At 51.1% G+C, this 139,567-nt stretch overlaps 3 protein-coding genes and 1 pseudogene across 18 annotated transcripts; 2 read left to right on the top strand and 2 right to left on the bottom strand.

Annotated features, from left to right (window-relative positions):
• Nucleotides 1–17,726: 17,726 nt before the first annotated feature.
• Nucleotides 17,727–34,501, top strand: SPINDOC (spindlin interactor and repressor of chromatin binding). Of its 3 annotated transcripts, XM_054441263.2 has the most exons (7): nt 17,727–18,111; nt 22,104–22,433; nt 22,515–22,664; nt 22,826–22,951; nt 23,099–23,299; nt 26,741–26,798; nt 33,711–34,501. In XM_054441263.2, exons 1-7 carry the CDS (start codon nt 17,985–17,987, stop codon nt 33,841–33,843), a joined length of 1,125 nt encoding a protein of 374 aa, XP_054297238.1. In that variant the 5' UTR covers nt 17,727–17,984; the 3' UTR covers nt 33,844–34,501. The 3 variants fall into 3 exon arrangements, with proteins under 3 accessions (XP_054297238.1, XP_054297237.1, XP_054297239.1); XM_054441262.2 differs by lacking the exon at nt 26,741–26,798 and having other exon boundaries at nt 17,731–18,111; XM_054441264.2 differs by lacking the exons at nt 26,741–26,798; nt 33,711–34,501 and adding an exon at nt 26,581–26,717 and having other exon boundaries at nt 17,732–18,111.
• Nucleotides 34,502–46,198: 11,697 nt separating this feature from the next.
• Nucleotides 46,199–117,658, top strand: MARK2 (microtubule affinity regulating kinase 2). Of its 14 annotated transcripts, XM_054441249.2 has the most exons (19): nt 46,199–46,330; nt 101,832–102,011; nt 102,254–102,307; nt 104,898–104,946; nt 105,274–105,339; nt 105,429–105,499; nt 105,719–105,775; nt 106,549–106,785; nt 107,234–107,353; nt 107,455–107,554; nt 107,632–107,744; nt 108,863–108,995; nt 109,267–109,448; nt 109,727–109,824; nt 110,653–110,814; nt 111,457–111,714; nt 112,759–112,785; nt 114,893–114,937; nt 115,511–117,658. In XM_054441249.2, the coding sequence occupies exons 1-19, from the start codon at nt 46,277–46,279 to the stop codon at nt 115,869–115,871; spliced, it is 2,367 nt and encodes a 788-aa protein (XP_054297224.1). In that variant the 5' UTR covers nt 46,199–46,276; the 3' UTR covers nt 115,872–117,658. The 14 variants fall into 14 exon arrangements, with proteins under 14 accessions (XP_054297224.1, XP_063526921.1, XP_063526920.1 ...); XM_063670851.1 differs by lacking the exon at nt 110,653–110,814 and having other exon boundaries at nt 109,270–109,448; XM_063670850.1 differs by lacking the exon at nt 114,893–114,937 and having other exon boundaries at nt 109,270–109,448.
• LOC129009088 (U6 spliceosomal RNA) lies at nt 88,980–89,074 on the bottom strand (annotated as a pseudogene).
• A 209-nt stretch (nt 117,659–117,867) lies between the features above and the next one.
• Nucleotides 117,868–123,112, bottom strand: RCOR2 (REST corepressor 2). The gene is made up of 12 exons (XM_054441244.2): nt 122,984–123,112; nt 122,208–122,264; nt 121,831–121,911; nt 121,555–121,607; nt 121,307–121,468; nt 121,069–121,193; nt 120,914–120,983; nt 120,607–120,822; nt 119,528–119,605; nt 119,336–119,393; nt 118,965–119,194; nt 117,868–118,834 (listed from the first exon to the last, which is right to left on the bottom strand). The coding sequence occupies exons 1-12, from the start codon at nt 123,108–123,110 to the stop codon at nt 118,520–118,522; spliced, it is 1,572 nt and encodes a 523-aa protein (XP_054297219.1). The 5' UTR covers nt 123,111–123,112; the 3' UTR covers nt 117,868–118,519.
• Nucleotides 123,113–139,567: the final 16,455 nt, after the last annotated feature.

The following is a 139,567-nucleotide window of genomic DNA, read 5'->3' as shown; positions in this document are numbered from 1 at the left end:
CCAAAGTGCTGGGATTACAGGCATAAGTAATCACGCCCGGCCTTCACTTTGTCTTACGGTGCTGACCAATAGAACTTTTCATGGAACCTTTTATGATTATTCCAAAACTTATAAGGAAGTGTAATAACCAATGATAGTCAAGACTCTTCTGAATAAAAAAAGCAGAAAGGAAGACTTGTCCAACTAGGCATCAAAACTTACTAGGAAGCCATGGTACTTAATAACACGAGGTGCTGAGGCAGGAGAAGACAGATTAAATAACCCAGACACAGACCCATGCTTTGTATGAAATGTTGATGTATGACAAACATGTTTTGTTAGGTCACTGGAGAAAGGAGGTATTGTTCAAAAATGGAGATGGAAAACTTAGCTATCCTTATAAACAAAAGTTAAAATGGATCACTCCCTTATACCATATTACAACAGCAACTACACATGGATAAGGGTGTAAATATATATATGTATGTATTTTGAGACAGAGTCTTCTCACTCTGTCTCCCAGGCTGGAGTGCAGTGGCCCAATCTTGGCTCACTGCAACCTCTGCCTCCCAGGTTCAAGCAGTCCTCCAGACTCAGCCTCCTGAGAAGCTGAGACGACAGGCGTGAGTCACCACACCTGGGGAATTTTTGTATTTTTTAGTAGAGACAGGGTTTCACCATGTTGGCCAGGCTGGTCTCGAACTCCTGACCTCAAGTGATCCATCCGCCTTGGCCTCCCAAAGTGCTGGGATTACAGGCATGAGCTACCACACTTGGCCAGGGTGTAAATATTAAAACAAAACTTTAAAATTTAATAAAAAGGAGACATGAATATTTTTAAAACATTGGAGTAGAGAAAATTTCCCTAGAAAAAATAGAAAAAGATGTCATTTCCTCCTTCCTTTTTTCTCCTTCTTCTCTACTTCCCCTTTGTTAGGACTGAGCTTTCCACTGGCCCATAAAGCAGAAGGAGGGGGCCCAGTATGTTCCAGTCAACCTGTGTGACTAGGACACAGGGAAGGAGTTAGATTGGGGAAGTGAGTGAGTAAGCACATTAAGGATGAAGGGAGTCAGATTTGCCAATGTAATATGTTACACATGGAAAGAGGGAAGGCTGGAATAAACCCTGCAGGGTTGGACTAGAATTGGAGTATTGGCTGTGATTGTGGTTTTTTAATATACATAGACATAGATGTCTATTACTTGTACCAAAAAGTAAGGATGTGTGCGTAGAAGAATTGTGAAATGTCAAAAGAATACAGAAACCAGCTTGAAGGGGTTTTCATTGGCCTAATCTAGAAAAAATTGAGCATTAAAATATATAGATTGGGCATCATGGCTCACGTGTGTAATCCCAACTCTTTGGGAGGCTGAAGCAGGAAGAACACTTGAAGCCAGGAGTTTGAGACCAGCCTGGGCAACATAGGGAGACCCCGTCTCTACTAAAAGTAAAAATTAGCCAGGCATGGTGTGGGTGCCTGTAATCCCACCAACTCAGAAGGCTGAGGTGAGAGGATCCCTTGAGCCCTGCAGTTCAGGTCTGCAGTGAGCTATGATCGCCACACTGCACTCCAGCCTGGGAAATGAAGCAAGACCTGCCTCTAAATAATAATAATAATAATAATAATAACAGTAATAATAATAAAAAATGGCCGGGCGAGGTGGCTCATGCCTGTAATCCCAGCACTTTGGGAGGCCGAGGCGGGCAGATCACCTGATGTCAGGAGTTTGAGACCAGCCTGGCCAACATTGTGAAACCTCATCTCTACTGAAAATACAAAAATTAGCCGGGCATGGTGGTGTATGCCTGTAATCCCAGCTACTTGGGAGGCTGAAGAAGGAAAATGGCTTGAACCCAGGGGGTGGAGGTTGCAGTGAGCCAAGACCGCACCACTGCACTCCAGCCTCAGCAAGAAAGTGAGACTCTGTCAAAAAAAAAAAAAAAAAAATTTGTACAACTCAAGAAAAAGACAATTAAGAATAGGCAAGGGAGAGCCTGGCGCGGTGGCTCACACCTGTAATCCTAGCACTTTGGAAGGCCGAGGCGGGTGGATCACTTGAGGTCAGGAGTTTGAGACCAGCCTGGCCAATAGGGTGAAACCCCACCCCTACTAAAATACAAAAATTAGCCAGGCTTGGTGGTGGGTGCCTGTAGTCCCAGCTACTCGGGAGGCTGAGGCACAAGAATCGTTTGAACCCAGGAGGCGGAGGTTGCAGCAAGCGGAGATCCTGCCACTGCACTCCAGCCTGGGCAACAGAGTGAGACACCATCTCAAAAACACAAAAAACAAACCCCCCACAAAAAAGATTATGCAAAAGGGCCAGGCACAGTGGCTCACCATTGTAATACCAGTGCTTTGGGAGGCCAAGGTGGGAGGACTGCTTGAGGCTGAGATCAAGACCAGCCTGGGCAATATAGAGAAACCCTATCTCTACTCACCCCCCACAAAAAAAAAAAAAAATGAGCAAAGGACTTGAATAGACATTTCTTTAAAGAAGATATACAAATGGCAAATAAGTACATGAAAAGATGCTCAACATCATTAGACATTAGGTAAATGCAAATTAAAACCACAATTAAAACCCTCCCAGGTTCAAACGATTCTCCTGCCTAGCCTTCCAAGTAGCTGGGATTACAGGTGTGCGCCACTACACCCGGCTAATTTTTGTACTTTTAGTAGGGACAGGGTTTTACCATGTTGGCCAGGCTGGTCTCGAACTCCTGACCTCAAGTGATCTGCCAAACTCCGCTTCCCAAAGTGTTGAGGTTACAGGCGTGAGCCACCACGCCCAGCCAATCAGGTGGTTCCTTCCTTCCTTCTTTTTTTTTTTTTTGACAGAGTCTCACTCTGTCGCCCGTGTTGGAGTGCAGTGGTGTGAACTTGGCTCACTGCAACCTCCGCCTCCCGGGTTCAAGTGATTCTCATGCCTCGCCCCACAAGTAGCTGGGATTACAGTCGCCTGCCACCACGCCCGACTAATTTTTGTATTTTTACACCATGTTGACCAGGCTGGTAAATTTTGTGATTTCTTAAGCATATCTTGGGGGGAAAAAAGTTTCTGAGAGCAGTAAGTATAAATGTGTGTCTAAAATGTGTCTTTTTTTTTTTTTTTGAGATGGAGTCTTGCTCTGTCGCCCAGGCTGGAGTGCAGTGGCGCAATCTTGGCTCACTGCAACTTCCGCCTCCTGGGTTCAAGCAATTCTCTACCTCAGCCTCCTGAGTAGCTGGGATTACAGCCTCCTGCCACCACGCCCGGCTAATTTTTTGTATTTTTAGTAGAGATGGGGTTTCACCATCTTGGCCAGGCTGGTCTCGAACCCCTGACCTCGTGATCCACCTGCCTCGACCTCCCAAAGTGCTGGGATTACAGGTGTGAGCCACTGTGCCCAGCTTGGACTTATCTTTTCTAATAGTTATTATTTCTTCCTGTACTTCCTGGGCCTTGGAGGTATCATAAATCCATACCTTTTTTTTTTTTTTTTTTTTTTTTGAGACAGTGTTTTGCTCTTGTTGCTCAGGCTGGAGTGCAATAGTGCAATCTTGGCTCACTGCAACCTCCACCTACTGGGTTCAAGTGATTCTCCTGACTCAGCCTCCTGAGTAGCTGGGATTACAGGCACCCACCACCATGCCCAGGTAATGTTTTTTGTATTTTTAGTAGAGATGGGGTTTCACAATGTTGGCCAGGCTGGTCTTGAACTCCTGACCTCAGGTGATTCATCCACCTCAGCCTCCCAAAGTGCTGGGATTACAGGCGTGAGCCACCGTGCGCAGCCTTTTTTTTTTTTTTTTTTAGACAGAGTCTCACTCTGTCACCCAGGCTGGTGTGCAGTAGCACCATCTCCGCTCACTGCAACCTCCACCTCCCGGGTTCAAGCAATTTTCCCACCTCAGCCTCTCCAGTAGCTAGGATTACAAGTGCGCACCACCACGCCCAGATAATTTTTATATTTTTAGTAGACACGGTGTTTCGCCATGTTGGCCAGGCTGGTCTCAAACTCCTGACCTCAAGTGATCTGCCTGCCTCGGCCTCCCAAAGTGCTGGGATTACAGGCGTGAGCCACCGTGCCTGGCCATTGCTCTGGGTTCTTGATGCCTGTCAGGAAGTGAACACCAGTGCCCTGTTGGCTGAAGCCCAGGACACAACTCTAGACAACAGGATATAGGAAGGAACCCAGAAGCAAAACCTCCTCCTGTGGAAAGGGGTGGAGTCTTCCTTAGGAAGAGAGAAGTTGCCTTCCTTAGAGACTAGGAAGGAAGTTCATGGACACACGCAGGGTGAACCTGAGGACCAGAAGAGGAGAAGAATCCATGAAGATGCCATCCTTGAGAAGATCAAGAGATGTACTGCTTTACTGCATGCTACAAGGGAATGAATGGCTAAGTGAGCCTGAATTGTAATCTCTGCTCCTTTTATAATGTAAATTCCTTCTGAAAATGCCATAATTCCATGTTTTCCAAACACTAGTGTTTATGGGAATCACCTATAGCAGTGGTCCCCAACCTTTTTAGCACCAGGTTCTGGCTTCATGGAAGACAATTCTTCCACGGACAGGGTTGGGGGGACGTAGGGTCGGGGGACTGATGGCTTCGAGATGAAACTCTTCCACCTCAGATCATTAGGCATTAGATTCGCATAAAGAACATGCAACCTAGATCCCTCAAATGCAGTTACAATAGGGTTCACGCTCCTATGAGAATCTACTGCTACTGCTGATCTGAAAGGAGGCAAAGCTTAGGTGGTAATGGCTCACCCCCCTCATCACCTGCTGTGTGCCCAGTGCCTAACAGGTGACGGACCCATACTGGTCTGCAACCCTGGGTTTGGGGATCCCTGACATCTATTTGTTGTAAATATAATTCCTAGAATCCTTCTATAGAATCTGAATTAGTAGAAAAGGCAGACAGCTGTGGTTTATCCTGTTCAGCATCCTTCACCCTCTCTTTTGGAATACTTCTGGGAAACAAACTGGAGGACAAAATCCATAAGGACTTATTCATTAGCTCCCATCCCCATCAGTCCGTGATGGCCCCAAGGCAACGATTCTGCCACTTCTAGGATGCACGTGTGCTAGCGCTGAGCAGGCAAGAGTCCCACACTGAGGTAACAGAGAAGCTCCAGGGCAAAAAGCGAGAGGCACCAGGTGTGGGCCAGGTGCAATCACACTGCACCCATGCCAAGGCAGCAGAACCTGCATAGAACAGGCAGTAGCAGCTGTGGCTGGAAAAAGAGGCATGGGCTGGGCTCTGTAGCTCACGCCTGTAATCCCAGCACTTTGGGAGGCTGAGGCGGGCAGATCACCTGAGGTCAGGAGTTGGAGAACAGCCTGGCCAACATGTTGAAACCCCATCTCTACTAAAAATACAAAAAAATTAGCCAGGCATGGTTGTTCGCGCCTGTAATCCCAGCTACATGGGAGGCTGAGGTGGGAGAATCGCTTGAACCCAGGAGGCGGAGGTTGCAGTGAGGCGAGATTGTGCCATTACACTCCAGCCTGGGCAGCAAGAACGAAACTCTGTCTCATATCTCATTTTCTATTTTTATTTTTTATTTTTTTCAGACACAGTCTCACTCTGTCACCCAGGTTGGAGTGCAGTGGCACGATCTCCGCTTACTGCAAGCTCCGCTTCCCAGGTTCAACTGATTCTCCTGCCTCAGCCTCCCAAGTAGCTGGGATTACAGGCGCCCGCCACCACGCCCGGCTAATTTTTTGTATTTTTAGTAGAGACGGGGTTTCACCGTGTTAGCCAGGATGGTCTCAATCTCCTGACCTCCTGACCTCGTGATTCACCCGTCTCGGTCTCCCAAAGTGCTGGGATTACAGGCATGAGCCACCACGCCCGACACCGTCTCATATCTCATATCTACACACACACACACACACACACACACACACACACACACACACAAAGAGGTATGGCCAAGAGGATTTGAAGTAATGCACAAGAGATTTCCCATATACTCCACTTCTTCCAGCTCTCAGCCCTGCATGGGCCCTCCATTAAGACCAATCCATCGCAAGAAGATGTGTAGGACCAGCTATACTCATTACCTTCCTCCTCTATCCTCCTTCTCAATCTCTCTCACCTACACCCAGCATTTTGTTAATGGGTAAAGTGACCCAGAGGTAAGAAACAAAACCAAAAAAACCCCACCACCATTAAGTGATGGCACTGGTGGGGATTTGCACCCGCTCAGTTCTTCTCTAGAATTTGTTTGGGTGTTTTTTTGTTTGTTTTTGAGACGGAGTCTCGCTCGGTTGCCCAGGCTGGAGTGCAATAGCGGGATCTTGACTCACTGCAAACTCCGCCTCCTGGGTTCAAGTGATTCTCTGGCCTCAGCCTCCTGAGTAGCAGGGATTACAGGTGCCTGCCACCATACCTGGCTAATTTTTGTATTTTTAGTACAGACGGGGTTTCACCATGCTAGCCAGGCTGGTCTCAAACTCCCAACCTCAGGCAATCTGCCCACCTCGGCCTCCCAAAGTGCTGAGATTACAGGTGTGAGCTACCACGCCAGCCTACAATTGGGGCTTTTTTTTTTGAGACAGAGTCTCACTCTGTCGCGCAGGCTGGAGTGCAGTGGCGCGATCTCGGCTCACTGCAACCTTCTCCCCTCCAGGTTTAAGCAATTCTCTGCCTCAGCCTCAGGAGTAGCTGGGATTACAGGCGCGTGCCACCACGCCCAACTAATTTTTTGTATTTTTAGTAGAGACGGGGTTTCACCATCTTGGCCAGGCTGGTCTTGAACTCCTGACCTCATGATCCACCCGCCTCGGCCTCCCAAAGTGCTGGGATTACAGGTGTAAGCCACCGCACCCGGAGAGAATTGGGGCTTTTAACCATGCAGTGCTGAGAAAAATTTCAAGGTAAGTGGCATCTGGGTTCAGTGAGAAAGAATATCATAACTGATTAGAGTGTCTCCTGTGAGCAAAGGAATTGGTAGATATGACACCAAGAGAAGAAGTAACAAAAGAAAAACCAGACTGGGTGCGGTGGCTCATGACTGTAATCCCAGCATTTTGGGAGGCCGAGGCGGGAAGATCACCTGAGGTCAGGAGTTTGAGACCAGCCTGGCCAAACTGACCTCAGGTGATCCACTCACCTAGGCCTCCCAAAATGCTGGGATTCCAGGTGTGAGCCACTGTGCCCGGCCTGCCAGGCCCATAAAATTGAAAGAAAAAAAAAAAAAGGGGGGGGGGGGATTTGGGGAGAGAATGCAGTGTCTGGAGTATTAGTCAGCTTTTTGCTGTGGCAATGCTGTGTAACCAACAACCCTGGAACTTAGTCATTTATGGCAGCAAACATTTCTTTCTTATAGGTCTGTAGGTCAACTGTGGCTGTACTAGGCCAGCTGGGCTCAACTGTACTTGGCTCCTGACTGTGAGTTAGGTGCCAGTCTACTCCAGGTGTCTCTCATTCCAGGACCCAAGCTGAAGAAGCAGCACATCCCTAGGGCATGCTCTTATCGGATGGATGGCACACGCAATAGAAACCAAGCACACACCATACAATTACTACAATGCCTCAGCTACGATACCGCTTACTTCATGTCTGTTCACGCCCCATTGGCCAAGGCAAGTCATGTGGTCACGTCCACAGTCACAAGGGTGGGGAAATATTCACTGTCTCATTTGAGGCACTGAAAAGCAAGGTAATGGGGCTGGACATATAATCTAATTATAGGAGGGGGTGGGATAGCTGGAAACAATAAGCCAACCAACCCAGAACAAATGCTTGCCATTCTTGCTCTACGAGACCTTTAGGGAGCAGGTCAAGAAGGATTCATCAGGCCAGGCATGGTGACTCACGCCTGTAATCCTAGCACTTTGGGAAGCCGAGGTGGGAGGATCACTTGAGCTTAGCAGTTCAAGTGGCAGAACATGGCAGAACCCTGCCTCTACCAAAAAAATACAAAAATTAGCTGGACGTGGTGGGATGTGCCTGTAGTCCCAGCTACTAAGGGGGCTGAGGTGGGAGAATTGCTGGAGCCCAGGAGGTTGAGGCTGCAGTGAGCCATGTTCGTGCCACCGTACTCCAGCCTGAGTGACAGAGTGAGATAAACACACATAAAAAGATAAGAATCAATCTATTTTGACTAATTCTGCTGCGTTCGCGTCTCATGTTTTTTTGTTTTTGGGGGTTTTTTTGAGATGGAGTTTTGCTCTTGTTGCCCAGGCTGGAGTGCAGTGGCACGATCTCGGCTCACCGCAACCTCCACCTCCTGGGTTCAAGCGATTCTCCTGCCTCAGCCTTCTGAGTAGCTGGGATTATAGGCGCGCGCCACCATGCCCGGCTAATTCTTTGTATTTTTTGTAGAGATGGGGTTTCATCATGTTGGCCGGGCTGGTCTCAAACTCCTGAGCTCAGATGATCCACCCACCTTGGGCCTCCCAAAGTGCAGGGATTACAGGCGTGATAGGGTCTTTTTTTTTTTTTAAGACGGAGTCTCACTTTGTCGCCCAGGCTGTAGTGCAGTGGCACAATCTTGGCTAGCTGCAACCTCCGCCTCCCGGGTTCAAGCGATTCTTCTGCCTCAGCCTCCCAAGTAGCTGGGATTACAGGCACCCACCACCACACCCGGTTAATTTTTGTATTTTGAGTAGAGACGGGGTTTCACCATGTTGGCCAGGCTGGTCTCGAACTCCTGACCTCAAGTGATCCGCCCACCTTGACCTCCCAAAGTGCTGGATCATGCCCAGCCGGGTCTTTTCTTAAAAAGTAGAAATGACATTTTAAATTCTGATTATAAAAGCAAAAATACCAGACAATACAGGATGCTTTAACAAAAAAGTAGGAACAGCTTCCAGGAATTCTTCTATGCCCACCAAGCTGACTCACCTCATTTTATTACACCAATGAGCAGGGCAGAAAGTCATTTGGTGATATGAGGATGTCAACAGTGCCTAGCATTGAACACACACGTGGACAGAGGAGGAGAAACGAGGTTTGAAATGTACAAAGCTAGAAGCTAGTCTGTGGGAATTAGTGGTCCATCTCCTGCCATGTGGAAAAAAGCTGCAGGAAAGAGAGTATGGCTGATGTACACAAACAGAGGCAGAGACTGGGGGTGAAAAGAATGTCCGGGGTAGCATTTACGTCCTGGGTCCGGTTATTCCTAAAGTCGGCCTGTATCCCTGCCCTTCCCACAACTGGGCATTCAGCCCTTCCTTGAGTTCCATGAGCCAATAAATCCCCCATTTTGTTCAAGCTAGTATATTTATTTATTTATTGAGACAGAGTCGCCTAGGCTGGAGTGCAGTGGCACAATCTCAGCTCACTGCAACCTCCACTTCCCGGGTTCAAGCGATTCTCCTGCCTCAGCCTCCCGAGTAGCTGGGACTACAGGCGCCTGCCGCCACACCCAGCTAATTTTTGTATTTTTAGTAGAGACGGGGTTTCACCGTGTTAGCCAGGATGGTCCCAAACTCCTGACCTTGTGATCTGCCCACCTCGGCCTCCCAAAGTGCTGGGGTTACAGGCGTCGGCCACTGCGCCCAGCCAATTTTTGCATTTTTAATAGAGATGAGGTTTTGTCTTGTTGTCCAGGCTGGTCTGGAACGCCTAACTTCAGGTGATCTACCCACCTCAGCCTCCCAAACTCCTGGGATTACAGGTGTAAGCCACCACGCCTGACCTTGAGCTAGTTTAGATTGAGAGTTCTGCAACAAGAACCCTAAAGTGTGGTCGCCCAGCTGGTGCTAACACCACAGATTCTGGGCTGATGCTGCAACTATAAAGATGGACAAAAACTGGTCCTGCAAACAAATAATTACAGCACGACATGCCAAGTTTCATGATAGTGGGGTTCCAACAGATGTGGGGCCAAGAGATGGACCACACGCAACAACTGAATAAAATTTCACCGAGGAGTGCTAAGTTTTAGGGGCTGAACTGATACCAACATTGCTGTTAGGTCATTACTTTTCTTCTTTTGGATGACTTTAGGGTAAGCTGGCAATAGGATTACTGAGCTGAAGAGCATGGCTATATATTTATTATGGCTTTTGCTGAAGACCACTACTAAATGCCAAGCCAGTTAAGAGTGAAGCCCTCCTGCCCTTACCTAGCCTGCAGACAGCCCTCTCCTCACTTGGAGCTGGCTCTAGTCCACTTGCTACAGCAGCCCACCCATATTTATTTTTCTTTGTTTTTTTTTTGAGACGGAGTCTTGCTCTGTCACGCAGGCTGGAGTGCAATGGTGCAATCTCGGCTCACTGCAACCTCCGCCTCCCGGGTTCCAGTGATTCTCCTGCCTCAGCCTCCCGAGTAGCTGGAACTACAGGTGCGTGCCACCACGCCCGGTCCAGCTAATTTTTGTATTTTTAGTAGAGATGAGGTTTCACCATATTGGCCAGGCTGCTCTCGAACTCCTGACCTCGTGATCCGCCTGCCTCAGACTCCCAACGTGCTGGGATTATAGGCACGAGCCACCACACCCGGCCCCCATAGTTCAATATCCCTACAGCTATTCCCACTTGAGGCAGTCCACTCGCTGTCTCAGCTTGTCACTGGGGTCCTAAAATGCTACCAACAATAAAAGCTGTGCCAAAAGGAAATGCTTCCTCCAGCTTGGGTCTCCAGCCTAGGGGACACCATGGGGAGTGGCCTGGAGTAACTATTTGCTGGGACAGAAGCCATTGGTTCTCCACTCTTCCTGTTTCCAGTCTGTCCTGCCCCGTCCTAGGAATCTCATGTCTCAAGGCCAATTTCACTAAGTCAAAAGACAAATTACAGACATAACTGAGATTAGTAAGGGGCTACCCTCTCTCCTCCACAGGGAGCTGTCTCAACAATTAAGATTCCTGGCTGGGCACAGTAGCTCACGCCTATAATCCCAGCACTTTGCAAGGCTGAGGTGGGAGAACCATTTAAGCCCAGGAGTTTGAGACCAGCCTGGGCAACATAGGGAAACCCTGTCTCTACAAAAATACAAAATGGGGCCAGGCGCATTGGCTCACGCCTATAATTCCAGCACTTTAGGAGGCCGAGGCGGGCAGATCACGAGGTCAGAAGATCAAGACCATCCTGGCTAACATGGTGAAACCCCGTTTCTACTAAAAATACAAAAAAATTAGCCAGGCGTGGTGGCGGGCGCCTGTAGTCCCAGCTACTCGGGAGGCTGAAGCAGGAGAATGGCGTGAACCCAGGAGGTGGAGCTTGCCATGAGCCAAGATCATGCCACTGCACTCCAGCCTGGGCGACAGAGCAAGACTCCGTCTCAAAAAAAAAAGAAAATACAAACAATTAGCTGGGCATGGTAGTGCGCACCTGTAATCCTAGCTACTCGGGAGGTTGGGGCAGGAGAACTGCTTGAACCCAGGAGGCAGAGGTTGCGGTGAGCAGAGATCGCACCACTGCACTCTAGCCTGGGCAACAGAGCAAGACTCCGCCTCAAAAATATATATAATAATAATAATAATAAATTAAATAAATAAATAAATTCCAATTCTTGGCGAGGCACAGTGACTCACACTTGTAATCCCAGCGCTTTGGGAGGCTGAGGCGGGAGGATCGCTTGAGCCCAGGAGTTCGAGGCTGTGGTGAGCTATGATTTCGCCACTATACTCCAGCCTGTGTGACAGAGCCAGACTCTGCCTCTATAACAAACAAACAAACAAAAATTCGATTCCTGTATTTGGCACTTTCTATGTGGCTGTGTAGCTGGTGGAGAATTCCTGGAATTCCTAATAACTCCACTGAAGATGGTCTGGAGTCTTCCCTCAGAGCTCAGTGCAGAGAAGGTTTGCTCAGCAGAGCAGGTATGCAAGGCAGAAGGCCTGGCTTTGCAGGCCGACCAATTTGCTTCTGTGACTTTCATGTTGTTTGATTTGGTTTCTTCATCTAAGCATTGCAGTGTTTAAGAGCAAGGACAGGGGATAGACAGAGCTAGGGTTGGGTCCTGCCTTAGCAACTAGCCACATTTCATTCAATCTAGGACATCATGGGTTGCAAGATGAACCATTATTTTATGTATCCCCAAGGAAAAAAATACTGCCAAACTATGACAATTATTTCTTATCACTTGGAATTTTATTTTACGGTTATTAAAAGAGCTCTTTTGGCCAGGCTCGGTAGCTCATGCCTGTAATCCCATCACTGTGGGAGGCCGAGGTGGGTAGATCACTTGAAGTCAGGAGTTCAAGACCTGCCTGGCCAACATGATGAAACCTCATCTCTACTAAAAATACAAAAATTAGCTGAGCATGGTGGCACATGCCTATAATCCCAGCTACTCAGGAGGCTGAGACAGGAGAATCGCTTGAACCCGGGAGGCGGAAGTTGCAGTGAGCCAAGATAGCGCCACTGCACTCCAGCCAGGGCAACAGAGCAAGACTCTGTCTCAAAAAAAAAAAAAAAAAAAAAATTAAAAGAGCTCTTTTAGGCTGGTGCAGTGGCTCATGCCTGTAATCCCAGCACTTTGGGAGACCAAGGCAGGTGGACCACTTGAGATCAGGAGTTCAAGATCAGCCTGGCCAACATGGTGAAACCCCATCTCTACTAAAAATACAAAAAATTAGCCGAGTGTGATGGCGGACGCCTGTAATCCCAGGTACTCAGGAGGCTGAGGTGGGAGAATCACTGAAACCTGGGAGGCGGAGGTTGCAGTGAGCTGAGATCATGCCACTGTACTCCAGCCTGGGAGACAGAGTGAGAATCTGTCCCAACAACAACAAAAAAGAGCTCTTTTAGACTTGCAGATTTTTTTTCTTTTTTTTTGAGACAGAGTCTTGCCCTGTCGCTGAGGCAGGAGTGCCGAGGCAGGAGTGCAGTAGCACAATCACAGATCACTGCAACCTCCAACTCCCAGATTCAAGCGATTCTCATGCCTCAGACATCAGAGTAGCTGGGATTACAGGGGCACACCACCACACCAAGCTAACTTTTTTTTTTTTTTTTTTTTTGAGACAGAGTCTCACTCTGTCGCCCAGGCTGGAGTGTGGTGGCGTGAGATCGGCTCACTGCAAGCTCCACTTCCCGGGTTCACGCCATTCTCCTGCCTCAGCCTCCCGAGTAGCTGGGACTACAGGCACCTGCCACCACGCCCGGCTAATTTTTTGTATTTTTAGTAGAGACGGGGTTTCACCGTGTTAGCCAGGATGGTCTCAATCTCCTGACCTCGTGATCCACCCGCCTCAGCCTCCCAAAGTGCTGGGATTACAAGCATGAGCCACCGCGCCTGGCCTTTCTTTTTTTTTTGAGACGGAGTTTTGCTCTCGTTGCTCAGGCTGGAGTGCAATGGCCCAATCTCACCTCACTGCAAGCTCCACCTCCTGGGTTCAAGTGATTCTCCTGCCTCAGCCTCCTGAGTAGCTGGGATTACAGGTGCCCACCACTAGACCCGACTGATTTTTTGTACTTTTAATAGAGATGGGGTTTCACCATGTTAGCCAGGACAGTCTCGAACTCCTGACCTCAGGTGATTCCCCTGCCTCAGCCTCTCAAAGTGCTGGAATTAGAGGAGTAAGCCACTGTGCTTGGCAATTTTTTTTTTTTTTTTTTTTTTGAGATGGAGTTTCCCTCTTATTGCCCAGGCTGGAGTACAATGGCACAATCAGCTCGCTGCAACCTGCGCCTCCTGGGTTCAGGCGATTCTCCTGCCTCTGCCTCCTGAGTAGCTGGGATTACAGGTGCCCGCCACCACCCCTGACTAATTGTTTGCATTTTTAGTAGAGACAGGGTTTCACCATTTTGGCCACAGTGGTCTCGAACTCCTAACCTCAGGTGATCCAACCGCCTTTACTTCCCAAAGTGCTGCAATTACAGGCGTGCGCCACCACGCCCGGCCACCCAGCTAATTTTTGTATTTTTTGTAGCAACTGGGTTTGGACATGTTAGCCAGGCTGGTTGTGAACTCCTGGCCTCAAGTGACCCACCCGCCTTGGCCTCCCAAAGTGCTGAGATTATAGGTGTGAGCCACTGCACCCGGCCCTAGATTTGTTGATATTTTAACATAGGTTTTCATGATATATCACTCTTCATATACATAAAAATGAAAATGTAGGCAAAATAAATTGGTTGGGGTTGTCAAAGCCCTGTGACCAAGGACCACCAGGAACACACCCGTAACCAAAATTAGGTTTAATTTGCTGCAGTGAAGGAGAATACATCCCAGAGAAACCCTCAGGGCGCCCTCAGGAAACTCCTTAAATTTGGCCTCGTTCCCATAGTTCTATGAAGGAATTAGGGAAATGGAACTGGTTCAGGGTTGAATGCTGTCAAGAAACAGGGGCAGTTCAGAAACTGGGTATCTTTTTTTTTTTTTTTTTTTTTTTTTGGAGATGGAGTCTCGCTCTGTCACCCAGGCTGGATTGCAGTGGCGCAATCTCGACTCACTACAACCTCCGCCTCCTGGGTTGAAGTGATTAGCCTGCCTTGGCCTCCCAAAGTGCTGAGATTACAGGTGTAAGCCACCATGCCCAGCCTGGACTAGAGTAATTTTTGCTAAAGAGAAGTAGCAATTGCTACAAAAAAGGTGAAGTCAGGCTGGGCACAGTACCACACACCTGTGATTCCAGCACTTTGGGAGGCTGAGGCAGGTGGATTGCTTGAGCCCAGCCTGGACATGGTGAAACCCCATCTCTTAAAAAAAAAAAAAATTCTTTTTTTTTTTTAAAAGGCAAAGTCGGCTGGGAGCAGTGGCTCACGCCTATAATCCCAGCACTTTGGGAGGCCGAGACAAGCGGATCACCTGAGGTTGGGAGTTCGAGACCAGCCTGACCAATATGGAGAAACCCCGTCTCTACTAAAAATACAAAATTAGCCAGGCATGATGGTGCATGCCTGTAATCCCAGCTACTCAGGAGGCTGAGGCAGCAGAATCTTGAACCTGGGAGGCGGAGGTTGTAGTGAGCTGAGATTGCGCCATTGCATTCCAGCCTGGGCAACAAGAACAAAACTCCATTTAAAAAAAAAAAAAAAAAGGCCGGGAGCAGTGGCTCGCGCCTGTAATCCCAGCACTTTGGGAGGCTGAGGTGGGAGGATCACAAGGTCAGGAGTTCAAGACCAGCCTGGACAAGATGGTGAAACCCCGACTCTACTAAAAATACAAAAATTAGCCAAGTGTGGTGGCAGGCGCCTGTAATCCCAGCTGCTTGGGAGGCTGAGGCAGAGAATTGCTTGAGCCCGGGAGGCGGAGGTTGCAATGAGCCGAGATTGCACCACTGTGCTCCAGGTTGGGCGACAGAGTGAGACTCCATCTCAAAAAAAAAAAAGGCGAAGTCACTTTGTGGTCATGAAGTGGCTTCATCTATGTCTCATTGTAAACATAGCTTACCTTCTGCTGGTAACAGCACAATCTGAATGCCAGAAAAGCCATCTTTCACTTTCTTGATAGTCCTAAACTTCAGTCCTAAACTTTACGTTGATGTTGATTATAGAAAGCATCACCATTTGAGGGATATTGAAATGTGAGGGAAATATTCACTCTAGGTTGGATGAAATAAGATTCTTGCTGTATTATCTTGGGCAAGTAATCTAACCCTTTAAGCTTCAACTTCTTGCTCTATAAGCTGAGAATAATATGACCTAAAAGAAATAATGTCTACTAATTGGGTGGTATAATACTGGGTGTATCACTCAAGGTTCAACCAGGAAAATAGGAACCACTTTTTTTTTGAGACAGTCTAGCTCTGTCGCCCAGGCTGGAGTCGAGTGCAGTGGCACGATCTTGGCTCACTACAACCTCCGCCTCCTGGGCTCAAGCGATCTTCCTGACTCAGCCTCCTAAGTAGCTGGGATTACAGGCACACACCACCATGCCGGGCTAATTTCTTTTTTCTTTTTTCTTTTTTTTTTTTATGGTAGAGACAAGGTTTCGCCCTGTTGGCCAGGCTGGTCTCGAACTCCTGACCTCCACTGATGCCCCTGCCTCGGCCTCCCAAACTTTTGCGATTACAGGTGAGAGCCACTGTGCCCCGCCAGGAGGGAACCATTTAAGTATTGAAAACAGAGAATGTAATGCAGGGTTTTGGTGACACCATTAACAGGGGTTAACAAGGAGGTTTGGAAAGCCCAGCAGGGGACAGACAGAGTCAGTACAGAGATTAGCAAAAGCAAGAAGCTGCCCACAACTTCTAACCTGCAGGGACAAAAAGAGGAGGTGGACTGAATAGAGCCCAGGGGCATGGATCATCCTACAGACATTGGGACCACAGCTACCTATCCATGAGCTGGAGCCACAGAGAGGCCTCATCTGCTGCTGGATATGTCACCTGAGCCTGAGCAAGAGAGAGAAAGAGAAGAAATACCATGGCTCTTTCTTTCCTCCTGCCTTCTCTTCTCCTGCCACTGCCTCCCATTGGCTAAACCGAGGCCTGAAGCCAGGTACTCGGGGAGCCTGAGAAACTGCCCCCTGCAAGACTCAGCCCACTGCAATACAGAGCAGAGCAGAGGGGCACAGAAGGGATCTGTAGCAAATGGTAGAGAATGACCATCAGTAGAAATAGTTAAACAGGCTTGGTAATACCTTTGTTGTAAAACCTTTAAAATATCAGATACACTTGCACATAACAAAATAATTCTCTTAAAAATAGACTGCAAGGCTGGGCGTGGTGGCTTACACCTGTAATCCCACTTTGGGATGACGAGGTCAAGAGATCAAGACCATCATGGCCAACATGGTGAAACCCCGTCTCTACTAAAAATACAAAAATTAGCCAGGCGTGGTGGCACGCGCCTGTAGTCCCAGCTACCCGGGAGGCTGAGGCAGGAGAATAGCTTGAACCTGGGAGGCGGAGGTTGTGGTGACCCGAGATGGCACCACTGCACTCCAGCCTGGTGACGGAGCGAGACTCTGTCTCAAAAAAAATAAATAAATAAAAAATTGACTGCAATCCATATAGACTAGTTCACACCTCTTCTCACACCCCCATCTTACTACGCGATTCTTAATACTACTGTGTCTGGTCTGATATAACGACATTTGAAGATGGATTTTCAGTGTCAGACATTTTGCATTTTCTGAGCTGAAATCTCATGAGGGTTGCTATAGAAGAGGGAGATGCACATTCCATGTCACAGAAGTAAAAGCTCACCCAGAGTGTGGTTATAGGGCAGCAATGTCATGGCAACTGGCCTCTGGTCTTGGGGCTCTCAAGGGATTGCTGTGTGTCCTTGGAAAGGGTCACAAAATCTCTGGACTCACGTGTAAAAAATGGAAATCATACCCATCAGGGTGGTTTACGTCCGCTCACAGTCCACTCCGCTCCTCTTCTTTGCCTTCCCAGAAGGGTCCAAAATGGTTTTTGAAAGAAACGATGAGCCGGACTAAGAAAACCGATAATGTGCCCACGGCCACAGAGCTGGCAGATGAGAAGGAATTCGGTCTCTGCGTTTCCATACCAAGGCCCTTTCCACTCACCCACCGTTTCTCCTCCTGCCCGGGGCATCTGCTGGCGGAGGAAGGCTTGTCCACGGAAAGGCAAAAGCGACTCCCGAACAAAATCCGGGGGCACCTGGTAGCGCTCTCCACGCCAGCAGAAACGCCCAACTGACTTCTTAATGGAGGGAAACCCCGGGCTTGGCCCGCCGACTGAGGCGCCCGCGTTGCGGGTTTTGGGGGCCCCTCTGCCTCTGCGCACCCGGCGGCCCCGGGTCCCCTCGGCCCTTCCCGCCGCCTCCCGGGTCCAGGGTTTCTAACGGGGCCGCGTGCCCGGGGCGGGGCCACGCGCGATTGGCCGCGCGGCATCGGGGGCGGGTCCGCGGCTGGCCGGCCGGGCGGGCGCCGACAATGAGCCTCCATAAAAGGGAGCGGCGGGGGGCAGGGGCCCCGGATTGAGCCCTCCCCGCCCGGGCTCCCGACGCGCCGAGGTCTCGGGGAGGCCGGGACGCACCGGTCGCAGGCCCGGCCGGCGAGCGGCGGGCGGGCGGCGGGGAGGGGGCTGCGCGGGGCGGGCGGCGGGCCCGGCGCTGTTCCGGCCAGGAGGCGGGAGGCAGTTGCCGGCTGCGCGCCGAAGCCTGCGCGACAGTCCTCCGGCCACTGCTATCGCCTACGGCCGCACCATGGCCCTAAAGGCCGAGGGCGCCGCACTCGACTGCTTCGAGGTGACGCTCAAATGCGAGGAAGGGGAGGACGAGGAGGAGGCCATGGTGGTGGCCGTAATTCCGCGGCCCGAGCCGATGCTGAGAGGTGAGGATGGAGGGGATCCCACTTCCGCGTCACGGTGCGGGGCCGGGGCGGGGGCCGTCCCTCCCCAGTCGGGGTCCGGGACCCGGGCACCTTCTCACCCCCTTCAGCCTGGGGCCCAGGTTTCCCTCTCGGATCTGGGTCCAGGGCGCGCTCTGGCACCTCCCCCACCATGGTTTAGAAGCTCAGGCCTCCTCGATTTCCCCCTCCCTTCCCCTTTCCCCCGCCCAGGGTCTGGAGACTTCGATCCACGCCCCGCACGCTCCGGATCTTCCGGTGCCCAAGCGCCCCCTCTCCCGGGCCCAGCACCGGAGGCCGGATCCCCAGAGGCGCTGGGTGTTTGCGGCCGCCGTCTCACAGCCTGGGAAGCGGAGGCAAGCACAACGGCCGGGCTGTGTTCTAGTCCGAGGGGCGGCGAAGCCTCTAGGCCGGAGGCTGCAGGCGGGCGCCGCTGCCGACCTCCAGGAGAATTTTAAGGGCTTTCTGAGCATAACGCTTTCCTGTCCACCACCCCGCTTCATTCCCTTTCCCGGGCCTTCCACTTGCAGGAGCCACAGGTGTCAAGTTCTGGAGAGAAGGGATGAATGGCACTGCATACAACAGCTAGTTTGGAAAAGCAGTGCAGTGCTAGAATGAGATTAGCTTTGGGAGGGGATGGGAGGAACAATCTGAGAACACTCGCTCTCCCCTCCTCCTTCACCGATTTCTAGTCCTCAGGAGCTTGCAAACCGTAAGAAAACAAAGAGCCATCTTTGTGGGAGACTTAATATGCATGAAAATGCAAATATATTTCCATTCTCCCACCCCGCTTTTCTCAGGCGGGATAGTACCCAGAAGAGGTTGAGAGCAGCAAGGCCATTCATTGAACTTCAGCCGAACAGAATGATGTCTGTCTGCACTGCCTGTCATCCTTTTTGGAACTGGAAGGGTTATAAAATTCATGAGGGAAATGCTCCCTTCTCGGAGCATTTAGTCCAAAAGACAGGTTGTTTTCCTACTTCTGCTAATATTTGTTGAGTGTTCATTGGGCATTGTCAGAGGCTGTCTCAGTTAATCCTCTCAACCCTGCAAGGGTGGCCTTATCCCCACTATTAGGGCGGGAATAGACAGGTGAATTCATTCAACCAGTATTCACTGGACGTCTACTTTAGGCTGTTTAGGCTAGTGTTTTTAGGCTGGGAAGTAGTAGCAGTAAACAGCAACCGAAACCCTGCTCTTGAAGAACATATATATACCAATGGCTAAAGACAGAGAAATAGGTTCATGTATATTATGTTGGGTGGCAATAAATGGTTCAGAGACCACTAAAGCAGGAAAAGGAGAAAGAGGGGGAATGGGTATTTAATTGGATATATCGAGTGGTTCAGAAAGGGTTTTCTAATAAGGTGAATTTTAAGCACAGACCCGAAGGAAGTGAGGAAGCCAACCTTGCAGGTATCTGCAGGAAAAGCATTTCAGGCCGAATAGCAAGTGCAAAGGTCTGGCAGCACAAGCTTCTGGAAAGATTTCGGTGGAGAGAGGAAGAAAGATTGAATTCAAGGTTTTTGGCCTGAGCAACTAGAGGAACAGCCTTTCCGTTTTCCGAGATGGGGAAGGCTGCGGTGCTCATGGGAGACTGGGAGTGAAAGTTTGAATATGATTAAGTTTGAGATGCCTATTTATGACATATTCAGGTGGAGAGGTCAACTAAGCAGTCAGATATGTGGGCCTAGATTTCCTGGAAGTATCTGGCTAGTAGCGTAAACAGAAATTGCCAGCAGGCAGACAGTGGGATGAGAAGGAAGTAGAGAAGTGTCTAAGGACTGAGTCCTTGGAAACTCCAGTGATGGCAGGTTGGAGACCGAGTCAGTCCCTCATCACACATTACTAAATGCCACTACATGCCAGGAGATACAGATACAGATGCCAGAGATACAGATGCAAAACATCCGAAATCTGTGTGGTCATGGGTTTTTTTGTTGTTGTTTTTTTTTTTTTGAGACGGATTTTTGCTCTTTTTGCCCAAGCTGGAGTACAATGGCACGATCTCGGCTTACTGCAACCTTCGCCTCTCGGGTTCAAGTGATTCTCCTGCCTCAGCCTCCCGAGTAACTGGGATTACAGGCATGTGCCACCATGCCCAGCTAATTTGTATTTTTAGTAGCGATGGGGTTTCTCCATGTTGGTGGGGCTGATCTCAAACTCTCAACCTCAGGTGATTCGCCCGCCTCGGCCTCCGAAAGTGCTGGGATTCAGGCGTGAGCCACCATGCCTGGCCGTGGTCATGGATTCCATGGTGTGGTAAGGAGACAGGCAGTGAACATCCCAAAAACAAGTGCCAGGTGGTGATGTGTGCTGTGTTGGAGGTGATGCACAAGGGGAATGGGGTGCTTTGGTGAGAGAAGATGGTTCTTCAGCAACAAACCAGAGGAAGGGAGAGAATATTGAGAAGAGATGAGGAAGAACCAGCACACGTAACTGGGAAAGAATGCCAGGGAAGCAAAAGAAGAACCAACAGAAGGTCATGCCCTAGACGCAAGTGGTGAAATGGAAGAGGTGATCGGCAGAGGATGAAGTTGAGAAACTGACCTCAGAGTTTAGCACTGCTGACTTGGATGAGAGCTGTTGTGGAAGACTAGTAGGGAAGAAAGCTGATTGCAACTGAGAGGTCAGGTTTTCTGCCCATGGTCGCGTGAGAGATAGGTACAAGACATATGTCGTATCTCTTTCAGACACCACCTCTTGTATCCGTGCAAGCCGAGGCTCCTATTTCTCATACCACCTCTTCCATGCAGCCCCCAGGTATTAGGGCCTCCTGTGTTTTAATTTTGTCCCATCCTCTCTGGAAGGTAGGAGGGAGATGCAGCCGTGAAGGATCATGGGCACTTCGTAAAAGCACTGAGCTTCCAGGCTGATGCAGGTCTAAGGCTGCCTTCTTTGCTGAACTGGAAAGGTCTGATGCCCTGTGAAAGCTTATGGTCTGTCTGTGTACACAAAGAGCAGATATCAGGCAGCAATAGGAGTGGGACCATGGCTGTAAATGCTCTGTGAGCACTGAGAAGGGAGGCAAGTTCTGAGGGGATGGGGTGGCCTTTAGAACGGGCACGGTGGCTCATGCCTGTAATCCCAGCACTTTGGGAGGCTGAAGCAGGAGGATTGCTTGAGCCCGGGAGTTCACAACCAGTGTGGGCAACATAGCAAGACCCCATCTCTTAAAAAGCATTTTTTTTTTTTTTGTTAATTAGCTGGGTGTGATAGCATGCATCTGTCTGTAGCCCTAGCTACTCAGGTGGCTGAGGCTGGAGGGTCCCTTGAGTCCAGGAGTTCAAGGCAGCAGTAAGCTATGATAACACCACTGTACTCCAGCCTGGGTGACAAAATGAGACCCCCATCTCTTAAAAAAAAAAAAAAAATTATTAGCCAGGCGTGGTGGCGCTCACCTGTAGTCCTAGGTGCTTGGGAGGCTGAAGCAGGAGGATCACTTGAACCCAGGAGGTCAAGGCTGCAATGAGCTGAGATTACGCCATTGCACTCCAGCCTGGGTGACAAAGTGAGACTCTGTCTCAAAATAAATAAATAAAATTTAAAAATTAAAAGAATTTACCTTCCTCACGAGAAAGTGTAGAAGTCAGATTTGGATGAAATCTATTGTCAGGGATTGCGGTTCTGGAAAGCTTCGCAGGGATGATGTTGCCCAGCCCAATCAGGGTGGTCTGGACAGATGTGCAAAGGCTGGAGACCTGCAGGAACGCAGTCTGTTGGGAAAGTATGTGTAGTCCTAAGGTCCAAGACTAGATCGAGAGGAAGTATAGACGCGAGAGTCGTGGGATCCCGGGCACGTCGGCTGTGTTGAGTGTGGCATGTGCCTCATGGGCTCCAGGGGAAGGAAGAAGAACACTTTGGCCAGAAATGCTCTCCTCCCCCATCCTACTCAAACCACTGAGTCTGGAGACGTGCTAAGTGTTGTCGGTTGTGGGCACCTTTAGTGATAACACCCTCCCCCTCTCCCCTCGCAGTAACCCAACAGGAGAAGACCCCACCGCCTAGACCCAGCCTGCTAGAGGCGGGCACTGATGGCTGTGAGGAGCCCAAGCAGCAGGTGTCTTGGGAGCAGGAGTTCCTGGTGGGCAGTAGCCCCGGAGGCAGCGGGCGGGCGCTGTGCATGGTGTGTGGCGCTGAGATCCGGGCACCCTCAGCCGACACGGCTCGCTCGCACATCTTGGAGCAGCACCCTCACACCTTGGACCTGAGCCCTTCTGAGAAGAGCAACATCCTGGAGGCCTGGAGTGAAGGGGTGGCCCTCTTGCAAGACGTGAGAGCTGAGCAGCCGTCCCCACCCAACTCAGGTAGTTGGTCCTGGGGCGGGCGAAGGGAGAAGTCGGACTTGTTGGGGCACTAGAAGCTCATTGTGCTCTTGCTCCCTACAGACTCGGGCCAGGATGCCCACCCAGACCCAGACTCCAACCCAGACCCTGCCAGAATGCCAGCCGAAATCGTCGTTCTCCTTGACTCTGAGGATAACCCATCCCTCCCTAAAAGGAGCCGGCCCAGGGGACTCCGCCCCCTCGAGCTTCCCGGTTAGTCAACAGAGAAGCCAGTGAGCCCCGGTGGAGGTGGGGGTTTGGGGACAGGGTGAAATACAGGCCCTGTGTTCTGGGCAGGTATCTTCAGGAGCCCTGGGGTGGCAGGATTCGGGAATGGCCTCTTAAAAAGGGTATGAGGTCTTTTCTTTTTGCAGCTGTCCCTGCCACAGAGCCAGGAAACAAGAAGCTCCGTGGTCAGAGATGGAAGGAGCCCCCAGGGGAAGAGCCAGTCAGAAAGAAAAGAGGCAGACCTATGACCAAAAACCTGGACCCTGACCCAGGTGAAGGGGAGGCCCGGGGGAGGCGTGGGCTCTGGCCGCAGTGCTCTGAGGAAATCCGCGTCAGTGAGGATGGAGCAGGGCCCGGGCGCAGGGCACCTGCAGCTCCTGGGGCTTTTTCACTCAGTTCCATCCCGTCCTCCCTTCCAGAGCCCCCATCGCCAGACTCGCCCACGGAGACTTTCGCAGCACCAGCCGAGGTCCGACACTTCACTGACGGCAGCTTCCCTGCCGGCTTCGTCTTGCAGCTCTTCTCCCACACCCAGCTCAGGGGCCCAGACAGCAAGGACTCACCCAAAGACAGCGAAGCGGCGGAAGGAGGCCTTCCCCGGGCGGAGAGCCCCTCTCCAGGTGAGCCCTCCTGAGAGGGAAGCACAGTGGGGACCTCGCAGGCAGTGCTCCTGGGCCGGGCCTCGGAGAGGCTGCTCTGTGGCAGAGCCCACGGTAGGGGTGGGTGGTGCTCAGGTTTCCTGGGACATGGGGCCGGGGCAGGGGGATCTGAATGATGAGGGAGGCTGGCCTGAAAGCTGAGCTTTTCTTTTTCTGTTTGTTTTTTGAGACGGAATCTTGCTCTGTTGCTCAGGCTGGCATGTAGTAGCACAAGCCCGGCTCACTACAACCTCTGCCTCCCAGGTTCAAGCAATTCTCCTGCCTCACCCTCCCTAGTAGCTGGGATTACAGGCGTGCGCCACCACACCCGGCTAATTTTTGTATTTTTAGTAGCGACAATGTTTTGCCATGTTGGCCAGGCTGGTCTCAAACTCTTGACCTCAGGTGATCCAACTGCCTTGGCCTCCCAAAGTGCACCATGCCTGGCCTATTTTTTTATTTTTTATTTTTTGAGACAAGAGTCTTGCTCTGTCGCCCAGGCTGGAGTGCAGTGGGCGATCTCGGTTCAATGCAACCTCTGCTTCCCAGGTTCAAGCAATTCTCCTGCCTCACCCTCCTGAGTAGCTGGGATTTCAGGCACGCACCACCATGCCCAGCTAATTTTTGTATTTTTAGTAGAGACAGGGTTTTGCCATGTTGGCCAGGCTGGTCTCGAACTCCTGACCTCAGGTGATCCACCTGCCTCGGCCGCCCAAACTGCTAGGATTACAGGTGTGAGCCACCGCACCTGACCACGTGGGCTTTTCTTAGTGTTTCCTTGTTTCCTGGAATTGGTCATTGGGTCGGGGTAGGCCAGTGTCTCCCGGAAGCCTGATACTGATTTCCACACATGCAGTTTCTTCTAGCTAGAGCCTGAGGGGCGCCCATCTTACCCTGGTGGAGCTGAGGCCCAGATGGGGCCACTCAGCAAATCAGTTAGGCGTCCAGAGGATAGACGAGATGAGCAGTGGGCAGACACCCCCAGGGGACACCAGCTCAGTAAATTGCCTCATAACAGCAGTAAGTGCTTGTGTTGTTTGGTGTCCTACTGAGTTTAAGAAGCTTGCATACAAAGCAAGTCGTGGTGGCTCACGCCTGTAATCCCAGCACTTTGGCAGGCTGAGGCGGGCAGATCACCTGAGGTTGGGAGTTTGAGACCAACCTGACCAACATGGCGAAACCTCATCTCTACTAAAAATATAAAAATTAGCCAGGTGTGGTGGCAGGCGCCTGTAATCCCAGCTACTTGGGAGGCTGAGGCAGGAGAATCGCTTGAACCTGGGAGGTGGAAGTTGCAGTGAGCCAAGATCGTGCCACTGCACTCCAGCCTGGGCAACAGAGTGAAACTCTGTCTCCAAAAAAAAAAAAGAAGCTTACATACAGTTTATTTGGCCCTTACAAAAATAACTTGTATAGAAGGGCAGATGTCCATTCCTTTTTCCAAAAGGGAAAAGCATTTCTCAAAGAAATGGTTCCTTCTTCCGCATGGTCCTTATGTCAGTTTCCTGTTTGCTGCTATAACAAATCACACAACTGTAATGGCTTAAAACCACACACATCGCTTGTGCCTGTAGTCCCAGCCACTTGGGAGACTGAGACAGGAGAATTGTTTCAGCCCAGGAGTTCAAGGCTGCAATGAGTTATGACCACACCACTGCACTCCAGCCTGGACGACAGAACGAGACCCTCTCTAAAAACAAAACAAAACACAAATTTATTATTTTATAGTTCTGGAGGTCAGAGGTCCAAAATGGGTCTCACTGAGCTAAAATCAAGGTGTTGGCAGGGCTGTGTTCCTTCCTGGAAGCTCTAGGGGAAAATCTATTTTCTTGACTTGCCCAGCTCCTAGAGGCTGCCTGCATTTCTTGGCTTGTGGCCTCCTTCCATCTTCAAAGCCAGCAGTGGCTAGTAGAGTCTTTCTCAGATACTGCCCTGGGTTCTGGCTCATCTGCCTCTTCCCCATTCAAGGACCCTCATGATTACATTGGGCTATTCAATCCAGGATAATCTCTTTTTGAGTCCGCCGATGAGCAACCTTAATTTCATCTGTAACCTTCATTCCCCTTTGCCATGTAACAAAACATTCACAGGTTCCAGGGATTAGGGTGAGGGGCATCATTCTGCCAACCACACATGACCCAGCAGACAGAATTAGGATGAGACTGGAATGTAGTCCAGCAGGGCCAGAGACCGAGCCTAGTCCTCTCTTCACCTCTCCATGCCAAGCATAGTTTACAGGCACTCAGGAAATGCTTCTTGAAGAAGTGAATGGGTCAGGAGTGCATGTCTCCTTGTACCAACTTGTCTGAAATGTGTGTTTGAAACTAGAGCCATAGAATGACGGCCAGCGAGGTGGCTGGAGGCTCTCCTGAGAGTAGGGCTCTCAAAAAGCAGGTGTGCTTTTGTTTTTGTTTTTTGAGACAGGGTCCCTGCCCAGGCTGGAGTTCAGTGGTGCCATCATAGCTCACTGCAGCCTCAAACTCCCAGGCTCAAGCAGTCCTCCTGCTAGAGCCTCCTGAGTAGCTGGGACCACAGGTGTGCATCTCCACACCAGGCTAATTTTTAAATTTTTTGTAGAGACATGTTTTCGCTGTGTTGCCCAGGCTGGTCTCCAACTCCTGGGCGCAAGCAGTCCTCCCACCTGGGCCTCTCAAAGTTCTGGGATGACAGGTGTGCATAAAGAAAAAAGCCTTGGCTAGGCACAGTGGCTCGCAGACCTGTCATTCCCAGCACTTTGGGATGCCAAAGTGGGAAGATTGCCTGAGGCTAGGCGTTCGAGACCAACCTGAGCAACATAAGGAGATTCCATCTCTAGAAAAATTTTTAAAATTAACTGGGCATGTTGGTGTGCACCTCTAGTCCCTACTAAGACTAGAGGCTAAGGCAAGAGGATCACTTGAGCCCAGGAATTTGAGGTTGCAGTAAATTCTGATTGTACTTCAATCAGATTGTGCTACTGTACTCCAGCCTGGGCGACAGAGCTAGACTGTCCCAAAAAAACAAAAACAAAAAAGAAACAAAGAAAAAAGCCAGCGTGTTATGTACTCCTTTAGTCACACTCCACTCACCCCTCACAAGGTTTTTCTTTATTTTTACTGCTATAACACTCTTAATTTAGTTTGTATCCTTCAGAGAGAACTCTCTGTGTGTTTGCGTGTGTGTGTAGTTGCTTTTGTTTATTTGCCTAAATTTGGGCCCCCCGTTTTCTGATCTCGAGGCAGGCCTCACCCCTTCACGTAGATCACAGTTTTAACTGTCTCAAGTTTCAGCTTGAGTCACATTCCAGTCCTGGCTCCCTGAGACCGTGTGTGCTGCTTGGACTTGAGCGTGTCCCGAGTCTCCTGGTTCTCTCCGGTGGATCCCTGCTCTAAATGGCTGACCTCTTCCACTGTCTAATGGGTCTTCTGGTTTCATTCTCGAAAGGGAGCCTTCATTTCGAGTCCTGGGGTACCCTGTGCGCAAACTCCACCTATCTGGAGTGGTGAGTAGATGAGAAGAGAATCCCTGAGATTTTAGGTTTCTTTGGGGTGAGTGGGCAAAGTCTGAGAGGAAGGGGCTTCAGCAGGCTGCTTGAGTGATCTGAGGGGGCGGAGGCGATTGTAGGGTGTTGTCAGCAGTGGCAGCCTTTGTAGAGGTTGGAGATGCCTGGGAAACCACAGAAGATACCTCAGTGGTACACAAGTGTTCCTGGAGCCTGTGCCCGAGGGAGGCACCCTGGGAGATGGCATGAGTGAGACAGCCTTTGTCCCCCAAAACTCTGTGTCCAGGTATATAGGCTGGAGGCAGTAAATCTTTAAAAACCAGGGGCCCCCGTGGCGGTTCTTTGCAGAGCAGAGGCTCTGGACCTGTGGTTTCAGATGGTCTCACGAACCCAAAGCTTGGACAGATTTCTCAGAAACCTGTGAGGCTTCAACCAGAATGTCTCTACTTTCTGTGTTGTTATGTACGTATTGAAGTTCTCTGAAGACTTTATTTAATAAAGATCCTGCCACTTCAAAAAAAATTAGAGGTGTAAAAATCGTGGATTTAACAGTTGGAAAAGGCCACCCATGGTCAGGTTAGCTGAGCTGATGAATGTGAATGTGAGGTAGTCCGGGAACACTCTAGAACCTTCTGAGGACCTTGCTGGAGGAGGTGGGCCACAATGACCTACTGACAAGTAATGGAAAGAGGAGCCTCTCTGTCTTGCTGGTGTTTTTCTTTCTTTTCTTTTTTTTTGGAGACAGAGTCTTGCTCTGTCGCCCAGACTGGAGTGCAGTGGCTTGATCTCGGCTCACTGCAAGCTCTGCCTCCCAGGTTCATGCCATTCTCCTGCCTCAGCTTCCCAAGGAGCTGGGACTACAGGCGCCCACCACCACACCTGGCTAATTTTTTGTATTTTTAGTAGAGATGGGGTTTCACCGTGTTAGCCAGGATGGTCTCGATCTCCTGACCTCGTGATCTGCCAGCCTCAACCTCCCAAAGTGTAGGGATTACAGGCGTGAGCCACCGCACCTGGCCTGTGTTTTTCTTTTTTTTTCGGAGATGGAGTTTTGCTCTTGTTGCCCAGGCTGGAGTGCAGTGGCGCGATCTTGGCTCACTGCAACCTCCGCCTCCCAAGTTCAAGCGATTCTCCTGCCTCAGCCTCCTGAGTAGCTGGGATTACAGGCGTGCGCCACCACGCCTGGCTAATTTTTTTGTATTGTTAGTAGAGATCGCGTCTCACCCTGTTGGCCAGGCTAGTCTCAAACTCCTGACCTCAGGTGATCCGCCCACCTCGGCCTCCCAAAGTGCTGGGATTACAGACATGAGCCACCACGCATGGCCGTCGCTGGTGTTAGTTTAAGTAGAACCTAGGGATCTGGCTTAGGATACCTTGGCCAGATCTTGTGTTTACAGGCTGGACAGAGGAGGAAGTGGAGTGAGAGAGCAAGCATGTGTGTGCATAAATGTGAGTGTGAGCTTCACAAGGGTGTTTTTTGTTTGTTTGTTTGTTTGTCACCCAGGCTGGAGTGCAATGGTGCAATCTTGCCTGACTGCAACCTCTGCCTCCCAGGTTCAAGTAATTCTCCTGCCTCAGCCTCCCAAGTAGCTGGGGTTACAAGCGCCCGCCACCACACCCGGCTACTTTTTGTATTTTTAGTAGAGACGGGGTTTCACCATGTTGGCCACGCTGGTCTTGAACTCCTGACCTCAAGTGATCCGCCCACTTCCGCCTCCCAAAGTGCTGGGATTACAAGCATGAGCCACCGTGCCTGGCAAGGGTGTTTATTTTTGTTCACTATTGTATCTTTTTTTTTTTTTTTTGAGGCGAAGTTTCACTCTGTTGCCCAGGCTGGAGTGCAGTGGTGCGATGTCAGCTCACCGCAACCTCTGCCTCCCAGGTTCAAGCGATTCTCCTGCCTCACCCTCCCTAGTAGCTGGGATTACAGGCATGTGCCACCATGCCCGGCTAATTTTGTATTTTTTTTTTTAGTAGAGACGCGGTTTCTCCATGTTGGTCAGGCTGGTCTTAAACTCCCGACCTCAGGTGATCCGCCCACCTCGGCCTCCCAAAGTGCTGGGATTACAGGCGAGTTCACCGTGCCTGGTCTCACTGTTGTTATCTTTACCATCTAGAACAGTGCCTGGCACAAAGAGAGCCCCTGGTAAAAAGTTCATGGAAAAGATGAGTGAATGATTGATAGCTGCCCTTTCTTGTCATTCTGGTGGTGACATTTCCAGGAAGGAGGGGCATTTCTGGGGCAGGGGTGCAAAAAGGCTCAGTTTATCCCAGAGACTGCTAAATCCTCCCAACTCACTTTTTTTTTTTTATGGCCCTGGGATTCTGATCTCTACCAGATCTCAGGCCTCGCTCTCCCAACCTCCGCACCTACCCTTACCTCTGCTCTCCTTGCCACCAAAAATAACTGGCACTTAATTCTCTTGGCTTGGGAAGTCCCTACCTATTGAGCCCTTACTATGTACTGAAGTCTTGTCTTGTCTTTTTTTTTTTGAGTTGGGGTCTCTCTGTCATCCAGGCTGGAGTGCAGTGGCGTAATCTCCACTCACTGCAACCTCCGCCTCCCAGACTCAAGTGATCCTCCCATCTCAGCGTCCTGAGTAGCTGGGATTACAGCCGTGCACCACCACACCTGGATAATTTTTGTATTTGTTTTGTAGAGACCAGGGTTTCACCATGTTGCCCAGGCTGGTCTCCTGAGCTCAGGGGATCTGCCTGCTTCGGCCTCCCAAGGTGCTGGGATTATAGGCATGCGCCACTGTGACTGGCCCGAACTCTTTTAATCTTACCTCATTAAATCCATACAAACATCCTCAAAAGTATCATGATTTCCATTTTACAGAACAAAACTGAGCCATGGGGAGGTTAGGTACCTCCCTCAGGGCCACTCACCTAGTAGGTGGCAGCTTGTTGTCTTTCTTTTTTTTGTTTGTTTGTTTGTTTTCAAGCGATTCTCCTGCCTCAGCCTCCCGAGTAGCTGTACTACAGGCCCCCGCCACCACACCCGGCTAATTTTTGTATTTTTAATAGAGATGAGGTTTCACCATGTTGGCCAGGCTGGTCTCGAACTCCTGACCTCAAATGATCTGCCCACCTCAGCCTCCCAAAGTGCTGGGATTACAGGCGTGAGCCACTATGCCTGGCAGCCTGATGTATTTCCACTCCACCCACTCAGACACCTTGCCTGCAAGCAGTGTCCCCTGCCCCCAACCCCCCTCCCTCCAGCACCCAGGCTGAATTCCCTGCCTTCTCTCCAGCGCATGTAACTGAACTGCTCCCAGCAAAGGCTGGCCCCTGTCCTCATCACTAAAGCCCATCCTACCTCCCCCTTGTCACACTGCCCCCGGGTCTTCCCCATCAGCCTACACAAAGCTATTATTTCTTCTTAGCACCTCGTCCCCCTAGCCACTGTCTCATTTGTCCCTATACCTTTTCAGTAAAGCTGGACTTTACTGAAAGTGTTTTCTGTAGCAGCTGCCTCCCATCTCTCTCTGGAATCTGCTTCAAACTTTCGTCCTCAGCACTCCACACTAAAATTGCTCCTTTGGCAAGGTCGCCGTTGACTTCCATAAAATTCAATAGTCTGTTCTTGGTCCTTCTCTTTTTTTCTTTCCCCCCCGAGATGGAGTCTAGCTCTGTTGCCCAAAATGGAGTGCAGTGGCGTGATCTCAGCTCACTGCAGCCTCCACCTCCCAGGTTCACGTGATTCTCCTGCCTCAGCCTCCCAAGTAGCTGGGATTACAGGCGCCTGCCACTATGCCCAGCTAATTTTTGTATTTTTAGCAGAGACGGGGTTTCACTGTGTTGGCAAGGCTGGTCTCGAGCACCTGACCTCGTGATCCGCCTGCCTCAGCCTCCCAAAGTGCTGGGATTACAAGCGTGAGCCACCGCGCCTGGCAGTCCTTTTTTTTTTTTTTGAGATGGAGTTTTGCTCTTTTCGCCCAGGCTGGAGTGCAGTGGCGTGATCTTGGCTCGCTGCAACCTCCACTTCCCGGGTTCAAGCGATTCTCCTGCCTCAGCCTCCTGAGTAGCTGGGATTACAGGCATGCACCACCTCACCCAGCTAATTTTGTATTTTTAGTAGAGACAGGGTTTCATCATGTTGGTCAGGCTGGTCTCAAACCCCTGAATTCAAGTCATCCGCCCTTTCGGCCTCCCAAAGTGCTGGGATTACAGGCATGAGCCACTGCACCTGGCCGGTCCTTCTCTTTCTGATCTGGCGGTTACAGTGGGCCAATCACTCACTCCTTCCTGGAGACAACTTTCTTGCCTTGGCTTTTCAGGCAGCTGCTCGCCTGGTGTTCCTCTTCCCTCACTAACTGTTCCTTCTCAGTTTCTCTTGCCACTCACTCTCAGCTCCCAGAGTTGGAACACGTCAACATTGTCTGCCTTCCCTTTCTAGAATGTAAGGGCCTGCAGGTTAGGGTGTTTGCGTCCTGCACTGTAATATCCCTGGTAGCCAGAACAGTGCCTGGCACAGCGTAGGCCCAGCTTATGTGTTTGGTGAATGAGTAAGTGCTTAAGTATCCCCAGCCGTGGGTCACTGTCGGTACTCGCTCCCTGGGAGATCTCATCCAGGTTCACGGCTTTCAATGCCATGTGTGTGCTTGTAACGCCCACCTTGGCTGCTCCTTCCTGGTTCCATCCTCTTTTCCAGTTGCCCAGGTAGCGTCTCTACATGGTTGTCTAAAAGATCTCAAACATTGTGCCACTGCACTCCAGCCTGGCGACAGAGCGAGACTCCGTCTCAAAGAAAAAAAATCTCAAACTCGCCACATTGAAACGGAACCCCCAGTTTCCCCAATGCACCCCACCCCCAGACTCCACAATCTTCTCTTTCCCAGTGAACAGGCAGCCCCAGGCTTCAGTTTGCTGTGGCCACACCCACACAGTCATCCTCTTCTTTCTCCAGCCCAGCATCTGTCCAGCAGCCGATCCTCCAGAACAAGTTCAGAGCTCACACTGCTGTCACCACATCCACTGCTGCTACCCTAGTCAGGGCCGGCTCTCGCCTGGTTCCTGTAACAAAACTAAGCCAGGTCTCCTGGCTGCTGAGCTTTGCCCTCTATGCTCTGCTCTCCTGTAGCAGCCAGAGTGTCCCTGCTGAGAACACAAGTCAGATCCAGTCACTCTACTCACGGCCTTTCTGTGCTCCTCCTGTTGCACTCCAGATAAAAGCCAGAGCCTTCATGGTGACCAGTGAGCTCCCCACAGGCTCCTGACCTCTCCCCCAACACCCCGCTCCCCGCACTGGCACTGGCCTTGCTGTTCCTGGGGAAGCCAGCGTGCTCCACCAGGGCGTCCACATTTGGTCCTCCCTTTGCTCAAAATGCTGTTCCCTCACCTGTCTGCATCGCTGGCTCCTCACTCTCTCTGTGTCTCTGGTCCCCTGTCAGCTTTCTGCTATCCTATCTCCTTTCCCTGATGTACTTTGCTACTTTGCGTCTGTCCATATATAACATGCTGTATTTTTTATTTGTTTATCCTATTTATTGGCTCTGATAACTAGAATGTGAAGTCCCAGAAGGCCACTTAGGGAGCTCCATTCACCGCTGTACCCCTAGCAATCCGAACGGCGTTGGGCATGTAGTGCTCAATAAATTATTGTCAAATTAATGAACAAATGGGATTCAGTGTTCCTTCAGGGAGCCTATAGTTTATCAGGGAGACAGTTTAAACTGTGTTCTGGGAACACAGAATAGAATTTGGTAGGTGATAAAAATGCAGTGGCAGCCACTAAGTCATTTTAAATTCCAGCACATTGCACAGCAAAATTGTACCTGTTTTCTCTGCCGCATTTTAAATAATCATGTCTCTAAAAACAGGGTAGAAAAGGAACACATACAAGTGAATCCTTCCCAATATAGACAGTGCGATAGTTGAAATCACCATTTTCTGTTTTTGCCTTTCAATGTAACGTAACTTTTTTTTTTTTTTTTTTTTTTTGAGACGGTCTCGCTCTGTCTCCCAGGCTGGAGTGCAGTGGCGTGATCTTGGCTCACTGCAACCTCCACCTCCCAGGTTCATGCGATTCTCCCGCCTCAGCCTCCCGAGTAGCTGGGATTAGAGGGTTGCACCACTATGCCTGTGCGATTTCTTTGTATTTTAGTAAAGGGTTTCTCCATGTTAGCCAGGCTGGTCTCAAACTCCTGACCTCAAGTGATCTGCTCACCTTGGCCTCCCAAAGTGCTGGGATTACAGGCATGAGCCACCATGCCCAGCCCTAATGTAACGTAACTTTTGCACACGTCCCTGTTGCGTGCTCGTTTTTTATGGCTGCACGCAGCCACGGCAGTCCTCAGTCCTCTTTCCTCTGCCTCGAGGCCCAGCTTTGCCCATTATGAGTGCCTTCTCCATACTGCTAAGGTGGACGCCTGGTCTTGGTGATGTAGGTGTTGACACTCAGGAGATAAAGAGCCTGGTGGAAGTTCGCCAGGGGTCTTTTCTCTCCCCCATGTAGTCCCTCATGAGCTCCTTGGTGGGCACAGCTCTGCCTTAGACTGCTTCTGGGTGTTGCCACCCCATCACTTCTGCCCCACTCAGGCAGAACCCGTTAGGCTAGGATGCCCAGTAAGTTTGAGATAAAATGGAGTTGGCTGCAGGTAGGAGTTACGGGAAGAGGCACACAGCACTGGGCATCCCTGTGCCAAAATACAGAAGGAAGGCTGCCTGGCTTCATCTGGCTTGTCCCTAGGGAGGCTGTCAGCCTCATTTTCTAGCTGGCGGCAGTCCTTGATCACCCAGGAGTGGAGCTCCCTGCCATCCTTGGGCTTCCCCTCATGCCAGGCACTGGGCTGTGGACATAATGAAAGCCGTGGAAATGTGGGTACGGTTTGCAGAGCTTCCAGGGATCATCCTCGTGGTGGGGTGTCTGGGGGGCTCTGACTGCTCTCTGCTCTCATCCCTGCCCAGCTCCCCCTCCGGGGCTCCGCGGGACACTGGATCTCCAGGTTATCCGCGTGCGGATGGAGGAGCCCCCAGCGGTCAGCCTCCTGCAAGACTGGTCCAGGCACCCCCAGGGCACCAAGCGTGTGGGAGCAGGTGACACCTCAGACTGGCCCACAGTTCTGTCAGAATCCAGCACCACTGTGGCGGGGAAGCCGGAGAAAGGGAATGGGGTGTAAATTCTTGCTTTCCTGGGGAGGGAGGGAGGGAGGAGGCAGCATCCCCCAGTGGCTTATAACTCAGAGCTGCCTGGCTCACCCACCTGGTGGAGAGAGTAGAAACAGGTGCCAGGGCAGGAGGAGGCTGGGTCAGCATCCGCTGTTATTTCGGGGCACTGGAAAGTGTCTGTTCCTGGCCAGGCCTGAGGTCAGCGAGGGTGGCTGAGGCTGTTGTGCAGTAGGGCACTGGGCCTGTGGAGAACACCTACCCCAGTCCTTCGCTGACCCCCACCTCTCTTTGTCCCCCATGACCTCCTCCCACCCTCCCCCTGCTCCCCACCATTCTCCCTTGGCACAGTGCCTTACACAAGAGTGGTCATAAGGGGGTTTGAACTGAGTCCCACTACCTCGGGGGACACCTCCCCTCCCCACTAGTTCAGGCTTCTAAACCAGGAGGCCTCCATTACCTCTTCCTGTCCCACCCCTGCAGAGGCCTGAAGCTGGGTCTGGGCACCCCATTCACTCCCGTTCTCATTTACATCTGTTTTCCTGTTGTATATATCACCTTTGTTGACAATAAATTATTTTTTTTTATTAAGAGTTCCGTCTGGGCCATCATTGGGGGAAAGAGTTTGCTAGCAGGATGCCTGGCCACCTAGAGCAACCTTGAGGGGCGGGAGGGTTGGAAGATGGTCCTGCGGGAAGCCAGGGAGCCACCTCTTCCGAAGGTGGGACAGCACCAGGGCAGGCCTCTGTGGAGCCCAGGAATGAGGGCTGACTTGTGCTCTCAGTCACCTGTGGGTGTCTCACCCCCTCCCTTCCTCTCTGCTCTGGAAAGGGGGTCAGAAACAATTTTCTTTAACATTGTACCTTCTGGCTCACCTAGTAGGCCTCTGCCCAAAAGAGGTCACTGTAGAAGCCCAGGGGTGCTCACAACCAGGGAGCTGGGAATTAGCCTGAGCTTGCTTGCTTGTTCTTTTCTCCTTTTTTTTTTTTTTTTTTTTTTGAGACAGAGTTTCATTCTTGTTGCCCAGGCTGGAGTGCAGTGGCCCGATTTTGGCTCACTGCAACCTCCACTTCCTGGGTTCAAGTGATTCTCCTGCCTCAGCCTCCCTAGTAGCTGGGATTATAGGCACCCACCACCATGCCCATGCCCAGCTAATTTTTTGTATTTTTAGTAGAGACAGAGTTTCACTGTGTTGGCCAGGCTGGCCTCGAACTCCTGACCTCAGGCGATCCACCCACCTCAGCCTCCCAAAGTGCTGGGATTACAGGTGTGAGCCACCATGCCCGGCTTATCCTGAACTTTCTAAAGTGAAATGGTGGTAGCCAGCTTGCAGGTGGAAAGATGCCTCTCCTCCCTTTCCTTATGATGGTGAGGGGCACAGGGATCCTAAACTCAGCCCTGCCTTTTTCAGCCCTACAGGCCTGCACCCTCAGCTGTCCAACTTCATCCCACCCAACCCTTGGCTTAATTAAACCCAAACGCTTGCTGGTTTCCCCTATTCCCTGGACCATGAGGAGGCCACTTTGGGTCTCTTCACTGGATTCCTTACCTTCCTAAACCAAACCAACAGGGGCCAGATCTGTGCGTGGTTTTCCCTTTGGTGAGATGGAGCATACAGGCAGCCCCCTCTCAAACCCCAGCTGTACTGTCCTGTTTAGAGCCCATGGCAGGTGTAGTAAGCAGGACTGTATACCTCTGCACGTGCTGACAAATGTGCACATCGGAGAAGTGGGGGCACAGGTGGGACTCAGAGGGCAGCTACTCCTGTAGGACACTGACGCCGCCACTTTTTTTTTTTTTTTTTTTTTTTTTTGAGTTGGAGTCTCGCTCTGTCGCCCAGGCTGCGATCTTGGCTCACTGCAACCTCTGCTTCCCAGGTTCAAGCGATTCTCCTGCCTCAGCCTCCCGAGTAGCTGGGATTACAGGCGTGTGCCACCATGCCTGGCTAATTTTTGTATTTTTTGGTAGAAATGGGGTTTCGTCATGTTGGCCAGGCTGGTCTCAAACTCCTGACCTCAGGTGATCCGCCCACCTCAACCTCACAAAGTGCTGGGATTACAGGCGTGAGCCACTGTGCCTGGCCAACACTCCCAGATTTTGAGACTAACCAGGAAGTTCATCTCGGGCAGGCAGGGTCTGGGCCTGGGCAGCGTGTGCTGCGTGCTCACCTGATGGGGTGTCACCATGTGCCAAGCCAGGTATGAGGGATCTCATGACTTGGTGGGCTCCTGGGACATGGTCCCTTCTCCCCATCTGACAAGCTCAGGAGGAGCCTAGAAATATACAGGGTCTTTGTCTAAGGGACATTAAAAGACAGGTGTGGTGGACAGAAGGCAGTGGCCAAGACTTCAGGATGCCTTGTATCTAATGTGACTCCCCCACTGCATGATGGCAGGCAGGCAGGCCGGCCACGGAACTCCCATGTCTCAAACACCATTATCCGCAGATTGGCAAAACTTCTATCCTACCTGATAGGAAGGAATAAATAATGCTAAAAATCTGGCTCTGCAGCACAAATACTGCAAATGGTTTTCTCTCATCCTTTCAATCCTGTGACTTGTGTTTACATTTATGCCAATGTGCTTTTAAAACAACATGACTGTGTTGCTGGGTGTTTACACTTGAGAAAACGTATGTAAAAGTTTGTTGTAAAACTGTGAAGCTAAACGCAACTTTGCTGTTCTATGATTAATGGCTTGGCCTTCTAGACTGTGAGCTCCTGGGCAGGGACCAGGTTGTATTGACTTTGTTTTCCAAGTGTCCTGCCTGGGGCCTGGCACATAGTAGGTGCTCAATAAATGTTTCTCGAATGCCCTCTGAGTGTGTATTCCTGTGTGACATTTTTCTAGTGCATGCTGGTCCCTGGAGCGTGGTTCTCAGCACAGGGTGGTTGCTACAGTGACTGTGGGTGGGAACTTCATCCCCACATTGTGGCCAATAGGGGTCTCCCCAGCCTCAGCCAGGGCCCTGGGGACTATGTGAGTGTGTGTGGCCAGCAGCTGTGTGTGGCACCTCTGGGCTTCCAGGAAAGAGTTGGAGAAAGTGGGGCTGAGGATATGACTCCAGCCCAGGCTGGAAGGACCTTACTGACGGATTGCCCAGGGCTTTCCTACTCCACACTGGCTTGGAGTCCCTGACGCTGGTCCTGCATCGTGGTGCAACACCGGGGAAGCTCTGCACGAATGTCGGTGACTCTCAGGGCTGGTGGTGGCACCTTCATCCATGTGGTGCTGTGGCCCAACCATGCGTTTGGTTGAAGAAGTTGGGGAAGAGGGTGCCGCTGCCCCTGGCTGCTGAGCCACACACCGATTTCCTGACTTCCCAGACCTCGTTGGCTCTCTGAAGCCAGCCACCTCCTGCCCCCACAGCTGCCTTCCGTGGGTTCCAGGTGTGGGAGATCTTTTTGGATACCTAACAAGGAAAAACTGTCTACATTCCCAGTACTTCTGACACCAATGTTAGTGGGGAGGGGGGTGCCCACACCAATTCTCCAACTCTCCAGACACCAGCCAGCTGTCCTAAAATTCAGTTCTGACACTCACTACCTGGAGTTAGCACAGTCCCCGCAGGTGAAGGGCTCAGTCCCAGCAGACTGCCCCTGCTTCAGATACCAGTTCTAGGTCCCAGCTTGTCACCTGTACTTCTGACCAGCCCAAATTTGGAAGTTCCCACAACCCCCTCCTCAGGTTTGATAATTTGCTGTCATGGCTCACAGAAATCACAGAAACAGGCCGGGCGCGGTGACTCACGCCTGTAATCCCAGCACTGTGGGAGGCCGAGGCGGTGGATCACCTGAGATCAGGAGTTCGAGACCAGCCTGGCCAACATGGCAAAACCTCATCTCTACTGAAAATACAACAATTAGCTGGGCGTGGTTGCGGGTGCCTGTAATCCTAGCTACTCCAGAAGCTGAGGCAGGAGAATCACTTGAAGTCAGGAGGTGGAAGTTGCAGTGAGCAGAGATCACGCCACTCTGCCCTCCAGCCTGAGCGACAGAATGAGACCCTGTCTCAAAAAAAAAAAAAAAAAAAATTAGGGAAACATTTACTTACATTTACTTGTTTATAAAGGATGTTACATAGGATATAGACAAACAGGTGATGGGGTACTGAGGGCGAGGTTCAGAAGGGTTCCAAGCACAGGAGCTTCTGTCCTAGTGGAGTTGGAGTGAGCCACCCTCCTGGCATGTGGATGGGGTGCTGTCACTGACCTGGAACCTCCCAAACCCCATTATCTAGGGTTTTTATGGAGGCTTCATTAGGCACGATTGATTAAATCATTGGCCACTGGTGATTGGCTCAATCTCCAGCCCCAAGGTCTGGGGTAGGGATGGAAGTTGCAATCCCCTACACGTGGTTGGTTCCTCTGGCCACCAGCCCCATCCTCCAAGAGTCATCTCATTAGCATGAACTCAGGTGTGGCGAAAAGAGACTCATTATGAATAACAAAAGATGCTCCTCTCTCCCCCCGTCACTCAGGAAATTCCAAGAGTTTTAGTTCTGGGCCAGAAACCCGGATGAAGACCAGATATATATGTCTTTTTTTTTTTCTTTTTGAGTCGGAATCTTGCTCTGTCGCCCACGCTAGAGTGCAATGGCATGATCTTTGGCTCACTGCAACCTCCACCTCCCGGGTTCCAGTGATTCTCCTGCTTCAGCCTCCTGAGTAGCTGGGATTACAGGCACCCACCACCATGCCCAGCTAATTTTTGTATTTTTAGTAGAGAGGGGGTTTCACCATATTGGCCAGGCTGTTCTCTTGGCCAGACTGGTCTCGAACTCCTGACCTTGTGATAACTCCTGCCTCGGCCTCCCATAGTTCTGGGATTACAGGCGTGAGCACCCGCACCCGGCTGTCTTTTTTTTTTTCTTTTTTTAAGACAGGGTCTCGCTCTTGAGGCCCAGGCTGGAGTGCAATGGCATGATCTCGGCTCACTGCAACCTCCGCCTCCAGGGTTCAAGCAATTCTTCCGCCTCAGCCTCCCGAGTAGCTGGGATTACAGGTGCTTGCCACCACCATACCCAGCTAATTTTTTGTATTTTTAGTAGAGATGGGGTTTCACTGTGTTGCCAAGGCTGGTCTTGAATTCCTGACCTCAGGTGATCCACCCGCCTCGGCCTCCCAAAGTGCTGGGATTACAAGTGTGAGCCACCGAGCCTAGCTGATATATATGTCTTTTTATATGACAATGCTAGTAATCCTCTCTTTCTTGTGGACAAAGCCAGTCTGAGACAAGGGAACAGTCACCCCTGCCCTCCTTGAAGAGAAACTGGAGCGTGTGGGAGTGTGAATGGGAATGGGGGACACTGGCTGGGCCCCTGCCGCACCCCAGTGGTGGAACTGGTCTGGTCCAGGCCTTGAGGCTTTCCAACAGATGCTCCTGCAATTTGATCTTCCTGTTTCTCTGCAGAAAATGTGGTAGTCACCCCCACCTCCACCCCACACACAGCTGGGCTGCCGTGTGGCTCAAATGAGACTCTGCATTTGGGGCCCTTTGTAAACTGTAAAATCCTGCACACCCCCAAGGTGTGGTAGAAGATGGGGGCTGGGATGGGAGAGGGTCTCTGATGGGCTTGCAGACCCTCTCTGCCATTGGAGTCTCTTGGGAGGGGGGCACCCTACTGAGGTTGCTTGCAGGTGCAGGGACACGGAAGGGGCTGCAACACCTCCTGGGGTGTCTGCCTTCCTACCTCCCTGGAGCCAGGTGCCTAAGCCCAGAGCCATCATGCCACCAAATCTGCTCAGTCCCTTTCTCCCCTAGAGAGAAGACTCTCATTCTCAGGACAAATGTACCAGCGTCCAGGAAGGAAGAGGAGCCAGCCTTTGGGTTCCCAACACCGATGTCAACAGCTTGGATCTCCTCCAGCCCCACACCTGGTGGGGGCGGGCAGAGGAAGCAGGAAAAGCAGGTGTGTGATGGGAGATGGGGTGACCACCCTGCGTTGCTCAGATCACACAAACATCGATGAAGGACCCCATGGGCAGGCACTGTGTTAGAAACTATGGGGTACAGACAGGACACCTACCCTGGCTTCACGGATCACCTCATATTGCTCCCGTTATACAGGTGAGGAAACTGAGGTACAGTGAGATGAACGCGGTGACTTGCCTGCCATTCCAGAGCTAGTAAAGGAACAGCTCTGGCCAGGCATGGTGGCTCATGCCTGTAATCCCAGCATTTTGGGAGGCCAAGGCGGGCAGATCACCTGAGGTCAGGCGTTCGAGACTAGCCTGGCCAACATGGTGAAACCCCGTCTCTACTAAAAATACAAAACTTAGCTGGGCATGGTGGCGGGCGCCTGTAATGCCAGCTACTTGGGAGGCTGAGGCAGCAGAATCACCTGAACCCAAGAGGCAGAGGTTGCAGTGAGTGGAGATGGTGCCACTGCACTCCAGCCTGGGCGAAAGAGCAAGACTCCATCTAAAAAAAAAAAAAAAAAAAAAAAAAAGATAAAAAAAGGAAAAAGAAAATAAGAAAAAAGAAAGAAACGAAAGGGAAAAAGGGGTCTTACTCTGTTGCCCAGGCTGGAGTGCAGTAGTGCAATCATAGCTCACTGCAACCTCAACCTCCTGGGTTCAAGTGATCCTCCAACCTCAGCCTCCCAAGTAGCTGGGACTACAGTTGTGCCACCATGCCTAGCTAACAGGGGTCTTCCTATGTTGCCCAGGCTGGTCTCAAACTCCTGGACTCAAGGGATGCCCCCCACCAACTTTGGCCTCCCAAAGTGCTGGGATTACAGGCATGAGCCATCACACCTGGCTTTTATTTTATTTATTTATTAATATTTAGAGACAAGGTCTCACTCTGTTGCCCAGGCTGGAGTGCAGTGGTGTGATCATAGCTCACTGCAGCCTCAACCTCCCAGGCTCAGGTGTAATCCTCCCACCTCAGCCTCCCATGTACCTGGGACTACTGGCAAATTTTTTGTATTTTTTGTAGAGACGGGGGTTTGCCATGTTGCCCAGACTGCTCTCAAACTCTTTAGCTCAAGCAATTCATTCACCCACCTCAGTCTCTCAAAGTGCAGAGATTATAGGCATGAGTCACCATGCCAGGTCAGGCCTTAATTTTTTTAAAAAAAGGGCTGGGTGCTGTGGCTCACGCCTGTAATCCCAGCACTTTGGGAGGCCGAGGTGGGCGGATCATGAGGTCAGGAGTTCGAGACCAGCCTGACCAATATGATTAAATCCCGTCTCTACTAAAAATACAAAAATTGGCCAGGCGTGGTGGCGCACGCCTGTGGTCCCAGCTACTCAGAAGGCTGAGGCAGAAGAATCTCTTGAATCCTGGAGGCGGAGGTTGCAGTGAGCTGAGATTGCAACCACTGCACTCCAGCCTGGAGACAGAGGGGGACTTCGCCTCAAAAAAATAAATACATAAATACATAAATAAATAAATTTAAAATTTGAAATGTTTTTAAATTTAAAATTTTTGACACATTTTATTCAGATAGTAGTCTGATCACATATGGTCCAAGAACATTCAAATCATAAATCAAATATAAATCAAATGTTAAATATGGATCTTCAAACATTGTAGCCAGTGATGCCACACTCACCTATGATCTCTATAACATAAAACCACGTCCACACCCCAGTGGCCTCTGAAACATTCAACACAGCTTCCTTGACTGTGAGCTGTTTGAAGCTACCAGTTTGAGCACTATTGACTGTTTTTTTTTCAGGCCCTGAATAACTCTAGGGATCTCAACAGGGTTGGGAGGAACCAGCTCCACCTTGGCGTAGTACCGAAATGTGGCCAATCAAGGCTTCAACTGAGTCACAGCAGCGTTCACCAGTACCAGGGCCTTCTCTGGAGAGGTGATGGACAAATCAGGTCATGGTTCTAGGATGGAAAGTCTGTCGCCCCGAAGGGCCCACTGAATGCCAACACCTCCCGGCAGTTTTACTCTCTGTGTGTGTTTTGTTTTCAGTTGTTCAGGCGGGAAAGCCTGCAATCGTCTTTAACTCCCCTCTTTCATAACCCCAAGCCATCCGAAAGCCTGTTGGCTGTACCTTTCAAATATGTCCCAAATCTGATCACTTCTCACTACTTCCACTGCTGCTGCCTGGCCCCAAGCCACTGGCATCTCTCCCTTGAATTGTTGTAAAAGCCTCTTTGCTAGTCCCCCGGGTCTGCTTCTGTCATGCCCTTTCACTCTGTTCTCAGCCCAGCAGCCAGTTAGATCATGTTACTCCGGCGGCAACTCATCCCACTCCCAGGGAATACCACAACGGTAGCCCACAAGGCCTGGTTCCCGTCGCCACACACCTACCTCTTCACTCACTCTGCTCCAGGCTCATTGGCCCCTTGCTCTTCAAACAGGCCAGGTATGCTCCTCTGCCTGAGTTGCTCTTCCCCTAGATGTCTGCAGAGCTCATGCCTTCACCTCCTTCAAGTCTTTTTTTTTTCTCAGCCTCCCAAAGTGTTGCGATTATAGGTGTGAGTCACCACGCCCAGTCTCCTTCAAGTTTTTACTCAAGTGTCACCTTCTCAGTGAGGGCTTCATGAACCCCCTCGGTACTGTAGCTTGTCTTCCGCCCTCTCACCCCTGTAATCCTGACCCCCCTTAGCTGGCTCTGTTTTTTTCTGATATCACTTAATACTGACTCTTTTGTTTGTTGTATGTCTTCCTCAAAATGAAAGTAAGCTTCCCAAGGGCAGAGTTTTTTTTTTGTTTGTTTTTTGTTTTTGAGACAGAGTTTCTCTCTTGTTGCCCAAGCTGGAGTGCAGTGGCGTGATCTCGGCTCACTGCAACCTCCGCCTCCTGGTTTCAAGCGATTCTCCTGCCTCTGCCTCCCAAGTAGCTGGGATTACAGACGCCCACCACCGTGCCTGGCTAATTTTTTGTGTGTTTTTTTTTAGTAGAGACGGGGTTCCACCATGTTGGCCAGGCTGGTCTCGAACTCCTGACCTCACATGATCCACTCACCTTGGCCTCCCAAAGTGCTGGGATTACAGGCGTGAGCCACCGTGCCTGGCAGGTAGAGATCTTTATTTTATTCACCGATCTACCTAAAAGCCTAAAACAATGCCTTGCACATAGTAGGTGCTCAATAGGGATTTGCTGACTGAATGAATGAATTTGAAGATTTAGAGAGGGGGTAAATGTGTGGCAATAATTCATCTTTGAGGAGAACTAGGAGGGTTCATGGATTTGAGTAGGTGAGATTTGAACTGGATCTTGAAGTGGTTCTGGAAGCTGAGGTGGATGATGGGCGATCATCTATCAGCCTGAACAAAGGCATGGAAGTGAGAGAGACTGGCAGCAGGGTGGGAGTTAGGGAGAAGTGTGATCAGTGATAGTTGGAGAGGTTATTGCAAGGTAATGTGAGGCCAGATTGAGCAAAGTTTTGAATGCAGGCTAAAGGCTTTTCCCACAGCCAGGACCAGCTACCTAATTTGTCGGGCACAGTGCAAAATGGAAATGCATGGCCCCTTTGGTCAAAAATTTCAAGACAGTGGGCCAGGCATGGTGGCTCACGCCTGTAATCCCAGCACTTTGGGAGGCCGAGGCAGGTGGATCACTTGAGGTTGGGAGTTCGAGACCAGCCTGGCCAACATGGTGAAACCCTGTCTCTACTAAAAACACAAAAAATTAGCCGGGTGTGGTGGTGGGCACCTATAATCCCAGCTATTCAGGAGGCTGAGGCATGAGAATCACTTGAACCTGGGAGGTAGAGGTTGCAGTGAGCTGAGATCGCACCACTGCACTCCAGCCTGGGTGATAGAGCGAGATTCAGTCTTAAAAAAAAATTTCAAGGTGGTGACAGCAGAGCATTAATCCAAGCTCGGGGCCCTCCTGAGCAGAGGGCTCTGTGTGACTGCACGGGGTCATGGGCCCATGAAGCCAGCCCTGCCTATAACTGGTGAGGGAGTTGGTGATAGCTTTCTAGCAGAGCAGAGATGTTATTGGAGCTGGACTTTGGGAAGATTATTCTGACATGTCTGGTGCAGTAGGTTGGAGGGAGTCTAGGCAGGGAGACAAGCTCAGCAGCCTTGTGGAAAGCTAGCAAGGAAGAGAAAGGATAGGTAGGATAGGGGTCGGGGCTGAAGGTCAAAGGGCAGGGGTGAGGCAGGGATTAGAGCTAGAGTGAGAAGCTTGGAGAAGATGGAGTCTGTTTAGACGAGAGTGTGGACCAGGGAGAGACTGCTGGAACACCGACCACCAACTGCTTCCTGTCTCTTTTCCCTGCTTTCCAGACCCTGGCATTAGAGGTGATACCAGGCACAGGAATCAGCAACGTGTCTCCCTTTGGCCACCAGAGGGCAGATGATTCTCAAGGATTGAATTTGGGTTGGGGGAGTGAAATGTTCTCTGTCCTCTTCTTCTCTCTTTCCCTCACCTTCATGGGTGTGCCTTCACCACCTTCTTCCTCAACGGTTGGGTGCCTGAATAGAGCTGGCATGGGGCATGGGGAGCAGTGCTGGAGTCCCAGGGATTTACTAAGAGTGTAGTGATACCTGTTGCCTTAGGAAGTACTTTTATACCCCGGTAATTACATCTGCTCAGATGCCTGTTTCTCTGATTGATGGGATGAAGGCTGGCTCAAGATGCTGTGGCGGGGAGTTGGAGGTCAAGTAGCAGGGGTCCAATCAGCAGCTTTCCCAATAACTCCTGGAGCCTCTCTGCTCCTGTACCTTTGGGAACCTGTTGCCTGAGTCTGGTTTCTGACTCCTGCGGGGCCTCTGCCTCCTGCCCACCTTAAGCCACTGATGGGAGGGTGTGGTTCCAACGTGTTCCAGGTACTATGGGTGAGGACAGCTTGGCGCTGGGGAAATCAGCCCAGGATACTGCCTGTCCTTGGCAACACAGTGTAAGGGGAAGTGAGGAGTGGACTGCAGTTGCCATACAGACTTCCTGTTAGTCAAGGGCTCTCCAAAGCTGAGAAGGACCTCCGAGTTCATGAATCCAATGGCTTCACTTTACTGATGGGGAAAATGAGGCCCAGAGGAGGAAAGAAAAGAAACTTTAAATGCCTTACCTTGCAGAGGCATTTTAAAAGGTAATTGGAATTCAGAAATGTCATTTTGAATGTCAACGCAGGAGCAAAGGCAAAGGAAAGAGGAGCCTAAACTCAGTGATGTTATGTGATTTTTCCAAGATCACGCAGCATTGGCACTTGGCAGAGCTGGGGCTGAAATGCAGGGCCCTGGACGCTCCCGCATCCGGTGCAGAGGACGCTGCCCTGGGCCTGCCTGGGGCCTTGCCGAGCCCTGCGGACTAGATGCGGGAATGCACGGATAAATCCACAGAAGCCAAGATAGACGGTGGCAGCCAGGCAATAGACTGATGCTGCATTTGACAGGTATATTGATAGGCTAGGTGATAGAAGATGAATTTTATGAGCTGACCGACAGATGGACAGAAATGCAGACAGGAAGCTGCTATAGAACCAGAGGATGCCAATCACAGGGACGTCTAACAATCTTGTTTTGTATTTAGTCAAATCACAAGCACAGACAGGTGACCCACGCTTCCTGTTCAAGGTTTGAAAATGCCCGAAAACTGACGGAAAGACACGAAGCGAAACCGACTCCGAGAGCCACCCGGGGAAACGACCGGGTGCTCGGAAGGCCTCGGGTGTTGCCGGAAATGGCCGACGACCGCCCTCGGCAGGCTGTGGGAGGGGGCGTGGCCGGCTCAGCACGCGGAGCAGCTTCGGGTATTTCCGGAAACTGCCGAAAGCCCTCTTGAAGTGGGCGGGGAAAGGCCGGTGGGCGTGGCTGGATGGCCGAGGACGGGGGCGGGGGGGTAGGTACCCGGGGTCGCTTCGTGGATTTCCGTGAACAGAGCCGAAGCTTCGTCTTCGGAATCGAGGAGGAGAGCGCGTCCCCGGGGGTTACCTTCTTCGGCTGTTTCCGGAATTCACCCGTAGTCTGTGGCCGGGAGGAGAAGGCGCGCCCCACCTCCCATTTCTAGCCGCTTCGGATGTTTCCGGCTGCTGTCGGCGGAAAGAGCCGAGGGCCGGCGGTGGTGGCGGCCATGTTGGGAGCAGCAGGTCCGGCGGCGGCTGCCTCGGTGCCGGGCGCGGAGCAGTGCCGCTGAGGGCAGGGGAGGAGCGAGGCAGGCGGCCGGCTGCGGCGGCAGAGAGTAGGCGGAGCGGCGCGGCCCGGCCGAAAGGCGGCACAACCCAGCCGGGGGTCGGGGGGGTGCGGTCCGGAGCCGCTCGGAGCCGGCGCGGCCTAGCCCGAGCGGCGCATCCCCGGGCTGGCGTGAGCGGCTGCCCGGCCTCCCCGCACCCCCGGCCGGGGCCCATGCGGCGGGTGCTCCTGCTGTGAGAAGCCCCGCCCGGCCGGGCTCCGCGCCTTCCCTTCCCTCCCTTCCTCCAAGCTTCTCGGTTCCCTCCCCCGAGATACCGGCGCCATGTCCAGCGCTCGGACCCCCCTACCCACGCTGAACGAGAGGGACACGGAGCAGGTAAGGAGCCCCGAGGGCTCCCCGAATTCTCTGGCTGGGCCCCTTGCACCTTGCGGAGCCTCCTCCCTCTTCTGCTCTCCTCGTGCCCCTGCTGCCATCCTGCAAGCCTCGGCTGCCCTGTCATCCGGCTCCCGGCTCCGGCTCCGCACATCCCGCTTCCGAGTCCTGACCTGGGACCCACCTCGTCCTGACTCCAAGCTGCACACTTGTCTTTCTGCCAACCCCCTCTCCCCTCACCGCCCTCCTGCGCTCTTCCGTGTCATCTCCCCAGCTTCCCTTTCTCTTCCCTTTTTCTCTCAGGGGCCTTTCTGGTCTTCCTCCACCCACGCTTAAAGCAGCCACCCTCCCGCTCCTCGAATAGCAGCACCCCGCGATTTGCCACAGATCGTTGTCCACCTCTCCCTTCGTCTCTCCTGCCTCGCTTCCCCTCTGCCCGCACCGGTTCTGCCAGTCTCTGGGTTATCACCCTCAGGGTCCTTGCCCTGGACTGCGCTCTCGATCCCTGGCCCCTTGCAGTTCCCCCAGCTTTTTCTACCCTGCTTCTTCGTTTTCCAAATTGTGCTCTCCCTCTTGCTTGCAACCCACCAGCTCCACCCTCATCACCTTTCCAAATCCTTCGCCTACTCTTTGCTCATCACTTTCCCTTCTTTGCTCCAGGAGCTCCCTGGATCCTGGCGCTGGCATTTGTCGCTTCCGTGTTTCCCCACAGCTGTCATGCGCATAGTTTTCCCACAGGTTGCGTTTGGGGTTCCAATCATCACTCCCTTCAGAGTCTTTGGATCCCTCTTGTTCTCTTCCCCTCGGGTTTGGCTTTTAGGTCCCTGGGCCTCCTGTTTCTCTCTGTGAGTGTTCTACCAGCCTTCTACTGGGCTCTTCCTCCCAAGCGAAAGACACTTGGCCCCACCATATTAACACAACCTGTTGCTCAGTCCTTTCCCAGACCTCGCTGCATCACAGTTTTTGCCTTTCTGTCTTCGTACGCTGGAACACAAACCATGATGACTTTGTGTCTTCCCTCCCGTGCCTGGCACTTAGAGTATTTTCTTTCTTGCTTGTTGCCTTCCTGTTTCTCCACCCTCACCCCATCTTCCTTACTGTGCCTTTTAATCAGCGTTGCCTTTCATCTCCACATTAGTCTCCTGCCTTCTTCATGTCCTGTGTATCCTCCCACCATGCTTGGATCCATTCTGTTCCTATTGGCTAAGTCTCTGTAATTCCCAGGAAGGCCAGGTGTTTTGCATGCTAGTTTCTTGAGCTACACCTCAGCCTCACGACTCTACACGGTCCCCCTCATCCTGGCAATCACTGCTATGGTTTGTCACCCAAGTCTTAGCCTTTCTGTGTCATCTCACTTTTGATCCAAGAGACGTCCACTTTCCACCCCTCCCCTTTCTTTCATCGTCTCTAGCGTCCTTTGCTGACTGCTCTGTGCAGAGTCCCCTGCCTGTCATACCTTTCTTGGTGGAGAACTTTACTAGGCCAAAAAAACTTGACTTGAAAAAGAAGTGCTTCCGCCCCGGGGTTGCTGTGCTTTTTGCCTTCTTTCTCCTCCTTCCATCCTTTACGTTTCCCTCTTACTCCCTTCTTTCTTTGTAGCCCGGTAGAGCAGTTGTTGTATTCTCTTGCACGTGAACATTCTTCTTTGAAAAATCTTACCTCCTTTCTTTTACTGTGTTTTTCTATTTTGTTACCCCCGGCCGTCTGTCACCTGGGCAGTTAGGAACTCAAGAGAAGTTCTAGGCAGAGTTTTTCTCTGCAGGGTTGACCCTTTTATTACTTGTGGATTATTTGCTTCTGGGGGTGAAATAAGGGTTGAGAGGGAGGGATGGTTGATTTCCATTTCATCACTGGGTTTGGCAGCTGGTTCTGCATGGGACAGGGGGACTGTCTCCTTTGGAGACAGAGGAGCATGTTCTGTGTCTCGCAGTCTTTCTCTCCCTTGCCTACCGGCTGTTTATCTCTCCTTACTGGGAATTGCTTTCTCTAGGCCCTCTTGAGGTTGCTTATTCCACCCTTTTTCCTCTCACAACCTTTGTTTTAGCAGGTAAACCCTGCTTAACCAGAGAACTTTCCCAGACTGTTGATCGTGAGCTGGTAGGAGGAGGCCAAGTGACTGACTGGCACCCTCAGGCATTTGGGGAGTGGCGATGGAGTGCCTACTCTCTCAGTGAGGCTGGTGGGGGGCATTGTGTTCAGCAGAGCAGAGTAACAGACTGCCTCAGTGTGGTTTCTTTGTGCTGCTTACTACATGTAAATGTATTATTGCCATGGTATTTTTCCTGTGATGTGTGTGTTGATTTCCTTTCTTCCTTACATGCCTAGCATACTGCTGAGCATATAGTAGGAATTCCACCGTAGTGCGCATCCACTGATTCCATGATAGCAGCAATCAGTGACCATTTGGGAATGTAAGTAAGCTCTTTGCTCTTTGATAACTTTGCCCAGAGCAGTAGCTGCATACATTGTCATCCTGTTGTGATTATTAACTACCCATCCTATTTCTACTCTTTATGGACTTAGATTCTCCTTAGCCCCTTCATACCTTCTACTGTTGTTCTCAGGGTAGCCAGTCACCGTATCAACTTAATATTAAGTCTCATTCCAGTAAAAGCAGGGACTTTGGAAAACCTTGGATGCACTTATTCCAGACAGATTCCTGTATTCTTTTTTTTTTTTTTTTTTTTTTTTTTTTTTTGAGATAGAGTCTCTTTCTGTCGCCAGGCTGGAGTGCAGTGGCACAATCTTGGCTCACTGCAATCTCCACCTCCTGGGTTCAAGCGATTCCCCTGCCTCAGCCTCCTGAGTAGCTGGGACTACAGGCACACACCACCACGCCCGGCTGATTTTTTGGATTTTAGTAGAGACAGGGTTTCACCATGTTGGCCAGGATGGTCTCAATCTCCTGACCTCGTGATCTGGCCTCCCAAAGTGCTGGGATTACAGGCATGAGCCACTGCGCTGGGCCTGATTCCTGTATTCTTTAAAACGGGAAAAAAGACAAGCAGCAGCTCTTCAGGTCACAAGGCCAGGTACATCAAACACTGGCCTCCGAGAACAGATCATGCCACCAAGTGAAAGAAACCTCTTCTTGGTCCTCTTGTGATTTTAGCTAAAGTAGTCACGGAAGCTTGGTCATTACTATGGTCTTAATGTTATTTTTTTAAAAAAGGGGATTTAGTTGGGCTGATTTCCTCCCTTAAAGGTCCTCTGTCACCTTATTTAAATTTAAATTATTTAAACTGGTTTTACCAGAAAATAGGTAAACAAACACCACTGGTTGTCTCCAGTCTCTTTTCTTGCTCTTCCTCTCCCTCTTCTTTAAAAATGTGGCTGATGAGAACCTGTTTCCAGGAGCCCTTTGATCACTCTGAAACACACAGACACTGAAAATGTTGAAGCATAAAAATAAACCTTGTGTTACAGGGAGATTGCCTGTATGCTGTCGACTTTGCTTATAATAGTGAAAGTAGGAGATTTAAAAAAAAAAAAGTTAAGCCCTGTCTTTAAGATGGTTTTTGTGACACCTGATTCCAGATGTGCTTTTTCACAGCCATAGACTACCTGCTTTTGCAGAAGGAGGGTTCTAATCTGGGGCTGGTAGTTTGGGGGATTCTTGGTCTGTGAGCTGAGCTTTCTGTTCACTTCTTTTCCAAATGGCTCTGCTGGCCTGAAGCTTGGCAGTTGTGAAAGCAATCAGCAAGATGACTGTTTGTCTTCCAGCCAGCAGCAGCAGTCACAGGCAAGCCTGGAGAAAGGTCCAGCTTCCAGAGTTCACCTGCTAGAGTTTTCCATAACACCTGGGGGAGAGGCTACTCCATCTGGGACCTGCCCCACCTCTGGGCCTCAGAAACTATGAGAGAGGGATTGAGAGAAAACTCACCCCACTTCTGCTGCAGTGGGAAGGGAGGGGGCTGCTGTCAGGCTTCTAGGCAGTGAGTGGCATTGTTTATTCTCTCGGTTCTAGGAAGGGGAGTTTAGAAGTACTGGTGAAGAAAACAAAGTTACAAGATCTATAAGGAACAGCTGAACTACTCCAAACACTCTTCATTGGACCCCCATTGTTGACTCTGGATAAAAAGATATATATATAAATCTTTTTTTTTTTTTTTTTTTTTTTTTTTTTTTTTACACATAGTCTTGCTCTGTCGCCCGGGCTGGAGTGCAGCGATGCAATCTCGGCTCACTGCAACCTCCGCCTCCCGGGTCAAGCAATTCTCCTGCCTCAGCCTCCTGGAGTAGCTGGGACTACAGGCGCCCACCACCATGCCTGGCTAATTTTTGTATTTTTAGTAGAGATGGGGTTTTGCCATGTTGGCCAAGCTGGTCTCGATCTCCTGACCTCAGGTGATCTGCTGGATAAATATATTTTTTTTGCTTTTGGTGTCACTTAGGTAGATTGGATCGGCTAGCTAGCATCTCAGTCCACACTCTGAGCTGTGCAGCAGTGTGCCCTGGTGCTCATTCTCACTCTGTCCTTTGGTTCTGGCCAGGGGATCCTTGGTGGTGCTGCCTTCTGGTCAGGAATACGGGTGAATGTCAGACCAAATAGTGTCACTTTCGGCTTGGCCCTAGAGATCAGGAAGGAAGTGTTGTTAGAGCAAGGGCTTTGGGAGTCCTTGGAGTTCGTAACCTTTGAACCTGAAAAGTGACTTTACCTAGTAAATTATAATAATTTCTCTCTGGTCAGGCACCATGGTTCATGCCTGTAATCCTAGCACTTTGGGAAGCCAAGGCAGGAGGATTGCTTGAGGCCAGGAGTTCAAGACCAGCCTGATCAATAAAGTGAGACTCCAGCTCTACAAAAATTTTTTTTTAATTTAGCTGGGCATGGTGGCACATGCCTGTAGTTGCAGCTACACAGAAGGCTGAGGCAGGAGGATGGCTTGAGCTGGGGAGGTCGAGACTGCGTTGAGCTGTGTTTGTGCCACTGCACTTCAGCCTGGGTGACAGAGCAAGACACTATCTCAGAAAAAAAAAAAATTACTTTTCTCCAATTTATGGACTTCGGGAAGTAGCTAAACAGATGGATATAAGACAGTTGTTGAAACTTGGCCTGCTGCAGATTAAAATAAAGTTTGCACAGGGATAACTTAATCTTTCAGACCAACCAAAGTTTGGGCTGGAGATTTTTGTCAGCATAAATGTCCTAAGCAGAGTTGGTGCCTATGAGGTAGGAAGAGATTGAGACTTTGCTTGCCTAAGAGGTTTGCAGGGTTCGAGCTCTTGGGAGTCAGAACTTCTCAGACTAGATTGTTTCCCCTTTGGACAAAACAACCCGATTCTCAGTGGGCATTTGATCAGGACTAACCCAGGCCTTCATGAACTCTTTCCCATTGAGCACTTAGCCACCTGGCTGGCATTTCTCTTCTCCCAGGAGCTTCCATGAGGTTCCTACATATGTATTATGTCGACTTGAATGAATATTTTATGTCTAGAGTGCAGCCAAGCCTCAGACTTTGTGGCCCATTATCGACAAATGGGGTAGGGGGTGGGCGCCACCTTTGGCCCCGTGATAGCTTCTCTGCTAAATGGACTCCCCCCAGCAGCACTTTGAAGCCCATTAATGGATTGGAATGAAGTAACCTCAGCAGATGGAAGGGGTGAGGAGGGTGGTCATCTTCCTTCCCTGAGACTGCCTGATGAGGCTTTCCTACAGTAACCAGGACCAGTTGTTCCCTCTGCTTGGTTAAGCTGTGGACTGGAGCTACTAGGCCTCTGCTTTGAGAAGGAAGTATAGAAAGGATTTGATTCTCTTTTAGCCATGGTGGGGCCACCAGTTTCCCCACTTTCCCATCAAAGCAAAAATTGAGAAGGATGTGGAAAGGGTGGGTGGAGTTTAAGCCTGGCCCTTCCTCCTTCAGTGGAAGTTCAGCAAAATGACAAACCAGATAGGTGGCTAAATTTCCTTCTCTTGACGGGAGATTCCAGTATTTGTACGTTTTGTGCTTGAAGCTTGGATTCTCCAGGCCTCCTCCCAGCCTTCATCAAACATGAGTGAGTCACTGAAGTGTTGTCTATGCATTTTCTCCCTTCTGTCTCTGCAAAGGGAAGAGTAAGCCTTTACAAACCTGTGGGGGAGGATGTCACCCTCTTCCCACTGCTGGAGAGCCAGGCTATCCCCAGGTTAACCCTGAAAGTGCTAACTCCTGAGCAGAATGTTACTGCCCCCCGCCCCCTTCCTTTTTGGTATAGGCCATTGAAGGTCATTGCTCATCTTTTTTTTTGAGACAATCTTGCTCTGTCACCCAGGCTGGAGTGCAGTGGCAGGATCTCAGCTCACTGCAACTTCCACCTACTGGGTTCAAGCGATTCTTATGCCTCAGCCTTCCAAATAACCAGGATTACAGGTGCGCACCTCCACGCCTGGCCACTTTTTGTATTTTTAGTAGAGATAGGGTTTCACCATGTTGGCCAGGCTGGTCTTGAACTCCTGGACTCAAGTGATCCGCCTGCTGTGGCCTCTCAAAATACTGGGATTACAGGAGTGAGCCACCACGCCCGGCATCATTGCTCATCTTTTAGACTGAGATGGTACAGCTGATTCTAAAACAGCACTGAGAGAGAATCTGGCCTCTTGATTTCCAGTTGTATCTCAGAGGAGGAGGCATCCCAGTTCCTCCTCTTGCCCTCTAGACATCTCCTCTGATAAGTATAAATAGGCTAGATCCCTTTATCTTCATATCTTTTTGTCTGGAATGTTTCAAGTTTCTCAAGCTAGGCGTGGTGGCTCATATCTGTAATCCCAGCGCTTCGGGAGGCCAAGGCAGGAGGATCACTTGAGCCCAGGAGTTCAAGACCAGCCTGAGCAACATAGTGAGACCTCATTTCTACAAAAAAAAAATTTTTTTTTTGAGACGGAGTCTTGCTCTGTCGCCCAGGCTGGAGTGCAGTGGTGCGATCTCAGCTCACTGCAACTTCCACCTCCCGGATTCAAGTGATTCTCCTGTCTCAGCCTCTTGAATAGATAAGATTACAGGCGTACGCCACTGTACCCCACTAATTTTTGTATTTTTAGTAGAGACGGGGTTTCACCGTGTTGGTCAGGCTGGCCTTGAACTCGTGACCTCATGATCTGCCTCAGCCTCCCAAAGTGCTACGATTATAGGCATAAGTCACCCCGCCTGGCCAAAAAAAATTTTTTTTTTTTTTTTTTGAGATGCAGTCTCGCCCTGTCGCCCAGGCTGGAGTGCAGTGGCGCGATCTCGGCTCACTGCAAGCTCCGCCTCCAGGATTCACGCCATTCTCCTGCCTCAGCTTCCCGAGTAGCTGGGACTACAGCGGCCTGCCACCACACCCAGCTAATTTTTTTGTGTTTTTAGTAGAGACGGGGTTTCACCATGTTAGCCAGGATGGTCTTGATCTTCTGACCTGGTGATCCACCCACCTTAGCCTCCCAAAGTGCTGGGATTATAGGCGTGAGCCACCGCGCCCGGCCCAAAAAAATTTTTTAAAAGTTACCTGGGTGTGGTAGCACATGCGTGTATCCCACCTACTCAGAAGGCTGAGATGTGAGGATCACTTGAGCCTGGGAAGTTGAGGCTGCAGTGAGCTGTGATCATGCCACTGCATTCCAGCCTGGGCAACAGAGTGAGACCCCATCTCAAGATAAATAAGGTTTGTCAGTCCCTGTGGGGGTTCCTTCAGCAGATGTCTGTCTTTGGATTGGCACTTATTTCCCCCTACTTGCAGTTATTCCTTACATTTCTCATTAGAAAATGGCAAAAAGGGCAAAAGCAAATTCATTTCGTTTTTACACCAAATCATTAATTTTAGGCTTATAAAACTAAATGAACAGAAGATTTGGTAGGCGAGGAGGGGAGATGGACACTGATACTGGTGGCTAGGTGATCCTGAGGGACAACTGGTGCCTGGCAGAAAGAGAGGAGGGCTGTGTTCAGTGACTGGCTCCCAGCCACCTTTTTGGCCTTTTTCTTTTTAACATGAGGAAGGCGGAGCAGACCAGGGGCTTCTCTGTAGAACCAGTCAAGCTGGTTTTGGGCAGCCTCGGCCTATTTTCTTGTGTGCTCTTTGGGAAGTTGGCAATACAAAGGTCTGCCTCCTTTGGGGCTGTGTTCATTGAGGCGGAAGTTTGGAAGACAACTATCTGTCAACAACCCCCTTCTCCCCAAACACTGAATGGGTCTCTGAGCTGGTCCTTCCCTCCAGGGAGGAGGCTTTCTCTCCACCCTATGCTGAACCTGAAGGCAGCTTTGCTTTGTACACCTTTCACTGAAAGCTCTAAGACATTAACTCCTTTTTTGGACTCCCTTCCCAATTCACAACTTGGTGAAAGGCCCTCAGCCTGGCCAGGAGGAAGGGACTGGGTCTGCCTTTGGCTCCTCATTTATGGGTCTGGAAGGGGATCAGGACTCCTTACTGCTATGATCTGGCTGCTAAATTCAGTGACATCCCAGGCCTTTTTTGGTCCACGCAATGGGACTGTCTGTCCAGGCCTGCTGGGAAAGAAAAGAGAGAAAAAATAGTTTTTGGTCTTTGGCAGCTTACGGGGACTTCAGCCACGGGAAACAACCTGTAGGAAAGGTGGGAGCTACCGGTCACCATGTGTGCCCACACTTCCTGCAATAGCAGTAGGGAGTCTTTCTCAGGGAGCAAGGCCCAGCCAGGTAGGATTATTTCCCAGTCTCCCAGCTAAGCAGGAAATGCCAAAATATGAACGTTTAGTAATTAGTGAGTGTAACTACCTGCAGACAGAACTCCAGCCTAGACCTTGTCCTTGGGGGCTGGTTGCCCCTGTTGATACTACAGTGAGCTACTCATTGCTTCTGATTACCATTTCAGTACAAGTTTTGCTTTGGTTTCTGATACCCATGTGCAGCTGCCTTTTTTCTCCACCTTCTTTTTGTTGTGTCTTTTTGTTTTGTTTTTTGTTTTTTTGAAAGGGAGTCTTGCTCTGTTGCCCAGGCTGGAGTACAGTGGCACAATCTCAGCTCACAGCAACCTCCGCTTCCCAGGTTTAAGCAATTCTGCCTTAGCCTCCCAAGTAGCTGGTACTATAGGCATGCGCCACCACACCCGGCTAATTTTTTTTTTTTTTCTTGAGACAGGGTCTCGCTCTGTTGCCCAGGCTGGAGTGCAGTGGCGTGATCTCAGCTCACTGCAAGCTCCGCCTCCCGGGTTCATGCCATTCTCCTGCCTCAGCCTCCCGAGTAGCTGGGACTACAGGTGCCCACCACTACGCCCGGCTAATTTTTTGTAATTTTTTTTTTTTTTTTAAGTAGAGATGAGGTTTCACCATGTTAGCCAGGATGGTCTCAATCTCCTGATCTCATGATCCACCCATCTCAGCCTCCCAAAGTGCTGGGATTACACGTGTGAGCCACCGTGCCTGGCTGTAACACTCGGCTAATTTTTGTATTTTTAGTAGAGATGGGATTTCACCATGTTGGCCAGGATGGTCTCGATCTCCTGACCTTGTGATCCGCCCACCTTGGCCTCCCAAAGTGCTGAGATTGCAGGCGTGAGCCACCATGCCTGACCTTGTTGTTGTTTTTAAGAGACAGGGTCTCACCCTGTCACCCAGGCTAGTATGCAGTGGTGTGATCATAGCTCACTGCGGCCTCAAATAGCTCCTAGGCTCAAGTGATTCTCCCACCTTAGCTTCCAGAGTACTGGGACTACAGGTCACAACTGGCCCCCTCCACCTTCTGGACTTTTCACTCACCCCATCACTCCCTACTTCTCCGCCATAGAAGACTGTCATTGGCTATCTTTGCATGTAGTATTGAAGGAAGCCACTCGGAGATTGTTGCTTTGTCTTTTTGCCCATGAAAGTTTGAATTTCTGGTTCTCCAGTCACAGGAAGTGGGGCTCCTTAGGCTAGCTCCATCTCACATAGTGTACTGATTATGTTGAGCTTATGGCACAGCTGAGAGGAGAGTCCAAACTTTTTGAACACTTTTTGACTTCCGATAAGTGGTTCCACTATGGTTAAGAGCAGGTTTGGTGGGCCGGGCGCAGTGGCTCATGCCTGTAATCCCAGCACTTTGGGAGGCTAAGGCAGGCGGATCACCTGAGGTCAGGAGTTCGAGACCAGCCTGACCAACATGGTAAAACCCTATCTCAACTGGAAATACAAAAATTAGCCTGGTGTGGTGTTGTACACCTATAGTCCCAGCTACTTGGAAGGCTGAGGCACAAGAATCACTTGAATCTGGGAGATGGAGGTTGCAGTGAACAGAGATCATGCCACTGCACTCCAGCCTGGGCAACAAAGCGAGACTTTGTCTCAGACAAACAATAAGAGCAGATTTTGCAGCTAGATTTCCTGTATTGGAATCCTGGATCATCCTATCCTGTGATCTTAGGTTCCCTCTGTGTCTGTTTGCTCATCTGTAAAATGGGAGAAGAATAGTACCTATCTTATAGGTATAGCTGTTACGAGTATTAAAAGAGTTAATGAATAGAAAGCATTTAGAATAGCGCCTGGCACAGCAAAATGATCATTGTCATTATTGTTCCAGTTGAACAACACAGTGAATTTTTTCTGAGCACCACACAGCTCTAGGTCAGTATAAGGGGTGATGTTTGGGATTTTTCTGTAGTCAGTTGAAAAAATCTTGTTCTGGCATCTTCAAGCCACTGGGGTCCTATAGGTGCTTTTTCTAACATTTCTGGTTTTGTTTGTTTGTTTGTTTGTTTTTTTGAGATGGAGTCTTGCTCTTGTTACCCAGGCTGGAGTGCAGTAGCACCATCTTGGCTCACTGCGACCTCCGCCTCCCGGGTTCAAGCGATTCTCCTGCCTTAGCCTCCCAAGTAGCTGGGATTACAGGCACCTGCCACCATACCTGGCTAATTTTTTTGTGTGTGTTTTTAGTAGAGACGGGGTTTAACCACGTTGGCCAGGCTGGTCTTGAACTCCTGACCTCATGATCTGCCCGCCTCGGCCTCCCAAAGTGCTGGGATTACAGGCGTGAGCCACTGCACCCGCCCTAGTTTGCTTTTTTACCAATCACCTATCTGAAAAAAAATGGAATGCTACTGGAGAGATTCATGTACTTCTGAGAACACTTTTAGCTCATTTTTTATAAGGCATCAATATTAGGTAGTTTTCTTGATTAAAGAAAAAAAAAACACCACCCACTGCCTGCCTATATTTCTGTGTTGCAAATGATGGCGGTGGATGTGCAGCCTCATCCGTGGCTAGAAGGCCAAATCCAAAGTCACCAGAGCTTGAGTTTTTTGAGAGTTGAGATCTGTGTGTCAAAGGGGAAGCCCTAGGGTTCTTCTCTGCAGCACCAAGAGCAGGGATTCATACCATCATGTTCCTTTCTTTTTTCTTTTCTCTTTTTTTCTTTCTTCCTTTCTTTTTTTTCTCATGGGTTCTCACTGTGTTGCCCAGGCTGGTCTTGAATATCTGGCCTCAAGTGATCCTCCCGCATTGGCCTCCCAAAGTGCTGGGATTACACACTCAGCCATGTTCCTTTCTTCAAGTACGGAATTGACCCTTTGGCCACAGGAGAAAGCGCCCAGTTTTTCTTACAGACCACGTGGGAACTCAGCAGCCCATCATTGTAGGTTCCTTTTTCCCTCGTAGAGTGGCCTTCAAGGGCAGATTCTTGTTATCTCCCTTTCAGAGACCCGAAGGGACACAGGCGTTTCTGCTCCTGGGAATTTGCGGACTTTGAATCTTGAGCTCAGATTTTGGTCTCTGTTGGTTGCTTGTTTATCTTCATCTCTTGTCATTTCTGGAGCCTGCATGGCTTCTCAGAGCAGCGGGTAAGTTGCTTAGTTTTTTCACATTGAAGCTGTGGCTGGGGGAAGGTAACAGTGTCCCCTCAGAACTCATGGAGATGCCAGGCATAGTGATTCACACCTGTAATCCCAATACTTTGGGAGGCTGAGGCTGGAGGATTGCTTGAGGCCAGCCTGGGCAACATGGTGAGAGCTCATCTCTAAAAAATTTTTTTAAAAAGAACTCATCAGGGGCTATTTCTTTCATTGTATTTTCCTCTTCCTTTTGCCCCCTCTGCTGACTTGTTTCACTTTCTTTTTTTCTGTTTGGTTTCTTTGAACTCCCTTACTTCATTATCATGTCCTCATTCCAGTCCATCGTAGGTTTTTCATTTCCTTGTTCCACTCTCCCTAACCTGTTTCTGTGCCCTGTTTATGGCATGGCTCAGGATATGAATTTTGATCTCCTTCTGAGATCTCCTTCAGGTATAGAATCCCAGACCACCTGGTCCTTTTTTCCTCTCATTCCTCTGATTTCTGTACATTTAAGGATTCACTGCTTTAGAAAACATTTTTTTTTTTCTTGTTTCTGGAGCCACCTCTCTCAGTAAAGCCAGGCTTGGCAACTTATTAGGGACAGCATTCTGGTTTCCCTGGTGACAGGGTTTAAGCTGATTCTAGGCTGTTGCCTCTAACCCATCGGGAATGCCATAAGTATAGACCCTGTCTTGGGAGAGATCTGGAGAGGTACTTGAGAATTTTGGACACTGTAATATTGAATTCGGTTCTAATTGTGATCTGGAGACCCTCAGACTCTTTCAGGTGATGCACGAAGTCAAAATTCTGTTCATAGTAACATTAACACAGTGTTGCTTTTTCACTCTCATTCCCTCACCAGTATACAGTGGCATTTTCCAGAGGCTAAATGATGTGTGGTGACATCACATTCTTCTGGCTAATGAAATGTGCAATTCTGTATTCTTGTGTTTTCTATAATTTTTAAGGTAGTACTTTAAGGTAAAAATATGGAAGTTTTCATTGATGGACTCAGTTTGTTCTTAGTACTTCTGTGCTCTTACTAGCTTTCTTCAGTTATAACTGCTATCATCTTTTTGTACACTTCATTACTGTCTAATAAATCCTTATTTTGAAATCCCGACATTTTCCTGGAACCTTTGAGAAAATATAAGAAGTAAGTACTACTTGTAAAACTTGCTTGTAAAAACTTTTGGAAAAACTCCTAATTTTAAAAATTTTATGGACAACTTATTTTAGCACTTTATTCTAAAATAGAAAAAAATTTATAATATTTCTCTTATATGTAAGGGTGGATTGTTGACTTAAAAAAGGGAGATTAGAAGACTTGCTTTTTCAACCCATAGCTGCAACTTGTATGTTGAAAAATAGTGAAGTGGACATACCAACAAATATAAAGGAGGACTCTAAAGAAACTGGGCAGAACTGTAAATAAGAACTAAAAAAAAAAAAAAGAAATGGAAGTATAATGAAAGCTACCTTCTCAGTTTCATAAATGTTCATAACGTACCTTACTGTGTCTTATGCGACAGAACATTTTCATGTAGTATTATGGTACCAGTTAAGTTGTGGCATTCTTTCAAGATCATTTAGAATTTAAAGAAAAAGGAATGGCATATTTTATGCGTACGTACTATGAGCTCTTTAAAAGCCAAAATTTCTTCCAGCTTTTAAACTAGAAATAAAAAAGTCACTGAAGCCTCTCTATCTAACAGGATAAGTTGCCACATTGCTTTGGCTGGAAAAGCCACACAGAAACTGAGAGACGAATGAAGTCTTGAACAGCTGACATTCCTGAATGCCCATTGGATGAAAAGTCAGTAAAATTCAAGGCAGTGCCGCTTTAAATGTTACCAGGATTCATTAAATTAAAGATTTAGCCAGGCGCCGTGGTTCATGCCTGTAATCCCAGCACTTTGGGAGACCGAGGCAGGTGGATCACCTGAGGTCAGGAGTTCGAGACCAGCCTGGCCAACATGGTGAAACCCCGTCTCTACTAAAAATACAAAAATTAGCCGGGCGTGGTGGCGCATGTCTGTAATCCCAGCTACTTGGGAGGCTGAGGCAGGAGAATTGTTTGAACCCAGGAGATAGAGGTTGCAGTGAGCCGAGATCGTGCCATTGCACTCCAGCCTGGGCGAAAAGAGCGAAACTGCATCTCAAAAAAAAAGATGTAGTGGCACACATGAAGACCAAGTTAATATCTTATCTACAGAATTTTACTTTCACCTTACAAATGAACAAATCTATAGATGTGGCTCGACTTGCTATATCAGCACCAACTGCTCATCAAGAATAATTTATTTTATGTGAATGCTCAGCAGCAGATACAAATGGTGATAAATATTCAAAGGGTTGAATAACTTCCTGAATCTCATGATTTATCCTGGAACAACTTTATTTCCATTTGCACCCTTGGTGCAGAAGCAGTGGTGGAGAAAACTGCTGGCGCCGTAACATGGATCAAGGAAGTGGCACTGAACTCTACCAGTGGTCATTGTCGTGATCTTCTTTCCCACCACAAACTTGTGGTTGAAAAATAAAAGCCATTTTTACTTGAGAATGTCTTGAATGAAGGATTAAAGACTATCATTTTTATTTATTTACTTATTTATTTATTTTTATTTTTATTTATTTATTTGTTTATTTTTTGAAACAGAGTCTCACTCTGTCTCCTAGGCTGAAGTGCAATGGCGTGATCTGTGCTCACTGCAACCTCCGTCTCCTGGGTTCAAGTGATTCTTCTACCTCAGCCTCCCAAGTTGCTGGGATTACAGGCACCCGCCACCACGCCCGGCTAATTTTTGTATTTTTAGTAGAGACAGGGTTTCGCCACATTGGCCAGGCTCGTCTGGAATTCCTGACCTCAGGTGATCCACCTGCCTCGGCCTCCCAAAGTGCTGGGATTACAGGCATGAGCCACCATGCCTGGCCAAGACTATTAATTCTGTGTGTGTGTGTGTGTGTGAGACAAGGTCTCACTGTGTCGCTTAGGCTGGAGTGCAGTGCTGTGACCTCAGCCCACTGCAACCTCTGCCTCCCGGGTTCAAGTGGTTTTCTCACCTCAGCCTCCCCAGTAGCTGGTACTACAGGTCCACACCACCATGCCTCGCTAGTTTTTCTATTTGTTTTTTTTTTTTTTTTTTTGGTAGAGACAGGGTTTTACTATGTTTGCCAGGCTGGTCTCAAACTCCTGACCTCAAGTGATCCACCTGCCTCAGCCTCTCACAGTGCTGGGATTGCAGGCATAAAGCCACCATGCCCAGTCTTTTATTTTATCAACCCTTTAATAAAGGTCTCTTTAGGCCAGGCATGGTGACTCACGCCTGTAATCCCAACACTTTCAGAGGCCAAGGCGAGTGGATCACCTGAGGTAAGGAGTTCGAGACCAGCCTGGCCAACATGGTGAAACCCTGTCTCTACTAAAAATACAAAAATTAGCGGGGCATGGTGGTGGGTGCCGGTAATGTCAGCTACTCGGGAGGCTGAGGCAGGAGAATTGCAGTGAGCTGGGATCGCACCATTGCATTCTAGCCTGGGCCGCCAACAGCGAGACACCATCTCAAAAAAAAAAAAAGTATTCCAAGTGAGGAAATACAAAGTATTCATGAAGCATTGCTGCTGTATGCCAAACTTGAGGAAAGCACGTGTGTTGGAGCTGAACCAGCTTCAGGGATCATAATTTTTTCTTGAAAGAACAACTGATGGACAAACTAGAGTTCTTCATATGGACATTTTATGAAAATGAACAAAGTGAGCCTGTCATTGTTGCCATTGATAAAATTCAAGTTTTCAAGTGAAAATTAGAATTTTGGAAAACTTCTGTCTGCTAAAACTTTTCTGAGATTGGTAGTAAAATTAATGAGGGTGATTTTTTGACATTGTGTGAAATGTCAGTATTTGGAAATTCTGCACAATTCAGTGAAGAAATATTTTCCAGATTGCTAGTGGGTAAAAGAGCCGTTCAAAGTGCAGGATGAGGCCAGGCATGGTGGCTCACGCCTGTAATGTCAGCACTTTGGGAAGCTAAGGAGGGAGTATCGCTTGAAGTCAGAAGTTCAAGACCACCCTGTGCAACATGGCAAGACCTCATCATCTCTGCTAAAATTTTTTAAAAATCAGCTAAGCATGGTGATATGCACCTGTAGTCCTAGCCACTCAGGAGGCTGAGGCGAGAAGATCTCTTGAGCCCAAGAGGTCAAGGCTGTAGTAAGTTGTGATTGTGCCACTGTACCCCAGCCTGGGCAACAGAGTGAGACCTTATTTCAAAAAAAAAAACACAAAGTGCAGGATGACTAATGGATTTTAATGTAAAAGTATATGAAATGTTCATTGATAAAATTTCAGGTTCCACATTGCAACTAGCCTTTATAAACTACCACTTGTTGAATTTTGGTGTAGTATCAAAGAAGAAAATCCTCAGTATCTGAAAGGCTATTGAACTCTATTTTTCAACTACATGTCTCTGTGAAGTGAGATTTTCTTCATATGTTTCAACCAGAACAACTTATGAAAACACATTGAATGTGGAAGCAGAGAGAAGTCAGCTGTCTTTCATTAAGCCAGACATTAAAGAGATGTACAAGAATGTAAAAGCACTGCTACTCTTGTGAAATTTCATTTTGTTTTGGAAAATACAGGTTTTTTATCTTAAAAAGATTATTAGCATAAACGTGGGTTTATGATCTTGAATGGATTAATAAACATTTTATAAAATTAGTTTCAATTTCTAATAAGATAGCTGTGTAGTCCTCAATAATTTTTTAAGCATATAAAGAGTTCTTGAGACCAAAGGTGAGAAAACCGCGGTAGCAGACAAAACATGGGGCCCTTGTCTTGATCGGTTGGTTGGTTACTTGCTGTGACTTCATAAGGAGCTCTTGTTTTGCTGGTTCCCAGCCCCAGTATAATCCCTGCCTGGGCCTCAAAGAGGCATTCAGTACTTTGGTTTGCAGTCCTTCTGGTTCCAGAAGCTAGTTCTCTGTGATGTGAGGGACTTTGACCAAAGATAAATGATTTCCTCCTTCTGATACATATACCACTGGCCCTGTGGGTTTTGTTGTTTTTTTGTTTTTTTAAATATGTGGCTTGTTTATTCTTTTCTCCCATTTTTTCTTTATTTCTTAAATTTTTTTCTCGTTTTCCTTTTTCATTTCTTTATTGTTTGTTTATTTATTTTGAAACAGAGTCTTACTCTGTCGCCCAGGCTAGAGTGCAGTGGTGTGATCTCAGCTCACTGCAGCCTTGACCTCTCCAGGCTCAGTTGATCCTCCCACCTCCGTCTCCCAAGTAGCTGAGATTACAGGTGTGCCCTACCACACCTGGCTAATTTTTGTATATTTAGTAGAGACAGTGTTTCGCCATGTTGGCCAGGCTGGTCTCGAACTCCTGGCCTAAGTGATCCGCCAACCTCGGCCTCCCAAAGAGCTAGGATTACAGGTATGAGCCACTGCAACCTGTCTTGTTTTTTATTTTTCTCATTTTTTTCCATTTTTAAATTTTTTAGTTTTTTTTTTTTTTTTTTTTTTTTTGAAACGGAGTCTCTCTCGCTCTGTCGCCCAGGCTGGAGTGCAGTGGCACGATCTCGGCTCACTGCAAGCTCTGCCTCCCGGATTCATGCCATTCTCCTGCCTCAGCCTCCTGAGTAGCTGGGACTACAGGCGCTCACCACCATGCCCGTCCAATTTTTTGTATTTTTAGTAGAGACGGGGTTTCACCGTGTTAGCCAGGATGGTCTCGATCTCCTGACCTCATGATCCGCCTGCCTCGGCCTCCCAAAGTGCTGGGATTGCAGGCATGAGCCACCGTGCCTGGCCTAAATTTTTCAGTTTTTATACTCATCTCTTTTTTGTTCATTTTATTTCTTTAATTTGTTAGTATTTGTTGTTTTTTGAGATAGAGTCTCACTTTATCACCCAGGGTGGAGTGTGGTGGCACGATCTCGGCTCACTGCAATCTCCGCCTCCCAGGTTCAAGCAGTTCTCCTGCCTCTGCCTTCCCAGTAGCTGGGATTATAGGCACTTGCCACCAAGTGATTTTTGCATTTTAGTAGAGACGGGGTTTCTCCATGTTAGTCAGGCTGGTCTCGAACTCCTTACTTCAGGTGATCTGCCTGCCTTGGCCTCCCAAAGTGCTGGGATTACAGGCATGAGCCACCGTCCCGGCCTGTTTTTTGGTCAGCTGTTGTGTTTTGATTACATTATAAGATTAGTTCATCAGGTACACTTCCTTTGGTATATATTTAGTTGTGGTTTGCAAAATAAGTTTTTTATTAAAAATAAGTCATTTATGTTTACATGTAATGAGTTTAGTCATGTTCTGTTAAATGAATTGATACATATTTAAATTTTTCCTCATTTGAATTTCTAATGTAGTAAATATTGATAGATAAAATTCATATAAACAAAAGCTTCTGGGTGTTCAGTTATTTTTCAAAATGCAAAGTGTCCTGAAACCAAAAACTGTAAGAATCATGGTTGTAGACAAAACTTGGTTTGGTTCTCCATGACTTTGGTTGATACATTTTTTTAATTTTTTATTTTTTGAGACAGGTTCTCATTCTGTCACCCGGGTTAGAGTGGAATGGCATGATCTCGGCTCATTGCAGTCTCAACCTCCCAGGCTCAAGCAATCCTCTCATCTCAGCCTCCCAGAGTGCTGGGATTATAGGCATGAGCCATTGTGCCTGGCTATATTATTATCATTATGATTATTATTGTTGTTTTGTTTTGTTTTTTGAGATGGAGTTTTGCTTTGTCACCCAGGCTGGAGTGCAGTGGCACCATCTCAGCTCACTACAACCTCTGCCTCCTGGGATCAAGCGATTCTTGTGCCTCAGCCTCCCAAGTAGCTGGGATTACAGGTGCACACCGCCACACTTGGCTCATTTTTGTATTTTTAGTAGAGACAGGGTTTTGCCACGTTGGCTAGGCTCCTGGCTTCAATTGATCTGCCTGCCTCAGCCTCCCAAAGTGCTAGGATTACAGGCATGAGCCACTGCGCCTGGCCCTGTAATATAATTTTACATGAGTTAATAGTCAGTTGTAATTTTTTTTTTGAGACAGTGTCTCGCTCTGTCACCCAGGCTGGAGTGCAATGGCGCGATCTCCACTCACTGCAACCTCCCAGGTTCAAGCGATTCTCCTGCCTCAGCCTCTTGAGTAGCTGGGATTATAGGCATGCGCCACCACGCCCGGCTAATTTTTGTACTTTTAGTAGAGATAGGGTTTTCACCATGTAGTTCAGGCTGGTCTCGAAGTCCTGACCTCGTGATCCACCTGCCGCTGCCTCCTAAAGTGCTGGGATTACAGGCCTGAGCCACTGTGCCCAGCCAGTTTTAATTTTAATACAATAAATATCAGTAGCTGTCACCCACGTGAAGAAGGCCATTTGATGTCATCAGTAAGAGTAAGGGGATTCCAGATGGTGTGAGAACTCTTTTGTAAACAGAGATAGGACTGATAATCTCTGTCCTCGATTGGTTGATTACTTGCTCTGACCTCATAATGAGCCTCTGTTTTGCAATTTCTGGGGCCCTGGCTGGGCCTCAGGAAGGTACTTGCTGTCTTGGTTTTCAGTTGTTCTAGCTGAGGAAGCTGGTTCTCAGTGACCTGATGGACCTTGGCCAAAGTTGGCTCATTTCCTGCTTTGAATACATAGCATTACTTTGTGTTTTTTTATTCCATTAAAAAGATCATTTGGCTTACTTGGATTTTACTATGACAGCAGGTTTGTGGTTTTTTTTTTTTTTTAACTTATATGTTGGCTATTGGTCAATTCCAAATTTGAAAACTGCAAAGCTTACACAGCTTCTATCCTTGAAGAACCTTGGTGCCTACAATAGCTGAGGCCTGGTAGGCTGCAGTCACTGAGGCCAGACACTCAATAGTCTATTCCCTGGGTGGCTTGAGACCTGACATACTTTGTTTCTTTTTGTTTCTTTTCCTTTTGTACTTGACTCTTTTTAACCTGTTTCTTTCTTTTCTTTTCTTTTTTTCTTTTTTCCCCGAGAGGGAGTCCTGCTCTGTCATGCAGGCTGGAGTGCAGTGGCACGATCTCGGCCCACTGCAACCTCCGCCTCCCGGGTTCAAGCAATTCTCCTGCCTCAGCCTCCTGAGTAGCTGGGATTGCAGGTGCCCGCCACTATACCCAGTTAATTTTTGTATTTTTAGTAGAGAAAGGGTTTCACCATGTTGGCCAGGCTGGTCTTGAATTCCTGACCTCGTGATCCACCCGCCTTGGCCTCCCAAAGTACTAGGATTACAGGCGCAAGCCACCATGCCCAGGCTAACCCCTATTTCTATCTTTCTTTTTTTTTTTCGAGACACAGTCCCACTCTGTCGCCCAGGCTGGAGTGCGGTGGCTGGATGTCGGCTCACTGCAGCCTCCACCTCTCCCAGGTTCAAGCCAATCTCCTGCCTCAGCCTCCCATGTAGCTGGAACTACAGGTGCGTGCCACCATGCCCGGCTTATTTTTGTATTTTTAGTAGAGACAGGATTTTGCCATGATGGCCAGGCTGATCTTGAACTCTTGACCTGGTGATCCACCTGCCGCAGCCTCCCAAAGTACTGGGATTACAGTCATGAGCCACCACATCCGGCCTCTAACCCTTGTTTGTGAATGAAACATACCTGTAAACCCCACTCTTATGTAGGTATACTTTATTTTTCCTGTAAGAGGTAGGTTTATTTGGAGTGTTTGTAGCAGGGTGTGAACTTTATATTTCCTTGACAAGTCCTTAAGTGACAGGGAAAATTGTAGTGTATAATCTCTAAACTACCCTGTAATTCTCAACCTTGTTCTTTTGCATATACTCATTCTCCAATTTCCATAGCACCTCTAACTTTTAACAGCTTCCCTAAGTCCTACAAATAATAGACCTTGGGCCTCCTCTAATCGTTACTTTGACCAACTTTAAGCAAATCTTTTAAAACTCATGTCGGCTGGGTGCAGTGGCTCACTCCTGTAATCCCAGCACTTTGGGAGGCTGAGGCGGGCAGATCACGAGGTCAGGAGATCAAGACCATCCTGGCCAACATGGTGAAACCCCGTCTCTACTAAAAATACAAAAATTAGCCGGACGTGGTGGCGTGTGCCTCTAGTCCCAGCTACTTGGGAGGCTAAGGCAGGAGAATGGCTTGAACCCAGGAGGGGGAGGCTGCAGTGAGTCGAGATCATGCCACTGCACTGTAGCCTAGGCGACAGAGAGAGACTCCCTCTCAAAAAAAAATAATAAATAGAAATAAAAAGCCAGGCACAGTGGCCCACATCGTGTAATCTCAGCACTTTGGGAGGCCAAGGCGGGTGGATCATGAGGTCAGGAGTTCGAGACCAGCCTGGCCAATATGGTGAAACCCCGTCTCTACTTAAAATACAAAAAATTAGCTAGGTATGGTGGCGCATGCCTGTAGTTCCAGCTGCTCAGGAGGCTGAAGCAGGAGAATCACTTGAACCCAGGAGGCGGTGGTTGCAGTGAGCGGAGATCACGCCACTGCACTCCAGCCTTGGTGACCGAGTGAGACTCCATCTCAATGAAAAAAAAAAAAAAAAAAAAAAAAACTAATGTCATTTGCTCAGAATCACATCTCATTGGAATCATTTTTTTAAAACTGTTTAATCAAGTGCTCAACATATCAATTCGTGTCTACATACAGGATCATAGCTCCATTTCCCATCACTCAGCAAGTCCCATAATCTGCTTTTTCCACAAAGCATATTTCTTTTCAGATTTACATGTGGCATGCATTTCAGTTCCAGAATTGAACTTAATGTGCTATTTTCTCTCTTCGGCTACTGGTCTATGTGGAAGATAAAGAATTTTAATTTCGGGTTGGGCGCGGTGGCTCATGCCGGTAATCCCAGCACTTAGGGAGGCTAAGGCGGGTGGATCACGAGGTCAGGAGTTCAAGACCAGCCTGGCCAAGATGGGGAAACCCCATCTCTACTAAAAATACAAAAAACGTAGCCAGGCGTGGTGGTGGGCGTCTGTAATCCCAGCTACTCTGGAGGCTGAGGCAGAGAATTGCTTGACCCCAGGAGGCGGAGGTTGTAGTGAGCCGAGATCGCACCACTGCACTCCTGCCTGGGCGACAGAGCGAGACTCCGTCTCAAAAAAAAAAAAAAAAAAGAATTTTAATTTCAAATATTTGTTTACTGTATTAGTTAAGGCAACAGCTTAGTAATGGCTCCTTCTGGATGGCCCTCTAAGCGCATTAATCTGGTCCAAGTCATTGGGAAACTCAGCCTTAAAGGGAATGGACTGAGTGGTTGAAGAGTAGGCAAGGTCTCCTCATTTTTGCATGGTTTGCCTCTGAGGCTGTGTATCTTTAGCTATAGACAGAATAGCTAACGTTTATTGAGCCCTTACTCTGTCGCAAGCACTTGTTTAGTTGTTTTACGTTCATTAACTCATTTACTCTTTTTTTTTTTTTTTTTTGAGACAGAGTCTCGCTCTCGTTGCCCAGGCTAGAGTGCAACGGCACGACCCTGGCTCACTGCAACCTCCACCTCCTGGGTTCAAGCAATTCTCCTGCCTCAGCCTCCCAAGTAGCTGGGATTATAAGTATCTGCCACCATGCCCGGCTAATTTCTTTTTTTTTTTTTTTTTTTTTTTTTTTTTTTTGAGACGGTGTTTCGCTCTTGTTGCCCAGGCTAGAGTGCAATGACACAATCTTGGCTCACTGCAATCTCCGCCTCCTGGGTTCAAGCAATTCTCCTGCCTCTGCCTCCCGAGTAGCTGGGATTCCAGGTATCCGCCACCACGCCTGGCTAATTTTTTGTATTTCTAGTAGAGATGCGGTTTTACCATGTTGGCCAGGCTGGTCTCAAACTCCTGACATCAGGTGATCCACCCATCTCAGCCTCCCAAAGTGCTGGGATTACAGGCTTGAGCCACCATGCCTGGCTTCATTTACTCTTTGTAAGTTAGTAGATCTCACTGTTTTACAGGTGAGGAAATAGAGGCCCAGAAATGTTGAATAACTTGTTTAAGGCTACAAACCCAGGTGGTCCAGAGTATGTCATTGTCAGAACCAGCTTTTCTTGGTTGTGAAGAATCCTTTGTCCCTGGCTTCAGTTGTGTCCAGGCAGTAGAAGATAGTTTCCTTAGGATTAGCTCCCAGTCAGTGTGAGGCAGATGTCTCGCAGGTGGAATTTAGAGTCACAAATGTCCTCCTCTGCCTCCAGTTGTTTCTTTTGTCCTTGGTGGCCATTGGTAAATGTGGCCGAAATGGTGTGGATGGAGTGGGAGCAGCTTTCTGGGCTCACCTCCCTGCTATTGAGGGCTCTATGCAAGAGCTATGGGAGACCTTTTTAAGAAACCCTCTTTAACCCCAGCTTCTGATTCACATCTTTATCTTTTCCCATCTTCCGGAATTTCAAGAACCCCTTTAGAAAAACCAAAGCCCCGAGTCCTAAAATTGATAACCAACAATTAAGTACCTTAAAGTATAGGACATGATGGATTTCTAGGTTTGACTATCCTGCTCTGTGGCACCCATGAAATGTTGGGCTTCTAGAACTTTCTTTGTAAGCACCCCACTCCCCACCAAAAAAAAAAAACCCACAAAATGTAAGAAGCTTTTGTGTGTGGATCTTAACTGTGTATATTTTGTCTCTAGGAAGCAAACTCAGATTCTCTCTTACAACCGTCTGTGTGCCACTTGCACACACACAGGCACAGAGCTACTTGCTTGTAGCCTTGACAACTAGCAGCCCTAAGCACCGTAGCTGGTGGTGCCAGGCCTTGTGTGTGTTTAGGACTTGCCAGTTCAGTCCTGGGAGCAGAACTCTGGACATCCTGCCATGTGTCTCTTTATCCCATCTCTGGTGTAATTTATGCCACTACTTCCTGTTTGCATTTGCTCAGCCTCTCCTTTGGTTTGCTTCTCTCTGCTGAAGCCGGTTCCGTTAGCTGTGCACATGGCTAGCTATGGGGACTAGACATCTAGCTATTCTAGACATCTGCAGTTGTTTCTTAGTGGGAATGGTTGCTTTGTGTCTCTACAGAATTTTAGTTAAACTTGAGTGTATGGTTTAATTTACTTGCTTGTCTAACTTTGGCAAGGGTGCCTTTTATTTTAAGATGCCAGCATGGGGTGAGAGTAAAGGGGTGAGCTATTGCCCTCCCCCCACCCCCCCACTTTTTTTTTGAGACAGGGTTTCTTTCTGTCACCCAGGCTGGAGTGCAGTGGTGCAATCTTGGCTCACTGCAACCTCCGCCTCCTGGGTTCAAGTGATTCTTGTGTCTCAGCCTGCTGATTAACTGGGACTACAGGCGCCTGCCACCATACCCGGTTAATTTTGTATTTTTAGTAGACACAGGGTTTCACCATGTGGGCCAGGCTGGTCTTGAACTCCTGACCTCAAGTGATCCGCCTGCCTTTGCCTCCCAAAGTGCTGGGATTACAGGTGTGAACCATTGTGCCCCCCCGCCCCACACCACCACCACTTTTTTTTTGAAACAAGATCTTGTTCTGTCACCCAAGCCGGAGTGTAGTGGCCCAAACATGGCTCACTGCAGCCTCAACCTCCTGGACTCACACAGTCCTGCCTGAGCCCCCTGAGCAGCTGGGGACTAATAGGCACATCCCACTACACCCAGCTAATTTTTATTTATTTATTTATTTATTTATTTTTTGAGACAGATTCTCGCTTTATCGCCCAGGCTGGAGTGCAGTGGCGCGATCTCGGTTCGCTGCAAGCTCCGCCTCCTGGACTCATGACATTCTCCTGCCTCAGCCTCCCGAGTAGCTGGGACTACAGGCGCCCGCCACCACTCCCGGCTAATTTTTTTGTATTTTTAGTAGAGACAGGGTTTCACCGTGTTAGCCAGGATGGTCTCGATTTCCTGACCTCGTGATCTGTCTGCCTCAGCCTCCCGAAGTGCTGGGATTATAGGTGTGAGCCACCACGCCCAGCCTATTTATTTATTTTTTGAGATGGAATTTCACTCTTGTTGCCCAGGCTGGAGTGCAATGGCTTGATCTCGGCTCACCGCAACCTCCGCCTCCCGGGTTCAAGCGATTCTCCTGCCTCATCCTCCCGAGTAGCTGGGATTACAGGCATGCACCACCACCGGCTAATTTTTTTTTGTATTTTTAGTAGATATGGGGTTTCTCCGTATTGGTCAGGCTGGTGGTAGTCTTGAACTCCCGACCTCAGGTGATCTGCCTGTCTCGGCCTCCCAGAGTGCTGAGATTACAGGCGTGAGCCACTGTGCCTGGCTTTATTTTTATTTTTTGTAGAGAATGGGGTCTTGCTTTGTTGGCTAGGCTGGTCTCAAACTCCTGGGCCCAAGTGACCGTCACCCACCTTGGCCTCCCAAAGTGTTGAGATTACAGGCATGAGCCACCGTGCCTGCTTTGTTGCCCTTGATTAAAGTATCACTTGGGGCTGGATGTAGTCGGTGGCTCAGAGCTGTATTCTCTGCACTTTGGGAGGCCAAGGTGAGAGGATCACCTGAGCCCAGGAGTTTGAGACCAGCCTGGGCAACAAAGCAAGACTCCATCTCTAATATTAAATAAATAAATAAAATTTACTTATCCAAAATCACAGTTATGTGCCTTTTCTTTTCTTTTCTTTTGAGACAAGAGTCTGACTCTGTTGCCCAGGCTGCTGTAGTACAGTGACGCAATCTCGGCCTTGACCTCCCAGGCTCAAGCAATCCTCCCACCTCAGCCTCCCAAGTAGCTGGGACTACAGGCATGTGCCACTATGCCTGGCTAAGTTTTTGCACTTTTTGTAGATTTGGGGTTTTGTCATGTTGCCCAGGCTGGCCTGGAACTCCTAGCCTCAAGCAGCCTACCTGCCTTGGCCTCCCAGAGTGCTGGGATTACAGGCAGTCGCCATTGTATCCAGCCCAGTTATGTAGTTATGTGCCATTTCTAAACTACTTTAGAACCCATCTCTTTAGTGTTTGTTTGTTTGTTTCAGACAGAGTCTCACTCTGTCACCCAAGCCGGAGTGCAATGGTGTAATCTCAGCTCACTGCAGCTTCGGCCCCCAAGGTTCAAGCGACCCTCCCACCTCAGCCTCCCAAGTAGCTGGGACCACAGGTGCTCTTTTTGTTAAGAGTGGAAAAGCCAAGGTCCATGTACGTTTTCTGAGAAAGACAGCCTGTTGGCTTTCTTCGTAGTGGTTCTGCCCCTTCCCATACCCCATCTCCAACACATTTTTATCTCTCAATGGAGGTAGCTGCTATTCACTCAGGTGTTCTTTAATGCTGTGGCCACGGCTTCCTTGGAGAGTGTGGCAGTGCTTTCCTTGCTAATGAAAAGGCTGTCATAATGGGTTAGGTCCATAGGGGCTCTGCCCTTCTGTACTTGTATTCCCAGGGAGAAAAATCTCTACCTTAATTACCGACATCTCATGCTGGCAGAGAGATGTGGTTGCTAATTGATTAGATGACAGTCCTTTTCATTGATGTGGCACTGTTGGGGTGGTTTTGTTGTGCTTTTTCAAGTAAACAGATAGATTTGGGCCAGGTAAGTTGATTTTGGAGAGATGAAGTTCTGTGTAAGGATTTCCCTTTATTAAGCTCATGTCTTTCTTTAGTGCCACTTTTGTATCCTAATTTTCTAACTTGGTAGTAAGAAATACTAAGTTGGCTTGTCTTGCCATTTTGGTGCGGGTGGTGAATAATGTGTCTTCTACCCTGCTCTCTGTGTGCTCCTGTTCTGTTTGGTAGCACCACATTCCTTTATTTTGTTTGGTTTTCATTCCCTCTTTCTCTCTTGGAATGGTTGGACCCTATTCTGAAATATATATTTTAAGATAGTGTTACTTTGGGTGGTCGAGGCAGGCAGATCACCTGAGGCCAGGAGTTCGAGACCAGCCTGGTCAACATGATGAAACCCTGTCTCTACTAAAAATACCAAAATTAGCCAGGTGTGGTGGTGTGCACCTGTAATCCCAGCTACTCGGGAAACTGAGGCACGAGAATTGCTTGAACCCAGAAGGCAGAGGTTGCAGTGAGCGGAAATGGCGCCACTGTACTCCAGCCTGGGTAATAAAGCAAGACTCAGTCTCAAAAAAAAAAAAAAAAAGTAGTGTTTAAAAGCAAACACCCTGCCTTTCTTGAAACCACAGAAACTGCTTGTGAAACAGCCGATAGGGCAGGCTGCCAAATCCAGACTGTTAAAACCAATCTCTTAATGACAAAATGTCAAACACTGATGTTAAACCTTCATTATGACTGTGGTGTGAGGATTTTTCTCAATAAGAAACGTTTAGGTGCTGAACTCCCAGTTTCACATTCAGAATGCTTCTATTATCAAATTCCTCTTGGTACATCATTTCCGAAGAGGCTTGTGTAGCTAATCCACTATCTACTGTACAGGAAAGATTTTAAATAAACCAATTCCCATTCACCCTCATCTGTGTTTTTTTGTTTTTTGTTTTAATTTCAAGAAGTAATTTTCTTTTGAGGTGATTTGGACCAACCGTCTCACTAGCTTTTCCCATTTAAGATAGGAGAACTAGATTCAGAATTGTGTCTTTTTCCTAACAGAAGACTGGGGCCTTAATCTTTACCCCCCAGGCTCTGATTAACTGACTTTTCTTTTTTTAGATGGCTTAGAATCTTCTGTCTGTCTAGAGAATTTTGTTTCTTGCCAGGCACTGTCAGGAATTAGTATTCATTCATCCCTGCTATCTTCCTGAAGAGCTGTGAACCTGCTGGTAGCCTGATGGATAAGGGTACAGTTGTTTATTTATTTATTGAGACAGGGTCTCACTCTCTCACCCAGGCTGGAGTGCAGTGGCATGATCTTGGCTCACTGCAACCTTCGCCTCTCAGGCTCAAGCTATCCCCCAACCTTAGCCTCCTGAGTAGCTGGGACCACAGTCATGTGCCACAACAACCAGCAAATGTTTTGCATTTTTTGTAGAGACAGGGTTTCCCCATGTTGCCTTTGCTGGTCTTGAACTCCTGGGCTCAAGTGATCCGCCTGCCTCAGCCTCCCAAAGTGCTGGGATACCAGGTGTGAGCTACCATACTTGGTCAAGGTATAGTTTTATGAGCTGAGCTATAGAACTGGTTGAATGGAAGTTAGGGAAACAAGACAACCAATAATTGGGAAGTAAAGGAAAGATATATAAATGTGCCTCCTTGGTCACAGCTAGCATTGTGATATTGGGGTTTTGGATATAGAACTTCAGGAATCCCTTCCACCTCCTCCCCAAGAGAATTTCTTCTGTTGGTATTGTAAGGGGCTTTTTCCAACTTTATTTCCATTACCAAGAGTCTTGAGTGGCATTATTTTCAACTTGGGTTTTTTAAGTGCTTCTCATGTCACCTTTGCTTGTGTACTGGGCCTGTCTCAAGTTTCCAGAGGGAGATGAAAGACAAGAAAAGCTAAATGACTGGTTCTTCAGTGAGGTTCCCAGAGTTGGCTTCTTCTCATTCCAGCACTGCCTAACTCTCACCATGGCTGACGCCGTGGGCAGGCATCCCCATTCATGGAAGGGGGTCCTAGCTGGAAGTGACACAGGGATCTTCAGATCTCTCTTAGCCCATTGTTCCTCTGAAAAAAAAACAAAAGCCATAGACAGTAAATTGGGGGAATAGGCTGACCATAACTTCAGTTCATGGATTTGGGTCCCACACAGGATTGTGTGATTTGTGCTTATCTCCTACTAGATTGTTACCTTCTTTGAAGGCTGGACTGTGTCTTATCTTTCTCTGTATCACTTTGGACACCCAGAAACTGTTGGAGTACTTTGCACATGGTCACCTCTTAATGAATTATTTGTGAAACAAAAATTTTTTTAAATTGTGACATGAGGCTGGGTGCGGTTGCTTATGCCTGTAATCCCCGCACTTTGGGAGGTAGAGGTGGGCAGATTGCTTGAGTCCAGGAGTTTGAGAATAGCCTGGGCAACATAGCGAAACCCTGTCTCTATAAAAATAGAAAAGTTAGCTGGGTGTGGTGGTGCCGGCCTGTAGTCCCAGCTCCTTGGGAGGCAGAGGTGGGAGGATTGCTTGAGACCTTGTCTCAAAAAAAAAAATTAATAAAAAAAATTGTAACATGGGTATTCTCCATTACAGTTACCCTTAGGGAAGTGTGTCCATATTGATTTGTAAGTCTGATATCTGTCTATCTGATTCTTTGGCTGTGTAAGTCACAAGTCTTAACCAGTATCTTAAGTAGGTGTGGTAATGACTACAAAGAAGTGCTTTTTCAGGATGAGAAGATGAGGGAGAAGATTTACACCATTGCTGGATTGTGTTAAGGACTCGGAGAGGAAACCACAGGGAGGATGCACTGCTGGGGAAATTGTCTGGCTTCCTGGAGTAGGGACCAGAGCCAGAGAGCCAAGCCCTCCTAGCTTTGCTGAGTTCTGTCCTTGCCCCTGACACCAACGTGTCTGCCTGTGTTGTTGCTCCTGGTTACAGTGGGCTCAGTCTTGCCTCTTTTTTGATGGGTGGGCAGAGGAACACTAGTGTTGGGAATTTTGTCCAGCGTTGGAGAGATCATGTGGTCTGTCAGAAGGCTGGAGTTATTTATAGTGGGAGAAAAGCCCAGGAGCATGGCACAGGAAGAACTGATTTCACACCAGCTCAGCGCCTGATGATGGCGAGGACCCAGATTTTCCTTTGAGCATCTCAGAGCAGATCAGTTGCTTTTCCTGATTGACCCATGAACTGTGAGATTAGGGACCATGTTTTCCGAGACCACTGTGAGTGGGGGAAGAGTGAGAAGGATGACCATTTTCTTCTTCCTTGATTCTGGTCTTTGTGATGTGTGGTATGAAAGTGCCATCTGACTTTTGAATCTCCTTTTATTGAACTGGTGAAGGCACCAGCTGTGTGGGGTGGTGGAAATAAGGACCTGTTAAACTGGTCTGCTTGTACCTGCCTCCCTGCTCCCCCCTCACCCCACCCACCCCCACCCTGGGCAGGGAGGCTGAAACTGCTGCTTGCTAGGCTTTGCCAACTCAGTTTCTCTTCATGGATTACCTGCTCGCGGCAGGCAGGCAGGCAGGCAGCTCCCCACCTGGAAGCCTGCAGACTCGCCGAGCTGAGGGAATCATGCTGCAGGTGGGGGCAGGTGCTAGGAACTAGGTGTGCCACTTACCCTAACAGGAGCTGTGCCTACTCCGGGCTGCTCAAACTAAGGCTGCAGAGCCCTGGGGCCTGTTGGAAATAGACTGTGCCTTTCCCTGCGCCTTGTGGCCACATTTATGGTGTGTGGAGAGTCTGGGAGGGGCCAGGAGCTTGTAAATTGTGAGTAAATGAAGTCTAGAGAGGGAGATGATCCTTCTTGAGGGCACCCTGAGTTCAGGGTTGTCATGTTTCTGAGGTGTGCTGCTGCTTAGCACCTTGATTTCTGGAGTTGTCTACCTAGGTTGCTTTTAATTTTTTCAGCCTTAGGTGGAAGAGATTTTCCAGCCTGGTGTTTAGGCATGTTAGGTGAGGTTTACTTCCAGAGCCAGACTTTTAGTCAGGTTGTCTTGACGTAAGTCAAGGTCAAGAAGCGATCTTCAGGACATGCAGACGATGCCCACTTCCTGCTGTGGTCTTGAAGAGGGCTAGAAGGCTTGTGAGCACAGAGGCACTGAGGGCTGTCGCATCCATACAGGAAGACACTCAGGACTCGTCTCCGGTGCCTCATTTTATAAGCATGGAAACAAAGGTCCCAGGAGGGTGAATGACTTGCCCAAGGTGACATAAATTGTTTGTGCAGAGCTGGGTCTAGAATGGATCTTAGGCCCTTGGCACCGTGCCCCCATTGCCATCACTTCAGAGGGGCTGGCTGCAGCCCTCAACGGCAGAAGGCAAGCTGGGAAAGGACAAGTGGAAGGGTAGCAGGCCCGAATTCTGCACACTGGAGAGGAGCTCTGAAATCCTGCCAGAGACTGTGTCCATAGAGGGGCCAGAGGCCCTAGGGAATGATTATTTATTTTGTATTTTGTACTTTTGTGGAGACAGCGTCTTACAGTATTGCCCAGGCTGGTCTCAAATCCTAGGCTCAAGCGATCCTCCCACCCTGGTTCCCAGAGTGTTGGGATTACAGACATAAGCCGTGGCGCCCGGCCGGGAATGATTTAAAAGTGGGCACCAGCATTCTATCCCTTACCCAGGCTAAAAGGGGTCACATGGAGCAGAGCTGTGCAAAGAGCTTTTGGGTGAGGAGTCACTCCGAGAAAAGCAAGAAGACTCTGACCCTGAGACTTCCCATGGTGAGTTAGGAAAGCATTTCTGGAGAGCCTGTTAGGTGCCAGGCACTGTGGCTGGGCACTGAAGACACGAAGTGATTTAGTCTTGGAAATTCCCTTCTGCTGCTCTCAGTCTGTGTAATAGTGAACAAGACAGCCAACAAGAGTTGTGAAGGATGCCATTCAGCAAGCAGTGAAGTGCTAGTGCAGGAAGGCCCGAGCTGGGAAATGTCCAGAGAGACCCTATGAAGTGATGCAGGGATCAGGAAAGCTTGCTGGTGGAAGTGATGTCTGAGCTGAGGCTCACCACAAAGAGGAATGGGAGTGACTGCTAGAGGGAAAGTGTTCCAGGCAGTGGAAAGCTGTGGCCAAGACCTGGGGGTGTGAGAGGCCATTGTACATTTGAAGACAGGTGGCTGGAACCCAGAGTGAGACTCTAGGAAGGGAAGAGAGTTAGTCTGGAGCTGCAGGCACGGAAGGGGAGACAGCCAGCTCATCATACAGTGTGGGCAAAAATCCAGAAACCATGTGGATCTAATTTGATATCAATGTTTACATGTATATGTGTATATACCTACACACACATACATAAAATCAGTTATGTTTATGTGTGTGTATACATATTTGTGTGTGTGTGTACATGCGTGCATACAGAAAGTTGTTTTTTTAAGGCATGCTTTAAATATGAAGCCATCACTTCCTTTTCCCAGTCCTGGGTGCCTTTTGAGATGAGTGTTGGTGCTCCCCCCACCGCCATGTGCCATCTTCTGGAGTAAGAGGGAGTGCTTTCACTGTGTGCAGGTGTGGGTGAAGAGTATTCACTGTGTGCAGGTGTGGGTGAAGAGTATTCACTGTGTGCAGGTGTGGGTGAAGAGTATTCACTGTGTGCAGGTGTGGGTGAGGAGTATTCACTGTGTGCAGGTGTGGGTGAAGAGTATTCACTGTGTGCAGGTGTGGGTGAGGAGTATTCACTGTGTGCAGGTGTGGGTGAAGAGTATTCACTGTGTGCAGGTGTGGGTGAGGAGTATTCACTGTGTGCAGGTGTGGGTGAAGAGTATTCACTGTGTGCAGGTGTGGGTGAAGAGTAGGCTGTCCAGGATTTCAATCCTTGGCTTTTGCTCTGCAGCAAGGGCTGGCTGAGGGCACTGTGAGGCTTCTTCAGGCCCAGGAGTCAGGCCCACTTTCCCTTTCCTCTTGAGGGAATGGCAGAGAACGCTCCTGCCACCGGAGGTTCTGCAGGCTTTTGAGAGGCAGCCAGTGGAGGCTGATGGTAGCAGTTGGTGAGAAAGAGGAAGTACGTAGTGGCCATTCCTCCGGCCACTCCTGACAAATATTTCTGTCACTAAACAGCACCTCTCTGTGGCAGCCTTGGGCTGTGTTCTGGAAAGGTAGGAGCTTTCCTCTCCCTGTGGGAGGGCCTGTCATCTGTGGCTTCTGCTTTGCCCTTGGCCACAGACTAGATTGCACAGCACAGCCAATGAGAGTCCCTCTTCCCTCACAAGTGCTTGGAGTGCAGACCTTAACTTATAGGGTTGTAGAAGTGACCGTGTTCCACACTGCAGGGTCCAGGTCACAGCTGGCAAAGCATACGAAAATTGACCTAAGGTTAGAATGTCATTGTCCTACTGGGAAAGGTTTACTGGGACAGCATTTCACTTCTGACTCCATAGGCTGTCGTCTCCTGCCAGGGAGTGAGTTTTGTTTCCATGCTTGTCCAGTCTTTACTGCTTTCCCTCCTGCCTTTTCCCAGAGGCCACAAACCTGCCCACCTCCTGCTATGTTCTAGTTCTGATAGGAGTACCATTCAGAGTTCTTGGCAGGGGACCAACCCACTTCTGCCGTGGTTGGTTTCCTCTCCTTTTCCCAGCTTGTTTGATGTGCACGTTCTCCAAAACTCTTATGCAGCTGGTTGGCTCTGTAGTGCCCAGAGATTGGAGCTCCTGCAACGGGAACCCCGCCGCTTCCCTCCCTGGTTTTAGGGGCAGGGCTTGAAAATAGAGAATCATAATCTCCCTTCCTCCTCCTCCTCCTCCTCTCCCCCACTTCTCCCTGCCCCCACCCCCACCCCACCCTCCCAGGCAAACTGGAGTGACCAGCTCAGAGCGGGACTCAGTCCACCTCCCTGCTCTGCATGTCGGCAGTGATCTGGAGGAGATTCCTGGGCGCATGAGTATGTGAACTCTGGAGCACGTTACTGTCCCGGGCTGGCACTCTGTGGCAGGTGTGTGCACTCATTCTGCTGTTACAGGAGACCAGTCTCCTTAGGGGTGATGGTGACCCAGCTAGATGTCTGCCAGGTCTGCCCAAGGCCACCCTGTTCTCTAATAGCCTGGGAAATGGAAAGCACTTCTAAATACCCCTGCTCTTCAGAAGAGCTGGCTGGGTGGTCTGGGGAGTTTCTTCTTAGAATCCCTTAGAGTACAATATCCCTTTTTTCCCGAAAGCCAGGTTCTTTAGTTCCTAAGCTGTGTTCTCTTGTCGCTAACTTACTACCTTCAGTTTTCTTAGGTTGGGTGCATCTTCCCTGGCCTCAACAAGACAGTGGCTGAAAGGTCAAGAGAGTGGGAGCTGCTCCTTTGCGAGAAAGGGGATATTGGAGTGGGAGCACAGGCTGCCAGCAGTTGTTTCACGTTCCCCCTTTGGCTGGCTAGGAAAGGGGCACCACTTTAGTCTTCTGCCAACCTCCACAGCCAGCTGTGGGAAAACCCAAAAGGAAACATCCTCTCGCTGCTAAGACTTGAGAGCCTGAGGCAGAGACCAGCCAGTAGCAGCCCGACCCTGCTAAATGGGGAGGATTGTTTATTTTATTTTATTTTATTTTTTTCTGAGACGGAGTCTTGCTCTGTTGCCCATGCTGGAGTGCAGTGGCGCGATCTCGGCTCGCTGCAACCTCCACACCCCAGATTAAAGCGATTCTCCTGCCTCAGCCTCCCGAGTAGCTGAGACTGCAGGCATGCGCCACCACGCCCAGCCAATTTTTGTATTTTTAATAGAGACAGAGCTTCACCATGTTGGCCAGGCTGGTGTTGAACTCCCGAACTCGAGTGATCTGCCTGCCTCGGCCTCCTGAGGGACTGGGATTACAGGCGTGAGCTACTGTGCCCGGCCTGAAGATTGGTTATTTAGGGGCTGTGACAAATGGTTTTGCAGAGGAGCGGTGGAAAGCCTGTAACTTCACAGAGCCAGGGGTCAGCTTTTGTGCCATAGACATATAGCTTCTGTGGCCTGTAGTGCCTGAGGCCAGGGGATCAGCTGCTGACCACCTTTCCCTCTTCCTTCCTGTGTCTTGCGGCCAGCGACTGTTATTGTCAGGTTGACCTTCTGGTTAGAGAGGATGACTCTGGCCTGGTGTCCAGACTCCCTGCTGCCTTATCCCCTCTGCCCTGGAACTGCACCTAAAAACAATTACTTTCCTCCTGATTCCAACATAAGTCGTCACAGAAAGTTCTGTTTTGGCATTTTGATTTCTGATTGGGAGTTTAGGCATCTGAGAATTGAATGCTTGCTTTATACAAATATACCCTTAAGACATCTCCTCTTTTTTCAGCCCTACATGCTTTGCTTGGGTATTAATTGAACTTGGGGCTTTTTAGGGACCTTATGTTGCCTACCTTCCTAGTTTCCCCTCCATTCCACCCCCAAAAAACCCAAAGAACATTGGATAAATTGAGCAGTGCCTCAAGGTCTCTTGATCATAAGTGGTATTTGGCATAGTTAGCTGGTTTGGTGTTTGGTGAGAGATTTCTGCTTTATATTTGAGAAAAAATTTCTTGGCGGGAGGCCTCTATGCTGTGTTGCCAATGCTTGCCCTGTGCACAGGGTTTGCCCCCTCCCCTCCCTTGACAGGTTGTTTTAATCCCCTTGTCTATAAACAAGTGCAGCAGAACTTGTCGGCCCAGCTCACATGACCTTGGTTATCTCTTCATGGGGTAACCAGCATCAGCGTTAGATACCACGGTCACTTGACATGGTAGAGCTGTCATGATAGAGTGGAGATACCAGCAGGAATCCTGGTCCGCGAAGAAAGGTAAATGGGAATGTGTGTGAGGCCTTAGGACCGGGTGGGAAGTCTGCTCCCATAGGGTAGGGCTTTCACCTGTGAGAAGAAGACAATTTCATTCCTTCTCCTTTTTTAAGAGACTGTCTCACTCTGTCACCCAGGCTGGAGTGCAGTGGTGTAATCAAGGCTCACTGCAGCCTCAACTTCCTTAGCTCAAGCAATCCTCCTGCCTCAGCCTCCTGAGTAGTTGGGACCACAGGTGCATGCCACCATGCCCAGCTAATTTTTTTTTTTTTTTTTTTTTTTTTTTGAGGTGGAGTCTCACTCTGTCACCCAGGCTTGAGTGCAGTGGTGCGATCTTGGCTCACTGCAGCCTCGGCCTCCCAGGTTCAAGCGATTCCCCTGCCTCAGCCTCTTGAGTACCTGGGATTACAAGTGCACGCCACCATGCCCAGCTAATTTTTATATTTTTAGTAGAGATGGAGTTACACCATGTTGTTCAGGCTGGTCTCAAACTCCTGACCTCGTGATCCGCCCACCTCAGCCTCCCAAAGTGTTGGGATTACAGGTGTGAGATACTGTGGCCAACTTTCATTCTTTCTTTATCACCCTAAAATTTCTAGTTCTGGCATCTTGTTTATCTTTCTCAAATCCTGTCTGCAGGGGCCCAGGACATGCGGCTGTTTCAGGAAACTGCCCTTGAGATGGGGCAGATGTATGCTAGTTCATGGGCTATAAAACCCAACACCAAAAATCCCATCTTCCTAAACAGTGATCCTGTTATGTTGTGTGAAGGACAGTGGCGATGGGGGCCTGGCTGCCAGAGAGGCTGCTGGATTCTATGGCAGACACACTCGGAGCTGGAAGTGTGGCTAAGCTTTCACCAGCACCATCACTTCCCTCCCCATACACATGCACACAGGTTTCCTTTGTCTCACAGCTGAAGAGGCAGCGCCCAGCTTCAGTAAGCACTGTGTATGAGAATGGACTTACTCTGGCCACACTGTGCACACGCGTATATGTGTGAAACACTGATCACATTTCCCATAAAGACTTGATTTGCAAAGTTTCCAGGCCCATACATCTAGGGCGGGATGTGTGTGTTTTCATCAGGGGAGAGTAGAGTGGCCTTTTGTGGAAGGGATAAAATGGTTGAGCTGCTGGAGCCTTTTCTAGCTCCATTTATACAGCAGCCTTTCTGCCTAGGTGCAGACTTGAACCCAAGTCCAAGTTCAAGCCATGTGCATAGATGACCAGAACTTAGCCTTCAACTGCAGGACTCTCCTGGAGAAAACATCCGTCTCCTTTTGGAGATGCAGAGAATTCATGATGAGCTTTGAGTAAAGAAGTTCAAGCTATATTTTCTGGCAGCCTACAGAATAAGTTGGGAAAGGATATGGAATTATAGAAATAACCAGCATGTCACCAGGCATTATTGTCTGTGCTTTAGATGGTGTGGATATTTTGTAATTTCTGATTCTTTACCTACTGTTTTCAAGACTTGGTAGGGACCCCTTTATGGCTGTGGGGTTCTTTGTCCTTGGTAGTTAGCATGAGCTATGTAGAGCAACAGAATGGGTAGCCGTGGCCTGTGGCCACCCAGCTAAATTCTACTGATGAGAGGTATCCTGGGTGGGTTTCTTCTTTGGGTCTTCATTTATGCCACCATTCCTATTGCCAGTTAGAGCTGCCTTTTAGGATTTGTTGGGTAAGAGCTGTATTCCTCTTGGAGCCATCTTTTCTTCCCTGCCATCTCTGAGTGAATTCAGAGGTGGAGAGCTACAGACTTGGCTGCTTGCCTCCTTCAAAACACCCAGCATTCCCTTGTCCACAGTCTGTGTAGCAGCACATCTAACAATGCCCAAAAGCGGCCCCCTTCCTCCCAGCCACTTGTTAATGGGTGGTTCTGGTTCCTGAGGGCTTCAACCAGTGCATGAGCTAATCTCACTGAAGAGTGCCATTCCCAGGTTCATACCACAGAGGTTAGAAAGCTCAAAGCCCAGGTCTTCTGCTGCCTTGGGCCATTCCCTTCTCTTAGAAACCAGTTCAATCAGACTCTTTTTTTTTTTTTTTTTTTTTTTTTTGAGACGGAGTCTTGCTCTGTCAACCAGGCTGGAGTGCAGTGGCATGATCTCGGCTCACTGCAGCCTTGACCTCCCCAGGCGCAGGTGATCCTCCCACCTGGGCCTCCTGAGTAGCTGGGACTACAGGTGCCCACCACCACGCCTGGCTGATTTTTGTATTTTTAGTAGAGATGGGGTTTCACCATGTTGGCCAGTCTGGTCTCGAACGCCTGACTTCAAGTGATCCGCCCGCCTCAGCCTCCCAAAGTGTTGGGATTACAGGCGTGAGCTACTGCATCCAGCCCAGACTCTTTTCATAGGATGCTGAAAGGATGAATTAAGTATAAAAAGTGCCTTTTGGCCAGGTGTGGTGGCTCATGCCTATCACTTGAGAGGAGCTTGGGCAACATGGTGAAACCCCATCTCTACAAAAAATACAAAAATTAGTTGGGCGTGGTGGTGGGCACCTGTAGTCCCAGCTACTCAGAAGGCTGAGGTGGGAGGATCACCTGAGCCTGGGGAGGTCGAGGCTGCAGTGAGCCAACATCGCGCCACTGCACTCCGGCATGGTGACAGAGACCCTGTCTTAAAAAAAAAGTGCTTTTTAATAAGGCATACGTAATGGAAAATGGCTGTCATCTGGTTTGCCATACTCTGCTCCTAGGTAGAAAGTACAAACAGCAAGGGCCCCTTGGAGCAAAATTGTCATTGCTGCCAGTGAATAAACAGCAGTGGTTGGCTTTGAGGGACACCTTCAGCCTAAAGCCATAAGCTGACATATACTCAGTCTCACTGAGAAGCTCGGGCTTTCCACTGTTCACCTAACTGCTGACAAATGAATCCTCCATTGATCTGGCAAGCTGGCCAGGATACCTGCCCAGGCCATGGCCAGTTAGTAACAGGATCCAGCTCTCAGTGCAGGGTTGAGACTGCAGCAGCAGTGGCAAGCCCAGTAAGGCAGGTATGAAGCACAGCCCCCGCGTCAGTTGCCTAGTAGGGAAGACAGTTGTAAAGAGCATTTGCCCCTGTTATGTCAAGGTACTATTGCAGGTTGTCTTTTCTCCTCTAGCTGGAAGTTGTTCTACCTGGTCTTCCTTAATTAGCTCTTCTTTTGTGTAAGGCAGCACCCATTTAAAATTCTTTTCCTCCAGCCTCATTCCTCATCTCCATTTGGGTTTATATCTCCTCAGACCCTCTCTCCTACCCAGCCTTAAGCTCTACCCCAAATGCTTTGAAGCTCTCTTGTTCAAGTCTTTTTTTTTTTGTTGAGACGGAGTCTCTCTCGCTCTGTCGCCCAGGCTGGAGTGCAGTGGCACGATCTCAGCTCACTGCAAGCTCCGCCTCCCGGGTTCATGCCATTCTCCTGCCTCAGCCTCCCGAGTAGCTGAGACTACAGGTGCCCACCACCACGCCCGGCTAGTTTTTTGTATTTTTAGTAGAGACGGGGTTTCACCGTGTTAGCCAGGATGGTCTTGATCTCCTGACCTCGTGATCCACCTGCCTCGGTCTCCCAAAGTGCTGGGATTACAGGAGTGAGCCACCGCACCTGGCTCAAGTCTTCTTGATTCAAGCCCTCACCCAGAGCTTGAAGGCTAGGGAGCCCCAGTGTCTGCTGCCCATGGTGCCTGGAGAGCAAAGATCTGTTCCCGGGTCCTGAGTTGGAACTCTGAATTCATTTCCTGTTCTGGGCTATGGTTTAACTCTTAAGTACGATTCACGTACCCCTTGAAATACTATGCTGGGACCTCATGGGCTGGCCTGAGAACACAGCTACCATTTGTAACATGTTTCTATGGAAAAAGAGTTCCTTCTCAGAACAGAACTTTTGGTAACTTGGGGATTTCTTGACTAATATGCTGCAACAGATTTGCATTTGCCTGTGGAAGTGTCTCTATTTTGTATTCAGCTGGGCACGGTGACTCACGCCTGTAATCCCAGCACTTTGGGAGGCCAAGGCAGGCAGATCACTTGAGGACAGGAGTTTGAGACCAGCCTGGCCAACATGGTAAAACCCCATCTCTACTAAAAATACAAAAAAATAATGTGGGCCTGGTGGTGAGCGCCTGTACTCCTAGCTACTCTGGAGGCTGAGGCAGGAGAATCACTTGAACCCAGGAGGTAGAGGTTGCAGTGAGCTGAGATGATACCGCTGCACTCCAGCCTGGGCGATAGAGTGAGACTCTGTCTCAAAAAAAAAAAAACATTTAAAAAATCATATTTTGTGGTCATGGCACTATCTATCACACAAGTAAGTTGTCCTCCTATATGCCAAATGACAAAAAAGAAGCATCCTCCTCTTCTTACCCAGAAAGGTTGCTAGAGAGCTACCCTTGTCTTCTGTGATTTCTGGGTTCTCCATGTCAGCTGATTTGATCCATAGTTCAGTAGCACCTGAAACAGGATGCCCTCATTCCACAACTTAGGTGCCATCTCCTGCTTGGTTTTTTAATGATCTGCTACAGGAGAAAGATAGCACCTCTCCCTTCAGCAGGAGCAGCCCAGTAAGGGCTAGCTAGCTTCTAGAAAGATCGGCCAGTTGGATTTTTAGTGGTCACTTAAGTGGAGTAGCCACTTTGCAGCCTGGCCCAACAGGGAGACAGTTCTGAGGTGAGGGTGGCAGTGACAGCCTTGGGGTGGTTTCTGATGCGCTCTGACCTCTGGCCATGGTGACTTCTGGAGCAACAAACTTTGTCCCAGTGTTTTTTTCTGACATTTCCTCCTCCTTATTCAACTCCCTCTTTGAAACTGGAGGATTAGGGAGGCAGTATTTGTTCACTTCCAGAGAAAGATGCAGCGGGAACAGACACATGTCTTGTTCTGCACTTTCCAGCAGCAATGCTGGGACTAGGGTGTCTAGAAGGCCTGTTTCCCAGCTCCAGGCTGGATCTTATCCTCAGCATACAAGCAAGTTTTAAGGAAACCACATTGGAAAGGGCAGAAACAAAGCGTTAAATCTGTACCCAGGTAGAAAGACTGTTGCATAAATGCTGAGAGAGTTTTTTTTTTTTTTTTTTTTTTTAAGATCTCATGCTTCTTTTTTACTTTGTGTTGGCAAAAACCCCAGGAGAAGATGGGAGATTCTGGGAGGAGATGATTATGCTGGGTGAGTCAACTGAGCTCCCCAGCTGCCGTTTTTAGTTCCTTTGCTTTTCTGTAACAGGAGGCAGTTTGGGGAGGGGTTGGGGGCAGGGTGGGAATGCTGATTTGTGCAGCAGGACAGGAGGCAGGTGTGTATGGGTGAAATTATTTTGACACCCTAGAGTTAACAGGGCCTTAGAGTCAGTACATTGGTTCAAGTAAGAAATATCAAAGCAGAACTCTTAGTGTGGCAAACAATAAATAATTGTCTCCTAGATTCTTATACAAGTCACTGTCTGTCCCCAATTGGTAGCTCTTAGAATGGCTCGAGTTGCATTCATTGTCACAGCAAGACACAATGGTTTTGATAGCAAAGCAGTAGAGAAACTAAATGTAGAGAGGCAGAGACAACTGTCTTAAGTGGGAGGACCTGGTGGTTGTCATGGGCAGCAGGAAGTTTGAAGGAGAGGGTTTTCCCTCTGATGAAAGGAAGGCTAGGGCTTGATTCAGGGGAGCAAGTGGGATGGGCCCTGCTGGTCCCTGGCTGTGCCTATATTCTGAGTCTGTCTCCAGCTCACCTTGGTGATCACTCACTTTTCATCCATCACTGGGATAGGGGATCTTGTGGCTCACTACCCTCATGGGTATTTTTTGCAGAGTACACTGATTTGGGCTATCAGTTATCAGTTGGTCCCAGAGACTGTCATGAAGACACCGGAAAATGTTTTCTTATTTATTCATTTGTGCACATTTATTCATTCAGTACTTTATTGAATACTGTGCTGGGCATTGTTCTGGGCCATGAATCAGACAGACCTGGCCTGATGCAGTGGCTCACGCCTGTAATCCCAGCACTTTGGGAGGCCAAGGCAGGCAGATCACCTGAGGTCAGGAGTTTGAGACCAGCCTGGCCAACATGGCGAAATCCCGTCTACTAAAAAAAAAAAAAAAATTAGCCAGGCATGGTGGTGGGCGCCTGTAATCCCAGCTACTCAGGAGGCTGAGGCAGGAGAATCGCTTGAACTCGGGAGGCAGAGGTTGCAGTGAGCCGAGATCACGCCACTGCACTCCAGCCTGGATGGCCAGAGAGAATCTCTGTCTCAAAAAAAAATACCAAGTTTCCTCCTTTTGTAGTGTAGTCTAGCAGGAAGGACAGATAGTAACCAACCAACTTCAAGGGCAACAAATGCCTTAAAAGAGGGGAAATGGGGCTGGTAGCAAGGAGTTGTGATCTTCCTTCCTCTACCCTTATCCCTTGGGGTCGAGAGTGGGCAACTTTAAAGATCAAAAAGTTGTGCCTCTCTTGTTCCCTAAGTATTGTAACATGGGCCAGCTAGATGTGGGCATTGTTGGGCACTGAGGGTATATGAAGGTGAGGGAGATACTGGCTCTGATCTGTCAGAGCATGAGGGGGTTAAGGTATGGGGACACAAACAAGAAATCAATGGGCTCAGTGTGGTGGCTCACGCCTGTAATCCCAGCACTTTGGGAGGATAAGGCAGGAAGATTGCTTGAGCCTAGGAGTTTGAGGCCAGCCTGGGCAAGATGGCAAGATGCCATCTCTACAAAAAAAAGAAATAAATAAAAAACTAGCCGGGCATAGTGGCACACACCTGTAGTCCCAACTATTCGAGAGGCTGAAGCAGGAGAATCCCTTGAGCCCAGGAGTTTGAGGATGCAGTGAGCTGTGATTGTGCCATTGCAGTCCAGCCTGGGTGAGAGAGCAAGACTTCATCTCACAAAAGAAGAAGAAATGAAGAGTACAGATAGAGCGCTGAGAGTCTAGAGAAGTGAGTGACCACTCCCAGCTAAGACGGTGTCTGGATTTGAGATAAACAAGGGATAAGAGGAATTACCTGGATCACAGGAAAGCATGTAGGATAGATGACCACTTTCCTTTTAGTATGTGTAGATCTGGGTAGCTCTTTGTACCACAATTCTGACCCATTCTTTTTTCTTATTATTTTTATTTATTTATTCAAAATAATAATTTTTTTTTTTTTTTTTTTTGAGACAGAGTCTTGCTCTGTGGCCCAGGCTGGAGTATAGTGGTGCGATCTCGGCTCACTGCAACCTCCGTCTCCCAGGTTCAAGTGATTCTCGTGCCTCAGCCTCCCTAGTAGCTGGGATTACAGGCGCGTGCCACCGTGCCCTGCTAATTTTTGTATTTTTAGTAGAGATAGGGTTTTACCATGTTGGCCAGGCTGGTCTCGAACTCCTGACCTCAGGTGATCTGCTCACCTCGGCCTCCCAAAGTGCTGGGATTACAGGCATGAGCCACCATGCCCAGCCTGAAATAATAAAATTTTTAATCTTTTAAAAAATATGGGCCAGGCTTAGTGGCTCACACCTGTAATCCCAGCACTTTGGGAGGCCGAGCTGGGGGGATCACCTGAGATCAGGAGTTCGAGACTAGCCTGACCAACGTGGAGAAACCCTGTCTCTACTAAAAATACAAAATTAGCTGGGTAGGCGTGGTGGTGCATACCTGTAATCCCAGTTACTCAGGAGGCTGAGGCAGGAGAATCACTTGAACCCGGGAGGTGGAGGTTGCAGTGAGCCGAGATCGCACCATTGCACTTCAGCCTGGGCAACAAGAGCAAAACTCTGCCTCAGAAAAAAAAAAAAAAGGAATGCTTCACAAATTTGTGTGTCATCCACAGGGGCCGTGCTAATCTTCTCTTTATTGTTCCAATTTTTTGTATATGTGCATGTACAGAGTGGTGGAGCTGGGTTATCACTACAGTCTTAACTCCAGAATGACACCCTTCACTACTATACCATATATGGTGCCCCAGTATACAGCAGTGGAGCTAGGAAGAAAAGCCCAGTGTCTAGAGAGCCCAGAAAATATGCCAAGAACATACATACTAGGCAAAGAAAACGAGGTTAAGAGGAAGCCCAGCCACCTCAGCTGCACTGGTTAGGATCTGCTACCTCCCCACAGTCCTCTGTAAAGTGAGCCAAACCTCTATGCTGCAGGCTTCCTTCTGCCTACCCCCACCACCCCCATCCCCCAGAGCCCTGGGCTACTGGCAGGCTGGCTCTCCTGTGATATGGAGGAACTTGTTGGTCTCCATGGTTACGGTAACCCACTGGTATGGGAGGAACCGCATAAAGTGCGAGGCTGGCAGTGTGAGCTTCCCCCAGCCCTTGGCACCATGTGGTACTGGTATGTCGGTTGTTTCATGGACCTTTTCTGGGAGGAGGGAGTTAAGGAACCGTTGAAGAAGGGAAGAACCCTGGCAGGACCACTGTCGTCATCCTCTGGGCCACACAGAGGGCGGAGGCATGGGCACCATGTCATTCACCTACTCCTCCTGCAGGATGGTTTTATGTTAGGAAAGAGGGTCCTCTTTGCCTGATTGCCCAGCCATGGCAGAATTTGACTTTTCCTTGTTATAGAGGGAATACCAGGATGACAGGAATCAACTTAGCTATACTGGTACTTACAGTCAACTTTCTAGGTATTGTAGCTCTTCCCAGAGCCCAGAGAACCCTTGGAGATGGGAAACAATGGTTCCTATCCAAAAGTAAAGCTAGATAATAATAGAATACATCATCAAGACATTACTGAACACCAGGTTCTATGGTAAACACTAACATGGATTTTCTTTTTTTTTTTTTTCCTTTGAGACAGGGTCTTACTCTGTCACCCAGGCTGGAGTGCAGCAGTGTGATCACGGCTCACTGCAGCCTCAGCCTACCTCCCTGGGCTCAGGTGATCATTCCACCTCAGCCTCCCAAGTAGCCGGGATTGCAGGCACATGTCACCACACCCCAGCTAATTTTTGTTTTTTTGTAGAGCCTGTGTTCCGCCATATTGCCCAGGCTGGCCTCGAGTTCCTAGGCTCAAGGGATCTGCCTGTCTTGGACTCCCAAAGTGCTGGAATCAGAGGTGTGAGCCACCACGCCCGGCCAGATTTTCTCATTTAATCTTCACTCTAATTCTGTGAAATGGGTACAGCTAGTATCTTTATGTCCCAAATGAGGAAACAGATTTGGAGAAGTTATGTCACTTTGCTCATGTTCAGTCAGCTGGTAAGCAACAGAGGTGGGCAGAGCGACTATAGTAAGTTTTTTGTATAGTTTACCTCTTCTAAGTTTCTGGAAGGCAGGAGCCAGATCTCACTGAGCTTTGCAACTGGAGCCAGGGCTCCAGAGTACTGCTCAACAAAGGTTTGCTAGGGCAACAGTAGCTGGGGATTTAGCGACCAGACCCCAGCAAGCAGATTCTCAGGGATGAAAGTGGTCCTAGAAGCCTCTAAAGCCCTGGTTGCTCAGTAGAATCTAGTTTCAAGAGGAGCCCAGCATTTCAAGTGGCTCTGAAGACAGAGGAGATTTGGAGAGTGCTCTTTGCATTGTGGCTTCCAGGCCTGAAGGAGAGTGAGCTGGAGGTCGCTCTCTGTTCTCACCTCTTATGCCATGTCAGGTTCTTTCGTCCCAGGCAGGCTTGAGTCCTGGGGGAGCCCCGCCTCATGGCCCAGGCTGCAGTGCTGATCTCCGTGCCTTGTGGTGAGGATTGCAGCTCAGAGAGCTAAAGGGCAGTAAACCACCTTGGTTTTGGCTTTGTGCTTAAGTTGCAGGCTCTTCTGGTTATCCTTTGTGAAGGAGGCTCTTACCCTGGCTGGAAAGAGGGAGCAGCCCCTGCCTCCCATCTACAATGGGATAGTAAAGGAATGTGGCTGTTTCTCAAGTGGAACAGTCACAGTTAATTTTGGGGGTGGGAGCATCCAGGCTTTCCACTGGTGAGTGCCTGCCAGTTTTACAAGCTCTCCTACACTGAATGCTCCTCTGGTTTATTGACTCTTGGCAGTTGATAGCGATAGTTGCTCAGAATCAAAGGATGAAAAGACGGTTTCTGGATACAGTGAGGGAGGAAGGGTTAAAAAACAAGGGACTCCAACTCCCAGTTACGAGATGTCCCATATGGCCATGCGCAATGGCTCACTCCTGTGATCCCAGCACTTTAGAAGGCCAAGGTGAGAGGATTGCTTGGGCCCAGGGAGTTCGAGACCAGCCCGGGCAACATGGAGAAATCCTGTCTATACAAAAAATACAAAAATTAGCCGGGTTTGGTGGCCCATGCCTGTAGTCCCAGGTACTCAAGAGGAAGATCACTTGAGCCCAGGAGGCGAAGATTGCAGTGAGCCAAGATCGTACCACTGCACTCCAGCCCGGGCAACAGAGCAAGACCCTGTCTAAAAATAGATAAATAGGGACTTGCCATAGGCACATGACTTTTTTTAAGAGACAAAGTCTTGTTCTGGGAATGGTAGCTCATGTCTATAATCCCAGCACTTTGGGAGGCCAAGGTGGGCAGTTCGCTTGAATTGTTGAGTTCAGTACCAGCCTGGACAAGCTTGCAAAACCCTATCTCTACAAAAAATACAAAAATTAGCCAGGCGTATTGCTGTGGGCCTATAGTTGCAGCTATTTGGGAGGCTGAGGTGGGAGGATGGATTGAGCCCAGGAGGCAGAGGTTATAGTGAGCCAAGATCATGCTGCTGCACTCTAGCCTGGGTGATAGTCATACCTTGTCTTGAAAAAGAGAGAGGCTGGGCATAGTGGCCCATGTCTGTAATCCCAGCACTTTGGGAGCCTGGGGCGGGCGGGTGGATTACTTGAGGCCAGGAGTTCAAGACTAGCCTGGCCAAGGTGGTGAAACCCCATCTTACTAAAAATACAAAAATGATCTGGACGTGGTGGCACGCACCTGTAATCCCAGCTACTTGGGAGGCTCAGGCAGGAGAATCACGTGAACACAGGAAGCGGAGGTTGCAGTGAGCCGAGATCGCACCACTGCACTCCAGCCTGGGTGACAGAGCAAGACTCCATCTCAAAAAAAAAAAAAAAAGGCTGGGTGCGGTGGCTCAGACCTATAATCCCAGCACTTTGGGAGGCCAAGGTGGGCAGATCACAAGGCCAGGAGATTGAGACCATCCTGGCCAACATGGTGAAACCTCGTCTCTACTAAAAATATAAAAAAATCAGCTGAGTGTGGTGGCGGGCGCCTGTAATCCCAGCTACTCGGGAGGCTGAGGCAGGAGAGTCACTTGAACCCGGGAAGCAGAGGTTGCGGTGAGCCGAGATCGCGCCACTGCACTCCAACCTGGGCAACAGATGAGACTCTATCTCAAAAAAAAAAAAAAAAAAAAAAAAAGGAGACAAGAGTCTTATTCTGTCACCCAAGCTGGAGTGCAGTGGCACGATCATAGCTCACTGTTTTCTCCACCTCCTGGACTGAAACAATTATCCTGCCTTAGCCTCCCGAGTAGCTGAGACTACAGACCCATGGCACCATGCCTGGCTAATTTTTGAATTTGGAGAGAGAGGGTCTCACTATGTTGCCCAGGCTTGTCTCGACTTCCCAGGCGCAAGTCGTCTTCCCACCTTGGCCTCCCAAAGTGCTGGGATTAAGGCACGAGCAACAGTGCTCAGCCCCATGTGGCTTTTTTTTTTGAGACAGAGTCACTCTGTCGCCCAGGCTGGAGTGCAGTGGTGCAATCTCTGCTCACTGCAACCTCCACCTCCCAGGCTCAAGCAGTTCTCATGCCTCAGCCTCTGAGTAGCTGGGATTACAGGTGCACGCCACCATGCTCGGCAAATTTTTGTATTTTTAGTGGAGATGGGGGTTTTGCCATGTTGCTTAGGCTGGTCTCGAACTCCTGACCTCAAGTGATCCACTAGCCTCGGCCTCTCAAAGTGCTGGGATTACATGGTGGGGGCCACCATGCTTGGCCCCCATGTGGCTTTTTATCTAAATCCTACCCTATCTCTTCCCAGCCTTTCTGTTTGAAATCAGTGCTTTGTATTTCCTCAGTTTACAAAATCCCTTACTGTCTGCCACAAATAGGATTGAGGAAACAGTCCTTCTGTCACATTGCAAAGCCCTAGAAAAATGAAGGGACTAGAAAAATGAAGCTGTTTGATCCTGCTCTGGTTCTCGGTCTACCAGTGAGTGAAGGGCCAGAGGGCCCAGGCAAGCTTGAGCCCAGGATCCAGTGGGCCCACTGAAGTCAGGGCCCACTTTTGGGGGGCTGGGAAAAGGAAGGGTTGCTGTGGGACCACTGGGATGGGCCTTTAAACAGCACTCCACCATTGGCCTGAATCAAACATTGTCGTTCCCATTGTCCGGAGCACCTTTCCTGAGTCTTCATACCTTCTGCCTCCTAGCTTATGGAGGAGGAGCCAGGGGCTTATCTTTTGGGGGAAATGAGAGCACGATTAGGCATCAAGAAGGGTTGATGAGAAACTGGTAAGGGCGACTGTCAAGAACAGCAGAGTGCTGAAATGGTGACAAAAGCTCTGGGCTCCGGCCCCAGCTCTGTACTGAGAAGCTGTGAGATTTTGGGCAAGTCTCATAACCTCTGAATGCCAATTTCTCAATGGAAAACAGGGAGACTACCTACCCTATAGGTCTGTGTTTGGAGAAAACAAAGTGTAAGCGCTGGACATACAGTAGCATCAGAAATGTTGAATCTGTTGGCCAGAGCTCATGTGTAAGGCAAACATTTCTTGGCCATTCCTGAGTAGCATGGTCTTGCAGGGATATATGCGTAAGTGCTGTGAGAGTACAGAGGAAGCTTTGCCCTTCCCTAGAGGTTAATGGCTACCAACATGAGAAGGTCACGGAGTTCCTTAATGAGAAAGAGCCTAGCCTAGAGTAGGGGATGAATGAGAAGTTGTTCTGAGAACCAGAGGCAAGGCTGCAGCCAGCACATAGACAGGGGTCGTTGGTCTGGAAGGGGAGTCTCCTCCAGATGAGAGACAGCCAGCTTGCCCCGTGCTCACCATGTGCCCACATAGTGGGGGCTTAGCAGGAGGAGGGTGTGAGGAATCCCAGGCCTTTGGAATTCCTTGAGAAAGCAGTGTTGTTTTGAAGGTAAGGCAGGGGATTGGTGACTGGAAACTTGGAGGTGAGTGAGAACCTAGGGATGAACTTTCAGAAGCAGGGCTGGAAGGAACTTAAAAGGGACATTTGGATTGTTTCTAGCTTTTGGGCAAAATCTAGGATTAAACATGATTTTTTCATTGATAGAATGCTCTATCAGTGATAAAGGCTCTTAATCTAGAAAACATAAACCTCTAGGGGGCTTTACAGAGTCCCCGAACTCCCTGAAATTATGCTCAAGATATTTTGTGTCTAAGTGGAATGTGCATGTTTCCAAGGTTAAGCACTGCTTTTTTAGGAAGTAGGAGGTCCATCCGCCACTGTCAGCTTGCTGGTTTCTGCTTACCTTCCTCCCCACTTCGTTCTTGAGGGGGTGGTTTGCTGGTCTTTGGCAGGGCCGCCACTCTGGGTCAGCACATCTGAGTCACACATATTCCTCCCCAGCCCTATTGGAGGCTTTGTTAAAGTCATCTGCCCCTACCCAGGTCCCACCTGCTACAGGTGAGCTAGGGTTTTATGACAGCCATGGCTGCAGTGAGTCTCCAGTGAGTCTCCTCGACCTCTCGCCAGCTGTTACCCAGCAAAGCACCTTGGGGAGGGTGGGGCTGCCCACTTCCGGGGAGGGAGGGAGGAGGAGGGGAGAAGGAAGTTGATCTAAACCCGCCTCTTTCTCCCTCTGTCTCCCTTCCTGCCCTATTCCCCTCCTGCCCCTTCCCTCCCACCTTGCTTCTGGTGTACTGTCCTGGAATTGCGCGCACTTCCTGGCCACCAGGCTCTGACCCTTGAGAAGCCAGCGGGGCTTTGTCCCTGTTGCTCTCCTTGCCAAACCCAGTCTCTCTGCTAGTGGTGGTTTCGGTTGCGACACCGTCCAGGTTCCCAGGCAGGAACCGCTCGGCCTGGCTGCTTAGCTACTTTTCACTGAGGAGGTGGTGGAAGGTGTCGCCTGCTCCGGCTGAGTAAGGGTGGCTGGCTGAGCCGGCAGCCCCCGCCCTGGGCCTGGCTCTTCTCGGCCTCTGTACTTTGCCCTCGCTGCCTGACAGGTTCTGCTGTGGGCTCTGCTGAATGGAAGTCGCTGGTAGTCCTTTTCCCTTTCTCCAGTCGGGTATGTTGTCCCCCTTTTTACTCTAGGATTGCCTCCTCCTCTTTCTTCCCTCTCACCTCAAACATAGGATCTTTAGAGAGTTGCTAAGGGGCGCCCTGCCTGAGTCCAGCATAGTAATATTCATGGGAAGGGTGTCCAGATGTGGAAGAGGCATTGACTAGGAAAGGAAGAGGGGGCACATACCAGAAGAGTCTCCCTTGAGAACAAGCGGCTTGACAAGTGGGCAAGGAGGGGCTGGTGGGAGGCAGAGGCCCGAGGCCTCAGAGAGGATGCTCCCATGCTACAGTGAGGGGGAGCCTAGGATCTGGGGCCGTCGCCCAGGGCTGGTGCCCAAGGGACACTTTTCTCCCCCGACTCTATAGTGCCTGGCTTACTCTGCTTCTGGCCAGGGGATATCAACCCTCCTGGTTTGGCCCCTTCTCAGCCCTCGGGAAGCCAAAGGACACTTGAGGCCAGCCCTGAATGCAGAGCCCCAAAGCATGAGCTTCTCCACAGGGCAACTGTTGGTAGGAGCCTCCAGCATTAGGGCAGGGGCCCTGCCTACCTGAGTCAGCGCCAGGCCTCTCGGGGTGGAGGCTGTCTTCCGGGCAAGCCTGACAACACACCTAGGCCGAGTCTGAGATCCCAGGCGGAAGGGGCCTGACAGGCCCAGTGGATGCAAAACTATCTTTTTATTTTCTCCTCCGTGTCCTGCCTTCTGTCTTCCTCTCAGTAGCAGACCCCAAAGCTGTTTCAGCCCTACTTCTGAATCAGGCCTGCTTAGTAACTGCTTGGTTTGCCTTTTGGTTCTAAATAACTGCCTTGCAGGGTGACCCCTTATTCTTTCTAAAGGCTACTTGAGACCATAGGGGCTAGTCTTGACAGACCTCCTCCATCCTTTAGGGCCCGTCTGGAGTATGATATAGGCCAGAGCTTTGGGAGTGCCTGGTGTGCCACATCTTACTATAAGCAGGGAGGATGGTGGTAGAGGGGAGAGCGTGGTTTTGCCAGGTCCTATTGAGCTGGCCCAGCAGGGCAGCTAATCCTCAGCCTGCCATCCTGTTGGTGAGACCCAGGGCTAAGCTGAATGGTGCAGCCAGAACCAAAAAAGAGAAACTCTCTCTCCGTATTAGCCACTGCATACTCTTACCTCTTTATCCTTCAGGGAAGAAGCTAGGTGAGGAAGTTGCCTCACTTGGGGCCTTGGCCCAAGAAGCATTTCTGTTGGAGACTCTCTCCTCTCTTTTCCCTTTTTCTTTTCTCTGCTTCCTCCCAACAGCTTGCCTCCTTACCCTGGCTCACATCCCTGCTGTGGGAAACATCTTACAGCATAGAAGAGGGGGTGCAGGGGTAAGTAAGGGAAGGATTGAGCACTTGGAGTCCTGTGAGTTGGATGGTTCAGTCCTGAAAAGGGGGTTGGTGACTTTGGAGCAGGGGATCAAAGAGCAAGCACCAGTGCTTGTTGCTTCTCTGGCTCCTGAACAAGCAGAACCTCCTCTATTTCACTGTCCTGGATACCCAGCATGGGACCAGCCCTTCACAGCCACCCTGTCTTGAGTTCCTGACTTTCCTTCTTCCCTCTTTTGAAGGCTAGAGGTGCTGGTGTCGGCTAGCAACAGGTTGAGGGAGTGTGGCATTTCACCAGGTCTTGAGGAGAGCGGGCACTCAACCTGGCCCCTTCTGCAGAAAGGCCCGTAGCATCTCTTGTCAGCCTTCAGCTGAGCTGTAGCTGAGTTAGCGGGCTCAACTTCGATTTGGAAGGTTGTTTTGACAGTGAGACTTCTGGATTGGCAGACAGTAGTATTTGGGGACATAATGGTTGCTCTTATTGAACATTGGATAAGGCATTTTACATGTGTTCTTTCATCTACCTGTGTAAAGTAGAGAATGTTTATTGCCACTTTACAGATGAGGAAATTAAAGCTTGTAGGTGGGGGAGCCAGGGCTTGAACCTGGTTCTGTTGGACTGCAGAGTTCCTCGGGATCCTGCCTGGCACGGATGTCTGGCAATATTGGCCACTGGTTGTTTTTTGGGTAGTTGTCTTCCCCTTTTGTAATAGTCTCACCTCCTTCTTGGTAATGTTGATGTTACACTTGTTTTGTTTTGGGGTTTTTTGTGTTTGTGTGTGTGTGTGTTTTCCTTTTTGTGAATGGGGGTCTCGCTATATTGCCTTTTTAAATATATTCTTTTTTTTTTTTTTCCTTTTTGTGAACAGCAGGTCTTGAACTCTTGGGCTCAAGCTATCCTCCTGCCTCTGCCTCTCTAAGTGCTGCCTGTAAAGGCATGAGCCACTGTGCCTGGCTTGATGATGTTGATGATAATAATAAAGTTAATATGTGCTGAGTAGGTGGCAGATTTAGGATTTGAAACCTGGCAGTTTATCTCCGACATCTACAGTCTTAACCAGAAAGGAAGAGAATGAATGGTAGAATCTTGCTTGTGGTTGTTAAGCTCCTTGAGGCCCAGTGTGCAGCAGGGCCAGGCAGGGAACGCTGACCTGCTGTGCCATACAGACCAGCCCCTCGGTTCACCAAGAGGGATGGGCAGAGCAGAGCTCGGGATGGGCAGAGCAGAGCTTAAGATGGGCATGGGATGCCCAGATTTGGTCTCAGTTGGCAAAAGGCTCAAGTCTGCGGGTAGATGCTAAATCCCTGGTCTGGATTTTGAGAACTTAGAGACTGTCACACATCCTGCTGCCTTGGGCTTATATCCTCGGAGAAACAGGGAGTGACAACCAACTTAGAAGGTGAACTAGAGGTTGCCAAGGAAACTTTCCCACCCATCTTCCTCTCGTAGGAGTTGGGGCAGAAGGAAGGTTTTTTCCTATTCATTGCCCCTTAGGCAGACTGGGTAGGGTTGGAGGCAGTCTAGCAGCACTGAAAGGGAGGATGGGGCTGAGAAAAAGGTAGCCTGAGGAGACCAGGCTTTCAGTACCCTGCTGGACAGGGCTAGGGTACCCTTCAGGAGACTGGCCCAATCAGGTGCCAGCAGGGCCTAGAAATGCCCTTGTCTCCAAGGAGTGTGAACCCTAGAGTTCCTTTGGAAGGGAAAAAAGCAGGTATTTAAAAATCCACTTGTCTTGCAGACACAGTTTGAGGACCAACCAGGCTTAGGTGAGCTACAGGGTGCGTGGAGAACAGAGCGCCAGAGAGCTCTGTGGGCTGGAATGAGCAGACAGTAAGAGCTGGGGGGCTTCATGGAGATGCAAAGGTTGATGAGGAAGAGAGAAGGAAGTTAAAAGGGCCTCTTCTGGGATGTGAGGAGCCTCCCCCTTCAAACATCTACCAAATGCATGGGATCTTCCTCCTCCAAGGTCCAACCTCATGTGTTTCTGGGATCTGGTCAAACAGCTCACCAAAAGACAGCCTGCAGCTACTATGCAAAGGCCCTATGTGGGCACAATGAAGAAGGGGAAATGTCAGAATCAGGATACTGTACTTAACTTGCTGCTGTCGTTTCTGCCTGAAAAACATCTGGTTGAGCTAGCAAGCTTCTTGTCTAGGAATGCTGGACAGTTCCTTGGGTAGTAGCAAGTCATTCTTTTTCTCTGTGGTTTTTGAGTGCTTCACTTACAGCCAGCAGGGGCCATGAAAGGAAGAACTTTCACTCACACTCCTCTGGTCACCCTGCTGCCCTCCAAACTGTTTCCTTGAAGTTTCCAAGGTAGCTCTGGATGGTTCTGGGATGAGGCTCTGGCCTCATATGCTTTGTTGCAGTATGCTGGAGCGATCGCTCCAGATGTTCTTTGTGAGATGTAAACCAGGGCTCTAATCAGGAGTTAGACCAGATTCTGCATTTTTTTTTTTTTTTTTGGAGACAGGGTCTTGCTCTATCACCCAGGCTGGAGTACAATGGCATGATCATGGCTCACTGCAGCCTTGAACTCCTCCCGGGTTCAAGCGATCCTCCCGCCTCATCCTCCAGAGCAGCTGGGACTATAGGTGGTGCCACCACACCCAGCTGATTTCTTAATTTTTTTTTTTTTTTTTTTTTTGAGACGGAGTTTCACTCTTGTTGCCCAGGCTGGAGTGCAGTGGTGCGATCTCAGCTCACTGTAACCTCCTCCTCCTGGGTTCAAGCAATTCTCCTGCCTCAGCCTCCCTAGTAGCTGGGATTACAGGCACCTGTAATCCACCACGCCCAGCTAATTTTTTGTATTTTTAGTAGAGACAAGGTTTTACTATGTTGGCCAGGCTGGTCTCGAACTCCTGACCTCAAGCAATCCACCCGCCTCAACCTCCCAAGATTTCTTAATTTCTTAATTTTTTGTAGAGACAGAGTCTCCTTATGTTGCCCAGGCTGGTCTCGAGCCCCTGGCCTCAAGTGATCCTCCTGCCTCAGCCTCCTAAAGTGCTGGGATTATAGGCATGAGCCACCTTGCCTGGCCCAGACTCTGAACAGTTTTAGTGAGAGGTAATTCACATACCATAAGTTTATCCATTTGAAATTTAAATGAGTGGCTTTTATTAAATTCACAGTTGTGTATCCATCACCACAATCAATTTTAGAACATTTTCATTACCCCAAAAAGAAACCCCATACTCCTTAGTTTTCACCCTTAAATTTCCCCCATCCTTCTCAGCAACCACTAACCTATTTTCTGTCTCTATAGATTTGCCTGTTCTGGGCATTTCATATAAATGGAATCATACAATATGTGGTTCTTTATGACCAGCTTTGTTTACTCAACATCGTTTTCAAGTTTCTTCTGTGTTGTAGCATATATTCTTTTTTACTGCCAACCAATATTCCCCAGAAAGGATATACTACGTTTGTTTATCCGTTCTTCCAGCTGATGGGCATTTGAATTGTTTACACTTTTTGACTATTATGGATTATGGTGCTGTGAACCTTGGTTACAGGCTTTTTGTGGATTTGTTTTCATTTCTCTTTTGTATATACTGAGGAGTGGAGTTGCTGGCTCACATAGTCTGTGTTTAGCACTTTGAGGAATGTACACGTCTTCACATAGATGTATGTTTTTTGTCTAGACCATACCCTTTTTGTACAGGTTGAACATCCGTAATCCAAAAGCCAAAATGCTCCAAAATCTAAACTTTTTGAGTACCAGCATGATGCTACAAGTGGAAAATTCTACGCGTAACCCCATATGACAGGTTATAATCAAAATTCAATCACTTTATTTCATGCACAAAATTATTTTAAAATGTCATGAAATTACCTTCAGGCCATGTATATAATATACACATGAAAAATAAATGTTTAGACTTGGGTCCCATCCCTGAGATACCTGATTATATATATGCAAATATTCCAAAATCCAAAACAATTTAAAATCTGCCACGTTTCTGGTCCTAAGCATTTTGGATAAAGGATATTCAACCTGTATTATGTTTATATGCCTGTTCAGTGTTGGTCGTTGTAGCTTCTGCTTCCTCATCCCCTCATTTGAGCCGGGAGGCAGAGCAGGGCAGACTGCTGCCTTGCTCAGACCTAATCGTTCAGTTCTTTCATTGTACAAGTATTCATTGAGCAGCAAACATAAGCCAGTCTCTCTAAGTGCTGGGATGTATCAGTGAATAAAGAATATATGCCTGCTTTCATGTGCTTCCATTTTTACTGGGGGAGACGGCAAATAAATGTAAAGTGATAAATAACAAAGGTTCAGTGGGGCATTGGTAGTTCAGTGGCAGAAATTTCATCTCCCACGCAGGAGACTCAGGTTTGACTTCTGGCCATGCAGTCCTTCCATGCAGGAAGGGCTACTACATTTCTACCCAACAAAATTATTATGGCCGGGCGCAGTGGCTCATGCCTGTAATTCCAGCACTTTGGGAGGCCAAGGTGGGCGGATCACCTGAGATCGAGAGTCTGAGACCAGCCTGACCAACATGGAGAAACCCCATCTCTACTAAAAATACAAAATTAGCCAGGTGTGGTGGCGCATGCCTGTAATCCCAGCTACTCGGGAGGCTGAGGTGGGAGAATTGCTTGAACCTGGGAGGTGGAGGTTGCGGTGAGCTGAGATCGCACCATTGCACTCCGGCCTGGGCAACAAGAGTAAAGTTCTGTCTCAAAAAAATAAATAAATAAAAAATAAAGGTTCACGTAAGTTTTGGGTGGCGATGAGGGCGTTGAAGCAGTTATGACCATGTTGCTACCGTGACTTTGAGATGCAATCTTCTCGCAGTGTGCACAGGCAGCATGGAGGGAGGTGGAGTACCGGCTCTCCCTCCTGAACCAGACGAGCTGTTGTGTTGCCAGTGGAGGTTCAGGGAGCCAGTGATGGGACAGCTCAGCTCCTGAGCTTTGCCACCCACAGGACCTGGGCACTGGACCTTATGATATGCTCCCTTGGAGTGAAGACTGGCTGTCATCTCAGTCCCCTCTCCTTTCTTCTGCTGCCATATGATTCTTCACATGCCTACCAGCCCCCTGGAGTCTGCCCCTGCACCCTCATCCCTTATGTATTTTGCAGAGAGCGTTTAGAGGACTGGAAGTGTAGCATGTAATGGTATCTCTGTTTCCACCCCGCAGCCCACCTTGGGACACCTTGACTCCAAGCCCAGCAGTAAGTCCAACATGATTCGGGGCCGCAACTCAGCCACCTCTGCTGATGAGCAGCCCCACATTGGAAACTACCGGCTCCTCAAGACCATTGGCAAGGGTAACTTTGCCAAGGTGAAGTTGGCCCGACACATCCTGACTGGGAAAGAGGTGAGCACTGGGACTGGGGACATGGCAGCACCTCCCAGCCCTGTTGACACTCCAGCAGGTGGTGATGGGACTACTACTGCAGCCAACCTCTTGTTTATCCGGCAGAAATGAGACCTGAGATATAGGGGTGCAAAAAGCTGTGGGATGAAAAGGAGTAGGAAATATAAAGGAGGAAGTAGATTAGAATCCTGGGTTTCGCCTGGTCAGAGAAGTGATTTGGGGCCTTTTTGTCTCATCCTCAGGTAGCTGTGAAGATCATTGACAAGACTCAACTGAACTCCTCCAGCCTCCAGAAAGTAAGCACATGGCACCTCCTGTCCTTTTCTTTTTTTTTTTTGAGTCAGAGCCTCACTCTTGCCGCCCAGGCTGGAGTGCAATGGTGTGATTTCGGCTCACTGCAACCTCCGCCTTTTGGTTTCAAGTGATTCTCCCGCCTCAGCCTCCCGAGTAGCTGGGATTATAGGCGCCCGCCACCACGCCTGGCTAAGTTTTGTATTTTTAGTAGAGATGAGGTTTCACCATGTTAGCCAGGCTGGTCTCGAACTCCTGACCTCAAGTGATCCGCTCTCCTCGGCCTCCCACAGTGCTAGGATTATAGGCGTGAACCACTGCCCCCAGCCCTCCTGTCCCTTTCTAAATCTCTCTTCTGGGGTCAATGATCTACTGACCCCATTTAGACCTTCTCTTGAATTCCTAGTTTAAATTTTCTGGCCATTTCACTCACCATCCCCCAACCATTCCCTCCCATGGCTCTGCTACCTTCGGGGCTTTAGTTGGATCCTCTGTGGTGACTCCTTCTGAGTGGGCTTCCTGGCCATAGGCACTGGCTCTTGTCAAGTCTTTCTGTTCATTCCCAGCCACTTGGCCTACCTGTCTGACCTACTTCCTGCATCTTGTTATCTTCTGGCTTGTGGCCAGCCCTATGCAAAAACACATGTTTGTAGCCACTACTAGAAACACATGCAGCTACTTCAAGATCTGGAATGATCCAGGGGAGTGGCTTTAGAAATACAAGAATAAGAGGAAGCAGGGAACCTGCTGCTGGGTTCTGTGCCAGCTACCTTTTAGAGAATGAGCTCCAGCTCAAATTTTCTGAACAAAACCTAGTTCTGTTCATCTTGTGGCAAATCAGATATTTTCTCCGTAAGCGTATCGTGGCAGTTGAGTTAGGAGAAGGCATGATTCGTGCTAACAGAGTCAGATACAGTGATACTGGGAACCTTAGGAGTAGGGGCTAAGGATTGTTGTTGAGGGCGATGCTCATGGAGTTAGAGTGGATGAGTTGTTCCCCTGACATGCAAATAGCCAGAACCAAGGTGTTTCCTATTTATTGTTACCCCTGGGATCCCTTCAAGGGTTCTTCAGTTCAGTAGAAACATTGTTGTCATCACCAGGGTGTCCCTGCTTGAAGCTTTCCAGGAGGAAGGGAAAAAGGGCTGCTCATGACATCCTGGCTCCAACCCCACAGAAGAAGAAGTCAGCGTGGGGTGGGCCATTTGGCCTTGGGAGCAGTCTAGCCTGCCATCGTAATAATCGCCAGTCCAGCAAGCCATCTTATTCCCGACCTTGTTTTTCTCCCTAATTCTTCTTGGTTTTCTCCCTAATTCTTCCTGACTCTATGGAAGGCACCAACACCAGACAAATAGAGCCATTTTCAAAACCTTTTGAGACTCTTTGTTACTAAAGCCAGTCTGATTCTGGCCAAAAATGTGATCTCAGCGATGATCCCTGAAAAATGAACATTGAAGAAGCTAGCCCCCTCAGGGGTCTAGACGAGCCCAGAAAACCCCAAGTTCTCCCAGAAGAATGTCACTTCCATGCCAGGTGAGCAGCCTCAGGGGAAGAAGCCCTGGCAGCTGCCTCTGGCCCCATTTCAGTGCTGCTTCCCATTACTGCCCCAGAGGGTGGTATCCAGGCTTTTTGCCTCTTCATCCAAAATATCTGTTGGACCAGGGAAAAAAGAAAAACCTAGGCCCTAATAAAGGGTAAAGTCAGCATTGGGTTCCTGAGGATTGGAAAGCCTTTTTCTTCTTTTCCTTTCTAGCTCAGGAAAGCTCTGGGGCATCATTAAAGGGGAAACAAATGTATTCACTTTATTCCATAAACCATATCTTGAATTAGGGCTTCCCCTACCCCCAACAAAAACAACAACAAAAACTAGTTCTGTTTTTTATGCAAGTGATGAGGCCTGAAATTACAAAAAGCCCCACCTCCAGTTCTCTGGCCCCCGCAGAGGGGAAGGAGTTCATTTCTGTCATCTTTCTTTATGGAAATACATGGTTTGGAGCCCCTGGTTTTGTTTCACAAAGAGAGCGTGAGTGTGTGGAGGTGGATTTGATTAAAATTGGCATCAGCTATATATAGGAGTGGCTTCTTCTGTCACCACCCTAGAGGCCCAGGAAGGAAAGGCCTATCCCCTAGAACAGAGCCCTCTGACTACTGTAAATCAGAAAATGATGGGGTCCCCCTCTGGTGCTCTACCACCCCTTTACACAGACCAAGCTCGGGTGTGTGCTGTCAACTGAACCAAGGCAGCAGCTCGGGTTCTGAATATTCACACACACGGGCTCACACTCCCTCCAGTAGAGGCACCCAGCCAAAACCCGCCTGCTGTTTTGGGGCTGGATTTGGTAGACGCAGCAGAGGGCATGGCTGGCTCATCCTGATGCCATCCCGGGTAGCACGTCCCCACAGCCAGCCCTCCTCCAGCTTCCCCAACTTCCCAGCCACGGGGAAGGCCGTGCATGAGCTAGACAACCACCCTATTTTCTTTTCCCTGCCCGGTTTTGGTTTTTTGGGAAAAAATAATCCTGGCAGGGACTGTGTTTGGCGAGACCTGAGGGGAGCAAGTTGAGCAAGCATGACCCCTGGTATTTTATCTTCCAGCTATTCCGCGAAGTAAGAATAATGAAGGTTTTGAATCATCCCAACATAGGTGAGCACAAGTTGTTATTTCTTTCTTCTTCCCCAACAGCAAGGCACTGCTTTCCAGCATGTCATCTTCTCCCCGAGGCGTACTGCCTTCTGGAGTCTGCAGTCTTCAAGGATGCCCCTGGGGAAGCTCAGCTCAAAATCCGTCTCCCCTTCTGGCACACTGCGCTGTCCTTAGCAGTTTGGCTGGCATGAGAGGAACTTGTTCTTGGGAGTGGGGGATCATGAAAGGAGGGGAGACTTTTGTTCCTAGGATGCTCCTGGACATGTTGGAGAGCAGTATGCGGCCCCTGTTGCTTCTTGACTTAAGGCTTGGCCTTTTCTCTTGTAGTTAAATTATTTGAAGTGATTGAGACTGAGAAAACGCTCTACCTTGTCATGGAGTACGCTAGTGGCGGTAGGTGTGGAACTGCCTCTTCCTGTTGTGCCCCTGCTTCTTCTACCTCCAGCCAGCTGTGACTGAGACCCCTGACTGGTCTCTTACAGGAGAGGTATTTGATTACCTAGTGGCTCATGGCAGGATGAAAGAAAAAGAGGCTCGAGCCAAATTCCGCCAGGTAGGTGTGACTCCCCCCATAGGAGCTAGGCCTGACCTCTGCCTTTTGGGGTTTGACATGTAAGGGTAAGCTGCCTCTCTGTAAGTGGCCCTTGGAGGGTACTTTGGGCTCTGCTTATCTGTGTGGCAGGTTAGCACTAGGTCACAGGGTCACTGCTCTGTCAGCCCCCGTGGCCCACCCTCAGGCACCCCTGGGTTAACCCTTCTTCCTTCCTTTCAGATAGTGTCTGCTGTGCAGTACTGTCACCAGAAGTTTATTGTCCATAGAGACTTAAAGGTAAGGCATGCACTTCTCCTTGTGCCTTTGAGTGGGAGCCAGGTTGTTGCCTCTTGGTTCTCCATGATAAAACCATCAATAACCATCAGGCCCTGAGTGTTCCAGGAAACTCCAGCCTTTCTTTTTTTCTTTATTTCTTTTTTTTTTTTTTTTTTTTTTTTTGAGATGACCAGAAAGCCCCTAGGGCTGCCTGTGCTAGAGACCTTGTGGCTGGACCTCGGGTTCCATTCCAGCCGTTGAGCAGGGGGTCTCTGCCATTTCATCTCTTGGCACATCACCTTTCATTGCTGCCAAGCGAGGCAGGCACACTCCAGGCTTTCTCGGTCTTTCAGGCAACCTGGTAGCTGACCCAGGGAAGAGTGCTGAAAGTTCCACAGCTGTATCCCAGCTGCTTTGCAAGCAGGCACGCGCATACCATCTCCATTACCAAGATACTCAAGTTTGAGGACACCTGTGGGTCTCTTGGCTGCTGAGTCCTCACAGACATGATTTGATTAACCTGGGCCTGACGCTGAAGCTTTGCACAGCTTACAGGGTCTCTGGGCCTTCAGATCCCATCTCTCCCATGGCTGCCCATGTGAGGAGTGGCCTGCACTGCCTTCCTCCTGCCCAGCCTATTCACGCTGATTGAAGCCCTGCCCTGAGATTGGTGGAGAAAGTTCTGAGACTGAAGATGACTTTCCATTTGTTCTCCCATTCCCCTCAGCTCCTTCCTGCCCAGGGCCTTAGTCTGGTTCACTTGGTTCCCTGATGTTTTCCATCTTACCTCCCAGGCAGAAAACCTGCTCTTGGATGCTGATATGAACATCAAGATTGCAGACTTTGGCTTCAGCAATGAATTCACCTTTGGGAACAAGCTGGACACCTTCTGTGGCAGTCCCCCTTATGCTGCCCCAGAACTCTTCCAGGGCAAAAAATATGATGGACCCGAGGTGGATGTGTGGAGCCTAGGAGTTATCCTCTATACACTGGTCAGCGGATCCCTGCCTTTTGATGGACAGAACCTCAAGGTGGAGTGAAGTGCAAGCTTTTTATTGCTTCTCATTTCCTCTCGGCCTCTGGTCTTAGCCCTGACCTCCCGCCTTTGCCACCTGTCTACATTTGTCCCGAGCCAAAGCTTCAGAGAAGGGCTTGCTGAGGTAGCAGCAGTCAAAGGCCTTCTGCACCTGGGAATGAATAACCTCAGTTCCTTTCTCGAAAGATGGGATAAACTGTGTGTGTGTTCATCCCCCAAGGCACTCCGGATTGCAGGCCTCGGACTGGTCAAGTTAGAGGGTACGAGGGTATTTGACTTCACATGCCTCTCTGGTGAGGTGTCTTGTCCCCAGGCTGTCTGCCTTCTTCCATATTTCATTTATGTCTGCTTGGCCAGGCTTAAGCTCTCAGGATCTTGGATATTAGGTTTCTTCCTTTAGCCTTGGGGTGATTTCAGTTTTCTAACCCTGGATCCTCCTACAGGAGCTGCGGGAACGGGTACTGAGGGGAAAATACCGTATTCCGTTCTACATGTCCACGGACTGTGAAAACCTGCTTAAGAAATTTCTCATTCTTAATCCCAGCAAGAGAGGCACTTTAGAGGTGAGCAGTGGAGCCCAACTGGCGGAAGGGCCTGGGGTCTCCACAGAAACTTTCCAGCTGAGTTTCTTCCCCCTGCCCTTTTCCTTCTCTGTGCTCCCCAGCAAATCATGAAAGATCGATGGATGAATGTGGGTCACGAAGATGATGAACTAAAGCCTTACGTGGAGCCACTCCCTGACTACAAGGACCCCCGGCGGACAGGTGAGGCTGTGCCGGGCTGTGAGGTTAAGCTTGCCTAGGAGTTGAGGCCAGTCTTAACTGTATGTCCCCCTGTGCAGAGCTGATGGTGTCCATGGGGTATACACGGGAAGAGATCCAGGACTCGCTGGTGGGCCAGAGATACAACGAGGTGATGGCCACCTATCTGCTCCTGGGCTACAAGAGCTCCGAGGTGTGTGCTCCCTGCTCCATTCTCTGACCTGGCCAGCCTCACTGTCAGTAGCACCCATGCTTCTAACACCTGTTGAGGGCAGAAGCTCATCTCTGAGTAGGTGTGCTCTCTGCTCACCAATTTTAAGCCTCAGCTTTGGTGTCTAAGGTCCTCTGGCCCATTCACTGATCTCCATGAGTGAATTAATAGAAAGCTGGTAGGGTCAATGTGGGACTGGGTCAGAGTTTCAATACCGGTGAGTTGATCTAGGTTAGTCTGCATTGATTAGATGTGTCTAGGTCATCGGCTAGCACTTCTACGTTGATGTAGATATCTTTGAGTCTCTTTCTGTATCTGGAAGTGTACATTTCTGGGTGGGTGGGTGTGTGTGTGTGTGTGGGTCTCTGTGTGTGTCTGATCGGAAGCTTGAGTCTGTTGCTGCCTTTTTTTTTGAGATGGAGTTTCGCTCTTGTTGCCCAGGCTGGAGTGCAATGGCAGGATCTTGGCTCACTGCAACCTCCGCCTCCTGGGTTCAAGCGATTCTCCTGCCTCAGCCTCCCAAGTAGCTGGGATTACAGACATGCACCACCATACCCGGCTATTGAGTCTGTTGCTTCTGTCTAGTGCTTTACGTTTGTGTGTGTGTATCTGTGTGTGTGTGCATGTGTCCGTCTTCCCGTCTGTGGATCTGGAGACTTTGTGATTGTTCTTCTGCCCATTTGGGTTTTGTTCATCATCTGAGTGTCCCCATATGAACTCCCAGCCTCCCTGCCCTGCTCTCCCTCTGGTGGTGGGATCCTTAAGAGGCACCTGGTGACACTTGGTATAGGCCCATATTGCTCTGTGTTGAGGGGAGTGGACATGAGTCTGGACATGTGTTCTTGCGGATGTTTGTGTCTCTGGGTGTGTGGGCTTATGTATTCCTCTCTGAGACTGTGTTTGTCAGTGTCTGTGTCAGAGCATGTGTGTCTCCAGGGTCTCCTCCAGGGGGGATGTATTATTGGTCTTACAAGTGGATGTCTGGTATGATCCTGGGGTGTTTGAGTGTTGGGAGAGGGCGGTATGTGTAAATGTGTCCATCCGTAGGGATCTCCACGTGACTTCTGCCCTCCCTTGAAGCTGTTTTCTGTTTCTTTCAGCTGGAAGGCGACACCATCACCCTGAAACCCCGGCCTTCAGCTGATCTGACCAATAGCAGCGCCCCATCCCCATCCCACAAGGTACAGCGCAGCGTGTCGGCCAATCCCAAGCAGCGGCGCTTCAGCGACCAGGGTAAATGCTTTTGGGAGTTGTAGGTGGGGACTCACCCCTCTCCAGAGAGGTCACAGGTTCTGTGGGGACTTGGGTAACACAACTAAGTTTCAGTCCTGGTTCAGCCACTTATTAGTAGTGTGGCTATGGGCAAGCCACTTCCCTTCCCTCGCCTCTGTGGAATGGGGGCTTTGCTGGGTTGTTGGCCAGCCCTGTAGGAGATGAGCATGCATGGGGCTGGCGCTTAGTGGACCCCTTGGCCTTACCCATTCCCACCCTCCCTCTGGCCCAGCAGCTGGTCCTGCCATTCCCACCTCTAATTCTTACTCTAAGAAGACTCAGAGTAACAACGCAGAAAATAAGCGGCCTGAGGAGGACCGGGAGTCAGGGCGGAAAGCCAGCAGCACAGCCAAGGTGCCTGCCAGCCCCCTGCCCGGTCTGGAGAGGAAGAAGACCACCCCAACACCCTCCACGGTGAGCCGCACCTCCCGCCCTCTCCTTCCTTCCTGCAGTGGGGCCTGCCCTCTCCAGGCAGCTCTTCTCTTAATTCAGACTCTGTTCCCTTTGGCTGCTACTTCTGCTTATAGTAGGAAGCCTCGCTCCCAGGAGTAAATGCAGAATCCTTTCCTTAACCTACCACTGTCTGCTTCAGGTGGAAGGGACAGGAAGCCTGTTCCATGAATCTGGGGGGAGAACCTGGCTGTAGACCACTTTGGCTTTCTGATAGAATGCTTGCCCTTTATTCCCCACAGAACAGCGTCCTCTCCACCAGCACAAATCGAAGCAGGAATTCCCCACTTTTGGAGCGGGCCAGCCTCGGCCAGGCCTCCATCCAGAATGGCAAAGACAGGTGAGAGACCCGGGCCCTGCCTGCCTCGCTCCCTAGGAGCCATGTCTCACAGGGTGATGTCTGTCAGCAGCACCGTCTCCTGTCCCTGCCAGCACATTGCTCCCTGCTCCCTGGAGTTCCATCCTGGCTGTGTCCAGTCCAGCTTTCCCCTCCCCTATTCCACGCCATTGCCTCCTCCCCATCTTCCTCTGACTGCTTCTTGCAGTTTGCCAAGTGTGGGGCTGACCGTGGCCATCTCAGCTACATGCTCGCTTCTTGACCACGGCCAGGGTATGGCAACTGCCCTTCTCTAGACATGAGCAGCTAAGGCCTTGTGTTGGGGGTCCCAGCTCAGGGCAGAACCAAGAGATGCCCACCTTGAGGGGTGTACACATAGAGGGCAACTCCAGCCATCCGCATGAGACCAAAGCTCCCCAGCCCTCACCGGCCGCATTTCTTGGTGTTGCATTCCTGGCTCTATCTCTTCTGAGTTTATGAAAGTTTCCCCTCAGCAACACCCCACTCTTTCTGTAGAAGAAACTCTCCTGTTCTTAGAATTCTTAGGAGGCCATTGCAGCCTGGAGGCGGCGGCCCCTTGTCTGCTCTCCTTCATTTCTGGTTTCCTCTTCCCAGGCACTGACCCACCTCGCTGCTTCCCGACCTCACTCACCTCTACTTCCCAGCCCCGCATTCCTCAGTTCTGACTTGCATCCCGCTGCTGCCCAGGCCTGACCTCTACCCTGCCAGAGCTCCCCAGCTCTGGCCCTTCCCCTGCCCTTGCTTCCTAATCCAGGCCTCCCGCCCTCACTCACCCCTAACACGGGCCTCTCCGCTGCTTTTGTCTCCTAGCCTAACCATGCCAGGGTCCCGGGCCTCCACGGCTTCTGCTTCTGCCGCAGTCTCTGCGGCCCGGCCCCGCCAGCACCAGAAATCCATGTCGGCCTCCGTGCACCCCAACAAGGCCTCTGGGCTGCCCCCCACGGAGAGTAACTGTGAGGTGCCGCGGCCCAGGCAAGTGTGCTGGGGCAGCTGGTGCACCTGGCTGCCCTCAGCCCACCCTACCCCCTTGCCCCAGCAATTTCTTCTTCCCACTTGGGGGTCCTGCTCTGTTCTTGTCATCTTAGCCACAAGAAATGGGTCTGTCCCCTGCGGCCAGGAAGTGGAGGGAACAAAAAAGAGCATTAATGCCCCTCTTTTCCAATTCTCTCTCTCAGAACAGGTATGCAGGAAGCTGTCCTAAGGCTCCAAAGGGAAACCTTTTTGTTCTGAACCTTCCTGGGTTTCCTTAGGGACCCCGGGGATAGTCGGAATCACAGGGACTCAATCCTCAAGGGTTGGTCCCCATTGCCCCCTTGAGGGTCCAGTCTGCCCGGCTCCCAGGGAGCCCGCTCTCTCCAGCCTAAACCACACTCCACACACGGGTCCTTCCTTGCCTCCCTCCCTCCCTTCCCAAACCATCTCCTTCCACTTCCACGAGACTTCCTTCTCACCACTGTCCTCAGTAGTCACACCCTTCCTTCTGTGTCCTCGTGATGGCTGCCTCTGCCCTAGCATCCCCCTCCCTGTCCCCACCACAGGGTGTCCAGGTGCCCAGTGATGATGGCTGTCCTGTACCCTAATTCGTCCCCCTCGACCCCACTTCTCTTCCCACAGCACAGCCCCCCAGCGTGTCCCTGTTGCCTCCCCATCCGCCCACAACATCAGCAGCAGTGGTGGAGCCCCAGACCGAACTAATTTCCCCCGGGGTGTGTCCAGCCGAAGCACCTTCCATGCTGGGCAGCTCCGACAGGTGCGGGACCAGCAGAATTTGCCCTACGGTGTGACCCCAGCCTCTCCCTCTGGCCACAGCCAGGGCCGGCGGGGGGCCTCTGGGAGCATCTTCAGCAAGTTCACCTCCAAGTTTGTACGCAGGTAAGCAAGGAGCTTTGGGTGGCAGAGAGGCTCAGGCCAGGACTTCCTGCTTGACTCGGGGTGGGTTGGGGGTTGGGGGTTGGGGTTTGGGACACTCTGTACCGGTATTGGGTCCTGGGGTTAGAAGAGGCTTCAGGAAGCACAAGAAATTAGGTCTTTGTCAACACCTTATGTGCCCAGGCCCACCCCTCTTAGGCCTCTCCCCAACTCCTCACAGGCACCCCTCATTCTCTGGCCCCAAGCAGATGGCCGATGCCGCCTCCTCTCTAGGAGAGTGTGAACTCAGATGCTAAAATAAAAGCCCCCCCTTCTCTCCTGGGTTCCCATGGAAACTTATATTTGGTGACGCAGCTGCAAAGTCATGAGGCATGAGCCAGGCTGGGGCCAGCAAGGAAAATTTTGTCCTGGTCTCTTGCCCCTTTGACTGCCTCTTCCCCTAGTTGGTTCTGTTTCTGGCTGCAGCCGCAGCCATGCCCTTCCGCCTGGGGGTTCTTAGGGTGAAACCTATAAATGAAATCACTGGCGAGAGCCTACAGTGGCCTCCTCCCTAACCTAACTCCGATGTGCCAAAGCTTTCCTGTGTTGGACCCAGGGTGGGGATCTCTTCACGGGGTTTCTCACACCTGAGCCCCCAGCCACCACAGAGGGGCAGCTTGCAGTGCATCCAGCCAACTGGCTGGCCTGGGATGCTCCGTATCCCCATCCTGTCATTCCTCTCCCTGCCTTGGAGTAGCAGCTCAGGAAGCAGCAGGGGCTTTGAGAGAACAGGTTCGCCTGCCCTTCCTCTACGTTTCACTCCACTCTGCTGGAGGAGCCAAAGCCACTGCCCCATCCCAGCCCCAGAATGCAAGTGTGAGGCCTGCAGAGAGCGTGGGCAGGTCTGAAAGCCTGGGACTCTAGTCTCGCTGAGCGGCTCTTCCGAAAATGGGATGACCCTTGAACCTATAAAGCCACCCCCCCACCTGCTTATCCACATACCGTCTTGTTGGTTTTTTTTTTTATTTCTTTTTTTATTTTGTCTTTTTTTTTTGTTTGTTTTTTTAGAAATCTGTCTTTCAGGTTTGCCAGAAGGTAGGCGTTGAGCCCGCTGTGTGTGTGTGTGTGTGTGTGTGTCTGTGTCCTGTGTCCTGCCTCCATCACTAACTCCCCTTTTCTGGCTCTTACTCTCCTCCATCTGCTTAACCAAGTCTGTGTGGCCCTCCTCTCTCTGCCATCTTAAAGGGATGAAGACTGCCTCTGATTGGGCATCAGCACAAGGCCTGCCCTCCGTGCCCCCAGTACGAGCAGGCAGGGCTAAGAGGCCACATTGGCCCACTCAGGGCAAATGGCTTTAAAATGAGGGCCTTCCTTGGCCCACAGTTACGCCTGTCCTCAAGTAAGAGGAGACCGTCTCAGGGAAGCCTCCCTTTAAGATTGTCTCCTCTCACCCACCCCACCCCACCCCACCCCCACTCCCCCTCACCCCAGGTTTTGGTCACAAGTGTTGGGATCCTTTCCTGCCCTTTCCCTTGTCATGTGCATGCGCTATGAGGAAGCTGCAGGGTTACAAGTGCATCTGGGATGGTATCTTGTTTGCTGTCTCCTGGGCTTCCTGAACTTCAGAGCTGTGTGACCTCTTCCCCGTGGTCTATGGGATCGCAGGACTTTGGAGACACTACAGGGACCCTGGGGCCCCAAGGTTTCAGTCTGGCTCCCCCAGACCTTAGGAGCTTTTGTTTCACAAACGGAGCACAGCACCCCCTCCTGGCAGCTCCTGCAGAACTAGCCCCACCCACCCGCACCCCTGCCCCAGCACCCCTGCCACCAGCAGCATCTGGATAAATCAAGCCTCTTCTCTAGGCTGTTTTCTCCAGATATGGCCTGTCTCTTCCAAAGCGCGGGGAGCTGGGACATTCTAGGGCAAGGGCCATTCTACCCCAAGCCGTAGCAAAACAACAGGAGATCTCTGCACCCTTACTCAGGGGTCTCCCTTCACGGGCCCCTTCCTGGCTCTTTCACCCCTGGCCTTATGCTCATCCTCTCTGCAGGCCTCGGAGGCCAAATACCAAGCTGAAGACCAAGGGCCAGGTTAAGAGTGCTTGTTCCCCAAGGCTGTCTGCTCAGGCCCTGCATTGGGACTGGGATGCCTGGCAGGCACATCGGTGCCACAGCTGATGGAGGAACGTCCAGACAGGGTCTTCAGGCTTTCCCCATCCCCTCCTCCTCCCACCCAGCTCTTGACTGCATGGCTGGCTGCTGCCTCAAGGGGCCCCAGCAGGGGGCTGCCCCACAGGGGGTCTGGAGAGAGCAGGGAGGGTGCCTTCCTCGCACAGCCGGGCTCCCTGCTCGCAGTGTGCTTGTGTGCACCCCTGTGTTGGTTGTGTCTTCCTGTTTATTTCTATGTGCTGCTGCTCTTCCTCCTTCCTCTCACATCCTTCCTCCTCTGCAATCCCCAATTTCCGAGCTCCAGACACCCATCTTCCAGCCAGGAGCTGGAGAAGCCGCTCAGCGGGGCCAGACCTCTTCCCCACCCACCCACCCAAGGTGTCTGCCCTGCCCTGCCCCACCCCGCCCTCGTCCTCCCTGTGTATGAGCAGATGGCCTGGCAGGCCAGCAGGTAGGGAAGCTGGGAAAGGTCGGAGGAGGCCGCCTTTTCCACTCAGCAGCAGGCAGCCATCCCCAGGTGCCTACCATGCAGATGCAGGCCTTGCGTAGCCATGGCCCCTCCTCCTACAGAGATCCAAGGCATTGCAGCCCCTTTCCTCCAAAAGGACTGCAGTCCTGAAACCCTAGCGTGTGGCTCCAAAAACGCACTCGCACCCGCAACCCCCAGAACGGCGCGTGAGCCCTGGCTGTGGGGGAGCAGCCTCGTGCTGGGCCGTGTGCTCACTGAAGTGCGTGCACAGCCACTCCCCCTCCTCCCCCAGAGCAGAGGCTCCTTCTCCCCGGCACAGATCTAGGAGTGTGGGGAGGGACAGGCCCCATGTGCTGGGCTCCCTGCTGGAAAGGAATGGTTGAGCCGCCAGTGTGAGGTGCTGCAGAGCCCTGTTGGCTTGCTAGGTGATGGGCAGAGGGCCCTGGGCTTGGGTCCTGCCCACCCACTGGTGGCACCTCCCCAGACCCACTCTCATCTGGGTCTGTGGCGGCGGAAGGAGCGAGAGATCACAGCACTAAACTCTCCCTCGCTCTGTTTTTTGAGGAACCTGAATGAACCTGAAAGCAAAGACCGAGTGGAGACGCTCAGGTGAGAGGGCTGGAGCCAGCACTGGCCCTGCCCGGGCCACCGGGCTTGCCACAGCCTCCTGCTCCTCTCTTCCCTCTGCCACTTGGCTCTTCCTCCCGTCGTTCTGCCCTGTCCCTACCCTCTGGGGCCTCCCTTTCCTCAGAGAGTTTCCCCTTCCCAAACCCAATTGCAGGAGTTACGGGCCCTTCTCCTCAGGTCTGGTATATTCTGCAAGTCAGAGTTCTGGGTCGGGTGGTCGGGGCTACAGATTCCTACCCCTGGACTATCCCACTCCCTGTGCTCCGAGGCTTCTTTCTGGAGAGAGAGTCTGTGCTCGTGCTATTGAGGGCACTGGTGTCTTCCCTGACCCCACCCCGCCTAACCCCAAGGCTGGCTTCTCCTCCCCCTCGCTGTCCTGAGAGATGGGGGTTGGAGGACTGCCACCCTCCGCCCCCCGCAGGCCAGGGGCCGCGCCTGGCTGCTCCTGCTCCCTCCCGCTCTCCTCTCTGGGCTCAGGGGCTGTCTGCCAGGGTGGCTCTCCTGGGGTGGGGTGCCTCAGCCCCCCCGTGACGCCCGCCTCTGCCCTCTCCACAGACCTCACGTGGTGGGCAGTGGCGGCAACGACAAAGAAAAAGAAGAATTTCGGGAGGCCAAGCCCCGCTCCCTCCGCTTCACGTGGAGTATGAAGACCACGAGCTCCATGGAGCCCAACGAGATGATGCGGGAGATCCGCAAGGTGCTGGACGCGAACAGCTGCCAGAGCGAGCTGCATGAGAAGTACATGCTGCTGTGCATGCACGGCACGCCGGGCCACGAGGACTTCGTGCAGTGGGAGATGGAGGTGTGCAAACTGCCGCGGCTCTCTCTCAACGGGGTTCGATTTAAGCGGATATCGGGCACCTCCATGGCCTTCAAAAACATTGCCTCCAAAATAGCCAACGAGCTGAAGCTTTAACAGGCTGCCAGGAGCGGGGGCGGCGGGGGCGGGCCAGCTGGACGGGCTGCCGGCCGCCGCGCCGCCCCACCTGGGCGAGACTGCAGCGATGGATTGGTGTGTCTCCCCTGCTGGCACTTCCCCCCTCCCTGGCCCTTCTCAGTTTTCTCTTACATGTTTGTGGGGGTTGGGAGATTGTTCTCCAGCCCCCCACATTCACCCCTGCCCAGAGATTCCCCCTTCCCCTCTCCCCTACTGGAGGCAAAGGAAGGGGAGGGTGGATGGGGGGGCAGGGCTCCCCCTCGGTACTGCGGTTGCACAGAGTATTTCGCCTAAACCAAGAAATTTTTTATTACCAAAAAGAAAAAAGAAAAAAAAAAAAATCCCAGCGGCCACCTTTCCTCCCTGCCCCATTGGGACAGTCGAGACTGGATCTGTGGGGTTTCCCGGGAGGGTGGCTCAGGGCTGGAACACTCTCAGGCAAGAGTGGTGGAGCTCCCGTCAGGCCCTCCGCCAGGCCCACTGTGGGCTTCTCCCCTCTCCTCCCTCCTTCCCCTCCAAGCAAACCACCAGAGGTGGCCTTCCCCTGACCTCAGGCCCCTGGGCTGGAGGCCTGGGCGGTGGGGCAGGGGGCGGGGGTGCTGCGCAGCCCTGCAGTGGGTGGGGCTGGGGGCTGCTCCGGGGCTGCCTAGGCTGGAGGGCCGGCACAAGGCTCCGCCTCCCTCCACACTGTACCCTCTGCTCCTCCTTCCCAGAGCTGGGCATTTCCTTCCACAAGCTGCTGTGGGGACGTGTGTTCCCTCCTCAAAGTCTGTGCCATCTTCTCCCACCCCTCCCGGGTAGAAGGAGGGGCTGACCCCAGGGCTGGGAGAGGGGAGGGGACTGTAGGGCAGACTGGCTCCTCAGTCCCCAGGGGGCCGCTTGGGCTGTTGGTCTCCAGAGCAGGGCCACTGGGCACTCTGTGATGGGGGAGCCTTTGTCTGAAAGCACAGCCCCCTCGCCCTTCCTCTCCCCATGGCTTCCCCTTCATTGGCATTAATCTGGGCACCAGCTCTCTCCATAGCAGTGACTTCCCTCACCACTCTCATCTCTCAGCCTTGCCTTTTCTTCCTGACACTGTCGCCCCCTCCTCTCAGGAGACACTGCCCAGGGCCACCTGGCAGAAGGCTGGGTTAGGCAGCAGGGCCGGGAGCATCTGCCCTCCACAGGGTGGGGGACAGATAGGCGAAGCGACTCCCAGCTTGCTACCCTCAGTGGCCAGTGTGGGCGTGGGCGGTTTGGGGCGCTTGGCTGGTGGTGGCCACTGCATCCCTTAATTTATTTCTCTGCTGTTTCTGTTCTTGAGAAATTGGGGGAGGGAGTCCTACACAGAGGCTGCCCCTACCCTCACCTGAGTTGTACATTTTTTTGTGATGGGTTTTATTTTTTATTTTATTATTTTATTTTATTTTTTTTTTGATTTATGATGACTCCACCCCTCTTCATCACCCCCGCTCCCAGGCCAGGCTCAGCGATTAAGCCGAGCCCTTGCGTCCTAGGAAGGGGCCTCGCCAACCTCAGCCCTCCTGCTCCACACTCCTACTGCGGCTCAGACCAAGGGCTCCCCTCCCTCCCTTCCCCTCCTGCCCTATGGAACAGCCCGGGTGCTCTGAGGGGGCCGGGAGGGCATGGCTTGGCTCCCAAAGGGGGTAGGGGCCCGGGGCACCCAGGCAAGGTGGCCCCTCCCCATCTAGCCCCCTCCTCCCCAACCCTGCACTTAGTTTCTCCTCTGGATCAAACACGTAATAAAGAGAATGTTTGGAATCTGAGCTGCCTCCTCCTGTTTCTTCTCCCAGCCAGGCAGGGACCCAGTCCCCTGTGGGCAAGATGTGGCCCAGCCCGCCTGCCTTGCAGGAGAGACTTGATTCCTGTCTGGGGCCAGTGCTGGGTGGGCCCAGCTCCACACTTAGCCACAGGGCACAGACAGGAAGCAAAGCCCAGGGCCCTTGCACCAAAAGGGAAAGAAAACTCAGTAAGCTTAGACTTTATTTTTTTTTAATTTTTAAAAAATGTTGAAAAATAAATCCATGTCTGCATAAGTTCCCAACCCCCATTTCTCCCAAGTTTCTGGAAGGTGGGCTTGGTGGGCACCCTCAGCTCCTTAGCATTTCCCAGCTGGCCCCTGAAGGCAGAGCTTCTCTTCCAACCTCTGCTGCTGTAAGGCCCCTCTGCCCACCTCCCCCCCTGCAGCCTCCCTCCCCACCTCACCCCAGACTTATTGCTAAAAGAAGGGAAAGAGGAATGAGAACAGCCAGCACACCCAACTGCCCTCTCCCCACTCCACGCTAAGGTCACTACCCCGGACACACAAAGGGCAGGACCCAGAGGCCAAGCCCCAGCTGACTAGGAGGCAGCCATTCCAGTCCCGGCCAGGAAGCGAAAGTGCCCTCAGGCCAGCTCAAAGGCCCCTGAGCCCGGCCATGGCCCCAGGAGACAGGCCCAGCTGCCAGGAACACATGCAGAACCCAAAGGGCAGGGCTGGGCTGTCCGCCACTCTGGTCTTACAAAGACCCCGCCAGAGCCCTAGTCCCTTCTGTCCTCAGTGACACCAGAGATGCCTGGGGATGGCCTGGGTCACCACCAGAGATGCCTGGGTCCTGGAGCCTGTGGTTGGTGGAGGACATCAGGGCTCAGAGTGAGGGCGCTGGGGGCTCCAGAGGGGCTCCAATCAAGGTGGGTGGGGGCTGAGGGCCAGGGCGGGCACTGTGGCGGGAGGCAGCCAGAGCGGGGCGGATGAGAGGCGGTGGGGGCTGGTTGGGGGCCAGCCGGGGCTGGAGGAAGCGGCCCTGCTGCAGTGGGGGTGGCTGTCGGAGCAGAGTGGGAGCCGTGGGCAAAGGTGGCCTCAGCAGTGGGGGCGGCTGGGACAGCGAGGTGGGAGGTGGAAGGGGTGGCAGCGCAGGGGGCACTGATCGGGGCACAGACGTGGAGACCGATGTAATCTGGACCTGAGGGGAGAGGAAAGAGTGAGAAGCCAGGCTCTTCCCGCCCTCAGCCCAGTCTAAGGACCAAGGCGGCGCCTCACCTCGCCTCGCCTCGCCTCTCCTCTCTGAGGGGTTTCTCTCACCCCCTTCTCACCTCATCATCTTCCTCTAGGGCTGGGGCTGGCAATGGAGCCCCTCTCCTAGCCTCCTCCATGGGGACTGGGGCTCCAGGGGCCCCATCCTGCTCAGCCTCCCATTCCTGCAGCACCTCCTCCAGATTGAAGCGGCGCCGGTAGCTCACAAAGAAAGTCTTCACCTGGGTCAGAGTCTTGTTCCCAATCACCTCTGCAATAGCCCCAAAGTCTTTGCCATACCTACGGATGGCTGCAAGGGTCAAAAGGGCAGCAGCGTCAATACCCCTTAGAACTAGTTACTTCCCTGACCCTTCCCCTCTGCCCCCCCACTCCTTGGAGGGTGGGGAGATAGATTCCTGGGGTCCTCTCTTCTCACCACAGTTTAACCCACCTTGGACGGCCAAAAGCTGCTCATCTGTGGTCCAGCGGGAGTTGAACTTGGTGTTGGCCTGGAAAGCAAGGAACAACATATCCTTTAGACTCAAAACCATACAAATGGCAGCCCTGTTCCCCAAGCAGTACTTTCTGCTCTACCTCCGGAGAGAAACCCCCCTTTGCACCCTAACTTCAAGAGCAGCCATACCTCCGGGGGGCGGAGTGGATCAATACCGCCCTCCAGGGCTTGGCGCAGGCTGCTGTTGGTCTGCTTCATGCTCTGTACCTGGGAAGGCCAGGAAGTGGAGGAACATCAGACTCCCATCTCAGGCAGGCCACTATGCCCCTCACAGGACGCTACTTCTGCACAGACACCAGCACCACTGCCCCGGCAAAGCTTTCTGCCATCCACCATCTGGCTTGTTCCCCCTAAACAACTACTCAGTAGGGGAGCCGCTGGGGTTCTCCCCTTTCTGCAGACCAGTTTATATTTTTATTTTATATATATATATATATTTTTTTTTTTTTTTTTTTGAGAAGGAGTTTTACTCGTTACCCAGGTTGGAGTGCAATGGCGCAATCTCAGCTCACCAAAACCTCCGCCTCCCGAGTTCAAGCGATTCTCCTGCCTCAGCCTCCCGAGTAGCTGGGATTACAAGCGCCTGCTACCACGCCTGGCTAATTTTGTATTTTTTTTAGTAGAGACAGGGTTTCTCCATGTTGGTCAGGCTGGTCTCGAACTCCTGACCTCAGGTGATCCACCCACCTCGGCCTCCCAAAGTGCTGGGATTACAGGTATGAGCCACTGGGCTCGGCCTATTTTTTTTTTTTTTTTTTGAGACGGAATCTCTGTCGCCCAGGCTGGAGTGCAGTGGCGTAATCTCAGCTCACTGCAACCTCCGCCTCCCAGGTTCAAGCAATTCTCCTGCCTCAGCCTCCCGAGTAGCTGGGATTACAGGTGTGTGCCACCACGCCCAGCTAATTTTTGTATTTTTAGCACAGACAGGGTTTCACTATGTTGGCCAGGATGGTCTTGAACTGTGTACCTCAGGTGATCCGCCCGCCTCAGTCCCCCAGAGTGCCTGGATTACAGGCGTGAGCCAGCGCACCCAGTCTGCAGACCAGTTTTTAAAAGGCGGCCCAAAAAGAACACCACATTACTCAGAGTCCCAGAGGATGGGGCTCGGCCCCTGAACCATCTCGCTTATACCTCAGCTCCCCCCAGACTTCAGTTCCCAGGTGCCGAATGCCCCCTTTGCATAGCCCGTTCATTTCCCAGGGCCCCACCTGGCGCTTGAGGGAGATGAGCTGAGAGTCAAGACCTCGGAGTGTGAGGTTGGCAAGGTCCGGGCTTCCTGACACTGCCGTGAGGCCCTCAGGGCTCAGGTACATGCCCTTGGGTGGGCGACGCCGGGTTCGCAAGGGGTGGTGGCGGTACTGAGACACCTGGACCTCCTTTTTCCCAGGGCCTGGGCGTGCATTCAGGGGCCGAGAGGGTAGAGGCTGCCAGTGAAAGGAGAGGCAGGTAGGTGGTACAGGGCCAGAGAGAGGCAAGAGGACAGGCAGGCAGGGCCCAGAGGCTCTGGGAGCTCACCTCTCTCTTGGGATCTCCAGGATCGGGCTCTCCCTCACTCACGCCTCCTCGACCCTCTTCAAGCTCATCACTGCTGACACAGGGGCCAGGGAGGGAATGAGGTAGCTGCCAGGAGCTCTACCTACCCCATGCCCAGTGCTTGCTCCTGCCCCCACCTGTCTTCTTTGTCCTTGCGGCCCCCCAGCCGCCGGGCCTGTCTGTCCATCACACTAGTTCGGCTGCGGGTCTTCTTCCAAGAGTAGTAGTACTTCACCAGGCTGGGAATCAACTTGTCAGGCAGCTGGAGGAGGCAACGCCAGAAGCTGGGACCCACTCAAGACTCTGGGCCCCAGGTAAGCTCTTCAGAAAGGAGGCGCAGAGGAGCGCCGGGGAGTGGGGGTGGAAGGGCTTTACCATCTGCTGGATCCGCTGGAAGCATTTGCCGTGGAAGCCAAAGGCCTGTTCAAACAGCACCTTGTCCTCTACTGTCCACTCGTCAGGGAATGGGGTAAAGTTGGCCAGGTCGGCCAGCGACTTCTCCACATCGTGCTTATGCCACAGGAGCATGCCCAGCGCCTGGCCCGGGGCAAGGGGCAGCTCAGGCTCAGCTGCCCCCAACACCGTTCCACCCCATTCCCAAGTCCCTGGGAGCCAAGGCTCACCTGCTCAATGTTGTAGCCATGCTTCTCCTTGGCCATCGCAATGTACTTGTCAACTGCAAGGGCAGCAGGGGCAGGGTCTTGGTGAAGGGGGTTATAGCTCCTAACCCAGGCTTGTCCAGAAAGGGACCACCCAGCAACGGCCAGGTCCCTGAACACGAGCCCCAGGGCAAGGGTTGGACCCAGGCACACCTCAGCCTCCAGCCCCCTTCTGAGAAGAGCTAGCTTGGAGCTGGGATGAACCCAAGCCCCCACCTCCCAGGGCTGTGCCCCACTCACGCTTGGCATCTGACACACAGTGGTTAGGTGACCACACCAGCATCCCCTTCAGCTCCTTGTTGCTGTAGCGTGCGGGGCTCTCTGAAAGGCCGAGGAGCAGGAGGGAAGACACTCAGGTCAGCCTGGTGGCACAAGCCTCGACCCATGGCCAGAGGGCAGCAGAGGAGTGGAGCCAGGGAGGTTGAGGCCCAGAAGGGAAGGAGGGGCAGAGACCCAGACAGGAAGGCAGGGCAGGAAAGCAAACCATGCTGCAGGGCCACCCACCCCTGCCAGCCTGTCCTTCCAGGGGAGCCAGCCAAGGGCGCCCCAGGTGGGGCTGCAGGCCAAGCCCCGGGCCTCCACCCCCACCCCACTTCACAGCCTGTCCTGCTGCTCACCAGGCTTGCACTCCGGAATTACGGCCTGGTAATTGGTTCCAACGCGGATCATGCTGTCTGTGGAGCCAGGGGGAGGCAGTCAGGACTCCAGGGAGGGCGGGCAGGAGGGAGGATGTGGCGGGGGAGGTAGCTGGCCTGGAGTTCTCCTTCCTCACCACCCAGGGCCCCCACCTTCCAGGAGGCTCACTTTTCCCTCATTGTCCCCCAGTTACCTGCAGCCACAGAAGGGACTGGAAGAGGAAAAGACCCTGTCCAGCCATGGCCACTGGGGCTGGAGGGTGGACAAGGGCACAGTTTTAGAGCCCAGGCCAAGCAGGGTGCTTTGTTCCGGCTGGGGGGAAGGGAGCGGGGTTGGAGGGCAGCCCCTAGACCTGGACCACAGCCCTGCAAGGAACCCAAGGCTCCTTCCCACCACAGGAGCCTCACAGCTCTGTGTGGAGGTGTCTCTCCAGCCCCTGCTCCAGCCAGACCTCAGTCCCCTGCAAGGTGGCAAGGTATGAGGGACCCACTCTATGCAAGGGAGGGATGCCTCGGTCCCTGAGGGGCAGAGGGCAGGTCAGGGGCCCGCAGGACGCCTCCACAACAGCTAGGGGCCCAGGTTCCAGATTGGCTGTGCCGGCAGCCTGGGCTTGTGGGAGAAGCTACGCAGAGGCTCCAATCCAGGAGAGGCAGGAGCCATCAGTCTAACAGGCTCGTGGTCTGCAACTCTTCCCTCTCCCGCCCCACTCCGCTCCCCCCAGGCCGGCGCGCCTTTAACCCTAGGCCACCGGGCTCACCGTGCGAGTGCTCCTCCTCGCTGCTGTCATCCTCCGAGTGGGGCTGTCCGCCGTTGGGCACCGTCTTGGCCCGGCTGCGGGACAGGATCCCAGAGCCCGCGCTCGGCTTCTCCATCACCGCGGGCATTACCCCGCCCAGCTGCCCCGGGGGGCGCGGGAGCCTTCGGAGAGCGACAGTGGTTGCCGCACTCGCTCCGAGTGCCGAGCCCGGCCCGGCCTGGAGAGGTCGCCACTGAGGTGAGGAGAGGCAGGAGGTCAGCGTGGCTAGGGTCCGGCGGGGTGGGAGCCCACCTGGCAGCCCCAGCACTCTCCACGACCCCCACGAGCCAGGGCGTCAGAAAAGTTTGTGCAGAAGTGGGGGACGCAAGGGATGAGCGCAAGGTCCGGTGCGGCTGGGGCGCGATTACTATGTACGCCCCCCAGGGTTGGGGTTCCCCTGAAGTCCGGGCCCCCTGTCCTCGGGGCGCCCTGGAACCCCACCGCCCACCTGCCCACGCCGTTCAGCGACTGGGCGCTGAAGCGCAATCTGCGCCCCCCGGGCTCTGCGCCTCTCGGCTGCGCCGGGGATGCCCCAGTCCCCGGGCGGGGACCCGTGTCCCAAGCAGACCCCTGCCCGCGACGGCAGCCAGCCGGGGCACCGGCGGCGGCGGCAGCGGCGGCGGGACGGCGGGACGGCGCGCACGGCGCGCGGCGCTGGGCAGAGTTGCCGGGAGGCGGGCGGAGCGCAGCCGCGGGCGCCGCCTCGCACCCTCCCCGGCGCGCTCGCTCTCCCCGCCGCGCTCGGGCTGCCGCTTGCTCGCCCGCTCTCCGCCGCCGCTCGCTCCTCGCGCACACAATGAAGCTGCTGGCAGGGAAGTAGTGCCGGCTGCGGCCTCAGCACCCCTCCCCCAGCCGATGCCTCCGCCAGCTGAACATCTGGCCCTGGGGTGGGAGGCAGGGCCTGGGGGGGCGGGGCCTGGGGGCCGGGGCCAGACCTCCAGAGGGTGGGATCAGGACCCTGGTGGGGCGCGCGTCCCGCTGCGGGGGCTCCCCTCGCGTCCCTGGGCTCCCAGACTTGCCCCTGGGGGAGATCCCACTGCCCCCCAGGAGTAGCCAGGGGTCAGCCCCACCCACGCGCACACCAGCACCACACACCAGTGGGCTCGGGTTACTGCCGCCTGCCCCGGGGGCCCTGGGGCCGCCTGCCCGCCCGCCCGGGTGGAGCCCAGCTTTTCCTTCCATTTCCCTTCCTGCCAAGGAACTCCCCGCCCCCCCTTCCGCAGGGGGGACCCCCCTCATGCGCCCTTGGGGGCCAGAACGGATGGGAGGCCGGACAGGCAAGGAATGAATTCCTCCAAGAGCTACCTAGCCAGAGGCTGGCTTCTGGTGGATCTGTGGGTCCCCAAGGGTCGCCCCAATTCCCTTTAACTGCTGCAGTGTGCACCCCTAAACAGTGGTAGCAAGGGCTGAGGGATGGGGAGTGGGAGGTGTAGGGGAAGGTCTGGGCTTCAGGGGAGAGAGGAGCTGGGTCTCCTCCCCACTGGGTTCACTGTCACCCCAGCTGGAAGCAGCATCCCCCTCCCCCCCGGACAAGTACGGGCAGAGTGACAGACAGGGAAGCGGGTAGAGCGGCACAGACGGCGATGGGGGAGGGGGTGGGCAGAGACTTTCAAAGCCAGACCCAGCCACCCTGCCAGGCACACAAAGAGCCAGCGCACACACCGGCGGCAGCTCCGAGCCTGCGAGCTGCGCCCGTGCCCGTCCCCGCCGCCCAGGGCACGTGCTGCAGCGCACACAAGCTGAAGCCCCCGCCCGCCGCCCCTCCCACCCGGAGCCCCAGTCTCCTGGACACACCTCCACCCGGGCACACCCCGCTGTGCCCAGACTGAGCCGAGCCCGCACTCGCACCCTCCTCTCCCTTCCCTTCCTCGTCCACTCTGTAATCAGATTCCTAAATTTAGAAGCAGCCCACGGCCCAGCCAGGGATCCCTGCCCCCACCCGCTGCCTGCGGCCGAGCGGCCGGGGTCCTGCGGTCGGGCCACGACCCGGCTGGGGCCGCTTGTTCCTGGGGGCTCCTGCGGACAGCCAGGGAAAGCCAGGCTCGACCCCACCCGGCTGCTGCGCCGTCGAGCCACATGGGGCCACCCAGCCAGCGGCCACGTTGCCCGCCACACCTCGGGCCAGGGCTACGGGGCCTTTATCCTCCTCTTAAATCATGGATTGGGCACCAAGCCCCAGGGTGGGGAGGTCTGGACAAAGGAGGAGAATGAATGGACCAGGGGCTAGTCTGAGCTAAGGAGGTCTGCTTCAAGACTGAGAGTCTTCCCAGGCCGACCCCTCCTGAGTGGCAGGGCGCCATCCCTGTCCCCAGCACCTCCACCCTTTGGAGAGGCTCTCATCTCCGTCCCCTCCTGCCTGGCAGGCAACCATTGCTGCACACCAGCCTCTCCTACCGTGCTGTCTTCCATCTTGCCCCCGCCCCCTATTAGGCAGGGCCTCAGTTGAGTCCCCCATCCCCCCTTGCCTCCTTTCCAGACTCAAACCTGGGGACCCGGCCCGGCCTCTTCGCCCCCACCCCCAGGCTCAGCAACCTGCTTATTTCTTGCCTCCCTACTCCAGGGCTGCCCCAGGTACCCCCAGTCTCTCTAGCAGGGATCCCCAGCCACTGGATTCCCTCCGGCCCAGCATCCCTCTCCCCCGCCTCCTAAGAACCTCATTCTCTTCATTTCTATCTAGAGCCAGGCACTCTGGGCCAAAGGAAGACTGCTTTGGAGGTGGGGACAGGGAGGGGAGGTTTATTCCTTGGGGCGGGGGTTGGGAGAGTCCCTAGGCCCTGATGCAATGAGGCTTCTGCCTAGGAGGTGGGCCACGACACAGGAAGTGTGTCCTAGGAGTTTGGGGGCGACTGTGGGGGCCACAGGGTCCAGAGGGAAGGCGCGTTCCTAGTGAAGAACCCCCTCATGGAGGGGCAAGGGTGCAGGGTTAGGAGGGGGAGGGGCAAGGCCCCACCCCTCCCACCTGCTACAGCCGCCCCCTCCCCAGCTGGCCCCCTCTTTTGTGCGAAGCCACACAAAGGACAAGGGGCCCCGGCCGGCCTGGCCATCTGCTCCCAGCAGCCTGAAGGCTCTTAAAGAGACAGCACCCCCTCCCTGCCGCCCCGGGGCTGCGGGGCGGGGCTGCGCCACCGGATCCGGGCTCCGCGGTATCCCAGATCCCACCCACCTTTCCCTGGCTCCACTTGTCCCCAGGTCAGAAATCGTCCCCCCCCAGGCCTGGGGCACAGAGGTGCCACGTGGCCAGGAACATGGGGGTGTGGGAGGGGAGGGAAGGAGAGGCAGCCCGGGGACCAGCCCCTCCTCTCCTGCAGCCTGAGGCAGCGGAAGGGGCCAAGGAAGCTGGGCAGCGCGGCCGAGAACCCGGGGCCCTCACCTCCCCGAGCTACCTCCGAGCTTGGCGCGAGCCGGAGGGCTCCCGGGAATGCCCTCCCTGACATTTTCGCTGATGAGCTCGGGCTCACCCTTCCACTGGAAGCGACAGCGCCTTCTTTTCGAGGGCTGCAGGCCAGGACGCAGGCCGCCTGGAAGCAAGCGTGATCAGGGCACATTTATTTCCTACGGTGTTCCAGATGAGGAAACTGAGGTCTTGCACAGCCCCTACACAGGCCTCCGCCAGAAGCTGCATCCCTTGCCTGGGCCAGAAAAGGCTCCTCACCCCTCCAGTCCCCAGGGAAGCCGGCCCTAGCCAGGCCGAGTCCCACTCAGTGCCCTTGCCACACACACAGCTCAGAGACACAAGTCTATACGATGCCTGTGGTGGTTTCCTTGCCTGTCTCTGGCTGAGCTGTGTCCCCATGAGGGCAGGGGCTCTGTTTGCTGCTGTGCTTTCGGGGCCTGGCATATAGTAGGCACTCAGTGTTTGCTGAATGAATAAGTGTCAGGAGCCCTTTGCCTTCACCGGGCTTCTCTGCACTCTGCCTGCTGGGTTTCTTGCTTCCTCCTTCCTCAAGGTGAGGCCGAGGGGACAAAGGTTGAACAGGGATGCTGGGAGGGAAAAGGAGGGTGACCTTGGGCAAGCCATCCGGCCTCCCCTTGCCGCTCCCTCCTCCCACAGGCGGGGGCAGCTCCAGCCAATCCCAAGCGCGCCAGCCCTGCCAGACAGACTGGGACTGTCCTGAGCTCCGGCCCAGCGAGCCTGGCCGCTGTGGTGTGGTGCCTGGGACCCTGGCCAGGCCATCAGTGGCCACAGCCAAGGGGCTAAACTTGGGGAGGGAGGGAGGCAGTGGGAGGGCCCTGGGGTTGGGGAGGGAGTGTGGTGGGATCCGAGCCAAAACCTGGCTGAGCAATTAGGGGGCTGGGGGGAGTTGCTTCCATCGACTGGGGGCCTGGCGGGAGGTGACCCTGGGGAAATGGAGGAGGTGGGCTAGAGTGGAAGGACCACGGCAGCTCCCTCGGGGGCCCCCACCCTCTCAGTCCTGCCCAGACAGGAATTCGGTTCCTCCCTCCCCTGCCGCCCACTGGGGCCCTGGGCAGGCTGTGTGGCCCAGGGTGCTGCCCTCCTGTTTTCCGGGCCCTGTCGGTGACCCCCCTGGCCTAGCCGGCACTCCTTCCCCCACCCCACCTCACCCCCCACCCAGGGTTGTGAAGAAGCTGAAAGAGGTGACAGAGGTGGCAATCTGGCGCTTGGTACCACCCCGGCACGGTGGCCGTGCAAGGAGGGGGCAGAGGGAGGCAAGACAGGCACATCTGGGAGTGGCACTTGGGGGAGGATGCAGCAGACCAGGCGCGGGGTCAGCAAGGAGACTCCAGGCTTCAGACACCCACGCGGAGGAAATCTGACTCCCTAAGCAAATCTGACATCCCTGGGGAAGGGTCAGCAAGACGTCGGGTTGAGATGAGAGGTGACAGGAGCTCCCTGACTCCATGAGGGGGAGACTGCTTGGTTTCTCCGGAAACTGGGATTGGGGGTGGGGGGCCTCCCCTTGCCCTCACCTGGACAATAGCTGCGCCCTCTGGCGGTGACCGCATGGACCAAGGGGGTCCCACCTCAGTCTGGGAACAAATGTCCTCCCAGACAGGCTGAGCCTGGCGCCATGTTCCTGGGGAAATGCCTGGATCATGGTCCCCCTGGGCCACTGGAGTCATTGAGCCTTAAATCCACCCCCAGTAAGGCCTGCCCCAGAACCACCCATCACCCTCCAGTGCAGTCAGGTGGACCAGAGGTCCCTAGAGAAGTGGCAGGAGCTCAGACTTAGGTTGAGTCCTGGCTCCGCTTCTTGCTTGCTATGTGGCCTTAGGTGAATTACTTGGCTTCTCTGAGCCTCAGTCCTTCATCTCTAAAAGGGAAAGATGATCCTGACCTCATCGACTGTTGGGAGGATCCAAGGACATCTCACATGGAATGGAGTAACGACATCAATGTTGGTTTTCATCTGAAGCCACGCTCCCCTCTTGGGGGCCCCCTCTGCCCATGGCTCACTGCTCCATGAGGCAGCCCGTGCCCAGTGGACCAGTTCCGGGCCAGCCCCACCTTGAGCTCCTGGGTCTGACCTCTGGAGCAAGAAGCTGCTCTATGACATTGGACACTTCACATCTTCTGGACTATGGGTTGAACATTTCCCACAAAGTCCATGTGTTGGAAACTTAATCCCTAATACAACAGTGTTGAGAGGTGGGACCTTTGGGCATGAGGCACTGCCCTCAGGAATGGATTAATGCCATTAGCTCAAGAGTGGGTTAGTTATCGAGGGAGTGGTTTCTAGATAAAAGATGAGTTTGGCCCCCTAATCCCACCCTGCATGTGAGCTCCTGCTGCCACGTGAGGATGCAGCAAGAAGGCCCTCACCAGATTCCAGCACCATGCTCTTGGACTTCCCAGCCTCCCAAACTGTGAGCCAAATAAACTTACTTGTTTGTAAACTACCCAGTCTCAGGTATTCGGTTATAGCAACACAAAATGGACTAAGATACTCCCTTTAGACATGTCAGCAGTTCCAGATAGGTATCTGGAACTTCAGCCTTCAGTCTGACCTCTCTAATCCATTATACACTATACACACATAATACAAAAATTTTTTGTTGTTGTTGTTTGTTTGTTTTTTCTAGACCAAGTCTTGCTCTGTTGCCCAGGCTGGAATGCAGTGGTATGAGCTCGGCTCACTGCAACCTCTGCCTCCCAGGTTTAAGCGATTCTTTTGCCTCAGCCTCCCAAGTAGCTGGGATTACAGACATGCGCCACCATGCCTGGCTAATTTTTGTGTTTTTGGTAGAGACAGAGTTTTGCCATTTTGGCCAGGCGGGTCTGGAACTCCTGATCTCAAGCGATTCACCTGTCTTGGCTCCCAAAGTATTGGGATTACAAGTGTGAGCCACCACGCCAGGCCGCTGAATACAAATTTTTAAATATAGCTTCCATTATGTCCCATTACTGCTCAGCCTTTCACGGTTCCCTATTGCCTTCCAGGCAAAGGTCTCACAGCCCAGTACTCAAGGGGTTTCTAGCCCATATATGATCCAGCCGAACAGGTGGCTCACCATTCTCTGAGCCTCACCTGGTGGCCCAGGATGCTCCACCCACCCAGCAAACCCTGGCCTGGCTCACCCATCTGCATACCCCATGCCCAGCCCTTCCCTCAGGGCTGCTGGGTTCTGCAGGTGAGCTCTGCTCTGCCAGGGCACATCCAGGGCTTCTGGCTGAGCAGTGAGCACCCTTCCTGCTCTCCCCACAGTCCCCTCCACCACTCCACCCACCATATGGCTCTTATCATAGGACCTTGCCTCCTACTTCCAGAGAGAACTGAGGCCATCTGGGAGGAACCCCCTTCATGGCTTTGTCTGCTCCTTCCCCTCCCTGTAGCTTAGATGGACCTTCCCCTTCAAGGCCAACCTCACTCCCAGGCTTTGCATCACCCTCAGTGCCAGCCCCACCACACACACACACCCCAATCCTGAGCACCTTGATTTTCATTTTCCTCTCCTTACTCATGTTTGTCTTCCCCCCATCACATGAACCTGCTTAAGTCCATTCATCTTAAACACACACACATCCCTCCACCTCCCGTACCCCACTCCCACCCCTCCCTCCATCCCATGTTCACCTTAGTTGCCCCTTTCAGCTAGCAGTATTGCTGCCTTAAAAAAAAAAAAAAAAAAAGCACTTCTTAAAGAGATGTTCACACCCCTCCATCCCTGTCCTCACCTCCCACTCACTCCCCAACTCCACTACTCCACAGAAACTGTTCCTCCAAGGTCACCAGTGACTTTGCTATCTCTAAACCCAAAGGACGTTTGGCGGGTATGTTCTCACTCCATCTCTGGGCAGGACTGGACAGACAGGGCCACCTCTAGCTCCAGGATGTGAGCTCCTCCCTGGCTCCCTTCCTGGCTGGACTTCAAACCCTTCATATGTGTCCTTTGGGCTCGATCTACTCCCTCAATTCCCCAGGCTCAGATATATCAAACCGTGGGCTGTGGATAGCCCCCTCCTTCCCCAGCCCAGACCCCTGACCCCAGGCTCTGAACCCCTATATCCTACCAATTGCCTTCCGGACTCAGCATCACTTGCTGTCTCTCAGCCCTGTTCAAAACCATCTCTGAATCTTCACCAATCTTCACCACCATGTGCCCAGCCTGCCCCTTCCCTATCGCTCTTCCTTTTATTTATTTATTGAGATGGAGTTTCACTCTTGTTGCCCAGGCTGGAGTGCAATGGCACGATCTTGGCTCACCACAACCTCTGCTTCCTGGGTTCAAGCAATTCTCCTGCCTCGGCCTCCCGAGTAGCTGGGATTACAGGCATGCGCCACCACGCCCAGCTAATTTTGTATTTTTAGTAGAGACAGGGTTTCCTCATGTTCATCAGGCTGGTCTCAAACTCCCAACCTCTGGTGATCTGCCCACTTCGGCCTCCCAAAGCCCTGGGATTACAGGCGTGAGCCACCATGCCCAGTCTATTTTATTTTTTGAAAAGGAGTCTCACTCTGTTGCCCAGGCTGGAGTCTGGTGGCATGATCTTGGCTCACTGCAACCTCCACCTCCCAGGTTAAAGCAATTCTCCTGCCTCAGTCTCCTGAGTAGCTGGGATTACAGGCATGCACCACCATACCTGACAAATTTTGTGTATTTTTAGTAGTGATGGGGTTTCACCATGCTGGCCAGGCTGGTCTCGTAATCCTGACCTGAAGTAATCTGCCTACCTAGGCTTCCCAAAGTTCTGGGATTACAGACCCTTTATCTCTCTCCCCATTGGGATCCAAAGTAGAAACCTGGAAGTGGCCCTCCACTCTTCCCTCTCCTTTACTTCCTGATCCATCAGTCTCCAACTCTTGTGAGGTCCCCTCTCCCACTGCCCCTCCTGGCCCTCATCCTATTCCTGAAAGAGTCCCCCACTGGACTCTCTGCCTCCTCTCTTGCCTTCCTCTAATCTGTTCTTTATTCGACAGCCAGGGTGATCTTTCTTTTTTATTTTTTGAGATACAGTCTCCCTATAAGGCCCAAGCTGGTCTTGGACTCCTGGACTGAAGCTGCCCTCCTGTCTCAGCCTCCTGAGTAGCTGTGATTACAGGCACATGCTGCCCAGCCAATGTGATTTTTTTTTTTTTTTTTGAGATGAAGTTTCACTCTTGTTGCCCAGGCTGGAGTGCAATAGTGCGATCTCAGCTCACTGCAACCTCCGCCTCCTGGGTTCAAGCTATTCTCCTGCCTCAGCCTCCCTAGTAGCTGGGATTACAGGTGCCCGCCACCACGCCCGGCTAATTTTTTTGTATTTTTAGTAGAGCCGGGGTTTCACCGTGTTGGCCAGGCTGGTCCTGAACTCTTGACCTCAGGTGATCTACCTGCCTCAGCCTCCCAAACTGCTGGGATTACAGGTGTGAGCCACTGTGCCCAGCCTCCAGGGTGATCTTTCTAAAACCCAATCTGATCAAGTCAATCCTCTGCTTCTCATTATCCTTGGATTAAGATCAAGCTCCTTAGCATGACTTATCTCCTTCAAAATCTGGTCCCCTGACATCCATCCCTCTTCCCCTTTTTTGTTTGGGGATCCATGTGGTGCTATAGCGTTGATCCCATGCCAATGCCAGCCTTCCCCAAGGCCCTGGATACCGTGAATGCTTCAGAAATGAACTAGAAACCAAAGCTGGTCCAATCAGCATGTTGTAAATATATGACAAAGACCAGGAAGCTGAGCACAGGGGTGTTGGCTGCCATCTTTGATCTTTGGGGAAAGCCAACACTATGGCGAATACCACGAGGAGATGGAAAAAGCCACCCAAGGCCAGGTGCAGTGGCTCACACTGTAATCCCAGAACTTTGGGAGGCAGAGATGGGTGAATCACTTGAAACTAGGAGTCGTGACCACCTTGGGCAACATGACAAGACCCCTGCCTCTATTAAAAAAAAAAAAAAAAAAAAATTAGCCAGGTGTGGTGGCATGTGCCTGTGGTCCCAGCTACTAGGGAGGCTGAGGTGGGAGGACTGCTTGAACCCAGGAGCCATGAGTGTGCCACTGCACTCCAGCCTGGGCAACAGAGTGAGACCCTGTCTCAAAAAAAAAAAAAAAAAGAAAAGATGGGAGTCTGAGGCATGAGAATCACCTGAACCCGGAGGTGGAGGAGAAAAAGTGACCCAACCAACCTCACTTGAAGTCACTGAACCTCTGGACTTTTTATTTTTGAGATGCAGTTTTGCTCTTGTCGCCCAGGCTGTAGTGCAATGGCACAATCTCGGCTCACTGCAACCTCCGCCTCCCAGGTTCAAGCAATTCTCCTGCCTGGGCCTCCTGAATAACTGGGATTACAGGCACCCACCACCATGCCTGGCTAATTTTTTTGTATTTTTAGTAGAGACGGGGTTTCACCATGTTAGTCAGGCTGATCTCGAACTCCTGACCTCAGGTGATCTGCCCTCCTCAGCTTCCCAAAGTGCTGGGATTATAGGCGTGAGCCACCACACCTGGCCTGAACCTCTGGACCTTTTAGTTATGTAAGGAGTAGGCCAGTACATTTTTTCCTTATTATTTAAGCCTAGCTGATTTCTGTTTTCTGTCACTTACAATCAAAGCCTCAGAAACAATACACCTCTCAACACTATCCCACTTAACGATATGCCTTAGCTACACTCAGCAACTGGAAATGCCCAGGATGCCCTGAGTCCCCTCTCTTTCCTCCAAGTCTTTATATATACAATATCTGGAACGAAGCTCCTCCTTTCCTTGCTGTCTAATTCTCTCCTTTGTTGTTGTTGTTGTTTTGTTTGTTTGAGACAGAGTCTCGCTCTGTCGCCCAGGCTGGAGTGCAGTGACGTGATCTCGGCTCACCGCAACATCCACCTCCCAGGTTCAAGCAATTCTCCGCCTCAGCCTCCTGAGTAGCTGGGATTACAGGCGCCCGCCACCACACTGGCTAATTTTTTGTATTTTTAGTGGAGATGGGGTTTCATCATCTTGGCCAGGCTGGTCTTGAACTCCTGACCTCACGATCCACCCACCTCAGCCTCCCAAAGTGCTGCAGGCGTGAGCCACTGTGCCCGGCCTGGTTTTTTTTGTTGTTGTTTGTTTTCGTTTATTTATTTATTTATTTATTTATTTATTTATTTTGAGACAGTCTCGCTCTGTTGCCCAGGCTGGAGTGCAGTGGCGCGATCTCAGCTCACTGCAACTTCTGCCTCCAAGGTTCAAATGATTCTCCTACCTCAGTCTCTCGAGTAGCTGAGATTGCAGGCATGTGCCACCATGCCTGGGTAATTTTTTTGTATTTTTAGTAGAGACAGTGTTTCACCATGTTGGCCAGGCTAGTCTCATACTCCTGACCTCATGTGATCCACCCAAACTCCTGGCCTCATGTGATCCACCCACCTTGGCCTCCCACAGTGCTGGGATTTCAGGCATGAGCCACTGTGCCTGGCCCCTTGCTGTCTAATTCTTATTTACCTTTCGAAATGAAGCTCAGATATCACCTTCTGCAGGACATCTGCCCCCTCCCTATCTCATCACTTATCACAATGTAATGGAACCACCTACTGGCTTTTGTTTTTTGTTTTTTTGTGTTTTTCTTGAGGCAGGGTCTCACTGAGTCACCCAGGCTGGAATGCAGTGGCAAGATCACAGCTTACTGCAACCTCAATCTCCCCGGCTCAAGCATTCGTCTCACCTCAGCCTCCTGGGTAGCTGGGACTACAGGTGTGTGCCACCACACCCAATTAACTTTTTATTTTTTATAGAGACGGGGTCTTGCTATGCTGCCCAGCCTGGTCTTGAACTCCCGGGCTCAAGTGATCTGCCCGCCTCAGCCTCCCAAAGTTCTGGGATTACAGGTATGAGCCACTGCACCTGACCCCACATACCTGTTTATCACCTACTGGAGGCTGTGAGCCCAGAGGGTGGGGCACCTGTCTTACCCCAGCAACTTACAGAGTTCCACAGCAGCTGGTACACAGTAGGTGCTTAACAAACAGTTGCTGGGAGAATCAGCCTCAGGTGTCCCAAGCACCACTTCCCCAGGAAAGCCCTTCCTAACTGCTCCCAGCTCCCTAACTGCCCCCAACTCCCTAACTGCCCCCAACTCCCTAACTGCCCCCAGCTCCCTTCCTAACTGCTCCTCCCCTCCCTAACTGCCCCCAGCTCCCTTCCTAACTGCTCCTCCCCTCCCTAACTGCCCCCAACCTCTCTCACTACAGATACCCACACTGGTAAGTCCAAGAAGATCACTTCTGCCAAACCTATCTTGATTTTACTAACATATCAGGACCTGCTCCTTGAAGGCAAAGTCTTGCAATAATAGTAGAAGTAAGAGCCAATTTCAAGTGCTTATTAGTTAGTTTTTCACAACTACATTCCCAAACCCTATTAGTGCAAGTATATAGTAGGTGTTTAAATATGATTGTTAAATAAATTAGTGGAGGAATAAACAAATGAAATGAATGCATATATATACCAACCACCATGTGCAAAATGCCTTACCTGGGTTATCCCATTTTCCCCCCACAGCAGCCCTATTTTCCAGATGAAAGGCTGAGGCTTCAGGTCACCTGCCTAAGATCACACAGCTTGATGGTGGCAGAGCTAAGAGCCAGTCCCACGCTGGGTGATACCAGAGACATATTTTCAAAATCTTGTGTCTCTTCCCTTTCGGTTAAGATGCACGTGGCTGCAAGTAGAGGAACAGCCACTCAGTGATGATTTGGGCAAAGCAGGCATTTTATCTTTCCTAAGGAGTCAGGAGGTCAGTGTCACCACTGACAGAGGCTCAGTGGTCATCGAGGTCTCAGGTGCTTCTCCTTTCTCAGCATTGTCCCTTCCACGTATCAGATTTCTCCTCATGATCACTAAATGGCTGCAGCTGCTCCAAGCATCCCATCCTCTGAGGACAATTTCCAGGGTGGGAGAGGAGGGGCAGGGAGCAGGGGCTTTCTCCTTGGCATTTGTCTTGTTATCAGGAAGAACAACCCTTCCCAGGAATCCCAGAACAGGCCCATGCCCCTTAAACCAATCCCTCAAAGGAGAATAGGATTCCCAGGCTTGGACTGGACCCATGGTACTTGTACTCCAGCACACCTGCCATGACCCCAACCCATCACCCGAGCAAAGGTGGGGCTCTGCAGTTGGCTTAGTCCATTGTGCTGCTGTAACAGAACATCTGAGACTGGGTTATAAAGAACAGAGGTGCCGGGCATGGTGGCTCACACCTGTAATACTCCCAGCACTTTGGGAGGCCAAGGTGGGCGGATCATGAGGTCAGGAGTTCGAAGCCAGCCTGGCCAACATGGTGAAACTCCGTCTCTACTAAAAATACAAAATATAGCCGGGCATGGTGGCGGGCACCTGTAGCCCCAGCTACTTGGGAGACTGAGGCAGAAGAATTGCCTGAACCCAGGAGGTGGAGGTTGCATTGAGCCGAGATGGCACCACTGCACTCCAGCCTGGTGACAGAGCAAGACTCTGTCTCAAAAAAAAAAAAAAAAAAAAAAAAACAAAAAAAACAGAGGCCGGGTGCGGTGGCTCATGCCTGTAATCCCAGTACTTTGGGAGGCTGAGGTGAGGATCACCTAAGATCAGGCATTGGAAACCAGCCTAGCCAACACGGTGAAACCCCGTCTCTACTACAAATACAAAAAAATTTAGCTGGGCATGGTGGCACATGCCTGTAATCCCAGCTACTTGGGAGGCTGAGGCAGGAGAGTCACTTGAATCCAGGGGGCGGAAGTTGCAGTGAGCCGAGATCACCCCATTGCACTCCAGCCTGGGCAACAGAGCGAGATTCTGTCTTAAAAAAATAACAACAGCAACAAAAGATTACTGGGGCCATGTTGGTGGCTGGCTACACAGGCCGGATAACAGGTCTGGTACTAGAGAGGGTTCTGGGGGCGGAGGTCCTGAAGGAAGAAACAGAGATTTTGGGAAACACGGAACCTTGGGAGTGTGTTAGTTTTCCTTGGCTGCCCTAATGAAGTATCACAAACCAGATGGCTTAAAACAACAGCAATTCGTTGTGTCCCAGTTCTCCCAGAAGCTCAAAATCAAGGTGTTGGCAGAGCTGGTTCCTTTTCTAGGCTCTGAGGGAAAACCCACTGCGTGCCTCTCTCCTTGGCAGTCCTTGACTCCTAGTTACCTCGTTCCAGTCTCCGGCTCTGGCTTCATACGGCTGTCTTCCTGCTTCATCTCAAATCTCCCTCTGCTTTCTCTTTTAAGGACACCAGTCATTGGATTTAGGGCCCACCCTAAATCCAGGATGATCTCATCCCAAGAGCTTTAACTTAATTACATCTGCAAAGACTCTATTTCCAATTAAGGTCGCATTCACAGATACAGGGTAGGGGTATGGTTAGGACTTGAACATATAATCTGGGGGGATTCTATTCAACCCACTGTGGGAGATATCTCCATGGAGGGGCTGTTGATGTATGACCTAATATTTCTATCTGCAGGGCTCAGGTGTCACCTCCTCTAGGGACCTTGCTTCTTTTGTGCCCCACAGCACCTGTGCCTGCAGCCATCACTGCCCATATTCCTTCAGCTAACATTTACTGAGTGCGTGCTCTACACCAGGCACCAAGCTGGTGCCAAATTGAGCACATAAAAATACAAGACGGCTGGGCATGGTGGCTCATGCCTGTAATCCCAGCACTTTACTTTGGGAGGCCAAGGCGAGGGCATCACTTGAGATCAGGAGTTTGAGACCAGCCTGACCAACATGGTGAAACCTCGTCTCTACTAAAAATACAAAAATTAGCCGGGTGTGGTGGTGCACGCCTGTAATCCAGCTACTCAGGAAGCTGAAGCAGGAGAATAGCTTGAACTTGGCAGGGGGAGGTTGCAGTGGGCCAGGATGGTGCCACTGCACTCCAGCCTGGAGACAGAGCAAGACTCTGTCTCAAATTATTTTATTTTATTATTTTATTTTATTTATTTTTTCCTCCCAGGTTCAAGTGATTCTACTGCCTCATCCTCCTGAGTAGCTGGGATTACAGATGCCCACCACCACGCCCAGCTAATTGTTGTATTTTTAGTAGAGATGGGGTTTCACCACGTTGGCCAGGCTGGTCTTGAACTCTTGACCTCATGTGATCCACGTGCCTCAGCCTCCCAAAGTGCTGGGATTACAGGCGTGAGCCACTGTGCCTGGCCAGTTAAATTTCAGATAAATGGTGTGGTGGTGCGCAGCTGTAATCCTACCTACTTGGGAGGCTGAGGCAGGAGAATCACTTAAACCCGGGAGGCTGAGGCAGGAGAATCACTTAAACCCGGGAGGCGGAGGTTGCAGTGAGTTGAGATTGTGCCACTGCACTGCACTCCAGCAGAGGGCCACAGAGTGAGACCCTGTCTAAAAATAAATAAATAAAATAGAAAATAAATTTCAGATAAACAGTGAGTTTCAGTTTGTCCCACTTATGGAATCTGGCAACCCCGACAGCAGAAAGGCACAGTCCCCCACTGCAGGGAGCACAGGATGCCACACGGAGCAGCGGCCCTGGCCAAGCGGGCAGGGGTGGAACAACCGTACAGAATTTAGAGCCGCAGAAGGCCTTTAACTGACCAACCAGATGTGGGTTTTAGAAAAACAGGGGCGTGTGGTGTCACAGGAGCCAAGGGAAGAACAGTGTTTTGGGGGAATAACAGAGCTACATGTTGCAGGAAGGGCCGGAAAGATGAGGCTGAGACAGGGAAGCACAGTTGGAGTTAGCAAAACTGCTGGAGGCACCAGGAGGGAGGCGTAGGTTGCAGGGGACAGCAGCCAAGCTGCAGGGGTTGAGGAGTGAGAGGAATGAGAAGCTAAGGAGGGAGACACAGGGTAGGCTGCTGCCTCCACAAGCTTTTTGTGTGTGTGTGTGTTTTTGTTGTTGTTGTTTTTGTCACCCAGGCTGCAATGCAGTGGCGAGATCTCAGCTCAGTGCAACCTCCGCCTCCTGGGTTCAAGTGATTCTCCTGCCTCAGCCTCCCAAGTAGCTGGGATTACAAGCGTGCGTCACCACTCCCAGCTAATTTTTTTTGTATTTTTGGTAGAGGTAGGGTTTTGCCATGCTGGCCAGGTGGTCTCAAACTCCTGACCTCAAGTGATCACCTGCCTCGGTCTCCTAAAGTGCTGGGATTATAGGCGTGAGCCACCAACCCCGGCCTCCACAAGCTTTTGAGTAGGGAAGAGAGGCCCCCTAGGGCAGGCAGGAACCAGGAAGGAGCACAAGTGAGGGAGGCCTGGGGAGAGAGGTTCACAGCTGGGAGGGACCCTGAGGGGCCTTAGCGTTTGACACTCTAGGTGGACCTGGCCTTGGGTAGCAGGAGGAGAAGTGTAAATTCAGATTTTTCTGGGGAAGTCCGGGGACTCTCAGCTGCCCACTCATCACACAGTGCGATGACTGCCCTCCCCAAACGTGCTCTCCCTCTCCGGCAGGAGCTGTCTCCCAAGCTGTTCCTCCGCACAGAAGGCAAGGCGGAGCACATGGCGGCCCCCGTGCCTTGGCTGAATGAAGGAGTGAATGAATATTTGGGAGCGGCTGAGGGCCTTAGAGGGAGACGAGGGCAAAGCCTGGAGGTTGGGAGTGGCTGTGTCTGAGGAATAGGGAGGAAGAGGCGGCGGAGGAGGGAGGAGCCAGGGAGTCCAGGGGCCTGGGAGAGATGAGGGAGACAGAGTCCCTTTCCCGAGAGTTCGGAGCCGAGTGTGGAGAAGGGGCGCTTCAGCCCCCCGCGTGGGGGTTGGAGAGAAGGGTAAATGAGGCAGCGTAGAGAGCCTGGTCAATGTGGATGCGGCGGGAGGGATGCGATGCCAGGGAGGGGAGAAGGGGACACATACTTTTTTTTTTTTTTGAGATAGAGTCTTGCTCTATTGCCCAGGCTGGAGTGCAGTGGTGCAATATCGGCTCACTGCAACCTCCGCCTGTAGGGTTCAAGCGATTCTCCTGCCTCAGCCTCCCAAGTAGCTGAGACTACAGGTGTGCGTCACTACGCCTGGCTAATTTTTTTTTTTTTTTTTTTTTTGAGATGGAGTCTCGCTCTGTTGCCCAGGCTGGAGTGCGGTGGTGCGATCTCTGCTCACTGCAACCTCTGTCTCCCAGGTTCAAGCAATTCTCTGCCTCAGCCTCCCGAGTAGCTGGGATTACAGGTGCCCTCCACCAGGCCCG

The sequence above is a fragment of the Pongo pygmaeus genome, chromosome 9 (assembly GCF_028885625.2).
Source record: "Pongo pygmaeus isolate AG05252 chromosome 9, NHGRI_mPonPyg2-v2.0_pri, whole genome shotgun sequence".
NCBI classification, from domain to species: Eukaryota; Metazoa; Chordata; class Mammalia; order Primates; family Hominidae; genus Pongo; species Pongo pygmaeus.
Note: the sequence above shows the minus strand (reverse complement) of the source record. Positions and strands in the feature narration are given on the sequence as shown.

Excerpts from the sequence above, each read along its gene's own strand:
- SPINDOC (XM_054441262.2), top strand. The coding sequence starts at position 17,985 with ATGGCCCTAAAGGCCGAGGGCGCCGCACTCGACTGCTTCGAGGTGACG. Across the intron at positions 18,112-22,103 it reads GCCCGAGCCGATGCTGAGAG|TAACCCAACAGGAGAAGACC; the intron begins GTGAGGATGGAG and ends CTCCCCTCGCAG. Across the intron at positions 22,434-22,514 it reads GCCGTCCCCACCCAACTCAG|ACTCGGGCCAGGATGCCCAC; the intron begins GTAGTTGGTCCT and ends TGCTCCCTACAG.
- MARK2 (XM_054441249.2), top strand. The coding sequence starts at position 46,277 with ATGTCCAGCGCTCGGACCCCCCTACCCACGCTGAACGAGAGGGACACG. Across the intron at positions 102,308-104,897 it reads ACTCCTCCAGCCTCCAGAAA|CTATTCCGCGAAGTAAGAAT; the intron begins GTAAGCACATGG and ends TTTATCTTCCAG. Across the intron at positions 106,786-107,233 it reads TTGATGGACAGAACCTCAAG|GAGCTGCGGGAACGGGTACT; the intron begins GTGGAGTGAAGT and ends ATCCTCCTACAG.
- RCOR2 (XM_054441244.2), bottom strand. The coding sequence starts at position 123,110 with ATGCCCGCGGTGATGGAGAAGCCGAGCGCGGGCTCTGGGATCCTGTCC. Across the intron at positions 119,606-120,606 it reads TCATCTCCCTCAAGCGCCAG|GTACAGAGCATGAAGCAGAC; the intron begins GTGGGGCCCTGG and ends TGGCCTTCCCAG. Across the intron at positions 119,394-119,527 it reads ATCCACTCCGCCCCCCGGAG|GCCAACACCAAGTTCAACTC; the intron begins GTATGGCTGCTC and ends CTTGCTTTCCAG.